Source organism: Pelobates fuscus, chromosome 3 (assembly GCF_036172605.1).
Source record: "Pelobates fuscus isolate aPelFus1 chromosome 3, aPelFus1.pri, whole genome shotgun sequence".
In the NCBI taxonomy this organism is placed as follows: Eukaryota; Metazoa; Chordata; class Amphibia; order Anura; family Pelobatidae; genus Pelobates; species Pelobates fuscus.
The window spans coordinates 370,091,299-370,235,477 of record NC_086319.1 but is presented as its reverse complement, the minus strand read 5'-3'; the positions used below and the strand labels follow the sequence as shown (position 1 = coordinate 370,235,477).

Sequence of the window (144,179 nt, the reverse complement as noted above, 5' to 3'; positions counted from 1 at the left end):
GTTGAATTGCCCGTGTGGTCTTTGTTACATTGGCAAAACGGAAACTGCCATTTGTGAACGCATCAGGGGGCACCGTTCCAGTATCCGGCTGGCTTACAGGGATGGTCGAACAGATAAACCAGTGGCAAAACACTTTTTAGAGTTTGGACACCCTTTGGCCACATTAAAATTTGTGGCAATTGACCATATCCCATTGTCGAGAAGAGGTGGTGATCGGGGGAAGATACTTCTAAATAAAGAGGCTTTCTGGATTCATGAATTAGATACTGTTTCACCTAAAGGGTTAAATGAATCACTGCCGTTATACTCGTTTCTGTGAATAATAATATTTTTTTATTACTCTAGCTTGCTTGCTCTAAATATATTTTTTTTTTTTTTTTTATCATTCAAGGTTTATTAGCTTCATTGGTGTGTACATCAGAAAGGCATATATGTGCGTTAAAGATAAGGTAGCAAGATAACATCATAGTATAACATCGTACTTAACAGCATAGTAGTGAAAGGCAGGTAAATAATAGGTGGCTCTACAGTTACATGGTAGGTTGGCTGGTCGATGGTAGCGCAAAGCAAAATATTCTCCTATTTAAACATGTCAATATAACTCCGAACCCTGCAGTGTCTGTCAAACACCAACAGCCTAAATCGGCCTCAGCAAGCACAGCCTCTAGGTTTAGTGATACGATATTAAAATGAAAACAATATTAAAATTAAAATTAACAATTAAATGAAAGGATAAATGTCCAGACTCTCCATGGAGTCAGGAATAGGGTGGAGGGATTACGTGGAGGCCCTCGCGTGAGCTGCGGAGTATATTTATCTCCGTGCTCCCTTGGGTCTGGTTCGATGCACGTATCTCCGGGCGTTTTATCACGCCAAAGTAAAAGTGGGGTAGGTTGAACAAGGCTAGTGTCTGATTGTTATGTATAGTCGACTTACGCCTCAGTGTTCACCTCAATTGCTGGTAACTAGGTAACAGAGCAAGAATCTATACGTACTAGTTAGAAAGTAATCTACAGTAGATATAAACTTTACTGTACTGCGTAATCAAGCTATGTCTAGCTAAGCCTGTGATTCCTGCAGGTATAGCGCTTTGTCCCCTGTGGGTTGCGCCTGGACAATTAAAGTGATGCTATCGGTCTGTAGCATATGGTGTAAATATGCTTGCTACATGCAATATAGGTGAAGGTATGTATATATTTTTCAGCTGTAGCTCAGGTGAGCTCTGTAGTTTACGTTGCACATTCATTTTTAAACTGAGAGCTTAATTAATGCGGTTTTATGCTAAATAATAAAATAGGTTAAGCATGGTAATAATGCCCCCTACGGTTTTGATATGGGTAATAGTAGGCAGTATGCAGCAGCGAGGTGCCCAACCCGCTTATGTATGTCGCTGACATTAAAGCTAGAGCTCATTCTTACTTTGTGCGTCTTTGGCTATATGATGGTGTCATGGTATTGCTTCAAGTTATCGCAGCGTGGTTGGTGGACATCTAACAGTAGTGCAAGGGCATTCACAAGGCAACCTAGTGCGTCATAAATGTTGTAAGAGCATAAATATAAGTTAACCAACTATATAGTAAATGCAAACGTATGAATAAAGTTAGGAACTATAAGCGACAGGGTGGCCGTGCTGATCTGCCAGGCCCTCAAGTGGGAGTCTCTCTAGGTGTTGCTACCATACTGTCCCTGGGTCGCCAGGCCTCCGTTCGTCCTCCCCATACCAGCCTCCGCCCGTCGGTCGGGCCCCCTGCTGTACCGTGGGCACTCAGAAGCACTGACTGTCCGTTGGGCCCCACCACAAAGACCACGGGCCGTCTGCTCCCTGCACCTCCCCGGCTCCACGGAAGTCCCTTTAAATGTGCACTCCTGTGTCTCACCCGGTGCCGGCCACACACTTGGAGCTGGTGTCCATGCCTCACGACCACCGGTCCGTCGAAGGAATAGCTCGGTCCCGCCCCACAGGGCTCACGGCTTCGGGGACAGGGCTCTCTGGGGACCCCTCAAACCCAGAGACCCGGGTGCCCATTTCTCCAGCGGTCCGGGACTCGACATGTGGAAGCTGTCCAGCGCTCGGTTCCACCAGAGTCAGTATGAGTCGGCCCACGTCAGACCCTTTTCTTCGGGCAGGCCTATTTCCAGTAGCCCTGTCTGTTTAGGTGGATGGTTCGGCTCCTCGCTGCATCTTCCGCCCTGGGGCACGCCGCTTCCAGGAGGCCAGGATTACCCCCCCCCCCCCCACACTGGGGGGGGAGCGGGGCCAGGCCGCCACCCGCCACGGTGTGGTCCTCCACATGAATTTTATGGCCGCTGTATTGTTGTCCCCAGGCTGCAGGTTTGTTAGCTGTGCATCTGTAAGGGCTACCTTCCCCTGTGACGAGTAGGCCCAGTTCAGTATTCTCTGGGTTCCTAGCCTGCGATCGGCCTCAATTTGGTATTCCCGTGATGCTTGGGTGTTTCTTGTTAATGTTTCGTAGAGTATTCTTGCTTTGAGGTATTCTGTGTGTGGGTTTATTGCTGTTTTCCTGGGCTCGGGCCTGGAGGCATGGTGCTCTGCTGCCTCCCAGCTTGGCGGCCCGGCCCCGCCCCCCAATATATTTTTTTATGTATAAACTTTATGCATTGATATTTTTTAGCATTTAAGTGTTGACGAGCGAATGGAGGCATAAATAAGGGGTTCATGGTACAGTAAGTATATGATAATGCTATTTAATAGTAATAATCTTTTTTGATAGAGATATATATTTTTACTGATTACTCATATACATATGAGTTTAGTTAGATCCATGTATAATCCCCTGGTACAAAGAGTGCCTATTGCCATCCATTCGTATTGTCAAAGTTTTTTAATATGAATTTATGTGCTGGTATGTATATATGGATAGGATCATTAATGTTTTTTCACTTTTGGCATTTTGGTTTAATTCACTTTTGTTTTATTTCTGCACTTGTCACTTTAAGTATACACAGTATCTATATTTATAGACCTCTGCAATGGAGGCATAATTACACGTTGTTTCTATGCAGTATTGCTGGGAATTACTATAGCAGCAATTTAAAAATTGCCCTTAATACTATGCACTTTATGTTTTATATTTAAAAAGGAATGTCTTTACCACTTAGCACTTTTATATCATGTACTTTAGTTTTTATATATTTCATCCATCATGTTTGAGTATTGATCACTCTAGCTCTAGTTGCAAACGGTGGTAGTTTACATCACCATGGTGACGGAATTTGGTTATACCGCGTTCCCATGACAACGTTGATAACGTGACGTGATTACGTCACGTTGGAGGCGGGCACAGTGGCGCGCGTGCGCACATGACCGGACAGGATGCCGGCAATATATGAATGACACTTAGGGTGATTCACATATGTGTAATTGATAGCTCACATGACTATAGAGGTGGGACTTGATTAAGCCGCGTTCCCATGACTATGCCGGTAGCGTGGCGTGATTACGTCACGGTGGGGGCGAGTACACTGGTGCACATGCGCACTCGGTCGGGGAGGACGCTGGCAATGCACGAACAGCACCTGGGGTGAGTTACACATGTTTGTTCAATTAATGTATTATTATGATTGTATGCCTATATAAACAGCAATGTTCTTAATGATGATATATCCTGATGAAAGTCCACAGGTTGGACTGAAACGTCGATTTTTATGTGATTCCATTAAAAGTTATATTTTAACTGAAGAATTTCCGTGAGTGCAGCCATTCTATTTTGAATTTGGATATTTTGAGCCCTGGTAACGCACCCGGTGTTTTGCAAGAACTAAAGGACAGCTTGAGTGCAAGGTACTATATATGTGTATATATGTGTATATACATATACACACACACACACACCCACAGTCTAAGTGTATTTTAAATATATATATATATATATATATATATATATATATATATATATATATATATATATATAATTATATATTTAATATCAAAATACACGCAGAATGATATTGATTAAATCTATATACGGTAATCATTATAAATATATATTTATATATAAAATAAATAAGTAAATATGCAAAAAAAAATACAAAAAATATATATGTGTAAATTCGTTCTAACTGTATGTTAAAATTAATATATATTGATATCAAAATACACGTAGAACAAAATACATCTACATACATAAGTATATATCACTATTGTTATACATACATACATACATATATATATATATATAAATAATTTATATTTATTAGATGGCTTGGCACTCTCCTTACCAGGACTTAGTTTTGCCTAGGTGCAATCCACTTGCGTCCAATATTTATATATTTTTCCGAAATCCAGGATGCACACTCAGGACTTTCAAAGTGGAATATAGTGATTTATTTTTTTGCATACAGCAACCAAAAAAAAGAAAAAATGTAAAAATAAATAAATAAATAAAAAAAATAATTTCGACCCTGTTTCGACATTTCATAAAATTCTATGTATAGATTTATGTAATAATTTTACGAATTACAATTTGTGGGACCTGCCTGTCAACCCAGGCCAAAAATCCAGGGTATTTAATTTGCTAGCACTATATTTAACCCTGTAACTTTCCAAGACACCATAGAACCTGTACATGGGGGGTACTGTTTTACTCGGAAGACTTCACTAAACACAAATTAGTGTTTAAAAACAGTAAAATGTATTACAACGATGATAAACTCAGTGAAAGTGACATTTGTTGCATTTTTCCACACACAAATGGCACTTACACAGACGATATAATTGTTGTGATAAGTTTTACTGTATATTTCATATATACTCATATTTGTGTTCAGCGAAGTCTCCTGTGTATAACAGTACCCCTCATGTACAGGTGTTATAGTGTTTTCAAAAGTTACAAAGTCAAATATAAGGCTTGCGTTTCAGTTTTTTCACATTGAAATTCGCCAGATTGGTTATGTTACCTTTGAGAGCGTATGGTAGCCCAGGAATGAGAATTACCCCCATGAAGGCATACCATTTGCAATAGTAGACAACCTAAGGTATTGCAAATGGGGTATGTCCAGTCTTTTTTAGTAGCCACTTAGTCAAACACTGGCCAAAATTGGCATTCAAATTAGTTTTTTTTGCATTTGCCACACACAAACAAATATTAACACTAACTTTGGCCAGTGTTTGTGACCAAGTGGCTACTAAAAAAGACTGGCCAAATAGTGTGTATATAATGAATATAGTATGGTGTGTAAAGTGAATGTAGTGTGCGTAAAGTGAATGTATTTAATGAATGGAGAGTGTGTTTATTTGTGTAGTGTGTGTATATAATGAATGCAGAGTGTGTAGTGTGTGTATATAATGAATGCAGAGTGTGTATATAATGAATGCAGAGTGTGTAGTGTTTGTATATAATGAATGCAGAGTGTGTATATAATGAATGCAGAGTGTGTAGTGTGTGTATATAATGAATGCAGAGTGTGTAGTGTGTGTATATAATGAATGCAGAGTGTGTAGTGTGTGTATATAATGAATGCAGAGTGTGTAGTGTGTGTATATAATGAATGCAGAGTGTGTATATAATGAATGCAGAGTGTGTATATAATGAATGCAGAGTGTGTATATAATGAATGCAGAGTGTGTATATAATGAATGCAGAGTGTGTATATAATGAATGCAGTGTGTGTATATAATGAATGCAGTGTGTGTATATAATGAATGCAGTGTGTGTATATAATGAATGCAGTGTGTGTATATAATGAATGCAGTGTGTGTATATAATGAATGCAGTGTGTGTATATAATGAATGCAGTGTGTAGTGTGTTTGTGTAGTGTGTGTATATATAATTAATGCAGAGTGTGTAGTGTGTTTGTGTAGTGTGTGTATATAATGAATGCAGAGTGTGTAGTGTGTGTATATAATGAATGCAGAGTGTGTAGTGTGTGTATATAATGAATGCAGAGTGTGTAGTGTGTGTATATAATGAATGCAGAGTGTGTAGTGTGTGTATATAATGAATGCAGAGTGTGTAGTGTGTGTTTTTGTGTAGTGTGTGCATATAATAAATGCAGAGTGTGTAGTGTGTGTGTATATAATGAATGCAGAGTGTGTAGTGTGTGTATATAATGAATGCAGAGTGTGTAGTGTGTGTATATAATGAATGCAGAGTGTGTAGTGTGTGTGTATACAATGCAGAGTGTGTAGTGTGTGTGTATACAATGCAGAGTGTGTAGTGTGTTTCTGAAAGGATGTAATTTGTGTAAAATGGAGTTGAGGGGGAGCATTTTTTTATTAAAATTTTTAACATTTATATGGTTCTCTTTTTTTTGGTCCCCCTCCCTGTTTGTTACCTGGCCAGTGAGGAGGCTATGGCATTCCCTGGTGGTCCAGTGGCATGGACGGAGCAGTGGGGACCCGCAGCAAGTGCTTACTTCCCTTCCCAGCAGCTCCCTTCCGCTCCTTGTGTAAATCTTGTGTCCAGTGTGCCACGCAGAGCATGGCCATGGTAACCTGTGGCAACGTTCTGACGGCCGCAGGTCTTGCGAGATTTACACAGGGAGCTGAAGGTAGCTGCTGGGAAAGGTAAGTAAGCACTTGCTGCGGGCACCCCAGGACTGCCGGGCTTGTAATGGGCCCAGCGGTCCTGGTATGTATTATCAGCAATATCAGTATCTCTATTGGCAGATACCAATATTGCCGAAAATGCCGAATATCGGCAAAACCGATAATCGGTCGATCCCTACTCCAAGGATCATTGTTTGGCAAAGGGGAAATCCCTATCGGGCATCAACTCCATCAAAGCCCTGTAGCATTCTGAGAGGGCCTTGGGTTTCTTGGGTGAAGCTTTGCCTCTACCGTTGATGGTGCTCACCGTAGGGGATAGTGGTGGTTTTGGGTCAGGTTTTGTTTGGACGTGTGACATTATTATACTCTTCAGTTGTAGGTACTGGAAAATATACAAATTTGGCAGTTGGTATTTGCTTTGTAGTTCTGGAAAGGGTACAATAGTTCCCTGCTTGCATACGTCTCCTATATATTTTACACCTTTTTGAAGCCAGGAGCGGAGGTAAACCATGGTGATAATGCTGATCAAGTGGAGAGTGGGGTGTCCAGAAGAAATTTATGGCTCTGCCCTAAATTGGTCCCAGTGTTTAATGGAGAGGATCATGGATGGGAATAGCAGTAGAGTTTTATGTCCAAGATGTTTAGGTGTCCATAGGACATCGATTAAGGAATTGCCAGGAACCCGGGAGCTCTCCATGTCTACCCATTGTAGGTCTCCTTTTGGTGCATGCATCCTCATTGCGGATTCCAGCAAGGAAGGTTTGTGATACAGTTGCACACTGGGGAGATCAATATATCTGCTATTTTAATGGAGTGTCCCTTTAAGAATTATAATGCATACATCAAGACCCCAAAAAACTTATTTCTTGCAATTCTGCTACAGATATATATTTTGGTTTACTCTAAGCCAGGGCTTCCCAAACTTGTATGGCCCGAGACCCACTTTTCAAAATGGTAATTTTTCGAGACCCACTTGCTTTTTTTAATGCATATTTTAAAAAGTGAACACCATGACAATCCGCTTTAGAGGCATACAATTGGCACACCATAGCAATCCGCTTTAGATGTACACCATGGCAATTGCTTTTAGAGGCATAAATCTGGCACACCATGGCAAACAGCTTAAGAGGCATACAATTGGCACACTATAGCAATCCGCTTTAGAGGCATACAGTTGGCATACCATGGCAATCAGCTTTAGAGGCTTACAATTGGCACACCATGGCAATCAGCTTTACAGGCATACAATTGGAACATTATGGCAGCTTTAGATGCATAAAATTGGTACATTATGGCAATCAGTTTTACATGTATAAACTTGGCACATCATGGCAACTTTAGGTGCATAAAATTGGCACACCAGTGCAACCAGTTTTAGAGGCTTACAAATGGCACACTATGGCATCCAGGTTTAGAGGCATACAATTGGAACATCAGGGCAGCTTTAAATACATAAACTTGGCACACCATGGCAATCAGCTTTAGATGCATAAACTTGGCACACCATGGCAATCAGCTTTAGATGCATACACTTGGCATATCATGGCAATCACTTTTAGATGCATAAACTTGGCACATCATGGCAATCAGCTTCAGAGGCATACAATTGGCAAACAGTCAGATGCATTAAATTGGCACTCCATGGCAATCAGCTTTAAAAGCATACAATTGGCACACCATGGCAATCAGCTTTAGATGCATAAAATTGGCATATCATGGCAGTTTTAGAGGCATAATTTGGCATATCATGTAGTTTTAGAGGCAGAAACTTTGCATATCATGGCAATCAGTTTTAGAGGCATACAACTGCTTACTCACAGACTCAGTCAGAATCAGACGTTGTGTAATGCTCATCCGGGCCCCTCACATTGATTATCCCAGTGGTGGAACTAATGTAGAGAGAGCCCTGGTGCAAGTATGCTTTCTGGGGCCCCCTCTAGTGCAAGTGTGGCCAAAAGGTAGATCTCCATCTGTCTGAGAACTTCAACAATGCTATGCCTGCTGGGAATCTACCATTTGCCCATCGTTGCAGGGTTATATTTGTGAGCAGTGTTTGAGCGTTTAAATGTAAGCATGTTTGTGTATTAAAGGACCACTATAGTGCCAGGAAAACAAACTTGTTTTCCTGGCACTAAAGTGCCCCGAGGGTGCTCCCACCCTCAGGGTCCCATTCTCGCCAGGCTGAAGGGAGAGAAAGGGGGTTAAAAACTAAAATTTCTCCAGCGCCGTTCTCCCTCGGCGCTGGGGACTCTCCTCCTTTAGCCGTCATCGGCTGAATGCGCGGCAAGAGCCGTGCGCGCATATAGCCAGTCCATAGGAAAGCATTCTCAATGCTTTCCTATGGACGCTGGCGTCTTCTCGCTGTGAAAATCACAGTAAGAAGCGCTGAAGCGCCTCTAGCAGCTGTCAATGAGTCAGCCACTAGAGGCTGGATTAACCCATTTGTAAACATAGCAATTTATCTGAAACTGCTATGTTTACAGCAAGCAGGGTTAATCCTAGATGGACCTGGCACCCAGACCACTTCATTAAGCTGAAGTGGTCCTTTAAGTATGTGTGTGCATGTATGGGAGTGTTTGTATGTACTGTTGCCCTTGGAATGTAGTGGTGTACTTGTTTGTAATGTTTGTGTCTGAACGCAGGGGTGTTTGAATGTAGTGCTGGACTTTAAACGCAGGTGTGCTTTTTGTGTGTAGTGTCAGTGTTTGAATGAAGGGGTGTTTGTATATAATTTTAGTGTTTTAATACATGGGTGTGTTTGTATGTAATGTTTGCGTTTGATTGCAGTGCGTGTGTAGTGGATGCAGTGTGTGTATATTGTGTATATAAAATATACATATACACAATGTGTGTTTGGATATAAGCATGTTTTTTGCATGTGTGCAGTGTATACACATACAGAGACACACACATACACATACTGACACAGCGATACACACACAATGACACTTATTTTCCTACACACAGATACACACACTCATGTAAACAGATACACACTGACACACAAATACACACACACTGACACAAAAGGAGACTCAGATACACATACACGCAGAGACAGGTGAGGGTGACCGTGTGGTAGGGAGTGTGTGTGCAGGTAACAGTGTAGGGGGGCAGGGTGAAAAAGGGTTACAGTGGGCGGCGGGCAGGGGGAGAAAGTGTTACAGTGGGTGGGCAGGGGAGAGAAAGGGCTACAGTGTAGGGGGCAGGGGGAGAAAGGGCTACAGTGGGGGCAGAGGGAGAGAGGGCTACAGTGGGGGGGCAGGGGGAGAGAGGGCTACAGTGTGGGGGGCAGGGAGAGCAGGGGTTACAGTGGGGAGAGGGGGGCAGGGAGTGAAGGGGTTACAGTGGGGAGAGGGGGCAGGGAGTGAAGGGGTTACAGTGTGGGGAGGGGGCAGGGAGTGAAGGGGTTACAGGGTGGGGAGGGGGGCAGGGAGTGAAGGGGTTACAGGGTGGGGAGGGGGACAGGGAGTGAAGGGTTTACAGGGTGGGGAGGGGGGCAGGGAGTGAAGGGGTTACAGGGTGGGGAGGGGGCAGGGAGTGAAGGGGTTACAGGGTGGGGAGGGGGCAGGGAGTGAAGGGGTTACAGGGTGGGGAGGGGGCAGGGAGTGAAGGGGTTACAGGGTGGGGAGGGGGCAGGGAGTGAATGGGTTATAGGGTGGGGAGGGGGCAGGGAGTGAAGGGGTTACAGGGTGGGGAGGGGGCAGGGAGTGAAGGGGTTACAGGGTGGGGAGGGGGCAGGGAGTGAAGGGGTTACAGGGTGGGGAGGGGGCAGGGAGTGAAGGGGTTACAGGGTGGGGAGGGGAAGGGAGTGAAGGGGTTACAGGGTGGGGAGGGGAAGGGGCAGGGAGTGAAGGGGTTACCGTTTGGGGGGGTGGGGGTAGGGAGAAAATTATTTACATTAGGGGGCAGGATCTGGGGGCTGTGTCCTACCTTCATTTAATTCCCTGGTGGTCCAGTGGGGATTAGCTATAGCTACAACTTGGCTATTTTGCCTACTTCTAATGTTGGCGTTTCCCCTTTCTATTTTAGATTTAGGGCCTCCCCAACGTTTAAAAATAAATTTAAAAAGTTCTATCTAAACCACCAGCACTGTCATGACTAATGATGATCCCCCGGCCAATTCAATGTACTGGGACAGAGGACAAACGTGTGTCAGTCACTACACGCTACGCGTAGAGAAGCAGTGACTTACCACCGTGACGTGCAGAATTTTTTCCACACAGGCACCGCTCAGTGATCTTTTCCAGGAGCTCTTTACAATAAATGACCTGGCACATATTTCCCCAAATGAAACCCACATCTTATTGTCTGTCATCGTATGAGCAGAGCCCTAGCCTCCTGTTGTTCCCATAATCATATAATTGCCATCACTTGTTTGATTCCTCTACCCGTTGTACAGTCCTGTGGAATAAGTTAGCGCTTTATAAATCAAAACAACTTGCTGTATGTATTCCAAACACTGAACAATTACCTCATGCTTTCCAAAAGACACATACGGAAATTTCATGTCCAAAAGGTGACTCGTCTTTTACCTCACTTCCACCTCTTCTATCGCACATATTCTATTCTACCAATAGCTGACATTACCTTAACCCCTTAAGGACACATGACGTGTGACATGTCATGATTCCCTTTTATTCCAGAAGTTTGGTCCTTAAGGGGTTAAAGGGACACTTCAAGTTCTCTGGAAATTCTACCACTAAATAGAACATTGACAATCATCTATGACTTGTTCGCATTTTGTCACGTGATGCTCAGTTCTCTTAAATTATATATGAAAGATTTAGCAATCCAGGCACAGCCAGGCACTTGATGCAAATGAGAAGAACAGGCTTTATTTCTCCTCTTCCCTGTCTGATTTCTCTATGCAGGTTGCCAGGTGCAAAGTACAGATCTTAGAACAATGATTGGCAGTGAGTGAAGGTGAAGAATTGCGGTTGCAGAATAAAGAGATGTTGAATGCTTATTTGTATTTTTCACATTTGCGAATTATGGATAGGTAGACTTTATATTAAAAACCCCGTAAACGGGACATTCCAAAAAGCCCTGAATTTTACAGAGATTGAAGCATTGTCCTCCAGCATGCAGCCTCATTCAAAGGTAACCTCAGGCAAACAGACTCCAATTATTCATGGATTCCATCGCACCCACTTTTACTAGTGTTCTCCTTTGTCTCCCATCTCAATGCACAATTTTACTTCACTCTTACACACATTTCCAGTCCCACCATTCAAGTATTAGACATTACCATTTAACTGGATATTGTACATTATCATTGGCCCTAAAGAGCAGGATCTCCAACGAGAACCAAGGGAATTATAGACTCTTAAAATGCAAAATAAACTAAATGGCTTACTTTGGGGAGGACAAAGCTAGGGATGAGAATAGAATGGGAAACGTATGAAAGTGCTAGCATTCAACGTCTTTTGAATATTTTATAGAGAGCTCCATTTACTGTTCTATTTCTGTGGTTCACAAGAACATCAGGGTGGTCTACTGTGTTCTTAGATTCTGCAAACAACCGTTAACATTTATATTATATAGACTGACGAAGAGAAACGGTTAAGTAAAGGGACAAACCAACACCACAACTACTACAGCTCACTGTAGAGATTATGGTACGGTAATATGGTCACCATTCACCTGTTTATAGCCACAGAGGAAATAAGAATGTCCAGGCACTCCGTGTCTTAGATAGGCAAATTTATTGGAAGTACAGTGTCCAGCAGCAACATTTTGACCAAAGGGTCTTTTTGAAGCTTGAAAAAAGACCTTTTGGTCGAAACGTTGCTGCTGGACACTGTACTTCCAATAACTTTGACTAAGACTTGGGAGTACCTGGACATTTTTCTTTCTTCTGGGACTAAAAACTACCTCTTGGGCCTTGGTACTGGCCCCAGGTTTGGTTGAACCCAGGTTTGACAAAGGACATCATTGCTGTACGGTTTAAATGCATTATTATGCATCAAAAACATTTGTGAGAGTAAGTGGGACTCAAATGCACCTTTAACCTTTTGGACACTGTCCAACTGACATGGGCCCCAGAGTCAATTTGTCACAAAAAAAAAAAATAGCCTGACAAACATGCGAGGGACTACACCCATAGCTGGAGTGTTAAGGATGTCCCTTTACATGCTTCGTCAATTGTGATCCAAGAACAAAATATATATTCAGCACTCCACTATTCAATGTGAGTTCCTGTATTCAGACCAACAGAAAAGACAATAGGAGAAGTGACAAATTAAATAGTTGGTCCAGAACCATAATTGCATTTTCAATAATGCTTTTTCTTGTGTCTTTAGCCACCCATACAGTGAATTTACTAAAGTCTTGCCAATCCCCTGCTTGATGTACGAATATCTTCATGTTGAAATATTAGTACACACAGTCTACTCTATTGTTTCGAGCAGGAAGCAGGCTCTGTGCGTCATGGTTTGTACTGTGATAATAGACCACTTCCTGAAATGTACTGCTTTGACATCCTAAGTGCAGAAATCTGTATAGAATGAGAACGTTGATAATGTACAATTATCTATATTAACAATATCGCTGGAAAAGATTTAGCAAATTAGTCAAGTACATAAAAAGAAAAAAGGATGCTGTGTTTAACAATACAGACGGACTAGTAACTTCACATTTTGCATCACGCATTTACTCTTAAAGAAACAGTATTTAAGTAAACACCACTGAATTTATTTCACCTTTGTTACTACATTATTAATGAATTAATTCTAATAATAATCTACTACTGTAATATTTTCTACGTGCAGTCACATGTAGTTATTGATATTTTGGATGATGTAACTTAGTTGGCAAAATACATTGCCACTCCTAGCTGTAAATTCCTTCAAATAACTGTATCTCTATTCCTTAGGTCCAATTCCATAATCCATCTAAATCAAATCAACTTCATTTCTGCTCAGCTCTGCCCACTAACCCTGGTTCCTTCTACCTATATAGCATGCTCTTCCAGCTGTTTGGTACAGTCATTCACCTCCACATTCCCTTCACATGTGACCAGTTACTGCAATTATACTATTAATTCTGTCTGTCGTCACCTCCAAATTCCTCTGCTAACACTGGTCTCATCTCCCCACTTTAACCTTTAGATTGTAAGCTCAAGGGCTACCTAGCAAAGTACTCTGTATGAAATATCTTTAGGGACTAGATCTCCGCTCACCAACAGGGCCCTCTACCTTTTGTAATGGTCTGTTCATATTGTATTATCATTTTCCGAATAGTTGGTGCTTTATAAAAAAATAAAAACAGTAGCAGGCAGACATTTCTCTCCGCAGGACCAGTCAGTAGTCTCTAATTCTGGTCCATGGGAGGCGATCCGATCTTAAAAACCTTTGTCCTGCAGCAGTTTGTAGGTGAGAAGGTTATCCCACAGCATCAGTCACACAGGATGACAAACTGCTATATAAACTGACAGCAACCAAACATAGGCTGCTATCAGCTTATGACAATCAGCTGAGTGCAATGTTAAGTAGGGCTGACACAGGGAGGAGAGTTCAAGTACACGGTCCCTCGATCAATATCCTACAAGAGCAAGTTGGGGGAGGGAGAGGAAGGGACTTACATTTTTATTTTATTTTTTAATAGGCTTATTATATTCCTATGTATCTCACATTAAACCATAGGAATTTGGGAAACATCATTAGTTCAGACAGGATCAGTCACACTGTGCATTAAACTTTAAAAACGCAAGTTTGAAATCCAAATTCGCAAGAAAGACAAAATAAATAGTCTCCAGATTTATGCTGGAGATAAGTCTGAGTGCTACAGGCATCATCTAGCACATCAACGAAAACACCTACAGTGGACACAGCTCTACACGGTTACTGTACAATACTCTGCTATACGGCCTCCTTCCTATTTATCACTGATCAAATGCTATAATCTGATAACTTATCTGGCAAGAAAACAACTGCAATGTGAAGGTGAAGAACATCAAGGTCAACCGCTAACAGTCTTGGCAAAACAAAATAAATACAAATATACACATTTAGATAAAATACGGAACTACTCGGTTAAAATGTGGCCTGGTTTACCACTCTGGTGGTAGAATCCCAGACTTTGCCTAGTTTAGTTCTAATTTTATTTTCTCTATTTCTCAAAAATGTAAGGCTCTGTGGTTTGCTTGCCTATATGTTGAAACTAAATTGGGAATATAAAGCCTAAAGACTCCAACTACTCACAATGCTGCCAACATAAAGTATGTACGTCCTTGGATTGCTGACATTTTGGGATGCACATTTCGTTATATAGTTTATTGCTCCCTGCTAGGTTTTGAAACACGGATGACTACGTAAAAAAATAAAGATTGTCTAAAAATCTAGTTTATTGCTTCAATTATTAATGAAAGTTTATATACATATATCAATGGGCAAGAGTTTCTGACAATATGTAAAAACATTGTCTATATCCTCCAACTTTATTCAATAAGTCGTGTTAAATGATTTTTCCCCAAGATGCTCTATTTTGTTTGAAATGAAATATTAAAGAAACTATAACTTTAGCAATATAAACCTGTATTCCTCATGCTATAGTGCCCCTTCCCTCGTTATTTATAGCCACAACCCCCACAACTTTTCCATAAAAATTAACCAAATAAAACTTTTTACTCACCCTTTTCTAGTTCCAAGACTCCAACGGCGATGTTCTTGCGGAGTCACGGCCTTCTCTATTGTTGTTCTAACCCAAGCTCCTAAAAGAGCATTGGGGACCTGATATGCATGGGCACACAGAGGTCACTCAGGTTTCCCCATAGGAAAGAGCATTGGGGACCTGATGTGCATGGGCACATAGAGGTCACCCAGGTTTCCCCGAAGGAAAGCACTGTATTCAATGCTTCATATGAGATTCCGCATCAAGTGACAGTTTTACTGGGTCAGTGCAGCAGATGATCCTTTAGTTACTGTCCTGTCCTGAAGACAGTGTCTTACATTGCATTGTTAAAACGACAAGACCACTGCAGCCAGACCACGTCCTGGTGACTTTAGTGGATCTTTAAAGCAACACTTAAGGTACCATAGCAACATCTAAACTAAGTTATGGTGCTAGTAAGTCCCAGGTGCTGGCACACATTTACGTTTTTTTTAATGAATGGGGAGCTACTGACTGGCAGCTGACAGCCCTAGGTCAATCCACGGCTCCCCTGCCCGAGCTAAGGGGATGGTACACAGACTTTGGGGTTAAGCCATTCACGAACGGTTTAACCCCCTAAAAGGTGAGCTAGACCAGGGACCTCAGGGCACAATACCAATGTCATACTGATAAAGTGGTTATGCTGCCCAAACTGGTTCTTTAAAAATTTAAGAAGTGACCTCACAATCCAATTCAGCTCATGCACAGCCAGGACACAGAGAGAAACACAGTTTCAAAACTTTAAATTCAATGTTTTAAAATGCCAGGCAATATTTAGAATGATGATTTGCAGGGAAGCCAAAATGCACATGCTGATGCCTAGTTCCGAGGATAGGTTTCTATATTTATAAATAATTTTTCAGAAATCACTGAACATATTTGCTAGATTTAGGGGGTATGTAAATAGAATATTACAAGTCCTGGGGAGTAAGTTTGAAGTTCCATTGAGACAGACTAACAGAAGTTAACTATTCAGTTCTTTGTCATGAGATGAATACGTACTCAAAAAAAGAAAAAAAAAAAACCTTTCACATTACTGAACATTAAAAGTAATACTGGGATAAAGTTATTTCCATGCAGCTATCACCATGGAAACAAGTGGGATGCTCTTGGTGTCTTGTCATTTATAATTTTGCCCCACAATCGTTCTTTATAAAGCTTTGTTTTTGACATATCCCACATGGAGTGCAAAACAGTGGAAATACTGGGTCAGAGACCTCGGTCTAAGAGTGATGGCAGACAATTCAAATAAGGGTTGGAGTTTAGAATAACAGACACTGCTAGTGTACAGGCAAAGATATAAAAAGGACTGAAGTCAGCTGATCTCATTCTATCATTGGTCACCCATCGCATGTAAGTGTACGGACATTGTAAACCTGTACTCACAAGAGATGGCCAGTGATAGGCTCTTCACTGCTCCAGATTTCAATACAGTCAGTCATAAAGTCAGCAATTATTCAGAGGAATGCTTTCATTAAGAGTCCCAATGTCTATTATAAGCAAATTCCTTTTACTTCTGACCTGCAGCACATGGTCTGAGAAAGCAGTCATTAACAGTACTCCGGTTATTTCAATCCATACTCCCGGCAAAGGACTCTCTGAAAGGTTAATTTAATATACATACACATGTAAATCTTAAAGGGGCACTCCGAGCACTAGGACAAGCTATGCCCATTGCACTGTACACTGTTAGAGGAATGAGGCCTTGTCCCTGTCCAGCATTTTATAACTGCTGCAATTTGCCCCTAGAGATCATTATAGGGCCTTATGCCTGCCCAATATGTGTCTAATGTGTGCCCACTATACATGTCCCACTTCCTGCAGCCAAATCTGTAGTACCATCTAAACTCCATTCAAAAACCTGTGATTAGAACAGTATAGAATCGGTAAGCGGACAGCAAGAGACGTCTGCAGCATTTGATCTCATCTGATGATGTACCAACTGATGGACTTTGGTCCAACTGAATTGCCCAGTCTCCAAGAAAATATATTTTATTCTGTTATTGTTACAAAGCTGTGTTTATGCTTTACAAAGACCTCTGCGTACACCCCCCACCCGAAAAAATGAATAAAAAAATCCTAAAACCTAAATTGGTTTCTAAAGATTGTATGCTTTATTAAGGCTGCTTTAACCCTTTAAGGACCAAACTTCTGGAATAAAAGGGAATCATGACATGTCACATATGTCATGTGTCCTTAAGGGGTTAAGCAGGGGGGAGGAAAAAAAAAGTTTAAAAAAGGATATTGTTTACCACTACATACTAATATATGCATGTTTCACGTGAACTACTAATGCTGTGTTAGAAATTCTGCTGATATAAGTAAAACATTTAGGGAAGTCCAAGAATATATGTGAGAGTCCTGAACACATCAATTTTTACTTTTTGACTGACTCAGAAAAACTCCCTTCACAGCAGACTGGTGGCAGTCATTATCTTAGAATTCAAATTCTACGTGTATTGTGATTGACTGAAATATTCACCAGGCTGCCTTCTCTTATGTCAGTCTATCCCTGCTACAGCGCTCCAAAAATGCAGGGCAGGTATTGCAACTTTGACAATTATTTGTGTTCATAGACCAGACCCAAGGAACATCTGAGCGTGAAGTGACAGACTGGGTCACAAACAGGAGCCATCTGTTTAGAGTTAGCAAGACCGACCAATCTACAAATCCTATGAGGCCTGAACAGCCTTAATTCTTTCAAACTCAAACGTTTTGCACAGCACATTTCATCATTGCATCCACACTGGGATTTTTATAGAAAAACCATCAAAATAATAATTTGCATTTATCGAGCAAACAAAAAGTTACCAATGAATACGAACACAGTTATTTGCTAAAAGAGCATAGCCAAGAATTCAATGTGAATTTAAGGTATAGGGAAAAAATAGCCAAGTGGAAAAGAGAGATTTTTTTTTCTAATTTGCCAAAATGCTAAATTTCAAAATGTAGTGAACAACCATGTTATAATTACAAAAGAAACGTAAAAATGGAAAAATAAATAAAATCTGATCTAGTGATAAACAAAACATGAGAACAAATGATAAATTTAATCTTCAATCAGATAATGTGCAGGTAGGGACATAAACAGGAAACCGTGATGACAACTGAGTCCAACATGAAAATGTATAAGCTATTCTTGGCACACTTCTTGCGCACACCTATGATCATTGGAGGTATAATTCTAAGAGGATCTACCTCAACTCTCCCTATCCTAATGAGTTCAGAAAACCCACCGTACACCTCGAATTAATTATCCTAATCTGTTAGAAAAAAAAAAGAAGAAAAAAAAAAGTTCTAGAAATTCCTTATCTACAGAAATCACATTCAGTCTCTGGGATTTTTTTTGTAGATAAATAATTTGAAACAAGTTTTTTTTTCCTTTTTAAACAGATTGTGACAATTTGAAAACTATTATCCAAGAGAATTGTATCGAGACCTTAGTCACCCAAAGGCATACCTGTGTATAAATAATTATGTGCGATTGATGAGCTTTGAGAAACATTAAAAAAAACAAGTGTAATAGGACAGGGTGGTATGTGTATCACGCAGTCCCATTTTGTTGACTTGTGCAGATGTGATAAATACAGTAAGGCAAATCAAGTATACACACGTCACTTTGTGTTCACTGGATCGATCTCATGTTCACTACGACATGGGCATTGAAAGTGTTAACCTTAATTTTGCTGCGACAGCATAAGTTATTTACATGCTTACAATGGCAACTATGTATATAGTGCCAACATATTCCGCAGTGCTGTACAGTAGGTAAACAAGACAAACATTTAATTGTAACAAAACACGTATGATATACAGGGACAGTAGGTGAAGTGGGCTCTATCCCAATGAGCTTACAATCTAAATGAAGGGTACTCAGGTATTCAATAAGTGGTACAGAAAGGAAAATCATGAGACCTTGAAAATATTACTAACCTATTGGTCAGATAGGCCAAGACACAGAACCAGCTGGATGTGGTTCCAATTTGGTTATAAGCACTGGAGATTAAAACACTCACAGTGAACTCAGCAATTTGGAAGATGGAAACGGTAAGGGGTATGAGGGGGACAGTAAAGGAGTAGGCTACAGGAAGGTGAAAGCATGAGTTTCAATTTCACAAACTGGATATATCAGTGTAAAAAACACACTGGGAATCCCCTAAAAGGATTCAAATGTCATTCAGTTTTGAAATAGCTTCAAGAGGACCGTTTGTGGGTTTTTTCTCGAGCCAGACGTATTTGTGCGTTCATACATGCACAGTCACACACGCTGTATGTAGGAGTTATAGCATTAGCCCAGTAACTGCATACTGCAATATCTTATAATACCTTCTTTATTGGACACAGTATCTGAAACACACGCACTTTCTTTACATGGTCACTCCAGGAGACCACATGATACACACAGGGTTAACTCACTAAAAGGAACAAACATGTATTCCTGACACTATAATCGTAAAATAACTATTTATGTCACCGACTGCATCTGTTTACAGTAAAAAAATAAATAAAATTAAAAACAAAAAAATAAGGTGATTTTATTCGCCTTTTCTCCCACGCCGTGCCATTCTCGCTATGGCCGAGATCATCAAACTTGATGATATTGGTCAATTCAATGCTTTCCCATATCAAAGCTTCGAGAGGCTATTGCGCATGCGCAACAAGACGCCAAGCTGCACCAACAGAGCATGGAGACACTGAACGCCAGTGCTGTGCTAGGAAGTACCTCTAGTAGCAGTCTTAGTGACTGCCACTAAAAGGTGTTACCGGCATAATGTAAACATTGCATTGTCTCTGAAAAGGCAGTGTTTACATTAAAAAAAACCTGCAGGGACATGCTATAGACACAAGAACAACTACATTAAGCTGTAGATGTTCTGGTGACTATAGTTTCCCTTTAACCCCTTAAGGACACATGACATGTGTGACATGTCATGATTCCCTTTTATTCCAGAAGTTTGGTCCTTAAGGGGTTAAGTATGAATTATCAGCATTCAAAGTAAATTTCTAAAGATCTGTAAAAATAGTAAGAACATGAATTTTTTTTATTAATTTGACACAGTTTCCAAGTCGCCTATTTTAGCCCAAATTGTAAAATTCACTCTGCACTAACTTTGGACCGTGGACAAATCAAAATGTAATGAATGTGCCTAAAATGCACAATTTAAATAATCACTCCAACCTCCATGACCACTTGTGCATTTAGAAGTTGTAATGAAGCAAGAAACTCCTTCCTTTGATTGGCGCATTCATGGCGATTGCTGCGCATGCTCTTGCAGTCCATCAATGCTTCTCTATGACAAAAAATGGACCATGACAAAAAAAAGACAATGTCTCCAGAGGAGGCATGGTAATAATCGAGTACCTCGGGTTGGATTCTTGTTAAGTTTTACTGAAATTTTCAATGTTATCCAGGAGGGAAAAGGGGAGGGATGCACTGAGAGAAATATAAATAATGGTAAAAATGATTTAAACCGGTTTGCTTTCACAAAACCAATGTGCTACTTGAAATTGTATATAGTATACATACTGTCAATTACATTCTGTGAACGAATTAAAAAGGCTATGATTAGAATACCTATGATGAAGAAAAAAAAAAAGGCAATTAAACAAAGAACACAATCTTACAATCATACGCTTTCAGGAAGGATGTGGGAGTTCACAAGCAGTTTAAACCTTTCAGTTTTCATAAAAGCATGCAGCATATATTAATGCATTGCCATTACAATCTGTTCCCCATATCCATTCACAAATAAGATTGCTAGCTCTGGGGAGCAGACTGGCAATTAGCAGAGTAAGAGTGGGTGTAGATATAGTGTTACCAAGGAGGGAGAACGACAATACAGCCATAATGAGTCATCATGCCACTCAGCAGATATACAAGCTGTACATCTCGTTCTCGGTCTACTGCGGACACAAAAAATGGTGATTGAGTTTAAGACTCGGTTATACAAAACAGCATTCAAAAAATATCTAGGTATTTACTGCTTATTGTATTTCAAGTGTTTGTGTAATACCTACATGCTGTTGATATGTTACCAACAGTTCATGCTTGTCCAAAGGTCACTCCATGACAGTGTACAAACTGATCACAATGTGACAATCTACGTATTTATTGTAAACTGACCGCATGAGAGTTAATTAGAATACAAACATGTGCCTTGTTCCCTGAATATGATGCTACTTTCTAACAGTCATGACCGCCTACATGCCACAGTACTGCTGAAAGGGCAATGTGGAGCAATGCTTTTACAGAACAGTCTTCTTAGAATCCATGCATTGAAAAATAATATACAAAAAACAAGCAAAACTGCCATTATAAAAACACAATATTGTGGGTCACACTGAAAAAATTAGAACAGATCCCCAATCAATGGACTGCTCCTGCACATTCAGAATTGGAACCTATAATTGTTTAAATGATCTAGTAGAGGTAGTGGGGTTCTGGGAAGATTCCCTCATCGAAGATACTATGAGAAAAGGAAAATGGGTTCTACTTTTAAGGAAGATCTCTACATTTACACCATACTTTCCAAGCAATGTTAACAGTAGCCGTAGTTTGATAATTAACGGGGTACTTGAACCACCAACAAAACCCTTACATTATCGAAAAGATTCTCAGCACAGAGTGGCCTAGAACTGCAATAATGTGTTGATGTAAATAAACATAACTGATACAGCTCTAAGCCTGACCCTCAAAGATGTCAATCAGAAAGGGTGCACTGGGCTTCCTGCATTCATTCTGTACAAGTGCATTTAACTTGTACTGGGCTCTCTCCTCCCACAAAAGAGAGCTGATCCATATACAGCCTATAAAGATAAGAGGACTCTGCATTAAGCAAAGCATGTTTAAGAGGAATTATTGAACATAAACAAAACTGCATGAAATTAAGATTTTAATATGAGGTTTTATTAAACGATTGTCTGTGGATGTTAGGTAATCACCAAACATTTACTACAGAACTTGCATATGTGATATAATAATATCCAACTTGGAATATGTGAATTTAATAATGGATGTGTTTTTCCACCTTAATGTCTTCAAAAATTGCAATACTGCGTATAACAGAACGGAATTTTGTATGGCTTTTGAGTCTTGTTAAAGGACCCCTAGAAGGCAACCAGACCACCTCATCTCAATGATATGGTCTCGGTGCAGTGGTCCTATAGTTTTAACCCTAAGAATGTAAATTATTGCCGTTTAGTAGAAACCATAATTCTTACATTGCAGGATTAGAGTGAACCCGTTGTGAAAAAATTCAATGTACCTGAAATCACTTCCATATACATTAAATATACATGGCGAATTCAATGTAAAATATATTGATTTATTCGCCTTTCCTCCATTCCAGCGACACTACGTGGAAGTTACTCATGTAACACCCATCTCCGGGCCATCCTCCACTCGGTCCCTTCTGTGATTTGCCCTGATTGGGGGCACATCCCCAGGCAGGTAAAGGACCTCAGTGGTCGACATGCTGGCAACATCACATCACTCTATATGCCCCAGCTGTGTGTAAACCTCATTATGGGATGTCTTTTCTGCTCTTCCTGGTCAGCCAACGCCTTGGCACGCTGAGACATTGACTAACAGCTGGGAGAAAAGACTCCTCTTAAATAGGTTTTTCTCCTAATCTATACATTTGCTAGATTTTATAGTTTATATAGTTTACAGTTTATAGATAGAATTTTATCCTCAATCTAATGAGCACATGTTGTTTGGGGCATGACGGGTGCCCTTTAAAACTGCCATTAATGGCTGTGTTTATGAGTGAACCGAGCCACGTATGTGCCTTCTGTCCCTAATGCTCCTCTATGAGACGCATTGGATTGGACGCTTAGAACAGACAGAATGACATCACGGGAGGCAGATACAGAATCTACATGGACTCTATAAATAAGAGTCCCAGAGTCTTAATAAAAAGAATTCAATAAGAACAAAGGCTTGTATTCCTAATGGTATAGCTTTCCTTAAAAAGTAGTCATAAATATTGCTACATAGAAACATAGAGGAGCCAACTCGTAAAGAGGCCATACTAGATTTAGTGTTAACAAATGGAGATTTGGTATCAGATATTACTGTAGGTGAAAGTTTAGGATCCAGTGATCATCAATCAGTGTGGTTTAATATAAGAACAGTGACGGAGTCACGCCACACAAAAACAAAAGTTTTAGACTTTAGAAAAACAGACTTTTCTAAAATTAGAATATGTGTAAAGGAGTCATTATCAGACTGGAGCAATTTAAATGGAGTCCAAAAGAAATGGGATTATTTAAAAGTTGCACTACTGAAGGCAACAGAAAATTGCATTAGGCTTGTCAGTAAAAGCAAAAAATTCAAGAAACCACTGTGGTACTCCTCAGATGTGGCCAAAATAGTAAAAAACAAAAAGTTAGCATTTAGTAATTATAAAAAAACCCAGAGTGAGGAAGACAGAATGACCTATAAGATTAGGCAGAAAGAGGCTAAGCAAGTTCCAAGCTTCCAAATCACACACAGAAGAGAAAATAGCACAGTCAGTAAAAAAGGGGGACAAAACTTTTTTTAGATACATAAATGAGAAAAGAAAAGTAAAACAAGGATTAGTTAGATTAAAAACAAAAGAAGGAAGGTATGTAGATGAGGATAAAGGTCTAGCTGACTGCCTCAATGAATATTTTTGTTTGGTATTTACAGATGAAAATGAAGGAAAGGTACCTCAGTTAAGAAAAAGGATAAATTAGTCATTTATTACACGTGAGTTTACAGAGGAAGAGGTTCTATTTCAACTGTCAACAGTAAAGACAAATAAGTCAATGGGACCTGATGGAATACACCCAAAGCTATTAAAAGAGCTTAGTGGTGTACTAGCAAAACCATTAACAGATTTATTTAACCAATCATTGATAACAGGAGTAGTCCCAGAAGATTGGAAGTTAGCGAATGTTGTGCCCATTCACAAGAAAGGTAATAGGGAGGAGTCGGGCAACTATTGGCCAGTAAGCCTTACTTCAGTAGTGGGGAAAGTGATGGAAACCATGTTAAAGGATAGGATTGTTGAACATCTAAAAACATGGATTTCAAGATCAGAGACAACATGGGTTTACTTCAGGGAGATCATGCCAAACTAATCTTATTGATTTTTTTGATTGGGTAACTACAATTATAGATCAGGGTGGTGCAGTAGACATTGCTTACCTAGATTTCAGTAAGGCTTTTGACACTGTTGCACATAGAAGGCTTATCAATAAACTACAATCTTTGAGTTTGGATTCCAATATTGTTGAATGGGTAAGGCAGTGGCTGAGTGACAGGCAATAGAGGGTTGTAGTCAATGGAGTATATTCGAAGCTTGGGCTTGTCACCAGTGGGGTACCTCAGGGATCTGTACTTGGACCCATTCTCTTTAATATTTTTATTAGTGATATTGCAGAAGGTCTTGATGGTAAGGTGTGTCTTTTTGCGGATGATACTAAGATATGTAACAGGGTTGATGTTCCAGGAGGGATAAGCCAAATGGAAAATGATTTAGGTAAACTAGAAAAATGGTCAGAGTTGTGGCAACTGACATTTAATGTGGATAAGTGCAAGATAATGCATCTTGGACGTAAAAACCCAAGGGCAGAGTACAGAATATTTGATAGAGTCCTAACCTCAACATCTGAGGAAAGGGATTTAGGGGTGATTATTTCTGATGACTTAAAGGTAGGCAGACAATGTAATAGAGCAGCAGGAAATGCTAGCAGAATGCTTGGTTGTATAGGGAGAGGTATTAGCAGTAGAAAGAGGGAAGTGCTCATGCCATTGTACAGAACACTGGTGAGACCTCACTTGGAGTACTGTACACAGTACTGGAGACCCTATCTTCAGAAGGATATTGATACCTTAGAGAGAGTTCAAAGAAGGGCTACTAAACTGGTTCATGGATTGCAGGATAAAACTTACCAGGAAAGGTTAAAGGATCTTAACATGTATAGCTTGGAGGAAAGACGAGACAGGGGGGATATGATAGAAACATTTAAATACATAAAGGGAATCAACACAGTAAAGGAGGAGACTATATTTAAAAGAAGAAAAACTACCACAACAAGGAGGACATAGTCTTAAATTAGAGGGACAAAGGTTTAAAAATAATATCAGGAAGTATTACTTTACTGAGAGGGTAGTGGATGTATGGAATAGTCTTCCAGCTGAAGTGGTAGAGGTTAACACAGTAAAGGAGTTTAAGCATGCGTGGGATAGACATAAGGCTATCCTAACTATAAGATAAGGCCAGGGACTAATGAAAGTATTTAGAATATTGGGCAGACTAGATGGGCCGAATGGTTCTTATCTGCCGTCACATTCTATGTTTCTATGGTATAGCTTTCCTTAAAAAGTAGTCATAAATATTGCTACTTTTCCGCAAATCCCAGTTTAGGGAATTACCCCATATGGGTAATATACCCGAATTTACATTAGCAATGAACCGAATACCAAAATAATATGCTCATCACTTAGCTGAAACAATATAGAAAATAAAATAAAAATAGGGAAATCATTAGATAAGATGATATTTGCTACTTGTCTATTTAATTTCTCCCCCCCACCCCCAAACCTCTTTCTGAAACTGAAGTCAAAGCCAGTTTTCCATTAAGACAATCATTTGGTTATCAAACTATTTTTATGTTCCAACCCCACGATCACCAAGTTCTTTGAATTATAAGTTATTATAGCAACTATTAATGCATATAAGCTATTGGCGTGATCTCAGAACCCAGGACAGTTTAACTTGTATAGCGTGGCCATTCGAGCTGCAAGTTCCCAGCAATCTTTCTATAACTTACAGCGTGTCCGTCAGCGTTTGTCACTACAGTGTGAATTTTATGTCATGCCAAAACTACATAACTAATTCAAAAGAAAAACTAAAAGAAAACATTAAATCCATTTTTGTAACCTACAAATGTAAAGTGTCACACTGAAAGTAGCACTCGAAGCACCAAAACTACCACATTTCACTCTAGTGGTTATGGTGGCAGGATCACCCAAGTTAGAATCAAACTCTTAGAAAAGTGATCCGACAAGGATGGGGGCTCTCAAAAAAATCACTGGTTTTATTTTCAAAACCACTTCATTAAGATGATGTCATATTGGCGCTTACACTGAGCCCCGAATTTATCCTCAGTTGGAAACGTGTGCCCACCTGACAGAATATAACTCTTACTTTTCCTGTATGCAATGACGCCAGCCATCATTGGTGATCACCCTCGTGCCATTAACTGCGTACACTGTGCTGCTGGGCAAAAAAAACAAAAACCTGGAGTGATCTCTAGATGGGTACGGGCTGCTCCCAAACAAAGATCACTAAAACTGCAGCGCATAGGGAGATAAATCAAATATAAGCTTTACTTTAAACTTTAATGAAATAACATTGAAAGCTACAGGAGCGGCAGGCAGGGTGGGGACCAGCACAGCATAGAGAAGTTACAGATTCCAAAAGGAGATGCCAATTACACAAGTACAGCAGCTAGAGGCTGAGTCAGTTTTATGGAGATACTGAATATCATCATCATTATTATATTTATATAGCGTTAACTTATTCTGCAGCGCCTTACAATATTATAAAGGGGGTAAATTTTGCAATAAATCAGAAAATTACAGTATGTTACAGGAACATTAGGTTGATGAGGACCTTGCTCAAACCAGCTTAAGAGTCTAGAGATTGGCAAAAAGGTAAGTTTCTCCAGTTGCTGAAGAACTACAACTCCCATGATGCCTTGCCAGGACCCCAGGGAGTTGCAGGGCTGGGCCAGCCCTGGCATAAACCCTGAAGCAGCCAGGGAAGCCAGCAATGGTACTGGAACCTCTGGCACTCCAGCTATGTGTGGACTCCATTTCCCAGGATGCACTGCGTGTCATGCTCCAGGACCTGGAGCCCAGGGCAGCTGGGGGTGGGCCAGAGGGCACTGAGTGAGGGCAGGTGGCAGCCCTGGCATAGACCCTGAAGCAGCCATGGGCAGCCAGCAATGGTACTGGAACCCCTGGCACTCCAGCTGTGTGTGGACTCCATTTCCCCGATGCACTGCGAGTCATGCTCCAGGACCTGGAGCCCAGGGCAGCTGGGGGTGGGCCAGAGGGCACTGAGTGAGGGCAGGTGGCAGTGTGGGCAGCAGGCACAGACCCTGTGAGGGTGGCTGGGTGGGTACTGACCGATGGTGGAGATGAAGGTGGTGTTGAAGGCGTCCTCGCTGAACCTGAAGAGCAGGCAGGTCTTGCCCACCCCGCTGTCGCCGATCAGCAGCAGTTTGAACAGGTAGTCGTACGTCTTCGCCATCTTTAGTCCTTCCCTCCCCGGAGTGAGGGGAGCCAGCACCGGCCCGCGGGGACAGCGACAGCCAATGGGAGCTCAGCACGGGGACCCCCGCAGCCTGCGTCTCTCTTCCTTCCAAACGACCCGACCACTTGCAAGTCTTGGGCGGGGCCTGGCGCTCCGGCATCACCCCGGAGACGGGTGACGCGCCTTCATTGACCACGCCCCCTCCCCTTCGCGGCATTGGCCAGCCGACCTGCTGCGAGTTCAGCGGCAGTGGGCGTGTCCTGCAGCAAAGCTTCAAGGGAGATGTAGTTGGGTGGTGTTTGGCCATGTGCCACAGTGCCCATCCTTACAGGAGCCCCCCCTGACTTTGATTCAGGGTGGGAATTCCTGCAGAGTTATTCACTAAGCACCGAATTATGATAGCCAATTAAATCCAAGCTGTATCTGTAGCAGGGTTTGGAGAATGTATTAGTTTAACCAAATCAGATGGGTTTTTTTTTGCTAAAGCGGATTTAAAGGGCGCCTGTCGTAACGCTTTGTACTTGGCAGAAATAAATTCCTCATCATATTTCATCTATACATAGCGCTGGCAGATATATTGATTCATGTAAAAAAAACAACTGTAAAATGGAGCTCCCCCCCCCCCCTCCTGACGACTGACTGGCTATCGGCAGAGACCATTGATGGACAACCTTCCGCACTCCAGATTTTGTTGACTACATCTCACATAATGCTGTTACAGCTATAGAGTTCCCAAAGCATCAGGGGTGATGTAGTCCACAACATCTGGAGTTGCCAAAGGTTGCATATTCCCTGGCATTGACAATAGCTGCATGAGAGCACGCCTACTGGCAATTTTCTGGACCAGCTTTAATGTGCGTTCCATGTGCGTCATTGCGTTAAACGACCCCCGGGGAGCAGGACAGGTAGCATCCCCTCCCAAAAAAATCAACCTGCAGCAATTTTCAACACAATTTTCAAACCAAGCTGGTGTCTTCAGCAGAAAGGAAGAACGGAGTGACGATTGATCTCACTCCGTTCAATGGGCTGATGTGTTAGCAATGAAGTCAGTAGGTCAGCGTCATGGTGGGCTGTGCCAGATGTGGGAAGGCCATGGCAGGTTTCACACATGAAAGCGGTAAAAAGAGTCAAGAACAAGAAGGCGGGCTAATAGTGGCACTGGATCCGTTATGAAGAGATGAGTATGTAATCTCCTATAGTGCAGCAAGATTTTAGCTTCCTGTACGTCCATCCTGGGTTGATTCCTTGATGTCCCATATCCAAGAACACCAAAAGAACTGTCCCCAGCAAGCACAGCACAAGCACACATTAGATGTGTTCGTACTATGTTGAGGGCACTTGGAGACAGAGAGCTCTTCATCTGCTCTTTGTGCATGGTCTATGCTGAATGGGGGCAGCCAGGGATGTTGTCAGTTAACCAGGCTGATACACCACTTTTTGGGAGACCTGGCCCTGCAGGATTTCCCATTTTGAGTGATGCAAGTAGTGTCATGGCCATGCATCAATGGGGCCATGCATGCCATGTCCTAATTTCATGCTTCTCAGTGTTGGGAGATATGCATTGGGTGAGATTTTTATAGGCAAAAACAGATGCTATTCTGGAGTTAGATGCTAAATAATCACCATGGTAACCAACAGAATATATCTGAACATTTAGTACTTTGATCGTAGAACAGTAACAGTTTTATTAATAAATCTATCCCCATATATGTTATTAAAGCTTGCTGTGGTGGTTATGTTGGCCACAGTGCTCCCACACCATCTCCAAGTTTAATATCAAATTAATTATGAAAGGTTTCCTATAAACTGGGTTTTTTTTTTTTAGAAGCCCATGAATCATTCAATCTCAGTATCAGTTATGATGTGGAATTAACACTTATGCATTATCCATTTTCATCAATCAGGATGATGGTGATTGGTTGAGAGTACTAGATATGGGTTAGTCCAGTATTCTCCCCATTTTGCTCTGTAAAATGAAAGAAAGTGTTATTTGTTTAATTTCCATCGCCCAAGACTCCGCTGCAGCCACTGAAGACATTGGCATGACTGCTGACACCCGCTCCCCCTCTGAAGACGTCAGCATGCCTGTTGACGTCTTCCGTGATCTTGTTCTATCCAATGCTTTTTATAGAGAAGGATTGAAGATACGCATGCACAGCCAAACGCTGCGCTTTTCCAATCAAATTCTGCTATTAGCAGCAGTATTTGACTGAAGAACCAAGTGGGATTTGTTTCTGGAGGAGGAAGTGCCTCTGATACCGGAGAAACTGACGGAAGCCAAGCACAGAGAGATGGACACAGGTTTCTTCAGGAAGGAAGAGATTCTTTATTGGATCACCGATCGGGACTCAGAGGGACTAGTGTCACCAAAATACAGCAAGTTCTGAGCCCCGGACAATAGTGCAGGCTCCTTATATAGGCACATAACTCCTCCCATATTAAGCTCCACCCGCACATTCTCTTGACCAATCAATACAAATAAGAATTAACTTCCTGCTTGACCGCATGGCCTGTCCAGCACAATGGAGGAGGGGAATACTATATCCTGTATTCTTGCACATGCTCCGTACACTACTGATCGTATCTTGCCTCGTGCAACCAACTGATCGATACGTCAGCATATGCACGTACACATGCCACGTGGTAATCTCGGCCTACTAAATTTATTTTTACCGAGATTCCACCACATTCCCCCCTTTGATGCCTCTTGATATTTCACAATTACTTGAGGCATCACTTAACCTTGGTTTGCATACACCGCAAGTTACCTTGAACCAGACCAGACTTATCCTATGATGTGAATCTTCAACACTCATCTTCCTGCATTGGTTCTCCCTGATCTAGAGCCTTATATTTATAAATTGCCATTATCTGTGCAGCAGCCTTCCTCTCTGCTATATTTTCTATCAGGCTTTGCACAGACCTAACTACTAAGGGTATAAGACATGGCAGGAGTAGACACAACATTAAAATCAGTAAGACTCCACCTACCACTGCCTTAAGCCCTCCAAACCACTCATACCAGCTACCAAACCAACTACTTGGATTGTACCCTTTCCATACCTGAGTAGGCACATGCGCTAGTTTAACCATATGGCTAGTAAGCTCAGCTATTGCTTGCCCTTCGTCATCTATTTGAAGACAGCAATTGCTCAGGTTAAACTTCCCACATACACCTCCCTCTACTGCCAATAGGTAATCCAAGGCTAATCTATTTTGGTATACTGCTGTCCTCATCCTGGTATTATGCTTTGCTAGAAGATTGAGCGCTTGTGATGTCTCGTTAGTAATGATCTCAACCACTGCCTGTAATCTTATAATACGGTTGAGCATATAAATTGGGGTTCTATAACCAAAGGTACCATCCTCTGCCCACGTGGCTGGTCCATAATAATCTATAATACGCTGGGGAGGCCATTCATTATCTTCCCAGGCGCCTATCTCTATGGGTCCCCTTTTCTTCCTATGATTCACATCATACACTTTAACACCTAAAGTCTCACCTGTTTCGATAGGTAACAAGAAGAAGGATGGTTTGAGCATACCCAACACACATGCCCCTTCCCAGTCCTGTGGCAACTCCGAATAGGCTTTCTTACCCCAGATCCAGTACAAATTTGCTGGGGCTCTCCAGTTAGATGTGATGGATAAATCAAACCACACATCCTTTAAATTGGCGTATCTAGCAAACGGGTTAGATGGTTCTGAGACATTTGAAGCCGACCACCAAGTTGTATTCTTTGTATCATCATCATAAGCTTTTTGCCCTAGACAAGTTAATTCTCCTACAGAAGTATTATACATCATTCCTTTCCTCGCTATGCAAACATAACCTATGATGGAGGTCTTTAATCTCCACTCAGATTTACCTCTAACACTCATATGATAATCGGCTTGTGTAGATATTAATTGGTCAACTGCCTCAGAACCGGACATTACCTCCTTTGCTTCCCAAGGCCATTGGTCTCCCATGTTAGTACCTCCACACACATAGCAGTTGGTAACATTAAGACTACCGGCAATACTTTCGGCTAAATCAATGAACAGGTTCTTAGCATTATGGGGGATCTTATTATCTATGCTCATCTCTTCATAAAAGGAATGGTATATTTGATGAGTTTGGGAGGTTACCGTATCAGTCTCTATCCCTATAAACAATACTGTCCCAGGATCTAAACCCGTCCCATATATTTGAAACCCAAATAAATTACCATATTTATCTAAGAACTTGTCGGGGTTATTTATAAGTATATGGATTGGATTGCATTCCATAGACTTACAGTATGGATTGGTAGGCAACTTAGTCACAATCATGTCCTTGTCTGTTGTCTGTCCCCAAGTTGCCCACCCCACACAAGACCAATATGGGCAAAAGTTATAATCTCTATTTGGGCATCTAGGACTCACATACTTATTTTTACTACTGGGACAAATATATTTATCGTTAGACCCATACGTTCTCTCCCATCTAAGATCCCCACATACATTCCACGGCTTCCTACCACTTGATATCGCTTTACACGCATCAAATAGCAGAACACCTGAAGAATATACGGATTCTAATACCGTTTTGTTAATTAGGGTCCCCTGAGGATCTCCATTCCTGAGAGTCAACCAAATTGTCCGGGGTTGATACTCTGGACTGAAGCACTTAGGTTCTCCTACTCCTAAATGGCACACACTATATTCTATATTTAGGTATCTACATCTTGATACATCTCCTTTACACTCGTATTGCGAATGCCAAATTAGGGTCTGGGAAATATGGTTACCTGTTCTTGTAGTCTTAATGCATACCTCACAGATAGGAGTGTCGGTACCTCTACCTTCCTGAATATAAAAATACACATATAAAAACATTATTAAGAATACATCTTTCGTCGTCATCCTCAGTCTTCGTCCGTGCGAAGGCACCTCAGCTTCCAGGATGTAAGGGCTGCAGGGAATGGAGTTCTGCTCGTCTTCACAGGGGTCCCTTCGAGACTTTTCCTGACTTATACACTCGTTGGTGAGTGGACAGGCTTTATTATGGCCTTCTCACTCACTTACCAAATCTCTGAAACAATAAAATTTGTAATCCACAAGGTTCCTCGTCACTCCGACTGAGTCATGCGCTTTAACCGGATCTTGCAGGGATTCTCTGGATCTGCTGTAGCTTGCCAAGAATCGACTGCTGCTGGTTTGACCCTGGAGTGATGTATCCACGGAGTCACTTCGGCTACTTTTATCGCTGTAGGGGTAGACAAAAGAACAACATAAGGACCTCTCCACTTGGGCCCTAACGGTACATTATTCCACTCTTTAATCCACACTTGGTCTCCTGGGTGGTAACTATGAACTGGGGGATAAATATTCACAGGTAATCTATCTTGTACCCATTTCTGTACCTCCTCCATAGTCTTACCCAACTCTACAACCTGCTGCCGGGTAATTCCTTCTCCCAACTGACTCAAATCCCCCCTTAAGTTACCAAGTACGGGAGGTGGTCGTCCATACATGATTTTAAAAGGAGAGAGGCCCATCCTTCTGGTAGGTGTACTGCGGATTCGCAATAGAGCTATGGGCAAGAGAACGTTCCACTTAAGTTGGGTTTCCTGACACATTTTAGCCAACTGATTCTTAATAGTTCTATACATTCTCTCTACCTTACCAGAACTCTGGGGTCTATATGCCGTATGAAGCCTCCACTTTATACCAAGCATATGAGTCAGTTGTTGTAGGCACTGATGAACAAAAGCTGGACCATTGTCCGATCCTATAGAGCAGGGTAGTCCATATCGGGGTATTATTTCTCGTAGCAGGAATCTCACAACTTCTCCTGCTTTCTCTGTACGAGTAGGACATGCTTCTACCCAGCCTGAATAGGTGCACACAACTACCAGTAGGTAGCGATGTCCACCAGATTTAGGCATTACTGTATAGTCAATTTGTAAATCAGACATGGGGAGTCCCCCCATAAACTGGACTCCTGGTGGCTTTACTGGTCCTTGCCTTGCATTATTTTTAGCACACGTTACACATCTTCGTACAATGGCCTGAGTCAAGTTGGACAATCTTGGTATGTAGAAATGTTTTCTGAGAGATTCTTCTGTACTATCTCTCCCAGAATGTGTCCCGTTGTGATAGTTTTGGACAATTTCTACCGCTAGTGATGCTGGGATGACTATTCTTCCATCTTCTAACTGATACCATTTGTTCTCCAAATACTTTCCAGGTTCAGTCTTTAACCACTCCTCTTCTTGAGCTGTATAAACTGGAGTCCATTGAGACAGTGGAGTTGGTATAAGAGCAGCTATATGCTCCACATATTCCTGTCTTCCTGATTCAGCGGCACGCTTAGCTGCACTATCTGCCATCCGATTTCCTTTGGTTACATCACCATCTCCTCTCAGATGCGCTCGACAATGTATAATACCGACTTCTTTCGGCTCCCACACTGCTTCCAATAGTTGTAGGATTTCAGCTGTGTACTTGATTTCTTTGCCCTCTGAATTCAATAGTCCTCTTTCTTTATACAAAGCTCCGTGGGCATGAGTGGTTAAAAACGCATACTTGGAGTCCGTGTAGATGTTTACTCTTAAACCTTCAGCCAATTGTAACGCTCGTGTCAGTGCTATCAATTCTGCCTTTTGTGCTGATGTTCCTTTTGCCAGTGGCCGAGCTTCTATCACCTTGTCTATCGTTGTTACTGCATATCCTGCATAACGGATCCCTTCTTTCACATAACTACTGCCGTCGGTGTAATATTGAACATCGGGGTTCTGGATGGGAAAATCACGAAGATCTGGTCTACTTGAAAATACTTCATCCATCACTTCCAAACAATCATGTTGACTTTCAGTAGGTTGTGGCAAAAGGGTAGCTGGATTTAAGGTATTAACAGTCTCTAAATGCACTCTTGGGTTTTCACACAACATTGCTTGATACTTGGTCATACGGCTGTTACTAAACCAATGATTTCCTTTATAATCCAACAACGTCTGTACTGCATGTGGGACTCGTACATAAAGTTCTTGACCCAAAGTGAGTTTATCGGCTTCAGCTACTAGCAGGGCGGCTGCAGCTACGGCTCTTAGACAAGGTGGAAGTCCGCTGGCCACTGCATCCAGTTGCTTAGACATGTAGGCAACAGGTATTTGCCATGATCCCAAGTACTGTGTCAATACTCCCACAGCCATTCTTCTTTGCTCATGTACATACAGGTAGAATGGTCGTGTGTGATCAGGTAGACCTAATGCTGGGGCACTCATCAAAGCCTTCTTCACATCTTCAAATGCCGTTTGCTGTTCTTGAGTCCATAAGAAGGGGTCGTGCTCTGTACCTTTGATAGCTGCATACAGAGGTTTTGCCAGTATCGCGTAGCCGGGAATCCATATCCTACAGAAGCCTGCTGCCCCCAAGAATTCTCGCACTTGTCTTCTATTCTTGGGTATTGGTATTTGGCACACAGCTTCTTTTCTCTCTGGCCCCATAATTCTTTGACCTTCAGAGATATGGAATCCCAGATATTTGACAGTTGGCAAACACAACTGAGCCTTCTTTCTAGACACCTTGTATCCTGCCTTCCAGAGAATGTGTAGTAGATCGTGCGTTGCTTGCTGACATATTTCCTTTGTAACTGCTGCTATCAACAAGTCATCTACATATTGTAACAATACACACTCTCCTGGGATGGACTCGAAATCCAGTAGATCTTGACTTAGAGCTGAACCAAATAGGGTAGGTGAATTTTTAAACCCTTGGGGCAGTCTTGTCCAGGTCATTTGGCGTTTTGAGCCCGTCACAGCGTTTTCCCATTGGAAAGCGAAGATACATTGGCTTTCTGCGGCAATTCGGAGGCAAAAGAAGGCATCTTTGAGGTCTAAGACTGTAAAATAAGTACCCCCGCCCGGAATTAAAGCAAGCAGGTTATATGGATTGGGCACAACTGGGTGTATACTAACAACCGCATCATTGACTGCTCTCAAGTCCTGCACAGGTCGATACTCATCTGTACCGGGCTTTTGAACAGGCAGCAATGGGGTGTTCCAGGGGGAAGTACAGAATTTTAGGATACCATACCGTATGAACTTATCCAGATAAGATTGGATGTTCTTCTTAGCCTTCTGCGGGATGTGATATTGTCAGGCTCACTGGATAAACCCCAAGTTTTAGTTCGATTTTAATAGGTGGAATATTGCGGGCCAGTCCTGGTGGGTTGTTCTCTGCCCAAACTCCTGGTATGTTGAATAAGGATTCATCACTCCTAGGGTTTTGGCTAGTCAACGCTGTATAAAGTCGCCACTCTTCTTCCTTTGGTACGGATAATGTCATAATACCTGAAGGTCCATTAAACTTTAAGGATGTTGTTCCATTTGGTAGGAACGTAATCTGCGCTTGTAATTTGGATAGCATATCACGTCCCAGCAATTGGACTGGACATTCAGGCATATAAAGGAATTGATGTTTTACTACGTGGCCTCCCAATGTACAGAGTCGACTTTTAAGAACCGGTTTTGCAGCACTTCTCCCAGTTGCTCCTATTACAGTAATAGTTCTTCCAGATGGAGGAGCAACCAGGTTAGTCACCACCGAATGTTCAGCACCAGTGTCGATCATGAACGCACTCCTTTTTCCCCCTATTGATACATCGACCAAAGGCTCCGCTCGACCAAGGGGGATGGAGCCCGGTTGGTATCAATAGTCCTCCATGACCGTGTCAGCCAATCCTACGAAGTCCCTACCTTCTCTATCGCGGGACCTTTGCGCTGCTGGATAGTACCTATCTTCCCTTATACTTCCTCTGTTCCCATTACTTCCTCTATTACCATTGCTCCCTCCGGGGCCTCCTCTACCTCTCGCTCTGCCTCTAAAGTTTCCGTAACCTGCCCTGGGTAGGTCTCTCTCGTACTGCTCTCTTTGCGGACACTCGTTTCTCCAATGCCCTTCTTCCTTGCAATACGCGCACTGATTCCTACTCAAAGGCTCCCTATTCCATCTACTATCGCCTCTATCTGGGCCCCGTCTATCTACGCCTGCGATCGCTACCGCTAGCATATCTGCCTTTCTACGCATCTTGCGCTCTTCCTCTTTCTTACTTTCTGTTTCCCTGTTCATATATACTTTATTCGCTACCTCCATTAGTTGGGTAATGGACATTCCTGCGAACCCTTCTAACTTCTGTAGCTTGCACTTAATATCTCCGTACGCTTGGCTGACAAAGGCGGAGTTTACCATTCGGGAATTATCAGCGTCTTCCGGATTAAAGGGGGTATACAAGCGGTATGCCTCCAATAATCGGTCATAAAAGACACTGGGCGCTTCATCATTTTTCTGAATCACCTCAACTGTCTTCGACATATTAATAGCTTTCTTCCCTCCAGCTTTCATGCCAGCAATTATAGCGTTTCTATAGGCTTTGAGTTGAACCATATCTGCGCCATTAACATTCCAGTCGGGATCGGTATTAGGGTAATGTGTTGCGGCCCATGCTGCTGGATTGGCTTGATTTAAAGCACGGGCTTCATCCTCTAGTGCTTTAATGGCCGCTTGGTTAATCCTTGTCCTTTCCTCATTATTGAACAATGTCATTAATAACTGCTGGCAATCAGCCCATGTCGGATTATGTGTCTGAACTATCGAGGTGAACAGATCAGTCATAGCTTGTGGTTTCTCAGTGTACGAGGAGTTGTGGGTCTTCCAATTCAAGAGATCGGTAGTCGTGAACGGGACATATACGAAGACTGGGTCAGCATATGCCATTTGACCTGCGGCATCGAGATAGGCTGACCCAGGATTCAGACGAAGAGGCATCTGGTAATGTTTGAGTTGTTGGGTACCGGTCAGTTGTCGGGTTAGTATAGGGCTACGTGGAGGGGCGTCGGTTAGAGGTTCCGGTCGGGGGGTAATAAAGCATGAGGATGTGGGAGCTTGATTTTGGGAAAAATCGGTGAATAGAATACTCCGAGCCGAGCTAGAAGAAGCTTGACCGGAAGTTTGAAGTGGTGCCAAATCAGGATATTCAGATCTAACGGGGGTTGGTTCTGGTTCCGGAAGGGGAGGTTTAATACGAGGGGGGGTGGATTCTGCACTGGAGGAGGAAGCGGAAGTGGATGGGGGCAATGGGGGAAGGGGTGTAGAACTTCCTGTACTCGCGTCACTTCTCCCTATAGGGAAGTAAGGGGGCGGCAAAGGGATCTCGGACTCGGGGGGCGTGTCCAAAATGGGCCTAACCATAGTCCTAGTGGACAAACAAGTCCTGGCCACCATGAGGCGACACTGCTCCTCGTGGCATATCTGAATCCATCTTGGCGAGTCGTTTACGGCCTGTCTCCAACAATCAATATATGGAAACTGTCCGTAAAGTTCAGGCCTACCTGATACAGCCACGTGTACACGCTGTACCAGAGTTGGATCCAAACTACCACGTGGCGGCCATGCCGCAACCAAAGTAGGCCACTCCCTAGTGCACAAAGTGACCAAACGTACAGGAGACATTTTAACCCCAAAATCACATGTTTTATATCCCTTTTTTTTTTTAATTCTTTATTTTATTTGTGCATAGAATTAACAATCAGTTTTGTACTGCCACGACAGCTGGTACAAACACAAAAGAAACATGCGGTAATAGTAATGTGGCATAAGAAACACTGCACTTTTTTTTTTTATATAAACAAGCTTAAGTCACTACGGTAGTTATGTGGTTTTCATCATACAGGCTATACATTATCAACACCTAGTAGGGTGCTAACTGCTTAATAAGATTTAACCATGCCTCTTCGAGGTTAACTATGCTTAATACGATTCAACTATGCGTAATAATAAGTTGCCCTGCTTGAGTGAAGAGTGGCGATGTAAATAATCTAGGCTTTTACCCGGGAGAGACAGTGTGAGTCATGAGAAGAGTGACAGCAGGACATGAAAAATAAAAACAGTTAGAAAAACAAAATTCTACTGTTCAAGATAATATTTCAATCACCTAAGGGTGGTCCAAGTAAGACTGCTAGTTTCTATATAGGCAATATATAAATTAACGGTGAAACAAATAATAACAAACAGAAAAAGGAACGTTAAATCCTAGAAAATATAACTGGCTGATACCCTTGTTATACTGGGTCTGGTGTGAGTCCGTTCATGGCGTTCAACCTATGCCACTTAAAGTCCAGGTACAATGAGGGTGCCTGATACCAGTCCCTGTTTCCCCCACCTGCTCTCTCTGTGTGCGGTGCAGCGGCAGGGGCAGGTGTGTCCTCCGTGAGCCATCGGTCTCGTCTGCCATGTGGCTTGAGGGGACTTTCCCAGGGTTGCGCTGCCCCCGACGGGTGAGTTTGGAGCTCTGCGGTCGAGGTGAGTAAAAATGTCCACGCTGCTGGGCTTTTTGGGAAAGTGGTGCTCGCCGCTGTGATTCCTTGTGCCTTTTCCCTTTGGTCATGCGGGGGGGATGGTTCTTCATGTCGCTATGTGTAGCAGGGTGACCCCCAGTAGTTGCTGGGCTTTCCGCAGGCTTACGGGGTAGCTCTTTAGGCTGCTCTCCCTCAGGAGGTCGGCGTGGCGTTGCTGTGATACGGGCCTCCAACTTGGCCCAGAAGTTTGCAAAGATTGCTTCCAAGCGCTCCAACACCTGTTCGGCGGCCCCTCCTTGTGGCTCCATCGGCTGTTTCAGGCTTGGTTGGCGGGACAGAGGTATTGCCGCCATCTTAGAGTAGTCAGCCGCGATCAGGAGTCTTGGGGCGGATTTCGCTTAGGGTCGGTATAGGCTTCAACCAGTGGATACCGGGATAACCCCCACCGGTCCAGAGGGGGGGGGGGGGATAGTTTTATTCCCGAGTCCGTTCCGTTCATCCGAGGAGCTAGGAGAGCGGCCGTCTCCCCCAGCTCAGGCTTGTGTAGGCCGCGTGCCGCTGCCAGAACAGACCGGGGTCGGACAGGCTCACAGCGGGTATCCTCCGGTGCACCGAGGACCCCTTAGCACGATGTGTGTATATTGTAGCTTTGTCGCTGAGTAGCCCGGGCGTAAAACTCGATTTTGTCGGGCCAGAAGCAGGAGCTCCTACAGAGCACGTCTGGCTGCCTCGGCTGTCAGGCCCCGCCCCTTATATCCCTTTTTAAAATGCTTTACCATACAACCTAAGGGATCCAAAATCGTTGACTCCGACGCGCCCATACTTATCAATGGAACGTCGTTGACAACGAATACTATGCACGCGTTCTATTCAACAGTCACACCCGTTTCCTCTGGCAACAGCACCACGTGGTACGGTTACCAAGTGAAACGTACACAATAACACAATAAACACTCAGGGAATTCCCGTGCACACACAGCTGTTACACCAGTCACTAAATAATCAATATTATGCCCTTTGGCGAAACTATACAGTCACCCACGCTATAATTCTCTATATATGAATTACCCGTCTATAACACACCCCAGTAACATCGTCTTTTACAAATAGCGGTTACAGTACGGTTAGCATAGGTCAAAGCACAATTTAAGGTCACAATACAATTATTAGTGGTTATGGTGTTAAACATGCAATAGACGACAATGATTAGTACTTATATACAGTGTCAGTAAATATACAGGGTTATGGTACCGTGCACTATGATACAGCAACACACTATTAACACTCTCGCTAGACGGCTGAGCTTGCGCTATCTAACAAGATATACACTTTACTAACAATCTTTAACACATATACAATCCCAACTAAACTATTGGCCAGTACCTTGAATGGACTACCTAAAACTATCTACACCCGTTTTGGTTAGCCACACTGCCCAAGCACCACATATAGCGAACTAGAGGGCGGAATTTACAACAGCACCCTCTTAGTCTATTTACTCTATCAAAAATCTAGTGGGTTCCAAATTTACACGCCTTCCCACTTAGCCAAGATAGGTTGAGATCTAGCGGACCGAATTTACACAGGCGCCGCTTAGTCTCCCGGTCCCTCCGACCTAGCGAACAAAATATACACCCTAGAACGCTAGTCTAGACAAGACACCGGTGTCCGGCTAGGGCTATTTACACAGGACCCCGCCTGACTCCAAACCAAATCAAACGGTCTTACTAAAGAGCGTTCGATTGAGCGGTGCGCCTTCGCTCCTTCCCTCCGACAGAGGGGGCAGATTCCATACACAGATTTAAACCCCTTTTGTGCCTACCGCACAATCGGTATACCCCTAGTGGGTCTGCCGTCTAAAACAGCAGTTGTCTTACCTCCTCGTTCTTGAACCTGAGTTCACACTCATCGACGGGGACACCCCAGCACTTCTTACGTAGAGGCCGATGATCTCCTGGACAACAGACCAGTGGTGCGAGACGAAGGGAGGTCCACGCAGAAGTTCAGGGGTGCAGCCGTAGAGAACGTGGGCAAAGATAGACCGTCTCACGCCTCTGCCTCTCAGCTACCGTTGAACGATGAGATTCCCGGCCAATGCACCAAATGATACCGGAGAAACTGACGGAAGCCAAGCACAGAGAGATGGACACAGGTTTCTTCAGGAAGGAAGAGATTCTTTATTGGATCACCGATCGGGACTCAGAGGGACTAGTGTCACCAAAATACAGCAAGTTCTGAGCCCCGGACAATAGTGCAGGCTCCTTATATAGGCACATAACTCCTCCCATATTAAGCTCCACCCGCACATTCTCTTGACCAATCAATACAAATAAGAATTAACTTCCTGCTTGACCGCATGGCCTGTCCAGCACAATGGAGGAGGGGAATACTATATCCTGTATTCTTGCACATGCTCCGTACACTACTGATCGATACGTCAGCATATGCACGTACACATGCCACGTGGTAATCTCGGCCTACTAAATTTATTTTTACCGAGATTCCACCACACCTCTAGTAGCTCTCTAGAAAACAGCCACTAGAGGTGTATTTAAACATTCAAAGGAAACATATTCATTTTAAAAAAAATGCAGTGTTTTACATTAAGGGGTTATAACTGGCTGAACCCAGACCACTTCATAGAGATGAGGTGGTCAGTTTGACTTTAATGGTCCTTTAGGTAGGCTCCTGGAACACTAATGATCCCCTAGAAACTAATTTGGGAGCCTTAGTTAGTACTCCCTTTCCTTCACCCTGTGGTGGAGGTTCACATATCAACCTCCTTTCCCTTACCTCCAAACCCCTGCTACTGTATGCTAGGCTAACGCATAGTGGGCTATGCAGTTCCCAAGTTCACATATTAAAGGGACACTGTAGGCACCCAGACCACTTCAGCCCATTGAAGTGGTCTGGGTGTCAACTCCCATCACCCTTAACTCTGCAAGTGGAATTATTGAAGTTTTTATAAACTGCAATAATTACCTTGCAGGGCTAAGTCCTCCTCTAGTGACTGTCTACCAGACAGCCACTAGAGGGACTTCCAGCTTTTTAGACTACTTTTGGTCGTCTAAACGACGCTGGACGTCCTCATGAATCTCCAGCGTCGCCGGAATCTCCATAGGAAAGCACTGAATAATGCTTTCCTATGGAGAGGTCTAATGTGCGTGCGGCCATTGCCGCGCATGCGCATTAGGTCTCACCAGCCGGTGGATGTCGGCGGGGGAGGAGCGTGGGCGGAGCCTGACACAGCGCCGAGGGACTTATTTTATTATTCCACTATACTACATGCCCACTTTATCCTTTTCTCGAATCCTTAATTTAAATTTGCAGCACTTTGCAGAACTAAAAGAATCTCTACAGAGTCCTAGAGAAAGAGGTCACTAATGTGTAGCTTTAATGCCCAGAACGATATTTCTGAGTTTTTAGTGCATGTTAGCAAGATAATTTGTCACAGAGAGGTAAAAGACTGTTCTGCTAATTCTTTTTCGGACCTGTACTTGAGATGTAAATTAGATACAAGACCTTGAGTACACGAACATGTTAATCGTCAGGAATTCAAATTAAATATTTATTTTTAGGCCAAACAAAGCTAAACCAAGAACCGTGGGAACGTTCAATTTTTTTCCCCATTTTCACCTAAAACTTTGAAAACTACACCAAAAAGTTATTCACAAAAGTATCAATTACTGAGAATTCAAAGTGAATCAGACTGCAAATGATTGAGCAAAATAGTTGAAATGATAAATATTCTTCAAGCCAGCTATGTTCAACTTATGTGACCTAAAACTTTAATTTTACATTGATTTTCAGATAAATTGCACTTTACCAAAAAATAAATAAAAATAATAATAATAATTTTAAAAAAGGCTGTTTTGCCTATGGAATACTTTGTACATGGGCCACTAAACACCTTCATATTTGTCAGCAGGAGCCAATATGCAGGTATATTCTCTCCTGTCCAAGGACACATTATTACACTGACTGACAGCACTTGTTTCCAGCATGCACTGCTGAGCTTCATCTTGCCCACACTTAACATGGCCGCCTGACGTCTTATATAAATGTCTGTTTCCGGTCACATGTCCTGGTACCGGAAGTAGCTGTTCTTGTTGTTGATGTCCACGCTGGATAGACATGCCTGTGAGTGACAGCACGCATGGTTGATGCAGGGCGGTCGGGCAGGATGTATAGTGACGGGGGGGCTCTGGGACTGGTGCGGGCTGTATATCTGGGCTGCCATGAGTACAGGGCTGGGGGTATAACCTCACTGATTAGTAATCACTAATTGGATTATAGTCCATTTAATGGGCTGTCACAGCCAGACAGGTGCCATAACCACGTGTGGGGGCAGTCAGCGGGGTCCTGGGGCAGTCCCTGAAATATATAACATTATCCATAGGCAGCATATGCTAGACAAATGGGTGCCACGTGTCCTGGGTGAGCTCAGCAGCTGGTGTGCAATATGTCTGTGATGCTGGCTGAGCATCATGTGAATGTATTCCACATAGCCTGCAGTGGATAGCTGTATGGTAGAGGCAGTCCTTGTTGGTTTTTGGATTAACACTTAGACCTGGGATAGGTGTTGTGGACTTCATCTCCCATAATCCCATGACACACATAATGCTTGCAAAGCATCATGGGAGGTGTAGTCCAAAACATCTGCAGTGCCCAAGGTTGCCTATGCCTGGCTTAGAATATCATTACACCTATTGCATTTCTAGAAAGCTATGCCAAGGTGGTGGTCAGCTTATTGCAAAGGTGCAATGTTAAGTTTTTGGTGTGTGCCACATGTTTGACTCTGCTATAATATGGTGCTACATTTTTGTGAGGTGAGACGGTCTTGTATCAGGTCCACTGTGTGCAGGAAACAAGTTTATGGACGAAGTTGAGGCTGAAGCTGGCTTCTTATTTGGCCAGTTTCTTATTTGTGGAAGTTGGTTTCGGAGTCCGCTCTGGGTATAATTTTATACAACCTATATGGGTGAACCCCAGGCTAAGAATGATGTAAGATCATCATTGGTATTGGCCAGTAAGCCATGATCAAACCTTCAGAATTAATTACAGTCTGAGTAATTAACTGGTGTTTCAAAGGGTTAAGTGCCATTGGGCTATATATTTTCAAATGGATTTACAGAGCGTGGTTCCATTTTAGACACACTTGATTTTAGCCTGGCCCAATTGTGACTTTGGCCATACAAATCAGTGACAATCTGTGGGCATTGTTTTTTTTGAAAAGGTAACTGATGTTTTGAAATGTTCAATTGCAGTTGGGCCACTGGTTTTCACATGGATTTACAGAGTAGGGTGCCCTCTTAGACACAATTGTCTTTAGCCTGACACAATGGTGATTTTAAAGTAACAATTATAACCAGGTTTGGAAATCTCCTGTTAACTAAAGGCATATCCCAGCTAATTGCAATATTTATTATGAAGTAGTAGGTATTATGTTACAGTAATTGAAGGAATGCTATGGGTGCCCAAGACACTACTTCTCGATGAAGTGGCCGGGGTGCTCTGCTCCTGTAGGTTTAACCCTGCAATGTAAATATTGCAGGTGGTTGTTGGTTTTTTTTTTTTTTTTTTTTTTTTTTTTTTAATAGGAACTGCAATGGGTACATTGAAGGGTTAAAACTCCCGCAGTGGCTGTGTTCCTGCTGCAGTGCAGTTCCCATAGGAAAGCAACTGATACAATGCATTCCAATGGGGACATTTGATGTGCAGAAGAGGTAATCCGTGCCAAGGGAGCCTTAGTGCTGAACAAAATGTGAGTATAAAACTAGAGTTCTGGGGAGCCACCAGATCTATGAATAGGGAATACATATTTTTATTTGTAATGTTTAGTGTTCCTTTTAAAGAGGAGAAAATCACTTTCATATAAAAAATAAAGCCTTTATAATGAAGCTATTTTTCTTTTTATAAAAGTATAACTTCTGCATTTATAGGATATGTGCAATATAGGGAAATAATATTGTACGTTTCTATGTTGCTTAGCAGCCATAACCTGATTGGGCGAATAGTACACACCCCATACACATGCAGCACCAATATAAGTACCTACTTTGTCACATTGTCAACTGAAGTGATGTAAGGAAAGTGTCCTAGCATTATAACCACTTTCAATAAACACATGTGGTTATGGTGCCCAGAGTGTCCCTTTAATTTCTAACTTACGGAAAAAACTACACAATGCACGGTTTAGGAAGAAGAAAATAAATATTGACAATGGAGGGAACATAACGTTTACAGAGTTACTCACTAAAGTGGGAATGAACATGAATTCAAATTTCATTTAAAGGAACACTATAGTTGGGAATGAACACTTGCATTCCTAACTCTATAGTCCTAATCACTGTTTAGTGTTAAAAATGTATAGAAATTTTATCCTAATTCATGCTGTAAGGGTTAAAAATGTATAGGCTTTTATCCCAATCCATGATGCTCTCCTTGGCTGAGATCATAAAGCTTGATGATCTCAGCCAGTCCAATGCTTTCCTGTTGGGAGGCTATTGCGCAGGCACAACGTTTTGTCAGATTCTGTCTGAGACCATCCAATTTGAAATACCAGTTCCACTCTATTTCAGAGGACATACCTCTAGAGGTTGTCTGAGTGAAAGCCATTAGAATTTACACCCTGCAATGTAAACCTAGCCAGTCCTGCAGAACCATAATGTTTTCACTTGCATGGTTAAGACAAGGGGGGACATGTGATCTGGGTTCCTATAGTATCCCTTTAAGACCATGATAGGGAACTGTAAACAGAATTGACTTTTCCAACTTAGCAATTTTGGCCTTTATTTTGAAAAACACTTTGAATTCTTGGCAAATCTTACTTAAATAACCTAGTTAATATTCCTTTCTCCTGAATGATAAGTAGTAAGATAAGAAATATATTGGGGAAGCTGTCCAGCAGCCCAGAAAACTATCAGGGGCTGGTGGACAGTTGCCGCAAAGGTGTCTGTCGCTGCACACCTCAAACAGGGGATAACCCTAAAAATACAGATAGTTACAAGAGACAGTAAGGACCCCATAGAATAAAAGAGAACCCAATGTGGAGAGCACAGTGAATGGGGGGGAAGGAACTAGAACCGTCTGACACTCACCTTTGAGAATACAAAACAAGGAAAGAATGTAGCGCTTAAAAAATACAAAATGAATGAATTGATCACCTTTTCAGTTAAGTTGGAGGTGGACTGTTCTGGTGTGTCCAATATGCATAGATATCTATATGAAATAATTAAACATAGCCTAGATCATACATAACAAAGTGATCTATTTTAATTATGGTGTGTATACACTCACAAGCGGAGAGCTATAGACCAAGCTCTGGTTTGAATAGTCTCCGGGTCCATTTAGGCGACCCACCCCTATTGCCGATATATATCTTGTTCTATGTAGAAGAATACACACGATTGCGCAGTATTGTAAGTAATAATTCTAATATGAAATAAAGAATCCCAAAATGGGTACTTACAAGTCTAGAGTCATACGATAGTGACTCAATTTTTTGGCGTTGTGCAGATTTGGGACTGCACTCCCTTCTGTGCTGGATGGAAAAAGCTGGGAACCAAGATCGATAAATAAATTGGTAAAAATTTATTAAATTATAAAAATAACAAATAAAAGATCCGGAACGCGTTTCGCCACTCCTAGCGTGGCTTCTTCAACCGGGTAGATTAGTTCCTAGAATTGGTGATTTCGTAAGGGATCACGTAAATGTATAGCAGCTAATAAGAATTATTTTGTATATTGGTTTATTGAAATTATTAAAAACAAATGAGCGCTGGTCCATATCTACACTTTTTTGTACTGACCTTTGAGAGATTGTTTTTAATACGGTCTTATTTTCAATAAAGGTTAGGGTTCCTATCTCTTCATTCACTGTTCTCACCATGTTGGCAAGTACCCCTTAGAATAAAAGGGGACCTGTCTCGTGTTTTTTGTTTTCTTCTAATTAACTAAGCATGAGAACAACATGTAAAGGTCAGAGGAGAGGGAAGAGTTGTTGCGGACGAATTCTGTGCTGTAATAAAAGGATTGACTAAATGTTTGGGGCAGAAGATGACATCGGGTTTTTTTATGTAATGTAAACTCCGTTGGGAGGTTGCAGGTTGGTAACCAGGTTTGATTGACATGACCACGTTGGCAAGGGTTGTATGTTTCGTACAGATTAGAATGTTGAATACCTTCCTAAGTCCATTCACATTTGTTCTGAGTTATTTATGAGTGCAAGTGATAAACCCGCTAACTGCATCCAAAGGTTTTCTAATTGTTGAATTGCCCATGAGTTATCCGAGGACTCTGGGACTTCACTGATTGCATATTTCTTTCTCCTATTTAAAGTGACACTATCACCAAAACGTGATTTATTTTAATATCTTTTTAAACCTTTATAGCCAGAGGGAGGGCTTCTTAAAATCTTTATGGAACTGCCATTTGTTAGAGGTGGACTGCAGTTGTAATGTAATTATTATATAACTACACCTGAGGGTCTAAGGGAAACTCCCACAAAATGACTGCCTGAGAAACAAAGAATGTGCTGGCAGATAAGAACCATTCGGCCCATCTAGTCTACCCAACTAGTACTTTATTAGTCTATTGCCTTTTAATTAGGATAGCCTTATGCCTATCTCACGCATGCTTAAACTCCCTCACTGTGTTAACCTCTACCACTTCAGCTGGAAGGCTATTCCATGCATCCACTACCCTCCCAGTAAAGTAATAGGGTAGTGGATGCATGGAATAGCCTTCCAGCTGAAGTGGTAGAGGTTAACATAGCAAGGGAGTGAAAAGATGACAAGTCTTTAAATGGACACATCTGGCACTTGAACACAAGTTTATAGGTTAGTTTAGTTTGATTTTTTGAGAGTGGTTGCTCAGTATGCCCATTCTCACTGTTCCTTCCTCTCAAGATGCAATGTTTCCCCTTTGCTCCAAATATTCCACTATAAATGTTAGTGGTATAAATGATGGTTAGAATCTTGCCTTCTGGGAGTTCTAGTTTAGCTTGGAGCCTTCTACGGTAGAAGCATGACCATTGGAAAAAAAACTCCCAGCAGCAAATTCTATTTTACTAAAGCACAACTTATGGGGTACACTCGACAGTGCTTTAGAAAGGCAATTAGCATCATTATTGGCTTTAAATGTTTTTTTTTTTTTTTTTTGTCTGGGCAGTTGCGACAGCAGAGGCTGCAAAATCTGGTGGTTTGCACCAATTTCAGAAACGTCAAGTGGGGGTCACTTTTGGTTTTTGTTTTCAGTACTCCATCAGGTCACCTTTTAGTGTTGAGGCTGTAATAATATTCTGGGATAAGAACATGCTCTGATAATTCACACGCCATGTAGTGCAGTGGAGCTATATAGAGATAAATGACTGTTGTGCATCGCCTCATATCTTAAGATGGACTTTGAAAAGTTCTCCTTGTGGAAACATGATTTCCCTGTTTGACAGAGTTCCCAGATTGACAGGCATTATGTTTCAGACTTTATCCTGTATTTCTGTACGTACCCTTGGCAATAGACACTTCTGAGAGTGTGTAGCCAGAAAAATTGTGGTGAGAATGAACACTATAACAATTCCCCACAGGGCAAATCTAGAAATTACTGTTGTGCCACACCTGCATATCTCAAGTTGGACTCTTGTATCACAACACGTGCTTTGGCTTTAAAAAACAAACTGTGTTTAAAATAGCATTCCTCACTGAGGGTGCCTACAGAAATGCCTGTCTGTGCTTATTTACATGTCAGACTTGGAACTCTGGGATAGTTGTGGAAACATTAAATGCATTGTGGTAAGTTTTATTGTTCTTACTATCATTTTGGCGCATAATTTATATATAGAAAGTCCTCCTTGGACACCGAAACTAGAGAAATTCAATTTCTACGACATCCCAGAGTTCCAAACTCTGCACTGTGGGGAGGTATATTGTTTGGTCTCACCACAATCTTTTTGGCACCTAGATATATTCATATCATATCTATACCTCTATATATCTCTAACTTTTTTTTTTTTTTTCTACAATTAAATATTGCTGCAGCCACTGGCACCAATATCCACATCCCTTTCTTATATCACAAGGTGGACCTATGGCTTTCTTTGCCCCATCAAGGTCTTGTATATTGTGTGCATGCCGTAGAAGTGCCAAGTAACTTGTATTGGCTCTTTCGTGGACTGCTCTTTGTGAAATGGCTGTGTTTAATTTTCAGTTGGCTAAAGACTTAGTGAACCCGACCTCTGAGGATGAAAAGAGATGTCACAAGAAGAAGAGGTTGGTTCAAAGTCCAAACTCCTACTTCATGGATGTAAAATGCCCAGGTAAAGTACTCCACAATTATGGACTTAAAGTTCTGAAGGGAAAATAAGTGATATAGGAAAAGTTAGAGAATACTGAAAGTATTTGTGTACAAACTTATTTTTTTCTGTCATATGGTGGCAGTACCAGTGGTTTTGCTCCTTCCTGTGGACAAGCATCTAACAAGCTTAATTAAATCAACAAAACCCCTCCCCCTTGCCCTATAAGAAGGGCTATCTGGCAAAACCAACCTCAGTTTCCTTTCTTGTCCCGAGAGGGAAGGACACAGCATCTGGAGGGTGAGACACACAGGCTGCTGGTCTGGGGGATTCCGGTCCGAGAGCTGCCCGGGCGGTTAGCTGAGAGACCATGCTACCTCCGTTATGGTTACGGAGCAAATGGATACATTGCCTCTTATGCCGAGAAGGTTCCGGCGAATACTTTCTGGAGGCGGTCTTGATGACCTGCGCACAGCGGTGGAACGCACGCCCGGGAGGTGATGCGTTCCACCAAAAGTTTCCGGTGGTGCGCATGCGCATGCCGAAACTTTATAAAAAAAAAAAAGAGCGAAGTTTGATGCTCGGCATAGATGAAGCTGTGCAGTACCCACTGACAGCATGGATGCTTGCCAGAAGTGGTACGCCGTGTCACCAACCCCCCACACGGTTCAGAGGCATTTTGAGGTGAGGTGAATTAATCTTTCCTTCAAAATGATCTCTGTAAAAGTTTAGACACTTCATTTGCAAAGTGTGAAGCCACGTGGTAAGAAGAGGACGAAGATGACGGTATATGTACCCACTTTATGCGCTATGATGAATTGCTGTGAGCAGTATAGGTACTCTCTATATGCTCTATGACGAATTTGCTGTGAGCAGTATATGTACTCGCTATATGCACTATGACGAATTGCTGTGAGCAGTATATGTACTCACTATATGCACTGACGAAGTGCTGTGTGCAGAAGATGTATGCAATATATGCACTACGATGTGTTGCTGTGAACAGTATATGTAATCACTATATGTTCTATGACGAGTTACTATGAGCAGTATATATACTCACTATATGCACTATGATGAATTGCTGTGAGCAGTATATGTACTCGCTATATGCACTATGACGAATTGCTGTGAGTAGTATATGTACTCACTATATGCACCATGATGACTTGCTGTATGCAGAAGATGTATGCAATATATGCACTACGACGTGTTGCTGTGAACAGTATATGTAATCACTATATGTTCTATGACGAGTTACTATGAGCAGTATATATACTCACTATATGCACTATGATGAATTGCTGTGAGCAGTATATGTACTCGCTATATGCACTATGATGAATTGCTGTGAGCAGTATATGTACTCGCTATATGCACTGACGAATTGCTGTGAGTAGTATATGTACTCACTATATGCACCATGACGACTTGCTGTATGCAGAAGATGTATGCAATATATGCACTACGACGTGTTGCTGTGAACAGTATATGTAATCACTATATGTTCTATGACGAGTTACTATGAGCAGTATATATATATATACTCTCTATATGCACTACGACGTGTTGCTGTGAACAGTATATGTAATCACTATATGTTCTATGACGAGTTACTATGAGCAGTATATATTCTCTCTATATGCACTGTTGTGTTGCTGTGAACAGTATAGGTTACCACTATATGTTCTATGACAAGTTCTGTGAGCAGTGTATGCACTCACTATAGGCACTATGACGAGTTGCTGTGCACAGTATATGTACCCACTATATGCTCTGTGTGTGAGTGTCTAAGATGACTCGGCCTCAGTAGGGTACACACTATAAAGTCCTTGTATAAGGACAAGAACCTCTTTAGATGTATCCACTAGATGCTCTATGTCGCATTGTTTTGTTATCCACTCGACCTTAGTAGATGCACCCACTATATGCTCTATGCCGAGTTTGAAGTGTGGCCTCCGCTTCATTAGTTGTATGCACTGTATTCGTTAAGAATGAGAACTCAACCTCCGTGCATGCTCTGTTAGGAGTTACTTGAGGACTCAGCCTTAGTATATGCATCTACTATATACTCTGTCGAGTTGATGGGTGGTCTCAACTTTAGTAACCACTATAGGCTATTTTAGGGGGGTTCTTTTCCTTTTATATACTCTAAAAAAAAAAAAAGCCTCACTAGTTTATGGGATATAGGTATACTCTATATGCCTTATGTATGAGGTACTGGGAAGACAGGGCCTCAGTATATGTCTTCACTAGTTTCTCTATGGATGAGTTGCCAGGAGATGTATGCTCATTAGACGGTATAGAGATGGCATCTTCACAGTAGCTCATATATCTATATCTGTATCTATATCATCTCCACAGGAGTTGCGTAACCCTGGTATATGGCATAGGTTGTGTAGGTATGCTTTCTGTTCATACAAGATTCAGTATAGGTTACTGATATCTCTGGCAATTTGGACGGTTAACGAACACACACAATGTAGGTGTTTTTTCATCAACACACTGCAGAACAGGATTAACCTCTGCCCCAGTCGTTTCAGAAATTGCAGTGGTCTAATAAATTCCGTTACTTGTAGCAGGTGATTAGCGTGTAACCTCGGTACTGTCTAAAGAAGTACTGTTGTGTATATTAACCCCTTCAGGACCGCTGACGGTTCAGGACCGTCAGCGGTAAAACGTGCGTTTGGACCGCTGACGGTCCTGAACCGTCATAACGGTTTTGGGCTACTTACCTGATCGCCGTCGGTCCCACGGCGGCGATCAGTGCTCCTCCCAGTCCAGGGGGACTGCCTGTCTGCCCGGGCAGTCCCCCCTCGGCAGATCAGGACCCTGCAGCCATGTGATCACTCGATCACATGACCGCAATAGGGGTCTTTGTATCTGCCTGCAGGGGGACTGTCTGTGCTGACAGGCAGTCTCCCTGCAAGTGTAAAATCATAAAATAAAGTAAAAAAAAAAAACAATCAGTGTAAAAAAAATTATAATATGTGTATATATATATGATATATATACATGTATTATATCTATATATATATATAATATATGTATATGTATCATATATATAATGTCACACTAAGTGTATTTTTATATTTATATATACGTATATTAATATAAAAATACACTTATATTTAAATTACACACGAATATATACAATATATATAATAACTATATATATGGTATATATATATTATTATAAAATACAAATAATATGTTAATAAAAATAAATAACAAAAAATAAAAATAATTTTTAATAATTAAAAAAAAATTATATATATATATTCAATTTTATTCTAACAGTATTTTTATATTGATATATATATATATATTTATATCAAAATACACTTAGAATGTAATGATATATATATCTATGTATAAATAAATAAAAATAATACGAAATATACATATGTCCACATACAAAATTACATTAATAATTTCATAAATATACACGTAGACGTCAAATATATAAATATGTATATATATTAAAATTCTACGTGCATATTTATGTAATATTTTTACCTAATTAAGTAATTTTAATGATTGCAATTTGAGGGACCTGCCTGCCAACCCAGGCCAAAAGTCCAGATAATTTAATTTGCTAGCACTGTGCTTAACCCTGTAACTTTCTATGACACCCTAAATCCTGTACATGGGGGTACTGTTTTACTCGGGAGACTTCGCTGAACACAAATATTAGTGTTTCAAAACAGTAAAACATATCACAGCGATGATATTGTCAGTAAAAGTGAAGTTTTTTGCATTTTTCACACACAAACAGCTCTTTCACTGAGGATATTATTGCTGTGATATATTTTACTGTTCTGATACACTAATATTTGTGTTCAGCGAAGTCTCCTGAGTATAACAGTACCCCACATGTAGAGGTTTTATAGTGTTTGTGAAAGTTACAGGGTCAAATATAAGGCTTGATTTTACTTTTTTTTTTTTTATTGAAATTTGTCAGATTGGTTAGGTTGCCTTTGACAGCGTATGGTAGCCAAGGAATGAGAATTAGCCCCATGATGGCATACCATTTACAAAAGAAGACAACCCAAGGTATTGCAAATGGGGTATGTTCAGCCTTTTTTAGTAGCCACTTAGTCACAAACACCGGCCAAAGTTAGCGGTTTTTGCATTTTTAACACACAAACAAATATAAATGCTAACTTTGGCCAGTGTTTGTGACTAGGTGGCTACTGAAAAAGACTGGACATACCCCATTTTAAATACCCTGGGTTGTCTACTTTAAAAAATATGTACATGTTAGGTGTGTTTCGGGGATTTATGACAGATAACGGTGTAACAATGTCACTATTGATACATTTAAAATATATATATATTGAAACAGCAATTTCCTACTTGTATTTATAGGCCTATAACTTGCAAAAAAAAGCAATAAAGCATGTAAACACTGGGTGTTTTTAAACTCGGGACAAAATTTTGAATCTATTTAGCAGTTTTTTTCATTAGCTTTTGTAGATAAGTAAAATATTTTTCAAGTAAAAGTCCAAAAACATGTTTTTTTTTTTTATTTTTCACCATATTTCATTATTTTTTTTAAATACAATATATGACATAATATAAATACTGGTATGTAAAGAAAGCCCTTCTTGTCTTGAAAAAAACAATATATAACTTGTATGGGAACCGTAAATGAGAGAGCGGAAAATTACAGCTAAACACAAACACCACAAAAGTGTTAAAACTGCTCTGGTCCTTAACGTACAAACATCGCAAAAACAGGCCGGTCCTGAAGGGGTTAAGGCGATTATTTTAATTTTTGGAGATCAGACTGAGCATACAGAGGGAAAAATTTCTGAGACCGACGTTTCCCCAGCAATCCATATATTCTATTGCCTATTCATAAGAGTCCCTAGATCTCGTAACATGTTAAAAAAGAAATCCCACTGTTTTCTCTCCCCGATCATAGAAGAAGGGGTGTTGGTAGTAGCGGATCCAATTTTCAAATTAGATAGAGTTCATTTCAGGAAGTCTGTCTTCCGTCTAATGTTTTCTGGTTGGGGATCGCTACAGATGCTCCTTTTTAATCCCCTTCATGTTTCGTGGTAATGATTAAGGGAAAATCCGCAGATTCCAGGGGTTTTAGGTGTATTGCCACCCTTCATCTCTTCATTCCGTAGATATGGCAGAAGGCTGTAAATTTTCATGCGCACTCTTCTACAGGGTTGGTACATCAACCGGCAGGGAGGAACCGGTGTAGGCGCTCTCTCTCTCTCCTGCATGCGGTTATCTTGCTGAGGTGCAAATTCATCTAGTAGATATTTCGGTAGTTCCTTTCAGAGGGATTGACATAGCCGTCTAGCTCAGAGAGGGTATTTGGAATTAGGAAGTTTGGTCCTTATGTCCGTGTAATTTGACTCTCTGGAGTGTAAAATTGTTGTTCCAGCCAGGGCTCTGTTGACAAACTTTTCAACGACCAAGTCACTTCCTGTTTCAGTACAGGTCCCTCGGTGATGGATTACTCTCTTTGTAATGTGTCTTACTTCCGCTTACGTTTTTTCTAGTTGTCTTAGAAAATTAGGTCTATCGGAGCCTTATCCTGGTTCTTATTCCATGCTGAGCATAAAGATTCTGATTCCCAAACGTTCAAAGCTCTATCGGTCTCATGATGTATAGGGATCTACCCTAGTCGTTCTGTAGAGTTTCAGGTTGATAGCCTGACTACGGCTAGGGTTCTTCTTCATCATCTAGGTCTGCGGGAAGATTTGTTTGGCTATGTTGCTTGGCAACTATATATCCTGTTTAAAGGTCTACTTTCTGATAAGGGTTAGAAATTTTTGGGGGGGATTTTGGGAACACCCCTGCTGGTGTGTTTCATTCGTCTAAAAACCCTTGCTTTAATGTCTTCTGGTTTTTTGTTCGGCAGGCTTCGGCGTTTTCTGCTTTGAGGTCCAGGCCTTCAAGCCTGAGAATCCTGCTGTTCTTAGAGTTTACATCCAGATTTTAAGCTTGAGTTTTTTTGTAATCTGCCAGGTCCAGACATCCTCCTAGAGTTCTGTTTTCCCTTCCTGGTATTTTTGTCCTTGAATTTTGATATATTTTTTTTAATTTTTTTTAGGTAACACCCGTTCAATCCTGTTAAAGGGTTTCCCTTACAAGTTTTGTTTCTCCAGGACACCTTCTTGGGGGCCATCTTATCGGCTAATAGGTTCAGAGAGCTTCAGTCGTTTTTCATCCCCAGATGATTTTTCAGTATTGCTCATGGACACGGTGGTTCTTCACGCTAAACATTTTTTTTTTCCCTACGGGTTGGTACTAAGTGTAGCTTGAAGGAGCTTTGTAATGTCTCTTTTCCTAGGACTGAAGAGCTCAGTTATTCTGGTCCTCTGTTTGTTAGCCTCCCATAAAAGGTGTAAGGATACAGTGATTCCTGCAACTCTTTTGTTTCATTTGACTCAGGCGAGTATGTTGGTTGGCCATTTTCTCCCGGTGGTCTTCAAGTTCCGGCTTCTCTCAGGACGCTTGGAGTATTGGCTGCCTCTGGGCCATTAAGAACACTTGTTTTTTCTAGTGGCCTTCTGTTAGGCACCATCTTGGGCTTCCATTCCACATTTTCATAAAGCTCTACAGGTTAGAGATGTTCTCATCCTCTGAAACTGCTTTTTAGGCGTATAAGTTGCGACCTACGGTGACATTGAACCCGCCTTAGTTAAGGATCTTGCTATATCCCACTGGTACTGCCACCATATGACAGAAAAAACAGAAATTTTTACTTACCGTAAATTCTTTTTTTCTTAATATGGTGGCAGTACAGCTTCCCTCCCTCTATTTTACATTATCTTGATTCAGTATGAGTTCTATTTGGGATTTTTCTTGCTACTTACTGAGGTTGGTTTTGCCGGATAGCCCTTCTTATAGGGCAAGGGGGAGGGGTTTTGTTGATTTAATTAAGCTTGTTAGATGCTTGTCCACAGGAAGGAGCAAAACCACTGGTACTGCCACCATATTAAGAAAAAAAGAATTTACGGTAAGTAAAAATTTCAGTTTTTTCTTCTTTGACTGAATAAAAGGCTTGTGTATTGCGCCTGCAAGGGTGTCTTTCACTTGTTCATAAATGGGGGAGCCCGTACATGTGCACGCATGTTATCCCAACCTGCACATGTACAGCAAGCCCCTCCTAGAAATCAGAGCTAAACAAGGGATTCGCTGATTAATTTCAGCCATTTCTTGGTCGAAGCGGACATTGCTATCCAAAGGATCGGAACATGGGGTTTGACGCATGAGATCTTCCTACCTAGGTGAGTATTTAATTCATATTTTAAACATGGTCTATCATGCGTTAAAAAGGTGATTTAAACCCTTTCCTGGAATGTCCATTTAAAATCTCTGTTTATATTTTGCTTCCAGGCTGCTACAAGATTACAACCGTTTTCAGCCATGCACAAACAGTTGTGTTGTGTGTAGGATGTTCCACGGTTTTGTGCCAACCAACAGGTGGCAAGGCCAGGCTTACAGAAGGTATGTTCCATTTTTTTATGCTTACAATCAATCTCCTAAAAGCAGTACTTTCATCCCTCCTTGTCACTGGGACCAACAAAGAGCTGTCTCCATAACTGCAGGGTACCAATGTCCTATACCTCTTGTGTAAGATTACTGGCTTGTCTTGGCTCCGCTTCCCTTGCTCAGTTATACCGTACACACATGTACTTATTAACACCACAGACACCTATTTCTATGACAGTCATCTAATGCTAGTTTCAGAACATTATTGCTTTAATGAGCCGATGTCACATTTGCCTACTAGAAGTATATACCATAATATGTGTATTATCCAGTTTCTAATTGTTATTTCTCTGGCAATTCTGCTTTTAGATTCCTTATAACTTGTGTTTCCCTCCTGCATATGTAATGTTCCTTTTTATGTTAAGGGGTTTATTATAGATAAAGCAAGTGACCTCACAATCCAGTTAAATGAGCATGAAAACAGACTTTTTTTTTTTTTGGGGGGGGTGGGGGGGGATGTTTTGTTGCTGCAATAATGTTAAAGGGAGGTGTTGCCAATAGAATGTACTTTTGGTTTCACTCACTCATGCCTCCATCATGGTCTATTTCTAAATATAGGGGATAAGTAAAGAAAATATTTCAAAATCGAGGGAGGTGACAACTCCCCTCTAACAAAAAGGCAAGACTGCTAAAAAAAAAGGTTACGAGTTGTTAAAATTCACATTTTGTGTTTACAGGATGTTCCTTCAGAAAAAAACAACACTAAGCGTCCTGTCTACTGTACGACATAATACTGAATACGCAATGTAATTATCGCTCCTCAGGATGAATTGCCTTATATGTGGTCCTATAAACCACTCTCCTTGCTGTGGTATAGTACTAGTTGGCTTTTGAAATGTGAAATTCAGGGAGACTTTTGCAGTTTGATTATGTGCAAACATTTCCTAAAAAAATAAATACAAATTTACAAGTGAATGGTTTTGTTGAATTTATTTATTTTTTTTAATTCCCCTCTTCTAAGTTAACTCATTGAATGCTTTAAATAATCAGGTGGGCACTATACACGGCTTGGAAAAGAAAATTATTAAATAAATCAAAGGTATTTCAAATGTTTAATTGGCAATAGATTTTTTTTTTTTTATATATTTTTTTTTTTTTTTTTTTTTTTTAACTGTTCTAAAATTTTAAGAGGGGAAAGAGTCAAACCTTCAGAATGGAATTCTAATAAATTTGTTCCATAATTTAATATCCTCTGAAACCTCAAAACCCATAAACGTAAAGGAACATTAAGCACCATAACCACAACAGCGTGCTAACATTATGTGTGATGGAACTCTCGTACTCAGACGGAGTACCTCTGCCCTGTTTCCTAGCTGCTTTGGGGACCCTGGAATGCATCAGCCCCAGCCGCCAAAGCCTAACTGAGGTCAGTGGCAACTTCTTCCACTCTGGAACAGGCTGCAGCTCTCTTCTTCCAGGCAGAATTCATAATCTGCAAATCCTCGTGGTTTGGGTAGTTCATACATTGGTTTAAAAATCCTTACAGCCAACAGATGGCGCTGTACAGGGTCAACAAACAAATCCACGTAGTATGTGAAAAGCAACAGCAGGACAGGAGAGCACACCACATTTAACAATAGAACAAAGGAAGCAATACACCTACGAGGAATCCCCACAATCTTGCGAAAAACAGTGGTGGTGGTTGTGGACCGTGCTGAAGTTGTACAAAAGGTAATGACGAAAGTATATAGTACAGTACACTTTTGTGAAAGCCACAGTGAAACGCGTAAAGTGAGGATCTGAAACCAGAGACTACTCAATTCCATTGTGGGCTGGTACTTTTTATCTAATTTTATTATATATAAATAAAGTTTTTTTTATTTATTTTTTTGTTTTATATATATCCAGTCCTTGGAATTGTATTTCATTTTTATATTGGCTCCCTGGACATCCACTATATCCGTAGGTGGGGATTATTCTACCTAAGCCAGGTCCATGCTCTGGGTATTTCTCCTGGATCTCATCATTGTATCTCTAGCCTACAGAATTAGAGCTATATTGGCTCTAGAAAGTGTTTGTCCCAGTGGCATTGCTAATATTATCTAACTGTATTGCACGATTATGTGTGTTTTTTGTTTTTATTAAGATATATTGTACAGAATCTTCTTCCATCCACTGTATGTAATTATATACTTCATAACCTTTTGTATAACTTCAGTGTGGTCCACCACCACTATTTTCAAACAATTAACACACGTCTTCTTTTGTTCGTGTTTTTTTTTTTTTTTTTAATATCTATGGTCTATTTTAATACAGTACCTGCAGACACTAGATTCAGCATTAGCCTTGAATTTTGCAATAAAAGTGTAAGTGGCCAATTAAAAAAAAATATATATATATTCAAGCCCCTCCCACAACTACAAATATGTGTATATATGTGTTGTGGGAGGGGCTTGAATTCCCTTTAAAAGGGCTGCTGATCCACTCCCACCTTACCGTTGCTGGTCTGGCAAGTCTGAAATGTTTACTTCCGGTTCAGACTGCCATTTTGGATTTTCTTACCTGTCTTCCTCGTGGTCTCCTGGTCCGGTGCTTCCCTGGCTCTGCTACCCATCGTTGGCGTCCGCACAGCCCGTTCGTTACTTTGCCACCAACTCCACACCGCGTTAAACCGTAAGTCAGGCCCGCCGTAAAGCAACCGCGGCAAACTTTCTAGCTTTACACGGTGGAGCCCTGTTTGTTTGAACCAGCGTTCGGTTCTTTTCATTTTCGTACAAATACGCTGTTCGGCTAAATTTCCTTATCTACTCGCATGTTTACATTACTTGGTTAAACGAACGCTATCATTCGGTTATATACAAATAAATTATCCATTTGGTTTTCGAACTACACTTGGGATGTATCCATTCGTATGTTTCAACACTCTACCTAGTTCTTTCTGTGATTACAACAACTCACGACCTAGGCACGAATTCAACCAGTACTCCAGGGGATTTTGCCCCCACTGGTTACAAACGTTATTACAGTCACTTATAAAAATTCAACTGAATTAATATAAATGTTGAATGTTTTTTTTATTTTCTTTCACTTTCTAGGTTGGTTGGAATTTAATTTATGATTCATTATTGGGTCCAATGATACATATTAAATTAGTTAAGCGTACCGTCTTGAACGTCAGACGATAGCTTTTACAAGCACAGAAGCGGTCATCTTCCGTTTAAATCTACCCTCTGCATAGTGTGGGCCCACAATCTATCCAAACTACTACCTTAAACTCAGATGTTTATATATCAAATCTCATGTCCACAGGTCAACACCTCGATACTGATGTAGATTAATTTAGAAATAAACAAATATGTTTAAATGTCTATCTGTTCCTGTCCAAATCTGAGATGATTAAATTGCGTATACGCAGAAGTAAGTTCACACTGACACATGGAGTTCAGGTTAAAAGCACTTCAGAAAATTTAATGGCATCTGGGCAAAAAACAGGCTTACAAGCCCTTATAAGAGCAGAATGACATCATCATTGAATATCAGATAATAACAAATAAACATAATTAATTGGATTAAATGTTAAGTGGCTATGTCAATGTCCACCCATCAATATTATTAATTGGCTCAGGGATTTGAGTGACTAGTGGGGCACCCTCCCATCATGGGATGTCGTCTTTACTCGATGGGAGGGGGAATCTGGCGGCTAGCCATTTTGGGTAGTTAGTGATGTCAGACTCGTGATCAGGCTCAGGGTTCTTTTTATGAATAGAACATTTCATTAGTACAGTGTTCTCATGGCCTTCAGATTATACTATGTTGCAAATTACAGGAGATTCAGCAATTCCGGGGTTAGTCATGTCTTTATAGAAAATACAGTCTCCACGGTCCCCAACCTAAACTCATACCTTCCGAAGAATTTTCAGGTCTCTATTTCCGAATTGGGGCAGCATCTACAGCATCTGCTAATCACGTACCCACTCAATTATCAAGGCAATGGGACGCTGGAAATCCTCAGCCTACACACTCTACATACCTAATCCCGTTAAAGAATTAAGACCAGCTTTTTGTGACTTATCTAAATTAATAAAGCTGGTTAACCGTATTACGTCTTATAGTATTTTCTTTTGCCCACTTTTATTACAGGCCTACTGCTTTGTCGGTTCCGGCCCACCACAACCGACTGGTTCCCAATCATTGATGTTATGGTTATTATATGCTAGATATCTGTATACGGCTATATTGCCCCGACCACAAATAAATATATAATATCTATATATATATATATATATATATATATATATATCTTTTTTTCACTTTTGTTTTAGAATATTTAAAGGTCGTGTGTCACTGTATTTATACTTTGTGATGTTTTAGTATGCAATACACTGTAAAAATGAAGATTAGTTACATTTAACAAGCGTTATACTATTCCCTTACCTTGCCTGATTCCTAACCACTTATCTAGCAGCCAACTGCCCTACATGTGCTATATGCAAGCCTGCCATCTGAAAAAGACCACTATTGCCAGAAAAAATACCTAACCTGTAAACTTGCTATACTATTGACCAGTAGGTGTCAGGGATGCTTAATATGATATACATAGAAATTATCCAACAAAAATAAAACTATTTAAAAACAAGCATGTGCAGGGCTAGACTCCCGCGGGAACGGCGTTCTTGCACTTGTTCCTGCTTAGTAGTCCTGCAGGACCTGCCTTTTGACTGTGGACCCCCTGCTCACTGCGCACGAGGGCCCAGCACACTCTGTGTCTTACTTTCGCAAGTCCTGGGGACATCGGAGCGTTGCCACGGGTTACCATGCAACGCTCCGCACAGCACTGCTGGAGCATTGCTGGAGAGGGAACACTGTGCTGGGCCCCCATGTGCAGTATGCAATGGCTGGCTCCCTCCCCCATGCCACTGGACCACCAGGGAATGCAGTCCCCCCTCCCTGGCAAGCTAAGAAGCAGGGAGGGGGTAATAAAATACACATATAAATGTAAAATAAAATGCTTCCGCCTCCCCCCCCCCCCCCCCCCCCAATTATACACTCGGCACTCACTAAACACTACATTCCTTATTCGCACTCTGCACTGCACTTATTTGTTTATTGCATGTTCATTTTTGAGCTGTCTTTGTAAACTGGCACTTTACAATAAATGTTGCACTGTATTTTCTGAGAAATATATATGCATAGGAGTGTATAATTAAAAAAAAAATATATATATATTTTTTGGATGGGTTGGATCTTGGGTGAGTTCCCACACTTTTTTCCCCAGGACTTGACCCCTGAGCATCTGGCTGTAATATTACTTGCTTTTGAGGTTGTATAAGGTGTAGTAAATGATAAAAGGAGTATCTGAATTTAAAGGATCACTATAGGGTCAGGAACACAAACATGTATTCCTGACCCTATAGTGTTAAAAACACCATCTGACTTGATCGACTGGTTTATCGGTTCCACTGATTAACTGGCATTTCTGATTGTCCGCTTTGTAACTTACTGTTTTGTATTAGTGATAACTTGCTCACCTCTCTGTCACCACCTAATTTGGGCCACGTTGACTTTGTGATATTATGTTTTTGTTTTTTTTTAATGGTTTTAGTGTCAATGTCTGTAAGCCATATAGCTCTAAGGAAGTTTAAAGTATTAGCAATACTTTTAGATCAGTTTTGCCAAAAATGTAGATCATCAGATGTTGAAATACAATTCCTATGATGCTTTGCCAGTATTTAGAATGAAAATCTTCTTATACTTAAAGGAATCTTTCCTTGGAGCAGCCAAGCTTTAGATCGCTGTGCAGTTTGGGAAAAATTGATTCAAGTTTGGAAACGTAATTCCTGAATTCATGGGAATTTGGGAGCAAGGTGTGTTTACTACCAATATCTGATGGTCCTTACCAAGAGACCATACATCAAGCCACGCTGTTTTGTAGAAGACAAAACTGTACACCGTAACTAGTGACATGAGTTTGTATTTTGGTTTTTTTTCCTGTATAACAAAGACTGCTTAAAGGGATACTTTTGAGGGTGTTGGCTCAAAGCATCACAAATACTGTTGCCTTACCTAATAATTCAATATTCTTTATCTTCTTTATGACACTCTGTCCCCCTAATTTACTCTAGTGCATATCTGATGACTAAAGTTGACATTTAGGAAATGCACTGGTAAATAATCAAGAGATATATTGATTTTGCTAAATTATTAAGTAATAGGCTTAAAGGAACACTACACTAATGCTACACAGTTTCCTTTTTAGGAGTCGTCTTCACCGAGGGAAGCACTGGGAGGCTAATGTGCATGCGCACAAATCCAGTCAAGTGGTCTATGAGTAGCATTTGAGTGAGAACAGAGTCTGACTCTGTTCTCAAAGAAAAACTCCACACTAGTGGAGATTTTCAAGAAACTGACCAGAAATTTGCACATTTCAGGCCAAAATGATTTGAATTTGGAAAAAATGTCCATAAAAAAAAAAATTCTCAGTTCAATATCTAGATCAGTAAATATTCTTACACTTCCAAGGGTCCTTCTCAGGCTATAAATGACAAACGAGAACAATAAATAATTTCAGACATGTGAATGGACTTTCCATTCATCTAGTAAGATACCCCACCCCCCCACCTCCATGCACCTCCATGCACTCTTACACAAAAAGCACAAAGTATCTGGTTAAAACCTAAAGTAAATTCACATTTAGCCAGTGTAGACATTTCTGATTTGTTTTATTTTCATTATATGTATGTATGTATGTATGTATGTATGTATGTATGTATGTATGTGTGTGTGTGTATATATATATATATATATATATATATATACAATTTAAAAAAAAAATGTTTTTAATGTTTCTTTTTATTGAATATAAAATAGCATAAAACAAGAAATTGGCACAATTATAATACATTCCATGCGATGTCTAATGTATCCAGGTAGGAAAGGACTTCAGGAACACTAATTAAAAGGGACACTCTGCTGCCCGAATGAAATAAACCCCGAATGAAAACAATCATACATTTATGCATGGTTTTCATTAGGGGTATATCTTAAGGCAGCTGGCAAATGCTGCAGATTACTTGTCTGTAGCCTTTGCAAGTCCTCCCCTTTTTCCCCAGCACAGACTTTCTGTGTCTGTCAAATCACAGACTTCACAATGCAGCTCAATGAGAAATCGTTGCAGGACAATTTTTGTTGAAATCTGCACTTTTTGTAAAATGAAAACCGGACGCACTTGACATATAAAGCACTTCAATCAGCCAAAGTGCTTTGTGGGTCTGGAGTGTCCCATTAATGAAAAAGTAATTTTAGTGGAGAATCGAGGGCCAGTTGCTGCCCTGGGTTAAAGTCAGAGGGAGTGGGCATTTGTTCTGCTTGATAATCCATATATACCGATATATCCACCATATTTAAAATTCTATAGAAATTAACAGGGGATTCCAAATTCAGATATTTTGACCTAAAACCAGTTGCATTCCTTTTCCAGTAGGGTAGTTTGGTTAGGGGGATAAAAATAACGTGTTTGGACATATAAAGCGTGATACTAAGAATAAGTGTATTGTGCTTATCCGATCTCTATTGACAATCTACAGCTGATCCCAAGCATGTTAAATGAGAAGCTATAAGTATATATTGTGCATGAATGAATATTCCTACAATTGCTTGCTATGGCTGACGGGAAATTCTAAGCTATGGGAGCAGAAGGTGCTTGAATGTTCGCATATTGACACGTTTTGCCTAAAAAGCTTTATTTCAATCAAACAAACTATTCCCAATTTTATCTTTTCAATATTTTGTGATTGTAACTCCAATGCAGTTTTTAAAGTTCTTCGAAGAGATTTAAAATGTATGAAAAACTTAAATATGCAAAATGTATACCTCAGCGGATTATGAAGAAGAAAAAAAAAAAAAAAAGAAATTCTTTCCCCTTAAACTATAGAACATAATTGAATAGTCTCCAGGAATGTCTGTAATTTTACAACCTTTACTTTGCAACACTGTACACTTGCTAAAATGATTTAATGGTGTTCCAAGATCTTTATGATCGATGGCTACATTTTAAAATCCCACTTTAACTTTTTGTCTATTATTATTATTGCCATTTATATAGCGCCAACAGATTCCGTAGCGCTTTATCAGTGAGAGCAGCCATTTTCGATTTGTCACACATGTTCTATTAGCTAATAATCTTCATGTGGGTGGGCTCTGCTTTACGCAAGATGAATTCTGGACATTAATATCTTATGAGTTTTTTTTATTTGTCTCTTCTGTGTTGAGATTCAATAGTGTTATGCCAACGGGGTGGGCACATTTAAAACAATTTACACATTGAAAAGAAAAGCACTTTATTTTCAATATATATGAAAGATTATACTACCTTAGCTATTTTAGTAACTATCACCCCCTATTTCTAGGTAGCCATTTGATCTAAATCTTTAGGCAATATACGTTCAATGCTGTGGCCCCACAGCTCCTCTTATATGGGACACATAATGAATGGTGCTTACTCTGCCCAACATCCAGTTTTTCTTTCCACAATAACCTATGGAATGTAACCTCTTTGTATTATTTGGTCATGTGGCAAATACTACTTTTTAGTGTGTCTTGCTACTTCCATTTCCTCTATGCAGCCACCTTTAAGCCCTCTGTTGTTGGAAGCACTACTTAGCTGACAGCTGAGCATACACATTTTTGATTGCCTGAAACTACCTCTGAGCACACTTATATATTATATATACCTGAACAATTTCAGCTTAATGAAGTTGTTCAGGTGAGAACTATAGCTCCCTGCAGCCATTCTCATGTAAACACTGTATTTTCTGAGAAAATACAGTGTTTACATTGAAAGTTAGGAACACCTCCAGTTACAGTCACTCAGAGTGAACCAGAGGGACTGTGGAGTTGATGGAGGCATAATATGCCTCCATCTACTCAGATCTGCTGTCAGCAGAGCACAGGGCAGCACTGTGCACAGTATCCTGTAATTCAGTATCTCCTTCCTCTGCATGCAGACACTGAACTTTCCTCACAGAAATTCATTGATTCAATTCATCTCTATGAGGAGATGCTGATTGGCCAGGGCTGTGTTTGAATCATGCTGGCTCTGCCCCGATCTGCCTCTTTGTCAGTCTCGGCCAATCCTATGGAGAAGCACTGTGATTGGATCAGGCTACCACATGTCAGCAGACTGCTTGTTTTTCTGAGTCTAACAGCATGCAGATTTACAGCTTCAGGCTTGAATACAGTAATATTTTTACTATATTTATGGAGGCATGAGGGGTCCAGGAGGGCTAGATGGTGGTGTTAACACTATAGGGTCAGGAATGCATGTTTGTGTTCCTGACCCTATAGTGATCCTTTAAGATACCTACAGCTTGTGTATGGTGTCAGTGCTCCGTGCTCCTGAACTTTAACTTGGTACCTGTATAGACTCTGGTTGAATGAGTGCTTCTGATTAATGTGGATTTAGGGATAAACTCTCTCTCGCATATATATATATATATATATATATATATATATATTAGTGTAATCTTTCATACTAAAAGATTTCCTTTGTTATATTTTAAAAGCTGTAAATGTCAATTCTATTGACATAAATATATAGCTGTTAATAGATTAACCTTTGCTAAATGCAGTTTAACACTTTACTTTCCTCTGAATCAGCAAAAGATCTAACAAAGGTTAATGTTGATACAATTTTAGCTTTTTTTTCTTCTTCATACCGTTTCACCGATTATGTAATTAACAAAGAAGATCATCTGTGCGTAGTTATACAGCTGTGTAAGTACCTCCTTTGCGCTGTTCAGAGTGCCTGAAACCAAACATCTCATTGCCCATAACAAAGATTGATGGCCGCACAAGGAAGGAATACCAATCATTGGATTGGCGGACAAAGACTACTGTGTTATTATTATTATTATTATTATTATTGCCATTTATATAGCGCCAACAGATTCCGTAGCGCTTTACAATATTTTGAGAGGGGGGGATGTAACAATAAATAAGACAATTACAAGAAAACTTACAGGAATAATAGGTTGAAGAGGACCCTGCTCAAATGAGCTTACAGTCTATAGGAGGTGGGGTATTAGAAACATTAGGATAGGAAATATCAAGTAGGAGTGAAGCAGAGCTGGAGGAGAGAGCAAAGCACTATCCCATAGGAGAGCAAGAGACAGGTATGTAAGGGAGAGATTACTCTGAGAGGCCATACGCTTTCCTGAAGAGATGGGTTTTAAGGCCCTTCTTAAATGATTGAAGACTAGGGGAGAGTCTGATGGCAGTAGGCAAGTTATTCCATAGGAGAGGAGCCGCCTGTGAGAGGTCCTGCAAGCGCGAGTTGGCCGTACGGGTGCGAGCAGCGGTCAGGAGGTGGTCGAGGGCAGAGCGGAGGGTACGAGGAGGGGCATACCTCTGGATCAGTGAAGAGATATAAGAGGGGCTGGAATTGTTCAGTGCTTTAAATGTATGGGTTAGCATTTTGAATTGACTCCTATAGGAGACAGGGAGCCAATGTAAGGACTGGCAGAGGGGCGAGGTGTGAGAGGACCGACTGGATAAGAAAATCAGTCTAGCTGCAGCATTCATTACAGACTGTAGCGGGGCAGTACGGCTTTTGGGGAGACCAATCAGGAGAGGGTTACAGTAATCCATGCGGGAAATTACTAGAGCATGGACAAGCTCCTTGGTAGCATCTTGCGTAAGAAAGGGGCGGATGCGGGCTATGTTTTTGAGTTGGAACCTACAGGACTTGGCAATAAACTGGATGTGAGACTCAAAGGTGAGACCAGAGTCAAGTATGACGCCAAGACAGCGCGCTTGTAGGGATGGACTTATGTGGATATCACTGACTTGAAGGGAGAGTGAGAGAGGAGGATCAGTATTAGGAGGAGGAAAGACAAGGAGTTCAGTTTTAGAGAGGTTAAGTTTGAGAAAGCGTGACGACATCCAGTCAGAGATGGAAGAGAGGCAAGCAGTGACACGTTGCAGGACGGCCGGGGAGAGGTCCGGTGAGGAGAGGTATATCTGAGTGTCATCAGCGTACAGGTGGTAGTTGAATCCAAAAGAGGCAATAAGTTTTCCAAGAGAGGCAGTATAAAGAGAAAATAGAAGGGGACCAAGGACAGAGCCTTGGGGAACTCCAACCGAGACAGGGCGAGGGGAGGAGGTATCCTTGGAAAAGGAGACACTAAATGAGCGTTGGGAGAGATAGGAGGACAGAGTCACAGAGACCGAGTGATTGAAGAGTTTGAAGGAGGAGAGCATGATCAACTGTGTCAAAGGCAGCAGAGAGGTCAAGGAGAATTAATATGGAGTAGTGACCTTTGGATTTAGCGGAGATTAGGTCATTAGTCACTTTGATAAGAGCGGTCTCAGTAGAGTGGAGAGGGCGGAAGCCAGACTGAAGAGGGTCAAGGAGAGAGTTGGAATTAAGGAAGTGAGACACACGGGTAAAGACAAGTCTTTCCAAAAGCTTTGATGAGTAAGGGAGCAGGGATATGGGACGATAGTTAGAGGGGGAGGACGGGTCAAGAGATGTTTTTTTCAGGATAGGTATTACAGTGGCATGTTTAAGGTCAGCAGGAACAGTGCCAGAAGAGAGAGAGCAGTTAAAGATGTGTGTTAGGATAGGCACAAGACAAGGGGAGAGAGCTCTGATGAGGTGAGATGGGACAGGATCAAGTGGGCAAGTGGTGGGGCGAGAGGAATGGAGAAGTGCAGCCACCTCTTGTTCAGTAGCTGGGGAGAAAGTCTGAAGGGTAGGGAAAGCATGATTTATGTGTGGTTGAGAAAGAGAACGGCAAGGAGGGGAGAATTGTTTCCTTAGCTGTTCAATCTTGTCAGTAAAGTAATATGCAAAGCTATCAGCTGTAAGGTTAGTTTGGGGGGTGGCCACAGCAGGGCGGAGAAGGGAATTAAAAGTGTCAAAGAGACGTCTGGGATTGCGGGAGCATGAACTAATGAGAGAGGAAAAGTAGGACTGTTTGGCTAGGGCAAGGGCTGCGCTGTATGAAAGCAACATGAATCTATAATGAAGATAGTCTGCCTGGGTGCGGGACTTCCTCCAGGAGCGTTCAGCACAGCGGGAGCAACTCTGCAGATAGCGTGTTGATTTATTATGCCAAGGTTGGGGTCGTGTTCTCCTCGAGGTGCATGTTTGGAGTGGGGCTGCAGTGTTCAAGGCAGATGTGAGGGTAGTGTTATATGTGGAGATGGCCAGTGAGGGACAGGAGAGGGAAGGGATGGATAGCAGTTGTGAATCAATGTCAGCCGACAGCTGCTGGAGGTCAATAGTGTTGCTATTACTGTTGGAGCTACTAATGAATGACTCTTAGGATCACATAATCCAATGTCTCAGCACATGTTTCATTACACTTTAAACCATAATCAATTGAAAGTCACATTTGTATTGCACAGTACATTAACCCCTTCAATTAATTAATAATTATGGCTGAATAAAATAGGTTGGCACAAGTGGCACCCAGGAAGTAAATCCCCCACCTTTGCTAAACTACAGCTCCCATACTGTTTTGTCATCCTTACAGTTGGTAATGCAACGTGGGAGTTGTAGTTTTTCAAAAGCTGGGCTCTGCCTTGTGACCACCCATGTTCTACTAGCACTTTATATGTATGATCTTATGAGCATTTCATTTTGTCTTTCTCAAACTCCAATGCGATTTTCAGTGCTGTGCTGTTGAGACCAGTACCTTGCATGTTGGCTACTATAGTGACTACCACCCCTTTTGGTGGTCTTGCCTCCAGATTACTGAATATACTATGCTCTTCTTCAGGTAGGATTAGTAAGACACTGCTGGCCCCTACTGCTCCTCCTGTATGGGACACATAATGCCTCTGGTGCTTACATTGACCAAAATCCAGCTTCCTTTCCACAACCCCCCAGCCCATTGCATATTTGCCATCTTTGTCCCAGGACATTTCAGTGTTCGGCACCTGTCTCCAAACCATAGAGATGGTGTCTGATTTGAGGTATCCGGGCAGTATCTGAGAATTGGCCTTGGCTTGGTAACTATACAAGAGAACGTTTCCAAAGGTGAGGAGGTCGCTCACTGAGGACAGGAAACCACCACCTGCCCATTTACATGAATTGTCCACGTACGGCGTGTTCACCAGACGCTTCTTCTTATTGAAATTGTAAAACCTGTAGGAGACAATGAAGAGAACACATTTAACATCACACATGTTTGAATAGACATTTCCCAACCTAGTTTTAGAACAATATGATGACTTTAAAAAAAAAAAAATATGTAGTTAAAGTCATAATAATTATTAGATATTTATGAAAAGTGCTGTGTACTCTAAAATGGCAAACACGACTACGACAGTATTAATGAGGCACAAACAACTACTAACAGCAAAATCTATTCTGGTGGACCAAAAATCTGTAAAATGGCTGAGGAACAAAGAAAAATAACATGCATATAGCATCCTATGTTTTACAAACGTATTCCTAACACTACAGTGTGAAACTATTTAGCTCCCCCTGAGATTGCTTTGAAAAGGTTTTAAACCTACCTTTTTCGCTCAGACCGTGCCTGTCTCGCCTTGGCTGGCCCCCGCATTCATGGGTGAGATCGCCAAACTTTGTCAGCCAATCCAATGTTTTTCAACAGAAAGGCAATCAGCATCTCCTCGAATCAATGGGGAATGTTAAGCGTCTCCATGGAGCGCGTGGAGACACAGAATGCCAGTGCTACACACTGTGCATTACTGAGTTAGGAAGCACCTCCAGAGGTGTTACGAGGCACCAATGTAAAAGTCAACGTTTACATTAAAAAGACTGCAGGGACAAGCGATAGACACCAGAACCACTACATGAAACTGTAGTGGTTCTTGTGACTATAGTGACCCTTTCAGTGAATTTGACCATTTGTTCTGACAAACAAAAGATTTGAGAGTGTATAAAAACTGAATAGTTTGCCTTCGGTGAGTCCATGCTTAGTTCTCAAACAAGATTTTGCTCATGTTACTGATAAAACTAGGCCTGTCACATATCAAACTCATCCTACATACAATGGCAATACATGCTATTCAAAATACAGATTAAGGAACAAGAAGTGTTTAAGGTTTTGTATTTTTATATATATATATATATATATATATATATATATATATATATATATATATATATATATACACACTATTGCTGTACACCTCTGGTTCAAGTTTGTTTTTGGTGTTATAAATTAAGGAGTAGCACACACAACAAAAATACAGTTTTAAATTTTATAAAGCTTCTTAAAATCACCTATCTTGGCAAACAACTATGAGGATTCAGCTACACCGTATTGTGTTAAGCCCACCGCGACTGCACAGTAACAGAAATTTGAGGAGAATCTCCCATGTTATTATTAGTGTAGGACCCACCGATTTTGGGGTACTGTTACATAGTGGTGGGCGTCACAAGACATGGCCATATGGTGGCCTTGTAAAATTTAAAGCTATATTATATTTTGTGTGTGCGCTGTTCCTTAATCTGTATTTTCCATAAATGTTGGTCTTTACCACCCCATGTGAGAAATGCATGTTCCGAGTGTGCCCCCATTTCGCCTTTTTTACATATTTAAAATGCTGGAAAGATTTCCATGTATGAAGGATAAAAGCAACTTAAGCCATATCCTTCTGTCCTTAAAATACAATAAATGTTTTTTTAGAAAGCAGTCTTACTTTGGTCTTGTGAATTACTTTCTTAGTTGCCTGATTATTAATAGGTCAAGAAGTCACATACTAGTCCCGAGTCGTGTCACATGTCATACCAGGAATCTCCTAAGAGCAGGCTGTGTTGGTGCAGGTGCGTTGACACAGGTCACACATCCCAAACACTAGCCCTGGGTCACAACTGTTAATAAGTGTGTTAGAAAATCAGTCCGTGTCTCACAAGCTCACTATGGATGCTCAGTATGTAACCTGAAATAACATACTATGACGATTGTTCATCTAGGTGGGATGTTCTAGAAGGAACTTTAACACTTTCTTCATTCTAATGCCTCTTCCATTCAAAATGTTTTCCTTAAATGTGTACAGTAAGAGTAGAGATTATATTTAATGTCTGCTGATGTCAAACACATGGGTTTGTTTGTTCTACAAAAAATAAAAAAATTCCACTTCCTGGAAAAATATTATATATTACATTGTTTGTTTGTGACTTGAAAGGTTTGTCACTATCTTGCTACTGGGTAGCATTTTTTTGATTATTTTCAGTCGTTCAGCGTCTTGGAAGCCATCCACAAAGCTGCCACCAGGGGGCAAAACTATCCATAATTTCCATTTGCCTATAGATAAAGGAAGGCATGTTTAGCCACACTGGTTAACTCTTCCGCTGCTGGATCCTTGCATAGTAACTATTCTAATAAAACTATTTAGTTTTTATATGGATTTATTTTGTTTTAAGCACATTATGGCATTACCAAACTGGCGCAAATGTTCTATAATTCTCATTTGTGGTATAGAACTCCCAACATTAATTCTCAGCCAGAGTAAAAACACAGAGTAAGTGTATCACGTCAGCTTCTCCTACTAGACAAGATCAAAATTAAGTATAAAGTAGTTGGATTCCCAATAAATGGGATCTCTAGTGTGTCCACAGAATCGAATGTAGGGGTTAACCCTTGGATATATGGCAAAATATGAGAACTGGAGGTGGTCACAAGCCCAAATGAGCTCAGGAGCACCAAGAATAGATTCTATGAGTCTACCCTTGCTGGACAGAAATAAAAAAAAACACCTTTATTATAGGGTATATATAGGTTCCCCAGAAAAATAAAGGAAACTTGTAAAAAATATACTAACACATCTAATAAAGAATAATAAATAATAAAAGTGGGGGGAGATAGTGGTGTATATATATATGAGATGGGAGTGAGCAGTTCAATCCTCCTAACCATACACCTGAAGGTTCCTTTAAATCTCCATATAGTCTATATGATAGGTAAACTGTGTGTGGACTAGGAACACTATATGGAATGAGGATAAATAATATATTTTGTAGATAGAGCAATTACTTAGTCTGGTATAAGGTTGCAAATTGATATATAGTTTTGGACATGAAAGTCATAAACAAGGTATCAGTTGTATATACCCAGGAACATCAAAGTCCTATATGGTATACTGCTGTTTCTTATAGGTAGTAAACTTGAACAAGATATCTAGGACATACTGCTTAAAAAGGGGAGGCTAATTGCCCCAAAATGCTTGTACCCTGTAAAGTATAGCTGCTTGCTAATGAGTGATGACGGCTTGCTTAACAGAAATAATATCTAGAACGTGATATCTATCTTGGATAGGTCACTCAACGAGATTCTGTAGCGTAGCTTTAAAGCAGGTTATGAATAGTAAGCTTAAACGGAATATCTAAGACGTGCTGTCTAGAAAGGGGTTAATTGCCCCAAAGAAGCTTTAAACCTGTAGTATATTGCTGCTTGCATAACAGAAATTATGTCTAGGATATATGTCTAACCAAGATAGATCACTCCAAGCGTTTGTGTAGCGTAGCTTTAAGGCAAGTTTCAATTATGGTAACAACGGATACTACTGTTGCTAACACTGTTCAAGAGTAGCTGCTAACAATGTTACAGAATGGCTGAGCAAAGCTATCCCGACAGTACTGACTGTAGAACACTAATAGCTCCAAACTGATATTGCATCAACTCCTATAAATCTCATCTACCTCCCCCCACCAAGTGAACACACAAAGTGCCGGTGATCAAGTTAAAAGCATAACCTAACACACGTTTCGGCGCTATGCAAGCGCCTTTTTCAAGGCGCTGGTATGTACGCCACTGCTCGTAGAGTGCCTCTTAAATGGGTCATGTTAGGACACATTTATTGTTCAGTCTGAAAGAAATGAAATATTGTGTAGGTTTTTTGGTGGTTTCTTGACCGCTTCTCTAAACATTCCTTTATGCTGAAAGTTTCCACATTCACAGAAATGCCCTGGGGTGTGGATTGCTTTCTTGTGAGTTGTGGAAGTTTTATGTGACCTGATCACAGTCTGAGTGAATTGGAATTTGATAATACCAGGTGTGCCTGGAATCTGCTCCATTTTAAGAATGAGCGGATGTGAAATTCCTCAGAATATTCTGTAGGTTGCCTGCAAATTCCAACGAGCACCCTAACTGATATCACCAACCTTTACTAACCGGCCTGTCAGCAGGACAGGGAATGGCATACAAATTAGTTATCGGTATGTACAAATCTGAGGTAATCTGACAGAGGAGAGTAAACATTCTATACAAAGAAAATAAAATGTAAAAGATATTTGTTTTCATACAAAGAGTTATTGCACGGTTCAAAGTCTCCATATTGCTATTTCAGCCCTAAAATCTATTTGCAGTCATTGCTATTTACACTTTAAAGCACTTTTTTACTAATCTGACGACACACTGAGCATACATCTAACTAGCTCTTTAGGAGAGAAATCCCCTCATCGAAGCCCAATTTTTTAATCGCAATGTCCCTATATTAAAGACAAACTATAGTGTTCGGACTACGGCTTTGTATTCGGAACATTGTTGCCTCGTTTCCACTGAGCTGTATGGTTCAGGTCGGTACAGTTTGGAAGAGTTAGAATGGTCCAGCCTTTTCAGGTGAGCGTTGGACCGCCAAGTTGGACCGCCAGGGGGCATGCAGGGTTTAGACCAAATGCCTAGCCTTTCATTTGTCGTGAGCAATGACGTTTTCCTGTCCGCCAATCAATGGATTGTATAGTGTGACGCCAGTAGCTTTGCCGTAACCGTACCGTACCATTTCATATGGACCTACATCTGAAGGGGGCCCAGGAATGGTTTGGTTGTATGGGCCACTTTCATAATGGAAACACTCAAAATAGCGTACCAGACCATACCACTCAGTGGAAACGGGGCATATATTATCCTTCTGTCCTAGTGCCACTCTCCCATCGATAAAGGGTTAAATAACCCTTTAAACACTTACCTGGTCCAGCTCAGAGGTCCCTCGGTGCGGTGTTGGACTCCTCCTCCAACATCAGCAGCAGACAGTGGCAACATTATGCTTTTCCATGTGATATTCAACACGTTTGAAGTCCTCATGCACAGCGTTAGTAAGCCCAGCATAATTTCACAGATGCAGGAAGTGCCTCTGATGGTTGTTTAAAGGAACAGGGACATTGCACCTAGACCACTTCAATTAGATGAAGTGGTCTGAGTGCCTATAGTGTTCCTTTAATACTAATGTCCCTATATAACCTGCCTGTAGCATCTGTCATACTGAGCAGCTTGGTGTGAAATGCAAAGTAAGTTAACTCTTATAGAGCTAACTTTAACCCTCAGGGGGGACCTAAATCGTGACTAGGGCATTATAGCTTTAGGAACACACATTTGTATTCCTAATGCTTGAGTTTTCGTTTAATGCTAAAGCGGACTTAGAAACTTTTTCAAGTTCAGCTACTTTGACCTTAAATTTTAAATTCACTTTGATTTCTCTCTTTAGTAAATAGCCCTGATAAACATGTACGGATTCCGGCCTGGCTGGGTAGAATTTACTAATTTGAAACTTGGCATGAAAGAAAGAGGCACGATTTTAAATTCATTGCCATAGCAACTGCACCTGTACACAATAAAAAGTCTACTCGTCCCCATGCACACTTCACCTGTGATTGCCTGAGCAAGCTGCCTTTAGTGTTTCCATATACCTGACTTGCCAAATACCACTGCATAATCAATGCTTAAATGTACTTAGATATATATTCTATGTATTATTTTTTTTCAACTGAGGTTGATTTCCATACCCCTCCCCGACACTAGGAGGTATGAAGGCAGGACAGAGAGTGCAGAGACTACATGGGGGCACTTGTATAGGAACCACCTGGGACACGTGTCATGGGAACCCCAAATAGAGACTGTCCCACTCCACTAAATACTGGTCTATTTGATCTGGAAAACACAAGTTTTGCATCTAGCCATCTATATTTTGTGAAATGTTCTTTGCTCTTTCATATAGAGCTTTAATAGCTTAATTTCTGATTGAATAGGATAGGTTGAACATGCATCAATCTATGTGAATATGACATAAACAAAGACTTGCAGGCTGGGCTAGGATAGTTATTGAATATCATGATTGGCACATTGGTTCCCCACTTCTATTATCTACCTTACAGCTTGGTCAGTTCGAACAAGCTAGACTGTAGTAAGTAAAAAACTGGTCACATGAATATAATGGCTGCTTGCATGCTGTGCAAATAATGGGTTTGCGAAGAATTCACCATGTGACCTCTTTTAGTAATAAAGTGTTTACTTAATTATACTCTACGTTTTCCATTTAATGTCTAACAATTAGTGGCCAACACAGACATGTCACTTCAATTATTAAATAAATGTTGTTATTGCATGGCTTAATAACTAAAATAACATTTTAAAAAGGAGGACAGAAAATGTATATTTTTATTTTTAAAGACTCTGTGTCTGATAAACCCTTTGAATAAACAAGGTAGCTTTTGTATCAAATACCCACACTTACTGTCCCCATTATGCTCCAAAACGAAATACCACAAATAGCACCTACAGTTGAAACAAAATTCTCTGTCAGTCACCCTCTCGATAGAAGCTGGAGGATCGGGGACAAACCAGGAAAAGAATATTTGGCTTCAGCCAGGCAACATTGTTTACTGTATGTTGATATTATTTAAAAAAAAATAACGTATATTATATGTTACGCAGGCACTTTGGGAATTTGCAACAGCAGTCACAATTCTTTCCTGAAAACATTCTGCCTTGGGACAGACATCTTCTCTACAGATCTCTGGCCTTAATTTTCTGTATTATCACCAAGTTTATTTTTGCCCCTCACCTCCTTGTCCCACTTCTGTATTTATTTCTCTCTCTCTCTCTCTCTCTCTCTCTCTCTCTCTCTTTCCCCTCATGGCTTCCCTCCTTGCAGTTCATGTGACCAAACAGTTGGTTAATGCAATGAAGTTGGGAGGTGGTCATGGGGACATGTGCAAACTATAGATTGTTGTTTTCTAGTAATAATTGACATGTCATGACACGTTGGAAATTTGTTTATTTAAAGTGTTGTATTTCAAAAACTAAATAAACCATCATTGAAAATAAATATCCATGCAAAATGTTTACATGACATTTATTTATTTTAGTTTTTAGTTAATTTTAAAATTAACAATTGCCCTTTCACACTTTTTTTTTATAACTTCTATATATACATACACACACATACACACACACACAAGACAAGGAATACTGTATCTCAATTCCCGATTTATTTATTTTTCTGAAAATGTATATTGTTTACATTTTAGATATCGCTGAACAGTAGTGTAGTGTACAAAAAAAATTTGTGTAAGTTCTAATTTGGAGTGCTATGTACGCATCTCGTGCCTTAAAAAGAATATTTATTTAAAAATGTATATATTTATTTTTGAGGCTATAACAAAAATATATATCAATTTCCACTTTGGGGGAAAAAAGAAAAATAATAGGTATACATGCAGGGTGATGTACCAGCCAGTGGTGCCACGAGCATCAATGGTAACACCGTAGGGGGTAGCTCCAGCCGTAAAATGTGGTGTCAGCTTGACATACAGTCTTGGAAGGCACGCTGACTGGCTCCACAAAGGTCTTTTCCTGTATAAAGCATTGTTGACATGCTATAACATGGGTTCATTGCCCTGAATGCCCTTTGCACAACAAGAGTATGTCTAATGATGCACTTGCGCTATACTCTTTGGGACTTGGAGACATCATAGGCCAAATGGTTGGACACAACACGAAAAGATGGAAATGTAACTACTGCATACAATATTTTTTAACAGGTGTAAAAAAAAAAATAATCTATTTACTGAGACAAATCTATTAAATTAAAATAGATTAAGAATTTTAATTACACAAATATCACATTTTGAGGGCAAAACTGGTCATTACTTTTCATTCTATAGAGGAGGTCTTGTCTGTAGACCATAAGTGGCCAAAATATGGGATAAAATAAGAAGGCATATTTCGGAGCCCGCAAAGGAGAACATTTAGATAATGCCACAGAAATGTAAAAATACTGAATGCCAAGAATAATATTTTAGGAATCGTGACTTTCTGACTCCTGATGTGTACTCAATCCAGGAATTTTCCTGGTACACTAGCAAATTCAGAACTGTTCGATTGCAGTCATTTATTTCCAGGTACTCTCTCTCTCTCTCTTATTTAGTTATTTATTGGTTAATGATTTCTTCCGGAATAAAGTTTGTTTTTCAGGCATACAATTTTATGGTAAAATAACAAAAAAGAAAAAGGAGAAATTGAAGATACAGTGAAGGTAATGACTAATGTAAGCAGAACTAGTGAAATATAACTAGCACAGCACAGCTTCATCCTAGGGATAGCGATTTTGAGTGGAAATCTAGTTACCTATTACTAGCTGCACCAGACAATGATACCAATAGGCTTGCTGAAGAGTGTAATTCTGGTTTCCCAAATAAATTCACTACTGGGCTAAAATTACTGGAGGAGGGCTGATTTAATAAAAAGAAAACAGTGAAATGCAGACACTGCTGGACAGTGTATTATAACTATCATTAATCACAGACAGCATGTCCAGTCGATACCCGAAGATTAAAGCAACCCTAGGGCCAATCTCAACACTAATCTTACCCCTCCACAATCAACTAATATAAAAGCAAAGGTTTTTCTGATATCCAAAAGGCTTTGAATATACAGAGAGAAGAGGGAGTTAGACAAACGGAATAAGCTCTAACTGGATGGGTATAGGAATTTCACCAAATCCTATAAAAGCAATAGGAATGGCACCATATAGTATAGTGCAAAGTATCCAGCAGCTATGCAGACAATGAAATCTCAGGTATACACTTTCACACACAGTGTAATAATATGGTAGATACTCTTAAAGTGACCAACTGCAGTATATATGGTATAGGCATCCTAATCACTGATTGGAGGAAACAAAGGATAGGTGATACCAATGCCAAAATGATATACTTCTATAAGAATATAAGATAATACAAAAGTCCACTTAGAATCAAGCATACCAGTATATGGAACTGGTTGCTAAAGGCAATATAAATAATATATATCGCTAGAACCACAAAAATAATAATAATAATAATAATAACAACAACAACAACAACCTGGGATCAAAACAACCAGTGTATTATTTAAAAGTTAAAAATAAAGATGGATATCAATGCACCAGAGTGTAACCAGTCTATTGCAGTCTACCCTAAGATGAAAGGAACCCTGGGGCCAACCCCAACGCTAATCTTACCCCTCCACAATCTTGTAATATAAAAGATACGCAACAGTGAAGAATATATTTAGGAAAATGAATACCATCTTGGAGTTTCTGAGAAATTCATACTTTGATCTATTATGGCTCCAGAGCCCCTCGATGGTATTCTTCTCCCATAAAAACAGGATTTACTTTTGTGTATTTTCTAACGCACCCATCCACAGTCACGCACATGCTGGGTTTCCATTGCTCAATACAGAAAATGCACCGGTGATCGTTCTCGATAAGGTGGCTAAACAACTCTTCTATTATTTCAGGCTAGCTATAAATCAATGAATCGCCTTTATAAATGGAAAAATAATTAATCAATTAAATCCTTGAGCGCACTTCACTCTGGGAATAGGGCTGTTAAACCTATTGCTCACACAAGGTCACCCACATAGGTAAGCAGTGTGGTTCCGCCATCATCTTAACATTGGATAAACTTTTATCAGTCTGGAGAGATTCCTAGATCCTTACGGATTTAAATGGTGGTGATGGAGATGTTTACACGACATCATAAGGTGGGTGGCTGCATACTTTTACCAAGTAATGGAAACCCCTCGACAGTAAAGCATAAAATTGTACATTTTGAGTTATATTGTGACATCCTATTTATTAAATGCAGTGTAACCATGTAAAAATTATGTTATTAGATGTATTATTTCATCTCTGGATAGTATTGGGTTTTAGAATAACAATTGCATTTAAATAGACACTGCAGGCACCCAGACCACTTCATTGAGATGAAGTGCTCTGGGTGCCATGTTTTCTCCATTTACCACTGCAGCTGCAGAACGGCAATGTTTTCACTGCAGAGTTTAAGTGCATGGTTAGCCTCTGCTATATGTATGGTGGGCAATATTCATATAAATAAAACAAGACCACACACTAACCACAGACAATGTTTCATTACTTTTCAATGGGCTTGGCCGTGGTGTTTATTCAAAGCTCAAGGGGCATACAATCATAACTTTGTAACCATAACCATTAAACATATGGTTCACCACCTTTCAAAACTTTTAACTTTATTAACCACCAAATAGCCAGTCAGTCATAACTAACCTGACCGCGTTTTACTTAAAACCATCTACCACCATATCCTTCCTCAGAACTTGACCCTGAGGATGACTTTTACCCCAATGCTTCATAGCATCACAACAATACAATTAAATAAAAGTAAAGAGAGGGGGGTATAGGGTCCATCCGCACCAATCCTGCTTCAGTCCACTCTGACAGGATTAAACTTGTGCTGATTCTTTTTATATACTGTTCCAGTTTCCCGCTCTTTTTCTGCTTGCAATTTTCAACCAATCCCATGCCAGCTCCAGCCCCCCAGAAACAGCTGTGTCATCAATTCTGCCCAGATACCCGTCTAACTGACCAACTGCCACAAGATTTAAAATTCCTCACATTCAAATCCCAGACAAAACAGATTAACTCCTTCATTGCCACCATACGTGTATGCCACAGTGCTTACTGCCTGTGGCCTCTATTTCTATCACAGTCTCAGAGAAACCATTGGATTGGCGCAGCGCTGCGTTTTGCCGTGCACATGCACTAGTCTCCCAGTGCATTGGACTCAATGATCTCAGAGAAAGAAGTGGAATGGAACATCAGAGACCAGTGCTCTGGGGGAGAAAAGGTAAGTAAAGTCACTTTTTTAACCTTTGCAACGGTGGCCTCTTCACCAAAACGGTGACTAGAGCACCATTTGTATTCCTAACACTTTAGTGTTCCTGTAAGGTGATTGTTTGCCCATAATAATGGCACATATGGTGCTAGGAGCATTGCAAATATGCACCTTATCTGACTTTGTTGGTCTTCTGTACAACTTCTATACAAAATGCTATAGAATGAGGAAAATACCTCAGTATTGAGGGGACTCCTTTACTTCTTGTTAAATTATGCTGGCAGCCAGACACTTTATGACATCTTGTAAAGATATCTATCATTAACTAAGTATGAATCCCAGAATCCCTCCAGAATTCTTTTTAAAGGAACAATAGCAGCACCACAACAACAGCTTTCCAAAGTAGTTATGGTGCCAAGAGTGCCCTGATGCTCCTGTCCCATTATAAGTAACACAATTTTGCCAGGCACCACTCCCTACCTCCACCACTAACACCAAAGGGGGAGAAGCTCCTAAGCAGGCTGGTCGCTATCTGCTAGACCCTACACTGTACAGCAGCTTCCAGCTCTTAAGAGAGTTGTATTGATTATGGAGCTTGGAGTGTTTCTTTAAGAAGATATGGGCAGGGCCGGCCTTAGGCCATTAGGCGCCATGTGCCAAAAGTATTAACGGCGCCCCTACTCCCCACCAAGTTGCCGGTATACAGTCACACACACACAGGCACAGGCAGAAAGTCACACAAACAGTTACAAGCAGAAAGTCAGACACGCTCAGTTACAGGCATGCAGACATTTAGTTAAAGGCAGATAGTCACACATACAGGCACACACAACGGCACAGCTACAGCGACACACAGAATTGGAGTCACACACAGTTACAGTCACACACAGGCAGAAAGCCACATACGCACACGGAGACAGTCACACAGACAGTCACACACACACAGTCACACAGACAAGCAGTCACACACACAGGCAGGCAGTCACACACAGTCACACAGACAATCACACACACACACACAGGCAGGCAGTCACACACACAGGCAGGCAGGCAGGCTCTGGATATGGGGTATTGTTTACTGTACAGTTCATGGTATTTAAAGGGACACTATAGTCACCTGAACAACTACAGCTTAACGTAGCTGTTCTGGTGAGTATAATCATTCCCTGAAGTAATTTTCATGTAAACATTCCTTTTTAGAGAAAAGGCAGTGTTTAAATTGCCCCCTAGGGACACCTCCAGTGGTCACTCCTCAGATGGCCACTGGAGGTGCTTCCTGGGGCAGTGCTGCTGTTCAGTGTCTCCACGCTATGCATGGAAACGCTGAATTTGTATCTCTATGAGGAACTGCTGACTGACCAAGCCAAGTGTTAAGGGGAGGCAAGCCACCTAAATAGTAGTTTAACACTAAAGGTTTAGGAATACATGTTTGTGTTCCTGACCCTATAGTGTTCATTTAAGTAATTTTTACATTTCACAGATTTTACAGAATTGTACTTGAGCCTAGAAATTAATCTTATGGCATGTGTAATCTCTATTCAAACTATATATGTCTCATAATATCACATCATACGATCCCACACCCACTACAACATTAACTAAACTCGCAATTACATATAAATTTTACAATTAATTGATGGAGTTGAGAAAATTACTTATTGATTTTGGTCTAAAATTTGCAGTTTCCCATTTACTGAATTAAACCCATAAATCAGATTCTAACTCTGTTTGCAGTGGCTGGCCATTCTGAAAACAGTATAATTTACGAAGAAAAAATATATATATTTAAATTAATCACTTAAGGTGGGTGTGGGGGAAACTAAAGGACTATAGTCTGTCCTTTGAAGCTGCAAGCAATTATGTTCTGGGCTACTGTTTGAGGTTTAATAACACTGAGGCTGCATACTTAAAAAGGGACGTAGAGAAGAACTGCAATACGGGAAATAATCTACAAATTAGCTTTGAAATTCCAGAAGGGTGGGATAACACATGAAGACAGTTGCAGAATTGTGACAAATGCCAGTCGGGTATTAACTCTTCAAGTACCCACATATATCAAAGCATGGAATTTCAAGGATTTTCTGGCAGTTGTTTCCTTTCCCAGAAACTTATGTTTGTTTTCTTTTTGTGACCTTTCAGAGTCTCTGGCTTCACTCAAATGGATGAAGTAATAGTAGTAAATTGGAATTAAAAGGTCAGTTCATTCTATTAGCAAAGTTGTCTGCCGTTTAGTTTTGCTATGGTCGATGAAGGTGCAGTATATTGTACTTTGAACCACTAGTATGCAGACATTGTTCTATGATCATACGTCGGAGGCCTGCAGTCGGCCAGTTGTCTAATATTCCCACACCCACCAACATCTGAATCAACAGACTGCAGTATGTCTGCTTAAGTATTTGCCCCTTGTCTGATCCATTGAAGCGCTGCACATTTTAGCAATGAATATTACATGTTTAATCAAAACCCAATATAAAGCAAGGCAACCTGAGTGAGCAAACATAACATTGCAATACTCACTTCATTGATGAGAAAATACAGCAACATCTAATGCCCCATGCAATATTTTTCCAAGTTTTTTGTGGACTATTTTATACAATTTGGAATGACAAGACTCCTGGGATGATTAACAATTGTCCCAAACATTCTCTATGTAGGCTGTGTGACTCTGCTGTAGTTCAGTGGTGCTCAAATGCATTAGATCTGGTCTTACCATCCTTTCCAAACAGATTTACACCAAGAACTGTGCTCTAGAGCAGTGCTCCTCAACCGTCTACTCAAGGCACACCTAACAGTCCAGGATTTCAAGATTACCCAGGTGTGTGTATTTAAAAAAAAAAACTTTTTTTTTTCTTAAACACCGTGGACACACCTGGGTAATCCCTAAATCCTGGACTGTTAGATGTGCCTTGAGGAGAGGGCTGAGGAGCACTGCTCTAGAGGCAAGGTAGTACGGTGACTTGTTAGCATAGGCCTCACCTAAAAAGGTTTGCCTTGATTGGACAGGCAAGATAATACTTTAGTGGCCATTGCTTAAATACATCTGTTATTTAAATGTACATAGGAGTTTGCGTGATTAACTTTTTTCTTTTTTATGTGTATTTGGGCTGATGAATACTATAGCCATTGCTGACGCCAAAAGTAGTGGGAGTTTGAGCACAATGATTATTTCTTTGTATGTTTTTATGAGCTCTAGAGGTGTCTATGAATTTCTTTTGATTGTGACATGTTGTAAATAATCTGTAGATAACAAATGATGTGTGTCTAACAGAAAAGTACCTATGTTTTTAAGGCACTATTGGCAGAGAACCAGATTTAGAATGCTGTGTTAATGCTTACCGCTCTTTCTCATGCAACGTTATGGAGAAGGCATGCGTGTGGATCCAAGCTTCCCCATAGGAAAGCACTATATCAATTAATGCTTTCCTATGGGGGATATCATGCCACATGACCAAGTTTTACTCAGTCAGTACCTAGGTATCATCTCTATTGGCGATCAGTATGACAGCCACTAGAGGAGGATTTAACCCTACACTGTGAACAATGCAAGCAACTGCACCCATTGAGATGAAGTGGCCTGGGTGACTTTAAAGTTATTTTTTAATTGAAATGAATAGCAGTAACCAATCAAACTTTACATACAATACACACTTTACATTCCATCCTGTAATTTATTTGGTTTTTAGTGCCCATGCAGGTCATATACTAACTAGTGTATCTAATGCATGTTTTGATCATAAAGACAGAGCTATAGCTCTTGAAACAAATGTGCCCCTCTAACTCTCCCATACATTAAACGGTATGTTTTCTACTGGTTGCACTGTGTGACAGAAAGCAGGAGTCACCATATGAGAGCCATGGCTGGTCTGAGATGTTCCTAATGAGATATTAATAATTATGTTAAAGCAGCAGTTACAGATAGGTTCCCACTCAAGCATTAAACTATGCTCACAGAGCGTGATGACATACTTAATGTCATATCCCCCAGTCTTCTGTCTGTAGTGTATAGCATGTTGTGATAGAAACTGCAAGATACAACATGTTATATTAACAAGATTCATTCCAAAGTACATTTCATGGGAAGATTATTGCCCCCCTCATTATGCTTAGTTACTAAACGCTGTCGGACATTTTGTATGGAATATAAAGTAAAGGTAATCGGCCTAATACAAGATGGGTGTCAAACGTAATTTTAAATTAAACAATTCACAAGGTCAAAATAGAAACTTATTGGTGAGAGAGTTACTTTAAATGTTCCACTTACTAAAAGAGACACTGTAAGCACTTCCTCTTATTTACATGGTTAGTGTCCCTTAAATCCCCTGGCACCTGCATACGTTTCATTGTTAAACTGCTTTCAAATGGTTTAACATTGAATGAGGATCCTTGACATCCCATAGCTGCCCACTCGGTAAGGTCAAGTTAAATTGTAACCTCCTCCACCAAATCCCTAATGGGGATAGAGCTGCAGGAGGTAGAAAACTCTTGTTTAATATTAAATTATTCGAAAATTGCTCTAATACTGAACAGAGAGATGATGGATGACACCAGGGCACTCCATTTACTATAACCACTTCAATGAAGTTATATTGCCTAGACAGTCCCTTTAAGTGGTATGCCTTGACAATGGCAGCTGAGCTTACATTTCATAGCCACGTCGTAGTTTGGAAGCAGAACACAAGTAACATTACTTGTCTGCACTGTGACTATGAGCCAATAAGTGTGCTCCAACAAGAGAACAGAAATACCATCCCTGCTAACTCCAGAGCCCAGGTCGACTTCTTAAATGTCTACAAAGTATATCTATTGAACTACTCCCACCCGGTATGTATACACAACATTAAATCCAGCCAGAAACTAAAAAGATAATGTATCGATTATCCATCTGAGCACTCAGACTGTCCCACACCAGCAGCCCAACCAATGCTGGGCACTCTCTCCATGCATCTTCTCGTGAGGGAGTCAGCCAATGACAGCTCTATCTTCTCCATATGTGCACTTAAAACTGAAATTACTTCATACAGCATTGATATTTATCATTTTCAATAGACAATAGGAACTGCACTCAATCCCATCAATCTGAGCCAGGGTGCAACCAAACCAGGACCAAGCACCAGGTTCCAGTGACAATTATAAAGTACCGTATATACTCGAGTATAAGCCACCCCGAATATAAGCCGAAGCCCCTAATTTTACCCCAAAAAACTTGAAAAACGTATTCACTCGAGTATAAGACTATTGTGGGAAATGCAGCAGCTACTGGTAAATTTCGAAATAAAATTAGATCCTAAAAAAATTATATTAATTGAATATTTATTTACAGTGTGTGTGTATAATGAATGCAGTGTGTGTGTATGAATGCAGTGTGTGTACGAGTGCAGTGTGTCTATGAATGCAGTGTGTGTATATGAGTGCAGTGTGTGTGTGTGTATGAGTGCAGTGTGTATGAGTGCAGTGTGTGTGTGTGATGCAGTGTGTGTATGAGTGAGGGGTGGGCATTTTTATTATTATTTTTATATGTTTTTGTTATATTCATTTTTTTTTTAATTATTATTTTTTTTTATTATTTATATTTATTTTTTTCGTCCCCCCTCCCTGCTTGATACATGGCAGGGAGGGGGGCTCTCACTCCCTGGTGGTCCAGTGGCATTGGCAGTTCAGTGGAGGGGGGCTGGCAGAGAGTGTTTACTTACCTCTCCTGCAGCTCCTGTCAGCTCCCTTCTCCTCCGCGCCGGTCCGGTCAGCTCCCTCTGCAAGTCCCAGTGTAAGTCTCGCGGGCGCGCTATGACCCCGCGGCTCTCGCGAGACTTACACTGGGAGCTGACAGGGGAGCTGACCGGACCGGCGCGGAGGAGAAGGGAGCTGACAGGAGCTGCAGGAGAGGTAAGTAAACATTATCTGCCAGCCCCCCTCCTACACAGCCCCTTGTCTGTATTATGGCAATGTAAATTGCCATAATACAGACATTGACTCGAGTATAAGTCGAGTTGGGGTTTTTCAGCACAAAAAAATTGCTGAAAAACTCTACTTATACTCGAGTATATAGGGTATGCAAAAAATGGTTCAGGCACTCCAAGATCCAGAAATAGCACATTTATTGAAGCCCAAAGTGACACAAAAGTGTCACAAAAGTGTCACTTTGGGCTTCAATAAATTTGCCATTTCTGGATCTTGGAGTGCCTGAACCATTTTTTCCCATACTATAACATTGATATATAAACCTAAGCCACTAACGGATCTCCCAAGGTTTATAGCAGCCCTAAAGTGTGTTGCGTAATATTTGAATATTTCTAGTTAAGACAAGACTTGTAAGTAATCTCGGTTGATGTATTTCTGACCGTGTTTAGGCTAACTGTTTCTGAGAATTTCTGGTATTCACACTATAACTTGTTATCCTAATTTTCCTCCCTGCAGTTTTTACTTACCTCTCCTGCAGCTCCTGTCAGCTCCCTTCTCCTCCGCGCTGGTCCGGTCAGCTCCCCTGTCAGCTCCCAGTGTAAGTCTCGCGAGAGCCGCGGGGTCATAGCGCGGCCGCGAGACTTACACTGGGACTTGCAGAGGGAGCTGACCGGACCGGCGCGGAGGAGAAGGGAGCTGACAGGAGCTGCAGGAGAGGTAAGTAAACACTCAGTTAGTCCAACTCGCGCTTGCAGGACTTCTCGCGGGCGGCTCCCTTCCTATGGAATAGCCTGCCTACCGCCATCAGACTCTCCCCTAGTCTTGCATCTTTTAAGAAGTGCCTTAAAACTCATCTCTTTAGGAAAGCATATGGCCTCCAAGACTAACCCTTACCTCACATACCTGTCTCTTGCCCTCTCCTAAAGGGCAGTCCACCTTATTTGATTGCAAATTCCTGTCCTAATGTGTTTTACACCCACCTCCTATAGAATGTAAGCTCGATCGAGCAGGGTCCTCTTCAACCTATTGTTCCTGTAAGTTTATTTGTAATTGTCCTATCTATAGTTAAATCCCTTCTCATAATATTGTAAAGCGCTACGGAATCTGTTGGCGCTATATAAATTGCAATAATAATAATAATAATAATAATGTGAAGAATCAGTAATAAGTCTCACAATTTCTTTATACCTTGTCCTTTCTCATAGATTATATCTATAAGTTACAAGAGGGTCTATTATTGAAGGGAAAAAAACCAACCAAACAGCTCTTACTTAACTCTGTGGCCACTATTACCTTGCCCGGTTGTATATGATGGGTTCATGTTCCTCAGGCACTGTGTTCTTCATACCAAGTTCCCTGAACATCTGCACCATGTAGTCCACAAATTTCTTTCCTGAGGCTCGCTCCACTACAGCACTCAACAAGGTCCAGGCATGGGTGGAGTACAAGAACTGGGTACCTGGACAGTACAGAAGTAAACAATTAGTAGAAAAATAATAGATAAGAACATCTGGAGAAAAGATGAAAAATGCTTAACCCATTTCAGTGAGGACCTGCCAAACTCATCATTGGTGCGATCAGTTAGTTACAGTATTCCTCAGCTATGTCAGTCTAGAACCATAGCATGTTCTAATACATACTCAGGTTCCAACTCCAGCATTTCCTCTCTTCTGTTTATTGTAATCTGTACTGTTTACCAACAGTCTCGCTTTGTTATAAATGCAAACAGTGCAAAAGCTCTGGTCATCAGTCTATTAAAGGGAACATGCATCACTTGACAATTATTTTTTAAAACCAGCAAACAAACACTTCTAAACAAATACATAAGGAACACTTTAAAAAATATGTAATAAAAGGTTATAAACTTTGTTAGATTGCATTGTCGGGCACACCTCTCAGGAAGGGGGTTTTCTTAAGCCCCAACCCTTACCCATCCATCTCAGTTTCTGACCAGTCCACTGACAGAAACATGGCATCATTATGGCAGGCATGCCTATTGCACTCTTCCAGCATAGCCCCACCCTCCCCCCAGAGTTGATGTGGAAAGCATAAGAAAGAAGATGAATGTAAGTATGGGGGTGGAGGGAAAATTACCAATTTTTTTCAGACTGCAAAGTGAGGCAAATGTGCCATTCAAATATTGAAACAGTTGTCTCAAAGTAATGCATGTCCCTATAAGCATTCACCTAAGGACTAAGGTGGCAGTTTAAGTTAAAGACCATGAATCCTGATGTCACTCCATTTTAACATTGATGTTCTGGCAGTGAAGCCAGTGTTGGCAGTAGGAGTGAGGGGAACATTTCCTAAACCAGACTCCATCAAATTACAAAGGTGTGGGAGCAAGGTGGAATGGATGGAGCTACAGTAGTTTAACAACCACCTGCATCTGAGCATTGCGGCACCGGCCCCCCTGGAGAAATTATATATGCAATATATTAACTGTTCATAAAGCAATCCATATATAATTTATCTGCTATTATTATTTGCTGCTTTTGGACAATTAACAGTGTAGGAGTACTTGTCATGACAGGTTCACTTTAAAGCAGCAATTAGTCCAGTTAGATATATTATTATTATAGCCCTATAAAAGTAAAATATAGGTTACAAAGTAGATAGCTACATACAAGATAAATGCATGTCTCTTTGGAGAGAAGAATGATGGTGACTGAACAGGATTTTTGTGAGTTCCTTTGTTTCACTTCACATACCCGGTTTAAACACTAACGGATCATTTTTAAACAGTTCCAGAGAATCTATCACACTGTCGAACTTTTCCTTGATGTAAAACTCTTCTGGTTCCAACGTCCGTTTTTTCTGCTCTCCTGTTGTGCTCAGTTCTTTGGTATCGCTGTCAGGTTTAGCTTTCTCAGTTTCCGTTTCCTGTGCTTGCTTCTCTGTGGACCCCTCTGGAAGAGATTTCTTGGATAGTTTTTTCCTTATTTTCTCAACATCCTTTTCGTAATGTCTAATCCCACTCAGGTGAGAAACCAATAATCTGGTCGTTAATGTCACCTGAAAAGATAAACCCTTATAAAATTATAAAAATGTAGATGGTAATGGAAAATTATTTTGTAAAAAGAGTTACATTTAATGATCAGCACCCATGATAGTAAATGAAAGCTCTTCTTTATTCACATATGTACCGTAATGCCTACCAATCTATACTATACTATCCTGAAACATTAATTTAATCAGTAACATATGTTCAGTTAGAGCAGCCATATTATAATTTTTTTCTAGATTACATCGAAGGTAAATATTGATAACAAGCTTCGTATTTCCATATTGACAAGTAATGCAGATCATAATACATGAAATGATAATATTAAAAGGGGCCCTATAGGCAACCAGACCACTTCATCTCATTAAAGTGGTATGGGTGCACTCAGGGCCGCCATCAGAAATTTTAGGGCCCCTGACACAGCTCAAGATCTGGGCCCCCTAGGCCAGCCCCGAGTCCGCCCACAAGGATGAAGTGAGTGTGTGTGTATAGTGGATGTAGAATGAGTGTCATGGATGCAGTGTGTATAGTGGATGCAGATTGTACGTTTTGTGTAATGTATGTAATGTTTGTATGCATGCATTAGATGCAGAGTGTGTGTGTAGTGAATGTAGTGTGTACAGTGAATGCAGTGTGTATTTTTGTAGTGGATGTAGTGTGTTTGTAGTGAGTGCAAAGTGTGTATAGTGCATGTAGTGTGATTGTGGTGAATGCAATAGGTGTATAGTGAATGTAGTGTGTTTGCAGCGAGTGCAAAGTATGTATAGTGATTGTAGTGAGTGCAAAAAGTGTATAGTTCACGTAGTGAATGCAAAATGTGCATGGTGAATGTAGTGTGATTGTGGTTAATGCAAAATGTGTATGTGAATGTAGTGTGATTGTGGTGAATGCAGAGTGTGTATAGTGAATGCAATGTTTGTAGTGAGTGCAAAGTGTGTTTAGTAAATGTAGTGTGTTTGTAGTGAGTGCAACGTGTGTTTAGTGAATGTAGTGTGTGTGTGTAGTGCAGAGTGTGTTTAGTGAATGTAGTGTGCGTGTAGTGCAGTGTGTTTAGTGAATGTAGTGTGCGTGTAGTGCAGTGTGTTTAGTGAATGTAGTGTGCGTGTAGTGCAGTGTGTTTAGTGAATGTAGTGTGCGTGTAGTGCAGTGTGTTTAGTGAATGTAGTGTGTGTGTTTAGTGAATGTAGTGTATTTAGTAAATGGAGTGTGTGTAGTGCAGTGTGTTTAGTGAATGTAGTGTGTGTTTAGTGAATGTAGTGTATGTGTGTGTGTGTAGTGCAGAGTGTTTAGTGAATGTAGTGTGTGTGTAGTGCAGAGTGTGTTTAGTAAATGAAGTGTGTGTGTAGTGCAGAGTGTGTTTAGTAAATGAAGTGTGTGTGTGTAGTGCAGAGTGTGTTTAGTGAATGTAGTGTGTGTGTGTGTGTGTAGTGCAGAGTGTTTAGTGAATGTAGTGTGTGTGTGTGTGCGCTTGTAAGGATGCAGTGTTTGTGTAAAGTAGGGGGGAGGGGAGTAGTTAAAAAAAAAAAATATATATATATATATATTTGTGTATATTGAAAATTTAAATTTTATTCCCCACTCCCTGGTTCTAACCTTGCTAGGGAGGGGGGAGATCGCATTCCCTGGTGGCATGGTGGAGAGAGCCAGCCGCGTTACATTGCAGAGGGGGGCGCAGCAGCACACACTGTCTTCCTTTCCAGCTCCTCTCTGACGAACTCTCGCGAGACCGGCCTGCGTGCTGTGCGGAGCGTTGCCATGGTAACCCGTGGCAACGCTCTGGCGGCCGCAGGAGAGTAAGTAAGAGAGGAGCTGGAAGGAGGACAGAGTTTGCTGCTGGGGCCCCCTCTGCAATTTACAGGTGGGGGGCCCTCAGTGCACAGATATATAGCGAAAATCGCTATATATCTGGGCACATAAGGAATGTGGGGCTCAGACTGCCAGAGCAGTCCGGGCCCCCCAGGACCGCTGGGCCCATGACAACTGGGGGCACTGCCCGTCTCCCTTAGTCCTGCAATGTAAAACATTTTAGAGAAACTGCAATGTTTATATTACAGTACTAAGATTGCCTCTAGTGGCTGTCTACCATTGGTGACATCAGATGAGGTAAAGCAGGTCCTTCTGTGCTGGAATAGGGTAAGTGAATAAAGTGTTATTTAACATTTTAGATGTAGGGAAGTAAATAAAGCATTATTTAACCTTTTAGAGGCAGGGAAGAGGGCCCACGTGGGCTGAGAAACACATTAGTGTTAGGACTATATCTTTGTATTCCTTTTAAGGACACAGTATTTACTAGAAAGGATACTTTGAGATTCTCACGCAAATGTAAACGTATGCCTTGGAATATAGATGTTATGATTACCCAACTCAATGTTATATATTTGTATCAATATTTTTATTTTTTACCAATATATTGATGAACGTTTTTTTAGTCATAAATTCCATTTAAATTTAAATCCACTGGGTGGATATACAGTGAGGGAAAAAAGTATTTGATCCCTTGTTGATTTTGTAAGTTTGCCACTGACAAAGAAATGATCACTCTATAATTTTTAATGGTAGGTGTATTTTAACAGTGAGAGACAGAATAACCGCAAAAAATCCAGAAAAACGCATGTCAAAAAAGTTATAAATTGATTTGCATGTCAATGAGTGAAATAAGTATTTGATCCCCTATCAATCAGCAAGATTTCTAGCTCCCAGGTGTCTTTTATACAGGAAACAAGCTGAGATTAGGAGAACTCTCTTAAATGGAGTGCTCCTAATCTCAGCTTGTTACCTGTATAAAAGACACCTGTCCACAGAAGCAATCAATCAATCCGATTCCAAACTCTCCACCATGGCCAAGACCAAGGAGCTGTCCACGGATATGAGGGACAAGATTGTAGACCTGCACAAGGCTGGAATGGGCTACAAGACCATCACCAAGCAGCTTGGTGAGAAGGTGACAACAGTTGATGCGATTATTCGCAAATGGAAGAAACACAAAATAACTGTCAGTCTCCCTCGGTCTGGTGATCCATGCAAGATTTCACCACCTTGTGGAGTTTCAATGATCAGGAGAATGGTGAGGAATCAGCCTAGAATTACATGGGAGGATCTAGTTAATGATCTCAAGGCAGCTGGGACCATAGTCACCAGGAAAGCAATTGGTAACACACTACGGCGTGAAGGACTGAAATCCTGCAGCACCTGCAAGGTCTCCCTGCTCAAGAAAGCACATGTACAGGCCGTCTGAAGTTTGCCAATGAACAGCTGAATGATTCAGAGGAGAACTGGGTGTTGTGGTCTGATGAGACCAAGATTGAGCTCTTTGGCATCAACTCAACTTGCCGTGTTTGGAGGAGAAGGAATGCTTCCTATGACCCCAATAACACCATCCCCACTGTCAAACATGGAGGTGGAAACATTATGCTTTGAGGGAATTTTTCTCCTAAGGTGACAGGACAACTGCACCGCATCAAAGGGACCATGTACCGTCAAATCTTGGGTGAGAACCTCCTTCCCTCAGCCAGGGCATTGAAAATGGGTCGTGGGTGGGTATTCAAGGATGATAATGACCCAAAACACACACAGCCAAGGCAACAAAGGAGTGGCTCGAGAAAAAGCACATTAAGGTCCTGGAGTGGCCAGTCTCTAGACTTTAATCCCATAAAAAATCTGTGGAGGGAGCTGAAGGTTCGCGTTGCCAAACGTCAGCATCGAAACCTTAATGACTTGGAGAGGATCTTCAAAGAGGAGTGGAACAAAATCCCTCCTGAGATCTGTGCAAACCTGGTGGCCAACTACAAGAATACTACTAAAATACACCTACCATTTAAATTATAGGCTGATTATTTATTTGTCAGTGGGCAAACGTTCAAAATAAGTAGGGGATCAAATACTTTTTTCCCTCACTGTAGGAAAATATTTGCCTTTCACATGCTTTTTTGAGAAGGATGTACAAATCCTGTGCTATAAACATATTAGATAAATTATTGCATAAATTATTTAAACCATCTTTTCACAACATTTTAACAGGTACATATAAAATCAGGTCATTTTCTAAACATTCATATTCTACATTTATGTTTTCACTCCCGTCAAAATAATTCAACATTTTCGACAAAGTGTCTGTTGGGTTCACACCTTTTCACCTTCAAAATCCTTTTCTGGGAACTCTGGTACATATTTTTGCACCGGAACATCAAGATCCAATTTTCCCTCCTCCCAAAGCTTGGCAATGGCTGCCATCGTGAAGGATTTGCTGATACTGGCCACACGCATAATGCTTTCTGGGGTACACGGAACTCTATTCTCCACATCTGCAAACCCAAGTCCTGTGGAACAGCAGACAACAGCTAGTGTTTATATAAGATAGTAGAAATGTCACTACTACCTTGTCAGCATCAAGCTCTTCAAATGCCACAAGAGTAATAAGTTCTTCTTTAAAGCAATTAAATAGGAGTCTTATTATCCTTTCTTTCTGCAGGCTCAAATAGGTTTAGCTGTAATGGTAAAGGAATATTCCAAGCAATTAACAACTGCAGCACACTAGTGTGTATAGTGCCCTGGACATGGGTACCAAAAAGGTTGAACCCCACATGTTTTAAAACTACAGCTTCCATGATGCCTTGTCATTACTACAACATCTGGGGATTTATCTTTTGGGCACCCCTGGCCTAGGAGATTCCATGAAATTGGTGGTTATCTTACCTATCTGCATTACAAATACACACACAAAGAGGCTATATATAGCATGTAATCCTTTATATTCATTAACTAACCGAGCCTCCAAAAAGACAGACCCATGAGAAAAAAAATACTTCCTTAACTTGGCAATATTGACACACATTAACAAATACATACAAGCAACGTGTAATGAAAGTATTTGTTTTGCTAAAACCAAAACATGATATTATAGACGCTTTAGAAGACTGTAATTAAACACAGGAATTTCCTTTAGTAGATAATGTCTGTTTAGAGGGGGGGGGGGGGGTGTTAGTAATGTAATAATATTGCCTTACAAGGTGGGTTGGCAGCAGCAATTTGCATGTTACTTCTTACTCCACATTGACATTTTAACCCTTGTGCCTCTCAGGGCTGGCAGGCCTTAAGGCACCCTGTGCAAAATATAGGAGTGACACAAATTCCGATCCCATGATCCTCCAAGCATTAAAGGGACACTATAGTCACCAGAACAACTACAGCTTATTGCTTTTGTTTCTGGTGAGTAGACTCATTCCCTTCAGGCCTTTTGCTGTAAACACTGTCTTTTCAGAGAAAATGTAGTGTCTACATTACAGCCTAGTAATAACTTCACTGGCCACTCCTCAGATGGCTGTTAGAGATCCTTCCTGGGTCATGGCTGCGTAAAATGCATCTAAACATTCAGTGTCTCCACCCTCTGCATGCAGACACTTAACTTTCCTCATAGAGATTCATTGATTCAATTCATCTCTATGAGGAGATGCTGATTGGCCAGGGCTGCGTTTAAATCATGCTGGCTCTGCCCCTGATCTGGCTCCTTGTCAGTCTCAGCCAATCCTATGGGGAAGCACTGTGATTGGATCAGGCTACCACTTCTGTTGATGTCAACACACTGCTTGATTTTCTGAGTCTAACAGCATGCAGAGTTACAGCTTCAAGCTTGAATACAGTAAGATTTTTACTATATGTATGGAGCCATGAGGGGCCCGATGGTGGTTTTAACACTATAGGGTCAGGAATGCATGTTTGCGTTCCTGACCCTATAGTGATCCTTTAATATTTCATATAAAAAATGAAATTGCCGGGGGGCGGAGCCTGCTACCAGACCCGAGCGGACGCCATATCGCTTAGCTCCCAACTCTCACAAATTAATCCAAGCAATATCAAACTTTTCAGCACCCATCCAGCCTTGCCACTTACCAAACGGGCACCAGCAAAGTTAACCGCACCACCCGATGCCTTTCTTCCAGCCGCAACGGCTGCAGAAAAGGAGACGCAAGAACGGGGCCTACCAAACGCCATCGATCCTCTGCCTCGCTGAAATCCTTTGCAGACACCCGACGGAGCTCGGGAACACCAACTATCTGTGGGAACAACACAACACATCGTCCCTGCTCACTGTGGCAAACCTAGCCACTGTTGAACTATAATATGGGAAGGTTGTCTGGAGGCTGTAATATGTGCCATGTATATTTGCTGTGTATGTGTTATGTTATGTTGATTCGCATGCTGGCAGCCGTAAGCTACCAGCATACAGGTACTTCGTTCGGCGAACAGCGGCGATCTAAGCCGTTCGCCGAACGAATAAGGGCCCCCCTGGTAGATCACACACTTATGGTCGTGTGGCACTTGTTAACCGATTGCAACAATGTTGCAATCGGTAATTATAGACTATTCTGGGTGGCCGTCGTTCGACTACCGACCATGCGGCAGTCGGCCATCTTGGATTCGTCTATTTGGCAGCGGTGTTTGGTCGTCGAGTGCCTGGAACTAAAAACGGCTACTCGATGATGCGAACACCGCTGCACTTCCAAGCCATTCGGGAGCCCGGTTTTCGGTAGAATCGTTCCCCTAGATATGTTCGACAGATTGAGGGGAACTTCTATGTGAAGCTATATTTGTGCGGCGTTCGGTCAATTCAGCTGGGATCAGAGCGGTATTCTCACGAAAGGTGCGCTCCGACCCCAGCTATCTACCGTTCGGTCATCTCAAAGTACCGAATATTGTGGAAAATATGTATTTTAAAGTAAATTGTCAGTTCTGCTGCACGAGGGGATAATCCACTTAATCGTCCATTTTAGTGGGAGTATCCTTCTCGTGCAGCAATGCCTGTTGGGAAAAGAACAATGCATGTTGGGAGAAATCCCCTGAATTATCTGTAAGGAAACCCCTTGCATGGGGAACTGCTTAAATATGCCAGCTTGTGAATAAACTGAGTTAGTTGACTCCCAAACTGTGTTTCGTCCGGTTATTGGGAGGATTTGGGGACTTGCCTTACTTTTCAGCGCTGACTGTGGATTTACTCGTGGAACCGGCGGAGATCGTGGTCTTTAATACCTGCCCTCCGCTACAATTGGTGGCAAGCGACGGGATCCGACCTTACAGCCGAAAGAGCGCAATTCGTGCAAATTGTAACTGCCGAATGAGGAAAAGGGAATGGCAAGCAGAATCCAACGAAAGAACCGACTACCGAAGTGAATGGAGACGGATTATTCTAAATTAAAGAGACAGACACTAAAGGAACTACTGGAAGCCAGGGGTAAAGTAGCCAGCAGCAAACCTAAGGCTGTACTAATTGCCGAGCTGATGGAGGGAGACCAAGCCCGCAGCGCTACACCCCCAGCAGTCATGGAAGAAACTCTCTACGAGAGAGAAATGAGGACCAGGCTGGCATTTTTACCACAGCCGATATCAGCGGACATGTTGAACTTAGTAATGGCGAATGTGCAGGAGTACGTGATGGCACACAGCCCGCAGTATGCAGCATCTAGAGCAGGGACCACGACGGAGTCATCCCACAGCCAGGTAAAACCCAAAGTTCCTTATCAAGCATTTAAAGTATTCTGCGTAGAAAAGGAGGAAATCAATGGGTTTTTACAAGATTTTGAGAGACTGTGCGATTTACATGACTTGGCACGGCCCACGTGGGTCCCCCTGCTGGCAAGTAAACTAGCAGGGCGGGCAGCCGACGCATACCGCGCTGTACCCAGCGAGGACAGCAAAGACTATGAGAAAGTAAAGCGAGCGATACTAGAAAGGTATGCCATCACTCCAGAGGCATACCGGCGGAAATTTAGAGACCTGAAGAAACCAGAGAAAGACTCACATGCCGAGTGGGCACACAAGCTGGACCAAGCATCCAAAGGGTGGATACAAGCGAGCCAAGCCACGACCATGGAAGGATTGCGGCAGTTACTACTGCTGGAGCAATTCTTCGACGGGCTAGCTCCAATGACCCAAGAATGGGTACGAGACAGGAAACCTCTCACCCTAACCGAGGCGGCACAATTGGCTGACCAGCATTTTGACGCAAGGAGACACCAGATAACCCTCTCCAAGAGTTACCCGCAACCCACGGGGTCACCCAGCGTTCCCGTTACCCCGGGTCCCACTACAACCCCTTTTCGCACAGCCCCAGGGAATGTACCACCTGCTTCCCGGTACAATGGGCGTGCCAATATCCAGTGCCACTCTTGCAAACAGTGGGGGCATATAGCCCGGGAATGCACCCAAAATCGGGGCAGACCCACCTGGAACCAAGCCCGACCAAATCCAGCACCAAGGGCTGCAGCCCACTATTATCAGCGGGAACCAGCGGCCCAAGAGATGTGGAGTGTTCAACCGGAGGAACCACTAGGGGTATTACATGAGGTGATGTCGGTCAGAGCCACTGACAACAGGCAGCATCATCGCCAGCTGGTGACGCTGGAGGGGAAAGAGTTACAGGGGCTTCGCGATTCCGGAGCCACACTCACCTTGATTGCACCCCACCTAGTTTCCGGGACCGCTCACACTGGTGGATCAGTGGCCGTGAGGGTAGCAGGGGGAGCAGTGTACCGTTTGCCCACTGCTAAAGTACATTTGAATTGGGGTGTGGGGGAGGGGGTTGTGGAAGTAGGTCTCATGCAAAACCTACCTGCCGATGTGGTACTGGGGAATGACCTGGGCCAGATGACATCTGCTTTTGTCCCACAAGCTCCCTACCAAGAAGCACAGCCAGTCACCACCCGGCAACAAGGCCGCACCTCGGCTCCAGCCAACACACTCTGAGGCTCAGGTAAGAGACCAAGACCCTCACCCGACACGTATGTCCTGGGATACCCCAGCTAAGTTTGAAGCCGAGGTAAAAGCCGATCCCGCATTACAGGTGTATAGAGACAGGGTACGCACTGAACAAGCGGGGACAGAGGGGGAGCGGTATACGTGGGAAAAGGGGCTACTATACCGCACTGCAGAACGGGGAGTGGGGGGGTCAGCCACAGTGACCACCAAACAGTTAGTGGTTCCCCAGAAGTACCGTCCCGAGCTACTTAAGATTGCTCACGATATTCCCTTATCCGGACATCTAGGAATGACTCGTACCCGATATAGATTGACACACGCATTTTTCTGGCCAGGGATTTCTAAAGATGTGAGACAATACTGCACGTCCTGTGATATATGTCAGCGAGTAGGTAAACGAGGTGACCGCCACAAAGCGAAATTATGTCCCCTCCCGATTATTTCCGAACCGTTCAGTAGGGTGGCCGTTGACATAGTGGGGCCACTATCCAAACCCAGTCCCTCCGGTAAAAAGTACATCTTAACTGTAGTGGACTATGCCACCCGATACCCCGAGGCCGTAGCTATCTCGAATATCCATGCCGAGACAGTAGCCGAGGCATTGATGAAAATATTCTCCCGGGTGGGGTTTCCCCAAGAAATAATATCCGATAGGGGCACCCAATTCACCGCCGAGGTCACCCAGCAACTATGGAGAGTATGTGGCATTAAGCCCATAATAAATTCCGCCTACCATCCCCAGTCCAATGGCTTATGCGAGAGATTTAACGGTACGCTAAAACAAATGCTCCGTACGTTTGGAGAGGCACACCGAGACTGGGAGCGTTTTCTACCCCATTTACTTTTCGCTTATAGAGAGGTACCCCAAGAGTCCACAGGATTTTCCCCTTTTGAATTGCTGTTCGGGAGAAGGGTGCGGGGACCGCTAGATCTCATTAGAGAGCATTGGGAGGGAGAGAGTAGCCCAGATGGAACCCCTATTGTATCCTACGTACTGGAATTCCGGGACCGTCTGGAGGCGCTGACTCAGGAAGTACGCACCAACCTCCAGGCGGCCCAGCAACGCCAGCGCCGTTGGTACGATAAGGGAGCCAGAGACCGCAGCTTTCAGGTGGGGCAGAAGGTTTTGATTTTAAAAACTGTCCGCACAGACAAGCTGCAGGCCATCTGGCAAGGCCCATACCAGGTGATGGAACAGAAGTGTGACACCACCTACGTGATTGGCCCCTGCTCAGGGGTAGGGAAGAGACGCATGCTCCATGTGAACATGCTCAAACCCTACCATGAGAGGATGGAGGACGTGGCGGCGATATGCGCCTCAGCCTCGGAGGATCAGGAGAATTTACCCCTACCTGACTGTTGGAACAGGAGGAACAGATCGAGCCCTCCAAGGGGGTTCAGCTGGGGGAGCGGCTAAGCCCACAGGAGCGTGCCCAGGTACAAGAGCTGATCGTAGCTAAAGGGGCTACCTTCTCCAATTTGCCGGGGTACACCCCGCTAGCCACCCACCGAGTTGAAACCCCAGGACAGCTACCCATGCGGCAGACTCCGTACCGCGTTCCTGAAGCAGTCAGGACTCACATGGAAAAGGAAATAGCGGAAATGTTGCAGCTAGGGGTGATCGAACATTCCGATAGCCCCTGGGCATCGCCGGTAGTGCTGGTACCCAAAAAGGACGGCACGACACGTTTCTGTGTCGACTACCGGAGGCTAAATGACAAAACGGTGTCTGATGCCTATCCGATGCCCCGGATAGACGAGCTGCTGGATAAGATGGCACGGGGTCAGTATCTCACTACTATAGATCTATGTAAGGGATACTGGCAGATTCCGCTAGCCGAGGATGCCATCCCTAAGTCGGCGTTTGTCACCCCGTTTGGCTTGTATCAATTTCGAGTCATGCCATTCGGGATGAAAAACGCTCCGGCGACGTTTCAGCGGATGGTAGATCGGCTACTGGATGGATTTCAGGAATACGCCTGTGCCTACTTAGACGATATAGCTATATTCAGTCAGACCTGGGCCGAGCATCTACAACACATAGGGGCCATACTAGATCGCATTGGAGAGGCAGGGTTGACGCTGAAACCCAGTAAATGTCATATAGGGATGGCAGAGGTGCAGTACTTGGGCCACCGGGTGGGAAGCGGGCGACAGAAACCCGAACCAGCTAAAGTGGAAGCGGTAGCTAAATGGCCGACCCCTAGAATGAAAACCCAGGTGTTAGCATTTCTGGGTACCGCCGGGTACTATAGAAAGTTTGTACCCAATTATAGCGCCCTGGCTAAACCCCTGACTGACTTGACCCGTAAGAATCTTCCTCGACTGGTTGTCTGGGCCCCAGAGTGTGAACAGGCATTCCAACAACTAAAAACTGCACGAATTAATGCTCCAGTACTTGCTGCTCCTGATCCAACTAAACGATTTCTTGTCCACACAGACGCTTCAATGTTTGGATTGGGGGCAGTGCTGAGCCAAGTTGGAACTGATGGTGGCGAACACCCCGTAGCATACTTGAGCCGAAAGCTATTACCACGAGAAGTAAGCTACGCCGCCATTGAGAAGGAGTGCCTGGCCGTGGTGTGGGCCCTTAAGAAATTACAGCCCTATTTGTATGGACAACCTTTCTCCCTACTCACAGATCACAACCCGTTGGTGTGGCTTAACCGTGTAGCAGGAGACAACGGCCGGCTGCTGCGCTGGAGTTTGGCGCTGCAGCCCTTTGACTTTACAATATACTATCGCCCAGGGAAGCAAAACGGTAACGCCGACGGGTTATCTAGACAAACTGAACTTGAAAAGTGATCTGTGAGTACTTTCCCGGACCTCCCCAAGCCGATCCGTTGGGATCAGACTGTGTATGCCGGCTTGATTCTGGGGGAGCATTGTGGCAAACCTAGCCACTGTTGAACTATAATATGGGAAGGTTGTCTGGAGGCAGTAATATGTGCCATGTATATTTGCTGTGTATGTGTTATGTTATGTTGATTCGCATGCTGGCAGCCGTAAGCTACCAGCATACAGGTACTTCGTTCGGCGAACAGCGGCGATCTAACCCGTTCGCCGAACGAATTGGGGCCCCCTGGTAGATCACACACTTATGGTCGTGTGGCACTTGTTAACCGATTGCAACAATGTTGCAATCGGTAATTATAGACTATTCTGGGTGGCCGTCGTTCGACTACCGACCATGCGGCGGTCGGCCATCTTGGATTCGTCTATTTGGCAGCGGTGTTTGGTCGTCGAGTGCCTGGAACTAAAAACGGCTACACTTCCAAGCCATTCGGGAGCCCGGTTTTCGGTAGAATCGTTCCCCTAGATATGTTCGACAGATTGAGGGGAACTTCTATGTGAAGCTATATTTGTGCGGCGTTCGGTCAATTCAGCTGGGATCAGAGCGGTATTCTCACGAAAGGTGCGCTCCGACCCCAGCTATCTACCGAACGTTCGGTCATCTCAAAGTACCGAATATTGTGGAAAATATGTATTTTAAAGTAAATTGTCAGTTCTGCTGCACGAGGGGATAATCCACTTAATCGTCCATTTTAGTGGGAGTATCCTTCTCGTGCAGCAATGCCTGTTGGGAAAAGAACAATGCATGTTGGGAGAAATCCCCTGAATTATCTGTAAGGAAACCCCTTGCATGGGGAACTGCTTAAATATGCCAGCTTGTGAATAAACTGAGTTAGTTGACTCCCAAACTGTGTTTCGTCCGGTTATTGGGAGGATTTGGGGACTTGCCTTACTTTTCAGCGCTGACTGTGGATTTACTCGTGGAACCGGCGGAGATCGTGGTCTTTAATACCTGCCCTCCGCTACACTCACACACCAGCTATGGGGCGCCGTTCTCAAAAACCACAAAGTACACCTGGGGACAGGGATATGGGGGCCATGTTACAACGGCCTACTAACTCTAAGCCAGCTGCCATGGCAGAAAGGCCGGACCTCGCCCAGGCACCCAATACAGCTCAACAGAGCCCCAATCTATCTGGCTTGTCTCAGATACGACAGCCGGACAAGGCACCCAACATGAAACAAACAGATCCTGTCCCATCTGAGCTCCCCCAGACACCACCACCTGCAAGGCCGCAAATCCAGGCAAACCAGGGCTCTGATTCTCAGGAGCACACCCAGGCACTGCAGCAGATGAGTGCACACACTACAACACTGCACAGACCTGGCTCCCCAGGGCATTCACAAGAGCCACAGACCCCACCACTGGAGTCCACAGATGACTCAGCCCCAACCACCAAGCGAGACCTCAAAATCCTTTTAGCAGAGATCCACAAACTCCTGGCAGCTGACTCAGCCATCCTCAAGACTGAACTACACACAGTCGCAGAAAGGGTGAGAGCCAAGGAGGAAGAAGTAGTGAAAGTCCACACTCATATGAATCAAATGGAAGACACCATCAAACAAATCCAGCAACAACACACCTACCTGGCAATTAAAATGTCAACCATTGAAGACCGACAGCGCTGCTCCCATATCAAAATCCAGGGCATACCCATGACGATCTCTGCCGACGAGCTGCCGCACTATGTCAGGCGCCTGCTGACTACTGTACTGCCACACTCACTCGTAAAGAAAATCATAATTGACGGAGTGTACCGCTTACCTAGCGCCCCACACCTAAAAACCCCACCAGCCAGAGATGTTATCCTCAGATGTGTCACTGTGCAAGACAAACTACACATAATGGCGGGGCTGAAAGGCAAGACACCGCTGCTATTTGAGAATTCCTCATTAACATTCTTCCAGGACCTATCAAAAGCTACCCTCTTGTGGCACAAAACCTATGGACCGCTCACCACACAACTACGTTCAGCAAATATAGCTTACAGGTGGGGCGCTAACGGAACTTTGGAGATAACCCATAAAGGAACCACACATGTTCTAACTTCAGTGGAGGAAGCAACACCCCTCCTAGACACCCTGGGACTGTCTAGCTCCACGAACGCGACACGGAACAGACCTCAGACGAGGGCCTGGGACCCTGAGAACACCATCCCGTTTGAACCGGGACACAGCGGATCACAACACCCTGTGCCATGAATGGTGTGAATTGACACCACCAGCCTTACCAACACAACAGTGGCATACCTTCCATGCTATGACTTTAAAGTTTACATTACGTTTTAGTTGGTTATTCTTTTTTATTATTATTATTATTTTTGTTAATTTTTTACATTCCCTACTAATGCTTTACGTTATATCTAAGCTTCACCACCCTTTTACCAAAGGGAACACAAACCAGTCAACACCACAAGAACCAGCACAACCTGTGCCCAAACACTTGGCGTCAACAAACCCAACATCCCCCCCCCCCTCCCCGCTGCCCCCTGCGACAGACTACCTCACTCAGCACAACATAAAGAACTAGACTAACAAACACGGTTTTACCACAACACAGACACACTATCACCACCACCACACACGGAGCGCTAATATCAGCAGACTCACAACCCGCAGGTGCTGACACCAAACATAAGGCTTCACCCTAAACACAAGGGTATACAAAACATACTGACACATCTAGACAGCGCATCATATAAAGTTTAATATGTTGATGTTATTTCTGAATCTGTTATTGCTTGACCCAAAATTGGTGCAAAACTTAAACGAAATTGTATCTAAATATTTTTGGAGCACTTACGTGCACACCTGTCTGTAAAACTAAAATATCAAGCACCAAAAATGAAAAATAAAGAATTTAAAAAAAAAAAAAAAAAAATTGCCATTTTTTTTTTTTACTGTTTATTGTAATACTGAATGCATTACATAGGTAATGCATTACAATATACACAAAATACATAAATATACACTTCATTAAGTGTTTACCAAACTAACAAGTAGTTAAGACATATCAGCCAATCTTAGGCCTTTCATTTTTTTCACGCCTGGCCAGTGGAGGTTTTGAAATATGTAATTCAACATTTGCCAACAATTTTTCTTAGTACCGTACATTACAAACAAAAATCCTTTGCGATCTGGCAGGGCAGTGCGGTTGTGCCCGTTCTAAGTGTGCGTCCAATGTCCTGGTGCTTCTAAGCGGCCCATGAACAACCGTACAGGGTCCATCTAGCATCATGGAGGTCATTTTATAGTCCTATGTTTTCATTATCGTTACCATGTTTTGGGAAAGCAAAGGTATTGAAGAGTAAACTCTATACAGTTTTTTATCCTGCAATCCATGAACCAGTTTAGTAGCCCTTCTCTGAAATGCTTATTCACTATCTAAGGCCTGTTACAGAATAAAAACCAACCCAGGTGAAATATTTTCTGAGCCTGCTCATTAAAGGCAAAACAGCACATAAAAAAAAAAGTATTTGCATGTTCATGGTTAATCTGTTCCAGCACACATGACATACACAATATTTGTTGTAACTATTGATGCATGCATAGCCACAGGGTTATTAAGTCGGTGTTAAAGGAACACTCCAGGCACCAAAACAACTTAAAGGGACACTATAGTCACCTGAACAACTTTAGCTTAATGAAGCAGTTTTGGTGTATAGAACATGCCCCTGCAGCCTCACCGCTCAATCCTCTGCCATTTAGGAGTTAAATCCCTTTGTTTATGAACCCTAGTCACACCTCCCTGCATGTGACTTGCACAGCCTTCCATAAACACTTCCTGTAAAGAGAGCCCTATTTAGGCTTTCTTTATTGCAAGTTCTTTTAAATTAAGATTTGCTTATCCCCTGCTATTTTAATAGCTTGCTAGACCCTGCAAGAGCCTTCTGTATGTGATTAAAGTTCAATTTCGAGATTGAGATACAATTATTTAAGGCAAATTACATCTGTTTGAAAGTGAAACCAGTTTTTTTTTCATGCAGGCTTTGTCAATCATAGCCAGGGGAGGTGTGGCTAGGGCTGCATAAACAGAAACAAAGTGATTTAAAGCGGCACTGTCATGCCGAACTTACCTTTCCTCAATCTCTTCCTCTTCTCCCCCTCTATCAGGATCTGTTATTCTTTTCTTCCTGTCTTCTTTAGTTTTCTTTAAAATCATAAGACAAAGTAGGGACTCTGTCTTATGGAGGATTCCTCCGCTTGACCAGCTCTGACCAGCGGAGGAGCAAAGTGTGCTTCATTTCCGCTGGTCAGAGCAATTTTCCCATGATCCCTAGCTTTCCTCCCAGTTCCCACAATGCTTCCTGTCAGTATTGCCGAACGTCCTGTCACTTAGACAGAACGCCGGCAAAACTGCCGAATTGCATCCTAACAGAATGAGCACTGTTTCTCCATTGGTGTTAGGATGCAATTCGGTACTTTGTTCGGATCGGAATTTCATTCTGATGAATGAAACCCCGATCCTATTCATTGCTGTGGCTGCATCTTGCAGCCGCTTAGTAGATAACTCTCTAATTCCCACGGTATCAGGGAGCTATCTACTAAAAGGCTGAAAGACCTAAACTGGTCTTTCAGCCAACTTTACTAACACTAAGTAAAAATTAATAGTAAATAATATGCCCCTACTCGCTATACCGCGAGTAGGGGCATGTCTAGTAAGCCTGTGGCTGCTCACTGTAAAAAAAAAAATAAAAAAAAATATTGCCCCCCACCCCTAAACGACGGGTGGGGGCTGTAAAGTAAAATAAGGGAGGGAGACCTATTGTGCCCCCCCCCCCCCCCCCCCCCTGAGCGGTGGGTGGGGGCCATAAAGATAATGAGGGGGGGGGGACCTACTGTCCTCCCCCCCCCCCGGCCCCCACCCCTGGGCGGCGGGTGGGGGCCATAATGGTAATAAGAGAGGGGGACCTACTGTCCTCCCCCCCCGGCCCCCACCCCTGGGCGGCGGGTGGGGGCCATAATAGTAGTAGGGGGGGGGACCTACTGTCCTCCCCCCCGGCCCCCACCCCTGGCCGGCGGGTGGGGGCCATAATGGTAATAAGAGGGGGGGGGGGGACCTACTGTCCTCCCCCCCCCGGCCCCCACCCCTGGGGGTCAGGTGGAGGCCATAACAGTAGTAGGGGGGGAGGACCTACTGTCCTACCCCCCCCCGGCCCCCACCCCTGGGCGGCGGCCATAATAGTAGTAGGGGGGGGGGACCTACTGTCCTCCCCCCCGGCCCCCACCCCTGGCCGGCGGGTGGGGACCATAATGGTAATAAGAGGGGGGGGGAACCTACTGTCCTCCCCCCCCCCCCGGCCCCCAAAATTCCAAAGAACTTTCCCACGCTTGTAAAATGACACAGACAAAATGACACAGAGCACTGTGATTGGATGGCTTGAAATCCATCCAATCACAGTGCTCTGTGTCATTTTACAAGCGTGGGAAAATTCCAAAGAACTTTCCCACGCTTGTAAAATGACAAAGAGCACTCTGATTGGCTTAAACCCACCAATCAGAGTGTTCTTAGGCTAATTGCAGGGCGGGGCAAGGCTTTATAAGCCTTGCCCCGCCCTGCGGAGCTCAGTCTGCGCGGAGCCCTCCATGGGTGAAGATGGATTATTTTTTTGTGCGCTCGGGTTTTTTCTTTTTCGTCGGGTTTTTTTTTTGCGCTCGGGTTTTTTTATTTTATTTTTAGTTCGACGGCTATGATGGTTTTTTATTTGGCCTTTTTTGGGGCTGAAAATGAAGATTTTAGAAAAAAGAAGACGTTGAATGGTAAGTTTAATTTTACTTTACAGGTTAGCAATTTTATTCCCCCCTCACTATTTTTTAGGGTGAGGGGGGTAGGTAGGGGCATTTTTTATTTGGGTGGGGGGTGGGTGACTAGGGGCTTGGGCACCCCTAGTCACCTTGATGGGGGGGGGGGGGGAATTTACTTAGTGCCCCCACCCGCCGCCCAGGGGTGGGGGCGGGGGGAGGACAGTAGGTCCCCCCCCATTATCGTTATGGCCCCCACCCGCCGCCCAGGGGTGGGGGCCGGGGGGAGGACAGTAGGTCCCCCCCCCTTTTACCATTAGGGCCCCCACCCGCCGCCGAGGGGTGGGGGCCGGGGGCTGGAGGACAGTCGGTCCCCCCCCTTATTACTATTATGGCCCCCACCCGCCGCCCAGGGGTGGGGGCCGGGGGGGGGGGAGGACAGTAGGTGGAGATTTTAATCTCCCTTGTGCTATTATGGGGGTCATATTGACCCCCATAGAGTGAGGAGGGGACCTGGGGGGCTTATGAAGTGGTGGGGAGCACTGCTCCCTGCCGCTTCTGTCTTTACATATTGCAAGGAGGGAGCTGCACGCCGGTAGCTCCCTCCTTGTAATAAACCGAACAAACAAACGAACACTGATACACAGTGTTAGTTTGTTTGTCTGATTTTTTCTATTCATTCATTCGTCTGTCTGATGAATGAATGAATAGGTGAAATTCCCGTTCGCATGTCCAGGTGTTTCACTGGGCATGTGCGGGAATCTCAGTCTGTCTAGTGTGGGTAGATGACGTGTCCCACAGGGACTTCACCTACCCACACAAAGATGGGGCAGAAAATAAAGAATAAAAAATAGGTAATGTGGGGGGCATAGGGGCATTTGGGGGTGACTAGGGGGTCGATTGGATGTAGTTGAGGCGGGAGGGGGGTTAAAAAAAAAAACGGAATTCGGCATGACAGTGCCGCTTTAACTCCTAAATGACAGTGAATTGAGCAGTGAAATTGCAGGGGAATGATCTATACACTAAAACTGCTTTATTTAGCTAAAGTAATTTAGGTGACTATAGTGTTCCTTTAATTTGAATGAAGGTGTTATGTGGTACGAGGAGGTCCCAGGCAGCAGCTTTTAGAAAAAAGTCTATGCTTGCAGTCGGCTACTTCAACCTAAAATTGTGAAACTCGCTTTAAATTCTCACTTTATTAAATATCCCTGTTAGAGTCAGTGGTGTATCCTGGTTTTGTGTTGCCCTAGGCAGTTTTTTTTTTTTATTTATCCGCCCCCCAGCATCCTTACCTTTAGGAATGCTGGGGGGGGTTCTTCATCTCCCTGGGGCTGCCGGTCATATTCCGACTCCCAGCCTCACTCTGCGGGCGGCCCGCGAGGGAGTTGAGCAAACAGCTCACGGGAAAGTGCTCCATCACCAGCGCCGCCCGCCCAGCAGCCAGCCCATCAGCCCGCCCGGCATGTCAGTTAGCCGCAAGGCTAACAAGACATTTGCCCTGGGCATTTGGGGGCGGCTTTTTTGCCGCCCCCTGGAAAATGCTGCCCAAGGCAAATGCCTTGTTTGCCTCGCGGCTAAAACGTCCCTGGTTAGAGTGCATATAGGCTGATTATTATATAGATCTTCACAATTAAACCAGTGTCCTTACCTTCAACCCAAACTGCTTCTCCATCTACAGATACGCCCACTACTATCCCAGGGGTCCCCACCTCGTCCTGTGAGGAGAAAAGGTTTTATTTTAAAAAAGAAACGCTTTTTTTTTTTTTCTAAACAAACTCCAGCACAAATCTGCAACATTTTGGTGGCAAAAATGTTTAAACATCTGAGTAATTTTACATTTTTCAACACAGAGTAATTATTTTAGTTATAATATATATGTGTCCGACTTGTCTGGTTACAACTACATGTTTTTCGTCCACCCACTGTAAAGCGCTGCGGAATTTGTTGGCGCTATATTCCACAGCAGTCAAAAAGTAAAATTCCACAGCAGTCAAAAAGTTATCAGAGGACTTTACATAGGACACAAGGTCACGCATTTAGGTTGGAAGAAAGGAGATTTAATCTAAGGCAAAGAAAAGGTATTTTTACAGTAAGAACTCTAAGGATATGGAATTCTCTGCCTGAAGAGGTGGTTTTATCAGAGTCCATACAGATCTTTAAACAGCAATTGGATAAATACTTGCAAAACATACAGGGATATAATTTCGAATTAGTGGGGTAACAGCTGCTTGATCCAAGGAGATATCTGACTGCCATTTTGGGATCAAGAAGGAATTCTTTCCTAGTTTGTTGCAAAATTGGAAGCGCTTCAGACTGGGTTTTTTGCATTCTTTTGGATCAACAGTAAAAACAGATGTGAACTTGATGGACGCAAGTCTCTTTTCAGCTATGTAGAGCTACCACCATCAAATTTAGTTGCTTTCTTTAGCCATTGCTAATAGCAGAGGAGTGAGTAAGGCATTATAATATCTATGGAGGCTCCCGCGGTCATGCATCCACAAGAGTACAACACTGAAGTGGGCTCCTGGCGTTTGAAGCACAAGGAGCTGAAGATTTAAGATGGTGGCAAAGTCAGCTAGGTTTAACTCACTTGCACTGCAGCCCCGGTTATCGCACACCATCCAAAGACCTCAGAATGTGGCAGAGCCACATAATGTTGGAGTCCAATATACAATAATTGTAATAGGACACTCCTGGCATCATAGCGTTTGAACTAAATAATTAAATGTTTTTTTTTTTTGTATAGTTTTTGGCTACACCCCCTATTCATTCTTGATGGTTACAGTATTACATTATGTGGTGTCACAAATCAGACACGACCAACAAGGACAGTATAAAAAGTTGAACCACAAGAAAGCGCTGTTAGTGCAATAAGACATGCAGTTAGGGAGTACATATATCACTACGTGTGTGTCATATTCTTTCCACACTGCTTGCAGAGGCAATAGAATGGGTAAAACAGATACATTTGGTGCAATGTTACAGTATAGTGACTATGTATGGAAATATATTTTCAAAATAGTAATTTTGCTTTATAAGCTCACCATTTCTTCACCTTCCCCCAAATCTGCAGTTTCACTTTGTGGTTTAATAACAGTTGTATATACTATCATGAAGCACAACAATTGTTTCAAGGAGATATCGTTCATCAAGTAGAATGATGATAAGTAAACTACAAATCCCTGCTCTACCAAAAAACCTCTGCAGCGGGTAGATTTATGGGATAAGCTCAACATGCATTACTGGAGCATCCTGTTTGGCTGATCACTTCCTGTTTTGGGCACTGCTAACTGAAGGACATGAAAATGTTAAAGCTTTATTGCAAGTGCAAAAACTTCACATGCAAATGTGCTTTTTGTGATCTTGTATTTATTATTATTATAATATATTATTTTGACTTTGCATATATCTAACTAATAGCAGAGACGAAACATTGTTTTACTTATTTTTCCAAATAACCACTTGTGCTACCACCTGTGGATTTCTTGATCTTAAACTTAAAAGGACACTGGGCACCAATACAACTTTAACGTGTTTGATACATTTCGGCGTCATTAATATGCTGTATTTTTTGCCATCTCAAATCTTTATAGTTTAAAAAACAATTTTAAGGGGGGCGGAGCTTGGAGCCTGAACGGAGAGGACGCCATCTCTCAGAGCTCCGGAGAAAAAACATTCTAATCGGCTAAAAACCCAAAGCATCCTACGAGATACACGGCCCCTGACAAGCGAGGCAGCTCCAGCGTAACCTGCTGATCACACAGATGCCCTTCTTTTCCACCCCGGGCAGAAAACCTCGAAAACGAGGCACCAAGGCCTACCTCACGTGCGGACAACCGTCAGAGCTCGCCTGGGGATACGATCCGCGATACACGCCGGACTGCCACGGACAAACAGAGGCAAGTGAAATGGGCCGAAGGTCGCAAAAGCAACCTCCTCCCAACCCGAAAATGCAGCGAGATATCAGCCTCATGCTGCAATCCTCCTCTTCCCCAATGACTCTGGCGCCCTGCGAGCCATCACCTGCCTCCTCAACGGAGGGAGCCCACGCGGACACTATCCCCTCCAATGCTCATCCTCCTAGGGCAACACTGAGGGCAGGGGACCACCCTTATATGCTCCCCTCCAACACTCACTCCCCGATAGCACTACCGACGGCAGGGGGCCACACACTTGCCTCTAAAAATGACATACAGGAAATGCTCACCGGCCTGCAAAATAACCTGAAACGAATGTGGGAGGCTGATCTAGCAGCACTCACCACGGAAGTACACTCAGTGACAGCCCGCACACAGGCAACTGAAACAGGCCTGACAGACCTGAAACAGGACTTTCACACCCTGAGGGAAACAGTGCTGAATCTACAATCAACACAAGCCTCAATGGCCAGGCAACTAAATATACTGGACGACAGAGGCAGGAGAAAAAACGTAAAAATAAGGGGAGTCCCAGAGAACATACAACTAGAAGAGCTGCCCCATTTCGTCAGGCGCCTTGTGGCGACAGTCCTACCGCACAAGGGGGCCAAGCAGTTTGTCTTTGATGGCATATACAGAATAGCAAAATCGCCCCGTGCTCCCACGTCAGCGCCACGAGACCTCATCCTACGCTGTTGTACCATGACTGATAAAATCGGACTAATGGCGGCATTTCAGGGACGGACCCCCTACAAGTTCGAGAATTGTCAACTCTCCATATTTCAGGACTTAAGCAGAGAAACACTCATATGGCGTAAAGCGATGAGACCAATCACAACCACCCTCCAGGAAGCAGGCATTAACTACAGGTGGGCGACGCCAAAGACCCTGTGGATAACTAAAGAAGGGACACATTATAAAATATCAGACCCCACTGAGGGACCGGCACTGCTAACGACTCTGGGACTACAGATCCAAGGCATGAACACCACCCCCAGCCTCGGACAGAGGACAACGAGAAGCGGAGAAGCATCAGACCTCAGAGGACCACGCGACGATACGACCTGAATCGACATCAACTCCTACCAACCCCGGCCGGGGACAATGGGACATTTCTAGTTAAACAGTTGGCCCCAATACCCAAGACGAACTGTCCTATCACCAACCGCCACACGGTTACACACACTCCGGGACTCTTTTACAAGTCAAAGGAAGCATTCATAGCTCTTTAGCGGAAGTCGCTTACTGTCCACAAAAGTGCTATTGGGAAATGTAATCAGGTTTGGCAGGACATAGGTGCCAAACAGGATGATTGGATTGCCACTAGAGCCACCATGTTTTACTGCACACATCACTTATACATGCTGCTGCACGGCACATTAGAAGGCATGTTCTGTAGTGTAAGCATTAATATTCTGCAAGATTCCTCTTTGATTATTGAATAGATGTCCTAACTGCAACATTTGACGTGTACATATTACAGGTTATCTCTTGTATGTGCTCCATGTGTGTATCTGATATGTATCCATAAATACATGGTCAATATGGTAACCCCAATCCCAAATGAGGACATTGCAGATGCACACACCAAAATCATGTTGGAAAAGGGAGAACAAGAGTGTTGTGCTATAGTGCATGGCTTGTGTGCTTTCTAACAATCATGCAACTGGCATCAGCCAAAAATAAAATCAGGATCAATTATTTTATTTAAAAAGAGCCAACATATTGTGCTGCAATATTTAACAATTAATAAAACATACATGACGGGCTTTGGTAAAAAAAGGAAAATGAGGTGACATGGGACCTGCTCAATAGTATTTTTGTAGTTATAGTTATTTGTATAATGCTCTGATACATGTTTGCAATTCTGATACCTGGCATTTCCTGTTACTAATTAACCCATGGATTGATCCATGTCTGATAAAATAATGATATTGTGAATTGAAACTTGTTGAAATAAATTTTTAGTATACAATGTAAGAATAATGGAAATATGGGGTGACAAGGTCTGTAAGTGAAAGATTTTATAAATTTGCACTATAGAATTCTGGGCCTTGGTTTGCTAGATCTGCCATTTTTTAATAAACACATTTCACTTCATGTTAAACTTTATTGTCAGTGCATGAAAAATGGTGCACTACTATATGTAGCATTATTATGCTATACCAAGGATACCAATTAAGCACAGCAGCTATTTAGAGACTCCTCCTTTGTGGAAAAAATTGATTTCCTTTCCGCAGCATATGAATTCTACATACTGCTGGGCAGCCCTTTTAATGTATTGCCCTACAGCATGTGTCAAATGAATAGAGGAAAACATGGTGCATTTTGGCCAAGTTCACATTAATTTCAAACAATTCACACTTTAACTAATAACTCATAAAGGACCAATGTAGCATTAGAAATATATATCTGTATTCCTAATGCTCGCCCTGATGCTCTTTATAAATTAGGTCCCCACCCTCAATATAAAAAAATGAAATAAATTAAAATGAATGAATTGAATTAAAAAACGAATTACTCAACTTTTCTCCAGTGTTGAGTCTCCATCTGCGCTGCCTCGAGTGGCATCATCCTAGAACACGCTTCCTCAAACTCCGGCCCTCCAGATGTTGCTGATCTACAACTCCCATGATTCTATGAATGAAATAGATAGGCTGAGAATCAAGGGAGTTGTAGTTCAGCAACATCTGGAGGGCCGGAGTTTGGGGAAGCCTGTCCTAGAAGCATGCTTCAAGGATGACAGGCCAATTCAATGCTCCACATAGAGGAGCATTGGAGACCTTAAAGGGATTCTCTAGTGCCAGGAAAACAAACAGTTTTCCTGGCACTGTAGAATCCTACAGTGCCCCCCTCCCTCACGCCCACCATCCCACGTCACTGAATGGTTTAAAACCCCTTGCGTCAATCACCTGAATCCAGCGCCAATGTCCCTCGGCGCTGGGTCAGGCTCCGCCAACGCTCCTCCCCCACCAACGGCAGCTGACGGGGGAGACCTAATGCGCATGTGTGGTAATGGCCACGCTCGCATTAGGATTATTTAATGCATTCCTATGGGGATTCCGGTGACGCTGAAAGTCATCATGCAGAGCGTGAGGATGTCCAGTGTCGTTTAGACGGCCAAAAGTCATCTAAGCACCTGGAAGTCCCTTTAGTGCCTGTCTTGTAACCAGCCACTAGAGGAGGACTTAAAGGGACACTATAGTCACCTGAACAACTACAGCTTAATGTAGTTGTTCAGGTATTATCTATAGCTCCCTGCAGGCAATCTAATGTAAACACTGTATTTTCAGAAAAAATACAGTGTTTACATTGATTGATAGGAATACCTCCAGTGGCCGTCACTCAGACGGCCACTAGAGGGACTTCCTATCACGCAGGGCCCTAAAAAGGCCCTGTACACGTCAGTATTAAAATAAGTCTGACGTGTTCAGGAGAGAGAAGGCACTGTGTGCGCGCCTTCTCTCTCCAGCCTGTCAGCGGAGGAGGGGGGCGGGCAAAGACCGCGAGCTGAGCTGTCACTCAGCTCAGCTCGCGGCCGCGCACACCGCGCGCATGCGCTCAGGACTTCAGAGGGCAGCATCAATGCCGCCCTCTGAAGTATGTGCGCATGTGTGGCGAAGCCGCGCATGCGCACAAGGGAGCAATGACGCTTCCAAATGGAAGCGTATGATTGCTCCCTGCTCGCGCCCGCCTATTTCGTCATTTTGACAAAATAGGGGGCGCGGCTTCACGAGGCTCCCGGTGCTGGAACCAGGTAAGTAAAATCTCTTCCCTGGAGAGTCCCTTTAACCCTGCAAGGTTATTATTGCAGTTTCTCAGAATGAGTTTCTCAATAATTACCACTGTAGGGTTACGTGACATGGGACATTGCACCCAGACCACTTCAATGAGCTAAAGTGGTCTGGGTGCCTACAGTGTCCCTTTAAGTGCATGCGCAACACTCCCCCGCAAAGCGGCCATAGAGAACAATTTAATACAAATGACGGCACTGCGTATGTCCGCATGATGTGATGTCACGATATGAGAGTAAGGAAGTGAGATTCCCAGCTCTCATACCCCGAGGGCTTGGAGGCGTGGCTTGAGCTGCACTTACAAGCCCCCTAATTAGTAAACTATAGGGGTTTTTTAGGGGTAGAACTGCAGGCACTATAACAACTTCAAAAAAAATTACATTGTTATTAAAGTGCCTACAGTGTCCATTTAAAGTGTGAATGAATATTCTCCATGTCAGCTATGGTTTCAGTTTTTGTATTTAACTAATAAGTGCCTTCACTCTGAGCAGCTCCCATGGTCTCCTTAGTTTATAACCCGGTATAAGCTTTACTTTGCGTCCCTCCACCTCCTCATTGTAATTAAACCATATCCCCTCCACCACCAGCTCCCTGATATCCCCTTCGCAGTGATTAATGCTGCGTCTCCTTTCTCTTCCATCACCTTGACCCGCAGTAGCAGCTCCCGGCTCCTCTCGATGGCCAGCCTGTAGGCCCCGCGCTCTTTCCTGTCCCTCTCTCCCTCGCCGTGATCCTCCACCGCCCGAGCCGCCGCTACGGCCAGTCCCAGGCCGAGCAGGCCCCGCGGCAGTCCCCGGCCCGAGCTCCATAAACGCGCCAACATCCTCCGGCGACACGACAAGCGATCCGCAGCGGAGACCCCGAGCACTCAGAAGCCGCTATCCAGCTTCCATACCCCGAAAATCTGTCTCGGGCGAGTGGGTGCCAGGCCTAGCAGACCCCCCTCTTTTTACAGAATAGTACGGGCTGGATTGATCATTAACCTGCTTCCGGAGCCATAAGGAAGAATCCAAAACTGTAAACAAGGGGTGAGAGGATAAACATGACACACAGCGCAAGAATGAGTGTTATAAGTAAATATAGTGACAGAACTGCTTACACATACAAACACACACAAAAAGCTCATTCCTACATTGAAAACACGTTAAATGTTTTTGTTTTTTTACACTACACTATAATAATAATAATAATAATAATATACATACTATTTGAATTTAATGTGAAAATTCTAAGCACCATAACCACTACAGTAAAGGTGGCAGAAATCCCCTGGCACTAATCCATGGTAAAAAGTCAAACTATTTGCAAGAGTCTTGATACTTATCAAGGTCCCCTGTGCATTCCTTGTAACCCCCTAGTGGGGAGTTTGGCCAGGTGGAGGGCTGTCCTGAGATATTTTTAGTAACTTACTATGAGCAATTTGATAAACTAAGATGTAATTTAGAAACATAACAATGTATCTTATTTACACAGACTGATTTATTTCTTTAAAAAAAATTTTTTTTAAATTTATTTTCATATTGTTATATTGTTATTACTGGTATTTATATAGCGCCAGCATATTCCGTAGCGCTTTACAATATTATCAAAGGGGGAGATTTAACAATAAATTAGACAATTACAAAAACTTACAGGAACAATAGGTTGAAGAAGGCCCTGCTCAGACAATATGACACACATCAGGAAACACGTGAAATGATAAGCAAGAGCACATTATAGGTACGTTGTGCATTTTCAGGCGGCAATAGCATTTAACATTAGAAGATGTGTAGAAGAAGGTAAATTGGTTTAAAAAATTACCATTACATCACGTGCCTCCATTCTGCATCTCCGGAACGGACTGTCACATATTTTATTAAAGGAACACTAACTAAAGCAGTTTTAGTGTATAGATCATTCCCCTGCAATTTCACTGCTCAATTCACTGTCATTTAGGAGTTAAATAATTTTGTTTCTGTTTATGCAGCCCTAGCCACACCTCCCCTGGCTATGACAGAGCCTGCATGAAAAAAAACCTGGTTTCACTTTCAAACAGATGTAATTTACCTTAAATAATTGTATCTCAATCTCTAAATTGAACTTTAATCACATACAGGAGGCTCTTGCAGGGTCTAGCAAGCTATTAACATAGCAGGGGATAAGAAAATCTTAATTAAACAGAACTTGCAATAAAGAAAGCCTAAATAGGGCTCTCTTTACAGGAAGTGTTTATAGAAGGCTGTGCAAGTCACATGGAGGGAGGTGTGACTAGGGTTCATAAACAAAGGGATTTAACTCCTAAATGGCAGAGGGTTGAGCAGTGAGGCTGCAGGGGCATGTTCTATACACCAAAACTGCTTCATTAAGCTTAAGTTGTTCAGGTGACTATAGTGTCCCTTTAAGTATGAATTAGAAATGAAAAAATATATAACCAGAAAAGTAAAGAGTAAACAAATGCTGTGGTTTCGGGCAGCTGTTGTATCTCTCGAATGTTTTTGACAATATACCTATTTTTAGTGAGCTAGATCTTAGAGAGAAAAATAAAAAAATGCCTATCCAGTTTATCTCAAATTCTACTAGTGATAGATAGGAAGGGAGAAAAAGAGTAGTAGAGAGAAAAGAGGTTATGAAGTCTCCCCCGCAAGAGCGGAGCAATATTTTGCCTCCGGAGGCTAATACTATGGATCTGGGGCAACTACCTTGTTACATCCGGGACTGAGTCTGGAGCCATGCCTTCGCTCTTAGGAGACGAAGAGAAGAGATCAGGTCACCTGATAAGGTAGAAAGTAGAGGGGGGAGGAGGGTCGGTCCACATAGATTTCCACCATCCTAATTGCTCACGTCACTAGTCACCCACGAGTCCCATATCTTTTCAAATTTCTTCAGGGATCCCCTAACCTGGCCTATCAGTTTATCCATGAGGTAAGTGTCTTTAATTTTTGCAATAACTGTATAAATTAGAACGGTTCAATTTTGAGCCAAGGTTGGGACAAGGCCCACTTAGCAACTAGGTATAAGTTTATAACTTATGTATAAGGTTCTGTTCGTCCATCCCTCTAGAGAGTTAGATAAAAGGTAAACCCGGGGGTCAAGTTCTGACCTCCTTTGAAATAGTTGAGTCAATAGATCTCCTATAGCCTTCCAGAAAATCTGTACATTTTGCACCCACCACATCATTATTATTAATATCATTATTATTATTATTTCCATTTATATAGCACCAACAGATTCTGTAGTGCTTTACACTATTATAAAAGGGGGGGAGGATTTAACTACAAATAGGACAATTGCAATGGGTGACTACAGTAGAGGAGATTTACTCCATGGAATCGCTGACAGCGGACCTGAGGGGACGCCCGGAGCAATGCGCTCTGACGTGGTACCCATGGATGACCTACATCTCCAGAAGAATCGGAGGTCAAGCGGGAACGGGAACCGTTGAACCCCCAAAATGCCCACCGAAACGGGAGCGGAGACGAAGACCCCCGGAGATGGTGGCGTGAGGAAAGTGAGGCCGGGGGAGAGAGACAAATCCCACCCAACCTAACCTGACCAAGGCCCCCCCTTCACCCATGACCACATCCATGTACAGACCACAAAAATGTAACCATGATATATCACGCAAAGGACCACAGACAGGATACAGAAGGGCACGGTCGACAGTACATACAAACCGACAAAGACGAGCACAAATGCAACACGACAGTACTAGCGTTAGTAGCGGAACGAACCTACAACTCACGCACAGACAGCTAAAAACAAAACACAGAGTACTGCACACACCAGGGGATTAAGCAGTAGAGAGACCAGAGACCACCACTGAGGTCCACAAATACACCTACAGGGTACGGATATATGCCGAAAGCAGACGCAACCTCAGACTGAACGTTTAGGCCACATGACGGAACAGGACCTAGCTGACCATAGACCACATTTGAAACCAAACAGCCAGCAATGAGTGGCCGGTAGCTCTAACCGCGTACCAAATGCACCCTGCAGAATCGATGCACATCCCACACGGAAACACCCTGACACAGGGAAACCTTGACAGACCTTAAAAGCTACCAGCACGCAAAGACATTGTGGTACCCGCGGGCTAACGACACACTTGAATACGACATATTACAAATGTTTAAAACCTGATTGCTGTTCATACTTGTTGACAAATGTTGTGTGAACGTACCTAGGCTCACAACACTGTTACGTTGTACTTTGCCTTGAACTTGTTAAAGACAAACTAAAAACATAATAAAGATTGTCAACAGAAAACAAATAGGACAATTACAAGAAAACTTACAGGAACAATAGGTTGAAGAGGACCCTGCTCAAACAGTCTATAGGTACACGTGGCTATACATGCCCATATGTCTGCACCTCGGCCAGCAGAGATCATCTGGTGTTTTTTTCATGTGATAAAGTTTTACACGGGTTGGTATATCACAGAAACATAATTTTGTAGGATTGTTCCTGTAAGGTCACGCATATTGAGGTTGTTTTGTTAGCCTCCCATATTTCTTCCCAGTCAGTAACCTCCAGTACTTCTCCTTAGTCCGTCTCCCACTGTTCTGTAAAATGTAGTCTTCCCCAATCTGTGGTATTTGAACTAAGGAAGGCATATGGCAACGTAATAAAGCCTTTTTGAGGGGTTTCATCTAGACACATCCTTTTGAAAAAGATCAGTTGTTTATGTGCTCCCTCTCTGTGTATCTTTTTCGCAAAGTCTCTAATTTAAAGGTATGGGAAAAAAATCTGATGACCTAAGTGCCAGTCTGTTTTTTAGCTCTTTAAATAGTACTATCTTCTCTCCTTCGTAAAGGTTGCAAACTCTCTGCAATCCTGTTTGTTCCATATTCCGAAAATTCCAGGGACCAATGCTATATTTTCTTTGCGGTCATGTCCCAGACCCGGAGGGAGCTTAGTATTTATGGGCAATCTATATGCAATATAGCCCTATGTTCTTTTGGGAGCACAAGACTGATTTATAAACACATTTATTGTAGTTTAAAGACACATTACTGTGAATATTATTGCTGAGAAGTTCTGTTATACAATCAGACACACCATATTTCCACCTGGCTGGTTTTTGAAGCTCTCTGGCCGGTGAGCATATTGCAAAAAGACTGGCAATGCAGAGGCTGGTATTTTTCTCTGACGGGACTCTGGAAGAGTGGTGAGAAAAATAGTCAGAATGCCAGAAGCTCTCCATCTCGGTCCTGTATCTTAACTCAGTCCTTACTGGTTCTCCCCTCTATTCTGATTCACACTGATTGGGGGCCTGGTCGGGCTGTTAAAGGGCCAAGGCGCCTGACCAGGCCCCTGATCAAAGATGGCACTAAGGACCAACCAATGGTCCCCTTCAGCTTGCGGGACGTCTTTCCGCCAGCGCCGTGCAGCGCCTCCCCCCCCCTATTTTTGCACCAAGGCTGCCACACTGCCGACCCTTCCCCCCAAGTAGTTACGCCACTGCAGAATTCCCACCTCTATTATACGTGGCAGGTACACAAATTGCTATATACAAACAGTAACACTCACATAGAAACCATAGACACATAGTGACACACACTGCCACACGCAAAGTCACAGTATAGACACTGACACACTTATGCACATATTGTTATATACACACTTAGACAGTGACAATGAGCTACGTAAATTCAGGTGATGTTGTTGCCTCTGATGTCACACAAATATAGTTTATTTTGTAAATTATCAATAGGTGTCAATCCTACATGCCACCAATAGGGAAAAGAGGGGCACATGGATTTGGGACCAAAATAGGGATTGGTCCAGTCTACATTATTATCTCACTTTACAGTGCTCTGCTAATACAATGCTTTTCAATTATATTCATATCATGAATCTGAATTATCTCCTCAATTTTAGTAGGGGCTGAGTAGGAATATGTACTGTGGTAGCATAAAAAAAATTTTTATAGGCACGGCAATGCAATTTTAAACTGAATTTAGCAATTTACCTTGATTAGCTGTTTAGCAAATTATCCATGATTTATGGGAGTTCTAGTTCTTACAACAGCGGTGTGCAACAACGTAAATGCTTCTGAGCAAATAAAGTTACAGATATTTGCTAATAAACATGTATATCTTACAGAGGTTTCCAGTTATCTCATGTCATACACACTCAGAACATTAAAACAACCTGCCTAGTATTGTGTAGGCAGGTGGTTTTAATGTTGCCAAAACAGTTCTGCTGTTTATGCATCCAAAACAGCTCTGATGCGACAAGATGGACTACACAAGACCTTTCAACTTGTCTTGTGGTATCTGGCACCAAGACATTAGCAGCAGATCTTTTAACTCCTGTAGGTTGCGAGGTGGTGCTCCATGGATCGGATTTGTTGTTCAAGCTGGAGAAATTGGCCAAGGCAACACCTTGAACTCTTTGTCATATTCCTCAAACCATTCCTAAACAGTTTTTGCAGTGTGGCAGGGTACATTACCCTGCTGAAAGAGGTCACTGCCATCAATGAATACTATTGCCATAAAGGGGTGTATGTGGTCCGCAACAATCTCTAGGTAGGTGGTACATGTCTAAGTAGCATTCACCTGAATGCCAATTCCTAAGGTTCCCCAGCAGAACCCGGAGCATAACACTGTCTCTGCAGGCCTGCCTTTTTCCCATAATGCATCCTGCTTCCATCTTTTGAGCAGGTAAACAATGCACACGCACCTGGCCATCCACCTGATCTATAAGAAAATGTAATTCAACAGTCTATGCAACCTTCTTCCTCTGCTCCATGGTCCAGTTTTGAGGTTCACGTCCTTAAGGAAGGCTCTTTCGGCAATAGTCAGGGGGCATCATAGATAGGGGCATCAAGTAGCTCTTTTGTGTGATTGGACCAGACAGGCTATCCTTCGCTCCCCATGTCAGTCAATGAGCCTTGGGCTGGTAGTCTTTGTAACCATTTTTACTACAAGTACTTTTCTTGTATCTCCTATTGAAGTGAATTTGGCTTCATCAGTAACCACAGAAATGCAATTTTCTTTGTGTGACTGTGTGTTACATTGTAGGAAGTGTCATACATTGAGACACACATTAATTGTCTGTCCTCTTACTGTTTATTGTATCCACACTGTCATAGTGAAAGGAGTTCTTTGTATCCGAGCAGCCTTTCTCCTTTACATAATCTTTTTCCCTCCATGATATAATTAGAAAAGGGCAATTTTAAAGCAAAACCCCCATGGGATCCTTGTTTATTTGCAAATAGCAAAGCTTGAGACTACGGCGAGATCCCCCAAATGCTTTAAACATGCTAAAAGTGTAGTAATTCCCATGGAAACCAAATTAATGCTCATGTTGCATCCATTGATTTCCATGGCGATTGCTCCTCTTTTATACATTTCTACACAAAAATACACACAGGGCATAATTATTACACTTATTAATTACACAAATCGTCTCCAGTATCAGTGGTGAGTGGTGACACTCTGGGGCATATTTACTAATTACCCAACTGTAGTAAACTGAAAATCCGACAGTAAAACACAGGTTACTTAATATGTGTTTAATATATATGATCTATTTGTAACAAATATGCTATGTCACATTAAAAACCTATTGATCTCGCTGTTGATATATCCCCCCCTCCCCACCCTTCTTCCTTTCTGTATCCACCTCCTGTTTATCTACGAAAATAAAAATTGTCAAATTGAAAAAAAAACACAGGTTACAGCCAGTATAGCTGTATGGGGCCCATCGTGACCAAGCCTTAAATGCCAATCGCTATATATATATATATATATATATATACATACACGTACACTGAAGGCCCCTGCTGGCTTCTACACTGAGGAGGGGGTCCAAATTTCACCTCCGTCAGTGTCCGCTTGCAGGCTGCGGCTGTCAGAGCATTGCTGTGGGTTACTGTACCCCAACGCAGCATGCATGCCAGGCACTCGACAGAAGGAGAAGTCATGCCGCATCCTGGAAGGGTAAGATGGAGACTCTTCTGCCCCTTCTTTATTATACAGCATGCTCTGCTCCACAGAACAGGATAAGACATTATGTATTTATGGGTAAAATAACTTGTACAGTTAGATATTTGTCCAGTTCGGCTATATAGGCTTAAATTCTTAAATTTACTTCCCATTTTTCCATAACTCCTTCTTTAATGAACAATCCTGTCCGAATGCATATATTTGATTGCAAAGTCCTATGCGTAAATCGTTAACGTGTACATTTGTATATGTAAAATCCTCCATCCGCTCCATTTCTTTATTTTTTTTTTCCCCATTTATTTATTTATAGTTGCCTATACACTACAGAGTCATAGATATTCTCAAAGTGACTGAGCATCATAGTTTTTCGGTGGTCACACACAAGGACTGGTAGTCCAGACAAAATACAAAATGTGGAGGGAAAAAAATGAACAGTTAAATACAACTAGCACAGTCGAGTACCCCAGTCTACTTCACGGAGCCTCGTGCAGGAGAATGAGCTACTCAATGGAAACCTACAAGGCGCCCTTTCCAATAGAGGTACACTAGCTGAAAGCACTGAGGGTTATAATTACTGTAAGTAATCCATCATATTCAACTTTCAATCAAGTTATATATTCAGCACTTGGAAAAGGTAACTAATATCATTTATTATTTTAGATGGCAAACTGGGGAGGGATCAGTTTTTAAATAGCGACAGGGACAATAAAGCGTTAGAATTCCAGGTTTGGATTCCTATAGCTCTAGACTTCCTTTTAAAATGTTTGTTACTCTTTCTCGTCCTGTTGCAATCTCTCCTTCAGTACTGAACCAAATTCCATTTACAAGAAATCTGATGTCATGAAAAAAAGGTGAACATGAGTAGTGACGGTTCCCCTTTAAAGCATCATTTTCGCAATCTCTGAGAACAAGCTTGTGCTTGAATAATTCAGAGGATTGTCACGGCTCTTCATAAAGTATTTCTTCTCTCTAGGTTTATATTCAGATCACTTATTTAAATTTCACATTTTTTCCTTTTATAATGCTGCTTTATGTGTTAAGGCTTGTTTTGAAAGTCAGTTATGTTGACATTTTCTCTTGAAATGGAGACTAATGTATACTCTTTTTAAATGTGTTAAGAATGCTTGTGTGCTGCTTTTGTGGTGAAAGGGCATTCTTCAAAATAATAATATTGTTAATTTTAGTATTTGTACACAGGGCTGGTGCATCCATAAGGCGGCAGGCGGCCACCTTACAGCGCAACGGCCCAGGGTGCACTAGATTAGAGTGACCTGGCAGGCAGGGACGCTTTAGCTGCGAGGCAAACAAGGCATTTGCTTTGGGCGGCATTTTCCAGGGGCCGGCAAAAAAAGCCGCCCCCAAATGCCCAGGGCAAATGTCTTGTTAGCCTTGCGGCTAACTGACAAGCCAGACGGGCTGTTGGGCAGGCGGCGCTAGCAGGCGGCTTGCGAGGGAGCACTTTCCTCTGAGCTGTCTGCTCAGCTCCGTCGCGCGCCACAGAGTGATGCTGGTAGACGGAATATGACGTCATATTCCGGCTCCCGGCATCACTCTGCGGCGCGCGAGGGAGCTGAGTAGAGCGCTCAGGGGAAAGTGCTGCCTCGCCAGTGCCGCCTGACTGCCCGACTGGCAGCCCTAGGGAGAGGGAGAACCCCCCCAGCATTCCTAAAGGTAAGGAGGCTGCCTAGGGCAGCACAAAACCAGTATACACCACTGCTGGCAGGAGGGAAGTGCACAGCGCTCCCCCTACCAGTCACTCAGTGTAGCGTGGCCGAGCAGAGCGGACCGCGGTACTGGAGCTTCAGTTTCCTCAACCCGCCCGGGCTGACAGGAAGTGCTAACTGAAGCCCCTGTACCGCGGTCCACACCGCTCGGCCATGCTACATGAAAGGTAATAAGCATTGCAAGCGAGGGAAGGGAGCGAACCACTAAGGGGAGGTGGGGGGAGAGAGGAACCTTAAGGGACGAGCACTAAGGGACATGGGAAGGAGGGGGAAAGGAACACTAAGGGGGAGGGAGAAACATCACTAAAAGAGAGGGAAGGGAGAGGAACACTAAGAGGGGGGTTTGAGAGGAACACTAAGGGGGATGCAGGGGCACTAAGACATGTAAGGGGAGAGAGGAATTCTGAGGGACAGGGCACGGAAGGAAAATGCACACTAAGGGGAAATAGGGAACCACCAAAAGAAAAGGCAGGAAGGGGAGAAGAACACTAAGAGGGGAGAGGAAAGAAACACAAAGGGGAGAGAAGGGAAAAAGAATACTAAGGGGGAGGAGGACCACTAAAATAGGGACATGAGAGGGGAGAAAGACACACAGATGGGCCTGAGGGTGAGAGACTCACAGGGCTTGGGGTGGAAATACAAAGAGGCCCTCTGTGAAAGAGACACAGAGGGTCTGGAGAAGAGGAAAAAGAGACACAGAGGAGCTGGGAAGAGATAGACAGGGCTAGGGGTGAAAGAGAAAAGGAGCACATAAAGGAGCTGGGAAGTGTAAAAGACACAAAGGGGTCCGGGGCGTGGCCAAGCGGTGGAGCAGAATGGTGGCTTAGGCTTTGAGTTCCTCCGACCCTGAACTGCCAATCCTGAGACTGCACCGACAGAGCTAAAAATGGGGAATAACTCCAAAACAGTGGGCATCCCCAAAACATTGGGGTCCCGCCAGACTGCGCTCCACACCTCCACCTCCCAGGCGTCATCCGAGGCCTACTAAAACTCTGAGGCCTCGACACCACCTTCGACCTTGCCAGACCGAGAAGAGCTGCCAGCATCACCACCACCGGACTGGCTGGCCTTGCTAAAGGCGCTTCCCACCCAAGCAGACCTGAAAGAGGCGACCTCAACACTACACGCTTCCATCAGAGCAGACCTACAGCTGATGCGGTGGGACCTGCAGGGAATGGCAGACCGCATTACCCAAGTAAAGGCGGACCACTACAGCCTTCTGCGGGCCAAGCTGCCACTACATCCACACTGGAATGCCAAACAGCCCAGCTGCAATCTATGCCACATCATATAGAGGACCTTGATGCAAGGGGCCGCAGGCAAAACCTGAGAATCAGAGGCCTACCCGAAGGTGAAGAGACTACCGATCAAATCAAAGGTCTACTTACCACAATCTTTAATGGCCTCCTGAACCGCCCTAGGGTCACCTCATCCACTTTGGGCTACTGCAGAGCGCTGAAACTGTCACGTATTCTTCGTCTCCATGTAAAATGGAGATAATTACCTTCCAATAGAGGGGAGTGCCACTTGGCAATCTTCTGCTATCATGCCCCAAGCCCATCCACAGTAAAGACGACATCAACGCGCGGGTGACATCACGCAAAAAACGAACACGCACGTTTTGGGGTCAAGGGCTAGGTACAGCCAATCGGATCTGCAAAAGGGTTATTTAAACTGTCTTATTCTCATAGCTCATTGCCCTGTCGTGGTTTCCCCTAGATGGTTATCAGAGAGTGTGTTCCGATCATGTTTTTTCTAGTTTTTGACTTTGGCTTCGTTTTTAATTTCCCTGATTTCTGGTACCCTTGACTCTTGGCTTTTCCTTATCACTGTGTATCGTTCTGTGTCCCTGACCTCGGCTAGTTTTCTGACTATTCTCGGGTACGTTAAGTCCGGCCATTCTAAGGCCCGGTAAGATGTTACCCTTAGTTCTATGGTGGGATACTATTCTGCATGCTGGATCAGTATAATCCTGACAGAAACCCCTTACCCATGCAATGATAGCACAGAAAGTGCCCTATAGGTGGACCTTCCCAACAGGCCTGGTGGCTATAACTCCAGGGGGTCCCAGACAGATCCGCACCCAACAAGACCTGCAGGAGCTCTTGGAGGAATTACAATTACCACCCCTCCACTTGAATTGGCCGGACCCACTGGACTTTTACAATGGCCCTACACCACAACCAATGGGACTGATCCAACCACTGAGACAGAATCGGACCAGAACAGAGACCACGAGGTCGGCTGGGGCCACACGCTAAGAGATAATCCACAAGCACCTTCACAGCAATGGTGGCCCTAGAACGCTTAACTATCACCCGGGACACACTGGGGCTTTGAAATACACATATAGAACCGAACGTACAACCAGGCACCCACCACATTAAGAGCCTACAAACTAGGGGATTGCACACGGATTGGTGGGGAGGGGGACACTGGAACGCAGTCACAGCCCAAAACCATCAATTCCAATATATGAGACTCTGCACAGGGACGACACCTACCATTATGCAGGGGGGAGGACTGTTCATCTGGGGTGCTTGAGAAGTGGAGGCTCCCGCCATCTCCCCGTGGCGGGGATCGGGGGGCTCATCTCTAGGTGGTGGGGCGTGATTCTGGAACGGGTTGCAAGAGGCTGTCTTGGCGGGCTTTTGCTGTTGGGGACCGGTGGTGGGGGGGTGGTACTTCAGGGGGAAGGATACAGCAGGGGATAATGTGTCTGAAGAGGACCTATCAGTTCTGCTTTATGAAACCACACTCTATGGCAATTCAACTTTGGGGCAGGAGGGGTGAGGGAGCATCGAGGGGTCCCTTCTATGTGAGAGTTTTATTCCACCTTCGAAGGCCCGCCGGCCACTGTGCCTCAAATCGGGGCCTTGGACCGCCCTCCCACGGTCCAGAGTGACCAGGCCATGTTTACAAATGACCTGGGTGTAATAATTGTGGCAGGGGGACTCGACTAGGCCGACTGGTGCGGCCGTGCCGATTCTAACCCCACCTACAACCTTGTCCTAAGTTATACGTTTACACTGTTTATTTCTGTTCAGTGTATACTATACACCTGACATCATGCCCCTCTTCCTGTGGGAGACCCACAAATGCATCATACAAGGCCCTTTCATAGCGAAGGGAACAGCGCTGAAAAAATACAGAGCCACATGCCTCTCGACCCTGCTCTCAGACATACGGTTGTTAGTAACCCAACATAAACAGACACAGCTCCCCGCTGATAGGACACAGCTGACTGCGCTGCGTAGGGACCTCTCATCCATCCTGTAACGGATCACCTGGCACCCCAACTGGGTACCTCCGTTGATGGATGCTCCTAGTGCTTCCCAAGGGCTCCAAGCACTCTGCCAGACACCATAACCACCGCAGACCTCCCGACACGCCGCAGCTTGGTTGGGGTCTCGCTGTCTCCTACCCACCCTGGACCTAAGACAAGACTCCAGGCTCCAGTGGGTAGACCTCTCCTCCAAGAGAGTAATGCAGGAACAAGCTCTTAAAAGAGCTTAGTAGTGATTATAGCAAGGGAGTATGACGAGCATAGCAATCCCTTGTAGCAGATTCCCCCAATAAGAGACAGGACTCCAAATTGAGGGTGAAGTAGAACTGAGGTTTAATGACACATACTCTGCTTTTATGCAATTCTCCCATGCAAGGGAGACACCCACAGACAATTAGGAATTATCCAATCACCAACTGGTTACCTCCCACACATCCCCTCCCCTTAGCCTGAGAGGTGACATAATTAACCGTACAGTTACAACACACATTTTTACCCAATTTCTATAACTCCACAATTATACAACGCATTCATATAAAACTTACATTTTCAGAATCAGCATATATAGGGAACAAACATATCCAAAAATCATTCAAATCCGTTCGGGAGTTAGCTGGAAGTCATATTTTGACTGACCGCACGCACATTTTCATGCCCAAAACAGAGATTTGAGCTGTGCGGCCGGTCTATTTCCCATGTTAAAGTCAGTTCAAACAGACGAACGACAGCCGTTCAAATTGTCGAACGGCGTTCGAATTGTCGAATCAATTAGTTCCAGGGAAGGTAAAACTTCAGCGGTGTTCGTGCAGTCAAGTATCCGATTTTAGTTCCATGAACTCGACGGCAAAACACTGCTGACCGCGTTCGACCAAAATAAAATGGCCGCCGCCACGTGTTTGGTTTTTGAATGGCGGCCACTTTGACTACTTCGGCACTTCGGCTGCATCCGAAGTGCCAGTTTAAAAGTACAGATCCTTTCCCTGGGAGTTAAAGGGCCCGCAGCAGCACAATAAAAATCCATTATGCCCAAATAAGTTTCTTAAATGGAAATACAGCCCAGGGGCCATAGTCACAGGGCAGGAGGCTGGCAAGCAGCCCCCTCAACTTGCTTCGCGCTCAACTCGCTTCGGGAGGGACCCCAGTTTCCCCCACAGGCCTTAGCGGCGAATATATCTTTGATACCTAAAGAGGGCAAGGAGGCGGAGCAATGCGCAAATTATCGCCTTATCTCACTGCTCAACTGTGATCTAAAACTGTTCACCAAAATCCTATCCCATAGACTGCAGGCCTACCTCCCTGACCTGGTCCATGGGGATCAGTTGGGATTTACACCACAGAGAGAGGCGCTGGACAACACTATCCGGGAACTTGCACTACTCCATACGGCCACACGCAAGTCGCAGGGCCTTCTCCTGCTATCCACGGACGCGGAGAAGGCCTTCGACAAAATCGACTGGGGCTTCATGCTCTTGGTCCTGGAGACATTGGGCATGGGCCCTACATGATGAGCTGGATTAGGTCCCTGTACTCGCCGCCTACGGCATGTGTGTGCATCAATGGGGCTTTCACTAAGCCTTTCCCGATCCATAATGGAACCCGATAGGGGTGCCCCCTCTCACCTTTTCTCTTCGTCCTTGCCCTCGAACCCTTTCTGAATTCAATACGGAGTAACCCCAACATACAGGGGCTGCAGGCGTGGGGGAGAGAGACATTCGGTGGTGGCATACGCAGACAATTTGCTGTTTTTCGTCACCGACCCTGAGACCTCTCTGCCTGTCATTATGGAGGAATTCATGACATACAGGGTGCTGTCAAACTTCAAAATTTATTTTACCAAATCCACTATCCTCAACATATCCATCCACCAGACAAGAGCATTGACTCTTAAACAAAGAATTCCTTTCCAATGGCCTGACACTGCCCTGAAATGCCTAGGAATTGTGATCACAAAAGACCTTACCCAGCTGTATCAAATTAACTTCCAGCCACTTCTGACTACAATCCACAAAGACCTTGAGGAATGGGCGTAGGTCTGCCTATCATGGTTTGGCAGGGTTGGGGTGCTCAAAATTTACTTCCTACCCAGGATCCTTTACCTGTTCCAAACTACCCATCACTATCCCCGAGGCATTTTTCACCTCTCTCCGCTCCCTGACCCTTAGATTTACCTGGCATAAACTCAAAGCACGGATCAAGCATGACGTCCTCACCTTACCAAAGGTAAGAGGGGGATTAGCCTTGCCGGACTTTAGGATATACTACAGAACCACGCACATTCAACGTAGAATAGAATGGACCAAACTATAGAATGTGCAAATAGGCAGGCCGGTTTCTGTCCTCTCCTGGCTGGACCACCAACAATGGCAGACAGCTGGCAGCTCCCCACCCCCTCATCAAAGCGACCATGCATGTTTGGCACATGATGACCACACCGCTAACATTCACCACTGCACCATCACTACTACTCCCCCTTGTCCACAATATGGCTTTATCAGCAGGAATGGAAACTAGAACCTTTAAACGCCTGCTAGGACAGGCGATACCTTGGATCTGCCATGCCCTTGACAACGGGAGGGTCAGACGCCTGGAGTCCATGACACTGTACAAAAAGCCATCATTTATGCTGCGCTTCCGATATAAACAACTAACTGAATTCACACTATCACCCCGGTCAACTCCACCTCGAGAACACTCACACACTTTGAGGCACCATGCATGGACCCCGACCATAGTATAGGGGATATGATAAACTAAAGGGGGTAAGATTTAAAAAACGGGTTAAGAGGCACACAGATGAAGATGCTTTTTTTGTGGGGGGCACCAAAATCATCTTCACCTGTGTACCCAAAAATCCTTGCACTGGCCCTGTATTAAGTTTAGTCTTGGAGACAAACAGTATATCACCAGCTCGGGGAGTGCAAAGTCCGGGTGACTGGCAGGAGGGAGCGCAGAGCTCCCTCTGCTGCTAATCACTCCTTGTATTAGGGCCACATGGACAATGGTAGAGGATCTTCTAATGTGGTCTAGGAGTAGGGGAGAATAAACAAGGGACTGGGAAAGGGCGAAAGAGACATACAAAGGGTCTGAATAGGACACAGACAAACAGAAGGGCTGAGAGGCAGAAAAAGACACACAGAGGGTCTGGATGGAGAAGAAGACAAACAAAGAGGCTGGGGGTATAACTTGACATGCAGAGGGGTTTGGGGGGAGAAAGAGACACAGAGACTGGCTGGGGGGGAGAACCACTGATAGTTGTCAAAGAGATAATGATCCATTGTTTGGCCAATCACACAAAAATCGAAGAACCAGGTCCACGTCCCAAAGATGCATATATTTTGGTGCAAGGAAGCGTGCCATCTTGATGCCCAGAAGAAGCCAACAGATCAAGGAATGCTGACTGACTGGAACTCACTGGGAGGGCATATTAGCTGTGGAGATAGCAGATCTAATAACATTGAAAATAAATTAGATTTAAAAAAATATATATACACACTAATATGTGAGACAAAATCAAATAAATAATAATACATAAAAAAGTGATATCCCAGGTGTACCTCACAACAACACCCAAAAAAAGCAAACAGTAAAGAATATGGAGGGGGAAAAAAATCACAATACTGGGGGGCGATGCTAAGCCAGCAAGCTGAGCGGTCACATTAACCCCTTAAGGACCAAACTTCTGGAATAAAAGGGAATCATGACATGTCACACATGTCATGTGTCCTTAAGGGGTTAAAGCTGGGCTCCCGCTTTACTTGCCGATTTCCTACAGATACTCGCCAAACTCGAGACAAAAACAAGCATTACCTAAATCAGGGGTGACCTGGTGACAAGCCTACCGGGATACCTTACCCGAGCGTTTTGGAGATCGGGAGCCCAAAGTGGCTAGATGCAGCCTACAGATGTTGGAGCCGGGGAGAGGCAGCCGCTCTCCCCGTCCCTACGTTGGAGGTGCAGACCAACCGACACCCTACTCTCCCCCCGGACCGGTGGGGGTTTTCCCAGTCCAATCCTCAGCGGCAAACCCATCTGCAATGGCCCCAAAGGTGGAGCTCTGTGAGCAGTGTGAAGAAGCGAAGTCCTGCAAAATGGCCACCACCACATGTGCTCAAAATGTAGAGAACTGATGTCATAGCCAAGCTGAATGGCCTATTCACTAAGTTTTGGAGGAAAATAGCATCTAGGGAGTAGCAAGCTACTACAAGATACACAAACCTGTTAAACACATACCCACAGTGTTGCCGGCACACTCCCAACACAGGCGCACACTTCCTCAAGCAAACAGAGCCCAAAAATGTTGCCGTAGACGACAAGACTCCTCGCGGGCCGGCAAACCCACGCGACTGACCCTGCCGATGGCGGTGCTCCACCGCAACAAACACCCTGCAAAATCCAGCCTACAAGCAAGGTAAGCAAAAGGGAACCCTTCAGCATCTGCATCCTGTTCCACGCTGGGACCTGGCATGGCCAAGGGGTCCCGGGCGGACGTCATCAAGTCTCCTCTACCTTCATCACCCAGAAACAGGTCCTCATTTGGGCATACCGCTGGGCACATCCCTGGCACTATCACTGGACTCTGCAATCCCACGACGGGACATTTCTGGCTGAGATGTGTCCTCATGATACCCACAGACACTGCAAGTTGTGGGGGGCGGAAAAGTTTCTTTAGATAAGTAGTGGGGGACTATCGCCTAAATATCGAAGATAGCCTCCTGGGATTTCTCATGTGAACCCACTCTATGCAATTGGAAAGTTACTCTGCTGTCTTACACTGCACTGTTTTTCTAATCTCCTTTCATAGCCCTTTAAAAATGTGCTGACCAGTCTATACACTTTACTCTATGTAAAATGTGATATCATGGTTATTTTTTCAGTATATACTGTGTATCCTATTATCATAAAGCACACCAAAAATAAAAAATTCTAAACAAAAAATAAATAAATCACAATACACGTAAAAAAGGAAATATAACAACCTGAAAAAATAGATGTTCCACTGATATATAATGGAGTATGGAAAAATAATAAACACATAGCGTAATACAGTAATAAAAAACAACCCGTGACTATAAAGTAAAAAAACTAAACAAAACATTCAGGCTCATCACTCTTCCAAGGGTACTGGAATGTAAATCTTGTAAGCAGGATGTTTCTTAGTAGAAATATGACAAGGAAAAAAAGGGCCACAATAGTGAAGTAAAATAAAGACATTGAAAAATGTATTGTATTGCACTTACAGAAGAATTAAAAAATTAGTAGGCATATCTCCACAACTAGTGGAACTCCAACAGGGTCACAGTACTGAAGAACCAACAAAATCCTTCAAATAAGTGAAGAGATAGACGCAATATAAATTAAAATTAAAAGTACATAATTAAAAAAGTCACAAAGTAGAGGAAACCAACAAATTTGCATGGAGACCTCTTAAATAGGCTGGCAGTGATTAGAGATCAGATTCATGTGTGTTCGGCGTGCGTTCCAGCATGAGCCGCAATGACGCATTTCCTGTGCATCTGGTGTAGACTGCTGTTGAATTCCTCACTCCCCCAAGTCTCATTATAAAGGAAAAGTATCTCATATCTTCTTTAAAATATCACACTATGTTTTGTTGATATATTCTTTTCAGAGTATATAGCTGCATCTGTATCTTCTTTATATATATATTTTGTTATTATGGTAACGCGCTGGGAAGGTTACCTTGTAAAGCTGTTAAGTTGAGTTGAATTTTTATGTTATACTCACCAAGCACTTGTGAAAATAAGCGTGATTTGTTTTGTTTTGTTTTTGTACAAAAAAATTAAGAATCACAGATACAGGCGCTGTAAAGGGATTTTGTGATTCCCCTCTAAACACCAGCTACACCAAGAATTTCATGTGGAAAGATAACTATGTCTTGTTTCGGGAGACCATGAGTCCCATAAAAGGTCCTTAGTCACCTGCGATACTCCGTCAATATTTTAGGTGCCCTGGAAAGTGTCCATGCCAATAGCTGTAGAAGGTCCTGGAGGATTAGAGGATGAGGAGATCCAAGAGGATTGGTGAGAAGATGAGGAAATGAAAGCAAAATAATGTAGCTTTCGTTTGATAATTCCAGAAGCTCCGGGTACCAAGGCTTGCCAGAAGGGAGTAATCAGCCAAATTGACACCCTTTCACATCTGATCTGGTGTAGGATCCTCCCAAGTATTTTGAATGGTGGGAAGACATATGCCATTCTTGGAGAATGCATCCACTGAAGTGCAATGCGGATCCGGAAGCCAACAGAAGAATGGCGGCAGTTGGTGGTTGGTCCACCGAGAGTGGACACCTCAGCTGGAAAAGATGTTGAAAGACAGATTCTGCTTACTTCCAATTGCTCGTCTCTCTAATGTCTGGAAAACCAATCTACTGTAAGATTGGTTGCACTCAGAAGGCATTCTACCTTGAAAGTGATGTTGAGATTGAAGCAGAGCTGATAAATATCTTTCGTGACCTCTGACAGAGCTTGAGATCTTGCTCCCTATTCTACTTATGTACTAAACAGAGGAGATATGCCCCCCAACGGTCCCTTTGTGGGCTCTTCCACACCCCCCACCATCCTTTTGTGGTCTCACCCCCTCTCCCTTCCTGTGCCTCCATACCTCCTTCCATGTAGCGTGGCTGTGCCGACCACAGTAGGAGGATTGTGGCGGAGGACAAGACCGCCATGGACCGCTTCCTAGCTGGAACTGGGGAAAACCTCAGCACTTCGGCTCCTGCCGCCGTGGCTTGACTTAGGTCCTCCTGGAGCCTCTCCATCCTGGAACAGTATAGGGGACTAGCTCTATTCCCTCCCAGGGAGAGCTGTAGTCCTTACAAGGACTTTCCCTGCCGAATCCTCCACGAGCTGGAACAAGGTGCTGGGCAGTGATTAGCCCTTTCTTCTCCCAGTAACTAGACAACACAGTTTTGGGAGTACAACTGATTTAATGAGCCACACTCGGCCTTTTATGCTCCATTGTATTCAACACAAGCCCCTCCCAGGATTCTCTGGACCTGGGATATAATTTATTAAACACTGGTATGCTAATTATCTCCCAGGAACAGAGAGCCCAACAAAAACATAAAAGTACCCCAAAACATAATAAAAACATACAATAACCCCACATATTATACATCCTCAAATAACCCTGATCTGAGCGCTCAAGTTGTCCAAATAGTGCTCAGATCCATGCAGTGTGGGGAAAACAACACTGTATTAAAATTCTGACTGGCCACACACGTGGTCCTATGCCCAAAATAGTTCAAGGGGCATTTGGTGCTTTTGCTGGTTAACATTCGGGAGCTCCTGCATCTGAAATATGGGGTGCTCCTCCTGACTCTCAGGTCGCATTTGTTCTCCTTAGTCTCAGGCACCTTCCCTCCAAAAAGCGGGTTACAAAGTAGTTAAAAACCCCAGACCAAGATGTCCGTGAACCACACATTCACCTCATGCCAAAATTAGTTCCATAGCGGTCGCGGCTAAGTACCGCTGAGGACCATTCGTGGGTTTGGTTAATGCGAATGGCCACCAGGGTGCTAGTGTTTGGATAAATTTGAATGAAGGGAAAGTGCCGAACCAGGGGCACCCAGGGAAAGTTGCTAATGGCGGCTGGGCAGGGTAACTCCAGAACGGAGTCTCAGGCCTGGACCATAGTCGGCGGCAGGAGGCCAGCTTCCACACTCTTCCAGGAGTTTGTGGCAAACGTTCGTGGAAAGGAACGTTTGTCACAAGGAGGAAAGCAGAAATGAAAAAAATAAACTGCAGCAAAGGGGAACACAATGAGGCAATCAAGAATAGGGAATCACTGTAAGGACTACTTATCTTAAATGTTGGGTAGTGCATAGACCAAAAAATAAAGCAGTCACAATAAATCACAAAATTGTAACAAATATGAGCAATACTCTGACCTGTGCAACTGTCAAGGAGCATCAAAGAAAATTGAGGTGTTTATTTGATGCAGATCTTTTATAGCCTTCTAATGTTTTTTGATGGGTTAATAGTTGATGTTATGATCTGTGCTGCTATTGAAGTACAGTAAAGAGAGAATAGCAAAATATGAAGCCTCCTGCAATGTAGTAAAATTGGAATTAATTCTGCCACTTTGAGTTAGTGCTGCCCAGGCATTCTAGCACCACAGCGGTGAACACGTTTTTTGTAGAAAACACAAAAATGTAAAATTATTTAATATATTTTTCTTTTCTATTTTTAATTTACTGTTTTTGATTGTTTGATACTATGAAAACTGTATTATGTATCATACTTTAGAATGGAATAAGTCAAATCCAAGCTAGAGCGTCTCAATTATTTAGGGTAAGTGGACAAAAAAAAACTCTTAACATACAGATATCCGAATAAGCTCTTGGTGGTCAGAATGAGAGAAGTGACAAGGGAAAAAGGTGATCATTTTAACCCAAGGGTCAAAGTGGGGAGTGTTTGAACACCATTATATGTCCTATATATCCCTAAAATCCCGAGCAAAAAAGCCCCGGGCCGAAAGCCAATTATATAATACAGCCTGTGCTTAATGGCCAAGTGTCCAATATAGTAAATGGTTGAATGTTTTTAACCTTTTCAGTACTCCAGAAGAGAACAAAGCAATGCATTCAACCAGGCAGCACTTAAGGAAAAAAATTCAATTAAATTATATACGTGAGGTTCAGGACACTAATATATTCTTAATGTCCAAATCACAAGAAAGTCATTGTTTCCATGATATTTTACTTTAAGATTATTATTTGTGTAGTGTATGACCTTATTTTTTTTTTTTTGTTTGTTTGTTTTTTTAGCAGAAACAATTATTACTTTTATTTAGTGATTTTGAAATTTTGAAATAAAATTATAAATTTTCACAGTATTATGAATGTAGCATAAGGTTGGCATTTAAAATGGATCTGTGAAAAAAGTCTACAAACTCTGTAGTACCTTAGCGCTTAAATAAAACAAAGAATAGAAATGAATCTTATAAATCAAGGCAAAAGTATATTTAAAAAAACAAAAACGCAAATTACCAACCAGCCGAGATGGAAAGATCAATTGAATGTTGCTAAACACAAGAGGATTGTTAGAGATTTAAAGGGACCCTATCGGCATCAAAACAACTTTATTAAGCAGTGTTGATGTATAGATCATGCCCCTGCAGTCTCACCATTCACTTCTCTGCCATTTAGGAGTTATATCACTTTGTTTATGCAGCCCTAGCCACACTTACCTGCATGTGAACCTGCACCAGCCTTCCTAAACACTTCCCATAAAGAGTCATCTACATTTTAAACTTCCTTTATTGCACATTCAGTTTAATTTAGAATTTAGTATCACCTGCTCTGTAAATAGCCTTCTAGACCCTGCAGGAACCTCCTGTGTGTGATTAAAGTTCAATTCAGGAAGAGGGAGATGGCACTGGAGAGAAGATAGGGAGGTGGGTGCTCCTTGAAGAGAGAGATGGAGCCAGAGGAAAGAGGGAGATGGAGCTGGAGCGATATCTGATGCAATACTGATGCAATGCATTAGAGGGCTGGCATGAAATGTTTTTCTGCTTTTTATTCCCAGTCCGGCCCTGCTACAGGGACATGATCTATATACCTAAACTGCTTAATAAAGCTAAAAGTTGTTTTGATGCCTATACGGTCCCTTTGAACATGAGCTAAAATAATATTATAAACTATTAAAAGGACACAAAGCACTAAAACCACTACATTGTAATGAAGTTGTTTTGGTGCACAGATGCTGCCACTATTATCTGAGACTGAGAATGTAAACATTGATGTGTCTGAGAAACATCAATATTTTTATTTGTCAAAGAACAAGCCTCTGTTGACCCTCATACTGACAGACACCGGAAGCACTTCCTGAATGAATATCTTTTAAAATAAAGATATTCAGTTTGGCGTCACCCCATTCAGCACGAGGACTCTAAAAGCGTCCATTGCTTCTCACAGATAAGTACTAGATTCAAAGCAACAAACTGGCAGAGAGTGGCTCTATGAGAAGCATTGGGTAGAGACTAGACTTGAGCAAAAAAATTAGCTTGAGCCAGTTCGTCCGTATAAAATTCCTGTCAATCAGCAAACAAATTGATTATGAATCATTTTACTTATGGTTTTACCTGTGAAGTCTAGAGGTTAGATTGATATGAATTTTAATTGGACGAACCAGCTCAATCGATACTGAAAAGGATTCCGAATCAAACAGACTTTTGCACAAATCTTCTAAACACTTGAAAGAACACGAACATTAAATTATTCTTTTTAACGTTAGACTGCTCCTTCAAGCTATTAAAGAAGAAAATTAAAGTGAAACACCCATCCATCACATGGATGACAAGTACACATTCAGTTAGGTGTATATGTTGTTTATACACCATTACCCAGGAGACACAGGCAACTGGCCTGAGGTGATGGTACAAATTAATGCCTTTTAAGAACATAAGTTTTACAGATCTTGGGGGGGGCGTGGCCTGATCACCGACCAAGATGGCCGCTTAACTCCGGAGCTCCGCACCGCTAAACCCCAAAACGCGATCCACAACCAGCTACAGTGCACAGATGGGCCGCAACCGCCGCACGGAGCACTCCCAAAACCCCAGGGAGCCGCAACCGGACCCCCAACAAGGCACCATGGACGGATTCCTGCACCCGCCGCGCGGGACTGATGGCGGCCCGGACAGCCCTGGCCTAGCTCCCAGGTCTCCTACCTCCACGCGACCCTGGAGCGGATCGGAGACGAACTGAGGACCATTGCAGCAGCCATGGCCACCAAGGCAGACTTGCTGACCCTCACAACCACCATACAAGACGCTCTGAGGGCGGAGATGGCGGGAATCAGAACAGAGGTTAGTGCGCACACAGGCCGCATAGAGGCCCTAGAAGCCTCCACTGACGCCCAAGCTGCTAGACAAATGGCCTCTGACTCTGCCATAGCCAAACAGGGAGATCTACTTCTCCAGATGCGCAGACACCTTGAAGACCTTGACAACAGAGGTCGGAGGTGCAATATTCGGATTCGGGGGGTCCCTGAATCTGACAGGGGTGAAAATGCAGTGGAACTCCTCACAGAATTATTCCAGCATATTTTACAAGCAGACGCCCCCATCAACTTTGAATTTGAGAGAGCACATAGGGCCCTGAGACCACGCTCTGTTGAAGAGGGTCCCAGAGACATGATCTGCTGTCTCCGCTCCTTCCCCATGAAGGACGCCATCATGAGGAAGGCCAGAGAACAACCCACTTGGCTATTTCAGGGGGCCCAGGTGTCCCTATTTAATGACTTGTCCCCATATACGCTGGACGCCAGGCGGGCGCTTAGACCAGTTACGGCAGCGCTTCGTGATCATAATATACCCTATAAGTGGGGTTCCCGTTCGCACTAATGGCCCGCCATCATGACACGTGGCTGGCAGCTAGATGGCCTGAGGAAGTTCCACGTTTTCTTGAGGAACTCAATTTGCCGCCTACCCCAGTCGCTGACTGGGTCCTGGGCCAGTTGGGACCGCCACCGAGACTACAACGGGGAGCCCGCAGACGTGGAGGCAGATCCCCACCAGGGCGGCCGCCCCAGAGACGCAGACAGGGTCCTGGAAACCCTGCGGAGTAAGTACCTCACTAGCCCACCAGAACCCGACCGTCCACCCCTCCAGCACTATTTGGGCCCCTGACGGATGGTACGAGTGTCTCACCCTACATAGCTGAAACCGCAACGATTGGGGGGCTTATGACGAGACTCCTTTGGGAGGGCCGGGCGTGGGCACTACACGGGGTATTGACACGCTCCAAACTTTGACTGAAGAGCATAATATTGACAGCCCAACTGGATAAAATTCGACCGTCCCCCTTGGGAGTGGTGAACGCTCCCCACGCTTATCTAGGGTTATATACGTTTTGAAGGCCCCTCTGACGACAGCCTAGCTGCCTGGTAACCAGAGTTTTGGGTGGGGGGATTTGGGGGGTCCACTGCCCGCCCCTACATATGCTCCTGGCGAAGGCAGTGGCCGACTGACCCGGAGACTAGAGACAGCCAACACATGGTGCCATACCCCTAACGCCCTGGGTATCCCAATGGGGGAATTGGGGACAGCGTCTACTAGTCCACTGCCCGTGCGCGGAGCACAGCACAATTGAGCCGGCACACCCCCCCAGCTTCAAGGCAAGACAAGAAAGCTCTTCTACCACCACTGGCAATGTTAACCACCTCACACAGAAGTTACTGTAGACTCTATGTACAATAATTCACACATGCCATGCATGCATTGTTTCGCTGCCTGCTAAAGCAATGGGGATTGGTGGGGAGATAATTGCGTATGGAGCTGTCTTTTGAAACTTGCAGTCCCTCAATGTGATTGTGTACGAATGCTAGGGGTGACGTGACAGGGAGCCATTACTAATACAGCGGACTGGGTAGGTCTGCAGGGACATGACGGACTCAATACTGGCCTATAGCCGAATGTGAGGGCGACACGTAGGGTTATCCACCCGTAGCATACACTTGTGGGAGACCGTGTTCCCTGGGGGGAGACCCATACCCATGTTACCCGTACTGTCTTACACCACATACGCTCACACACTGTGCTGGATGGTTCCCTGACAAAACACTCCCCGAGCCACTGATATCATTTATGCCACCACCTGACAAACTACACGTTGCCCACCCAGACGTTGCTCCGCAACACTCAATCGAAGTGCACGTTACGCAACAGGGAAAGAGACGAGAGCCACCGTGGGGGGGGACAACATTAGGACATGAGACTGGACTGCTAGAACTCACAGGTTGCTAGAATTAGTCGGATGGACCGGACACCGAGCTAACAAAGGGGAGGGGAATGACAAAACGGGTCGGGGGAGGTGGGATTGTGGGTGCATTATGATTGGAGGGCGGGGGGGAAGAAATACCTAAAGAAGTTTGCATTGTTGTATTGTTCATATGTTATCTCTGTTGCACTGTTATACGTTCAAGCTCATAATCGCTATGGATCACCTTACACATTAATCAATGATTGCTTTGATGGGGGGGGCGGAGGGAAAACTCTGCCCATTGACTCTCATATTCTTACATTGTGACCGGTTTCAGGCCACGTACCTCAACCCACACTCGTGCTTCACTTTGTACGGCAGAGCCCTGAGGGTTCCCGCTACCTGGTCTGGTTACCGGGGTGGGGCCTCAGCGCTTTCTGTTGTAGCACGAGGCATCTCCGTAGAGGAGGTGACACACCCGAGACATCCTTGATCTCGACCTCAGTGCCTGCTGAACCAGGCACCTCAGTACTCACTCTCACCTTCTTTATCCTTTCCTTCTTAATTCTTTCTCCTTATCTACTCTCTCTCTCCCGTTACCGATCCTCGGCTCCTGCCTCCTTGGGCGGCGTCCTCTCCTTTATCGCGGGGCCGGTCCGGTCTTGCTCCCCTAGTTGGGTCTCTCCTCTGCATCAGAGATTTAGGAGCCTGGCGGGGGTCTTTCGGGGGGAGGGGGAGACGGCGGCTATAGTTATAGATATGGGTGACAATACTAACGGGCTAGGAGATGCTGATGCGTATCGCCCTGCTTCCCTGAATGTCCTCACTCTCAACTGCAGAGGGTTGAACATACCAGAGCGACGGACACACCTGCTCCGAGACCTGAGGAAACAGCACATATCGGTCGCACTGTTACAGGAAACACACTTCCGAAAGGACATGGCTCCCAAGCTACGAAACAAATTCTACCCGACGAATTACTTTAGTGACCACCCAACGGCACGAAAGGCAGGTGTTGCTATCCTGTTGGCGGCGGACTTGGGGTTCCAGGTCCTGGACTGCCTTGCGGACACCCAGGGTCGCTTCGTATATGCGAAAGGGCTCATCGCTGGTACAATATACACCTTCGCCAATCTCTATTTGCCGAATAGACGACAAGCGCAATTCCTCAGGAGTGCACTGAATAAACTGCGCACCTTCGCTGAAGGGGCCCTCGTCCTGGGAGGGGATTTCAACGTCACTCTGGACCCTATTATGGACTCCTCAACGGGTCACAGCAGCGTCTCACAACTCCATCTACGCTCCATGAAGAGAGCTCTCGGCGACTTGGAACTGGTGGACTGTTGGAGGACTCTCCACCCGACCACCAAAGACTTCACACACTACTCTGCCTTACATGATCGATACTCCCGTATTGACTACATCTTCATCCGACAAGTGGGTCTTCAGCGGCTGATCTCGGCTAAGATAGCTCCAGCCACGTGGTTGGACCATGGCCCGGTCAGGGTGGAACTAGACTCGCCCCTCTTTCGACCCTCTACCTGGACGTGGCGGCTCAATGAGGCTCTCCTTCTCGATTTGGATACTCGCGAGCAAGTCACCCAGGCACTGAACAACTATTTTCAGGACAACGACGGGCAGGGAACTTCCCCGATCTCAATTTGGGAGGCACATAAGTGTGTAATTCGTGGCACTCTTATTCGCATCGCATCACAAAAGAAAAAGAGGGCGATGCAAGAAATGGCGGACCTGTATAAGAAGATTGCGGTATTGGAGCAACAACACAAGCGATCCCAGCTGATGGAAACGTATGGGGAACTAATGCAAGCTAGACGGGACCTGCGAGACATCCTCACAAAACGCTATCTCAGGTCCTTACAACGATCCAAAGGCTTCTTTTATACCCATGCCAACAAAGGGGGTAAATACCTGGCACACCTCCTGAAGGGGAATGTCCCCCGTACACAGGTGCGTAGCCTGCGCCTCTCGTCAGGGGTCGTATCGAACTCCCCGAGCAAAATAGCGGAGGAATTCAAGGTCTACTACCAAACTCTCTACAACATCCACGCAAGGGATAGACAGGACGAAGCAGACGTGGACAGCGCGCAAATTCGGGACTACCTGGAAAAGGCTGACCTGACCACGATCGGCCCGGACGAGGCGGAAATGCTGGAGGCCCCGATCACGACAGATGACATCGCAGCAGCCCTGAAATCGACCAAAACGGGCAAAGCACCGGGACCGGATGGATTCTCCGCGGGGTACTACAAAACATTCTCCTCGATCTTGCTACCGTGGTTCACAAAAGCTGTTAATAATATAGCGGACGGAGGGGCTCTGGGATCAGAATCTTTGGCAGCTATAATAACTGTCCTGCCGAAGCCGGGAAAGGATCCGATGGAATGTGGTAACTATCGACCTATTTCCTTACTAAATGTGGACACCAAACTGTTCACGAGGGTCTTAGCCACAAGACTCCAAACGATCCTGCCCGCTTTGACACACATAGACCAAACCGGATTTGTACCCGGACGGGAGGCGAGGGACAGCACCTTACGGACGTTTGCGATACAACATAGAGCGAGAGCATCACAACATCCCCTCCTGCTCCTCTCCACGGATGCCAAAAAGGCATTCGACCGGGTGAAGTGGCCCTACATGATCGCGACCCTGACTAAAATGGGACTGGGACACAGGCTGCTCACCTGGATCGGAGCGCTCTACAACAACCCACGAGCGACGGTACGGATTAACGGAGCCCTCACCACAGCCTTTGCGATCACAAACGGCACAAGGCAAGGCTGCCCGCTGTCTCCGCTGCTCTTCGCCATGTATCTGGAACCCCTGCTCCGCACCATCAGACAACATCCTGACATCCGGGGGTTCCCTTGGGGCGAGGTGGAACACAAGGTCGCCGCGTACGCAGACGATCTCCTATTCTATGTCTCATCACCCCGCATCACATTGCCCTGCCTATTGTTAGCCTTTGACGGGTTTGGCAAGATCTCAGGGCTTAAACTTAACCTGTCTAAATGTGAAGTACTCAACATCACCGTCCCACAAGAGGAATTCGCAGCCCTGGAGGGCCTTTTTCCCTTCCGATGGTGCTCCCAGAAAATGAAATACTTGGGAATATGGGTAACGACCGATCCGGAAACTCTCTACTCGCACAACTTCATCCCATTACTGAGAACGATCCTGGCGGACTTGAATAAATGGGCTTATCCGCATATTTCCTGGCATGGTCGGATCGCTGTTCTCAAAATGAATATCCTACCCAGGCTTCTATACCCTTTTCAGACGCTACCACTCGCCATACCCGCACCCTTCTTCTCCACATTAAAGTCAGCGGTCATTCACTATGTCTGGAGGGGGGAGAGGTCCAGACTCAGATATGACATTCTCTGCCTGCCACGTCATCGAGGGGGACTAGCATTGCCCGATTTTAAACGGTATCACCAAGCCACGGTTCTACAGCGCATTCTGGAATGGAACATACGCACATCCCCCAAACCATGGGTAGCCCTGACCAGGGACAGATGTGGGGCTCACCTACAGGCCACCGTTTGGACGGGAGGGGCGAGAAATGGCTACACTAAAGAGGGCACAAACCTGATAGCGCAAACGCTCACTAGCTGGAGAAACCTGAGGGACCAACCGCACATCTCACCCATACCCAGCCCTTTGATCTCTATCACAGACAACGAGACAATCGGAGGAGGTATCCCATCGACGACGTGGCCTTTCGCAGAAGGAAGAGAACATGTCCCCATCTCCACAATCCTGAGAGGCGGTACCCTGTGGACCCTGGAATCCCTCCTGGGAGATTCACCTCGCTCGCCTTTATTGGTTCTACGATACATGCAGATTAGGCATTATTATAACTCAATACGCAACAACCAACGCTTACATAGAGAACTCACTTGGTTCGAAGCCATATGCCAAAGAGGCCTACCCCTAGGGAAGGCGATATCCACGCTCTACCAGCACGTCCTGGTGGGACATCTGGCGGAAAACAACACCTTCCGACGGCAATGGGAAACGATGTTAGACACCTCCTTCACGCCCCAAGAGTGGGAAAGTGCACTGTTGTGGCAACACAAGAGCTCTACCAGCTCGCAATACCAAGAAACTAACTATAAGTTGCTCA

At 43.1% G+C, this 144,179-nt stretch overlaps 2 protein-coding genes across 2 annotated transcripts; one reads left to right on the top strand and one right to left on the bottom strand.

The window, feature by feature from the left end:
• Positions 1-42,855: 42,855 nt before the first annotated feature.
• Positions 42,856-57,502, top strand: LOC134603434 (small ribosomal subunit protein eS27-like). The gene is made up of 4 exons (XM_063449401.1): positions 42,856-42,915; positions 48,979-49,087; positions 56,432-56,542; positions 57,265-57,502. Exons 1-4 carry the CDS (start codon positions 42,910-42,912, stop codon positions 57,291-57,293), a joined length of 255 nt encoding a protein of 84 aa, XP_063305471.1. The 5' UTR covers positions 42,856-42,909; the 3' UTR covers positions 57,294-57,502.
• An 11,340-nt stretch (positions 57,503-68,842) lies between these two features.
• On the bottom strand, positions 68,843-115,321 carry LACTB (lactamase beta). The gene is made up of 6 exons (XM_063445905.1): positions 115,008-115,321; positions 108,302-108,368; positions 93,436-93,626; positions 89,018-89,321; positions 87,603-87,768; positions 68,843-69,677 (listed from the first exon to the last, which is right to left on the bottom strand). The coding sequence occupies exons 1-6, from the start codon at positions 115,185-115,187 to the stop codon at positions 69,155-69,157; spliced, it is 1,431 nt and encodes a 476-aa protein (XP_063301975.1). The 5' UTR covers positions 115,188-115,321; the 3' UTR covers positions 68,843-69,154.
• Between the last annotated feature and the right edge of the window lie 28,858 nt (positions 115,322-144,179).

What these genes read in the sequence shown, in the direction of transcription:
- LACTB (XM_063445905.1), bottom strand. Translation starts at nt 115,187, where the DNA reads ATGTTGGCGCGTTTATGGAGCTCGGGCCGGGGACTGCCGCGGGGCCTG. An exon ending in AGGATTTTGAAGGTGAAAAG is followed by an intron (nt 89,322 to 93,435) that starts GTGTGAACCCAA and finishes TTATCTTTTCAG; the next exon opens with GTGACATTAACGACCAGATT. An exon ending in TCCGTTAGTGTTTAAACCGG is followed by an intron (nt 87,769 to 89,017) that starts GTATGTGAAGTG and finishes TGTACTGTCCAG; the next exon opens with GTACCCAGTTCTTGTACTCC.
- LOC134603434 (XM_063449401.1), top strand. An exon ending in CATGGATGTAAAATGCCCAG is followed by an intron (nt 49,088 to 56,431) that starts GTAAAGTACTCC and finishes TTTTGCTTCCAG; the next exon opens with GCTGCTACAAGATTACAACC. An exon ending in CAAGGCCAGGCTTACAGAAG is followed by an intron (nt 56,543 to 57,264) that starts GTATGTTCCATT and finishes TTGTGTTTACAG; the next exon opens with GATGTTCCTTCAGAAAAAAA.